This window comes from Cornus florida, unplaced genomic scaffold, assembly GCF_030987335.1.
Source record: "Cornus florida cultivar Cherokee Brave unplaced genomic scaffold, ASM3098733v1 CherokeeBrave_3.0.0_Hap2_Chr05, whole genome shotgun sequence".
Taxonomy (NCBI): Eukaryota; Viridiplantae; Streptophyta; class Magnoliopsida; order Cornales; family Cornaceae; genus Cornus; species Cornus florida.
The window spans coordinates 85,123,541-85,267,719 of NW_026775575.1; the positions used below are offsets into that span (position 1 = coordinate 85,123,541).

At 34.8% G+C, this 144,179-nt stretch overlaps 13 protein-coding genes and 2 pseudogenes across 14 annotated transcripts in view; 3 read left to right on the forward strand and 12 right to left on the reverse strand.

Moving 5' to 3' along the window:
* Positions 1-21,225: 21,225 nt before the first annotated feature.
* Positions 21,226-25,147, reverse strand: LOC132307296 (vesicle-associated protein 4-2-like). 2 transcript variants are annotated; one of them, XM_059805014.1, is made up of 7 exons: positions 24,511-25,145; positions 23,994-24,064; positions 23,190-23,271; positions 22,948-23,066; positions 21,921-21,998; positions 21,692-21,811; positions 21,226-21,602 (listed from the first exon to the last, which is right to left on the reverse strand). In XM_059805014.1, exons 1-7 carry the CDS (start codon positions 24,755-24,757, stop codon positions 21,543-21,545), a joined length of 777 nt encoding a protein of 258 aa, XP_059660997.1. In that variant the 5' UTR covers positions 24,758-25,145; the 3' UTR covers positions 21,226-21,542. The 2 variants fall into 2 exon arrangements, with proteins under 2 accessions (XP_059660997.1, XP_059660999.1); XM_059805016.1 differs by lacking the exon at positions 21,226-21,602 and having other exon boundaries at positions 21,692-21,828; positions 24,511-25,147.
* Positions 25,148-27,318: 2,171 nt separating this feature from the next.
* LOC132310283 (uncharacterized) lies at positions 27,319-27,940 on the reverse strand. The gene has a single exon (XM_059808471.1). The coding sequence runs from the start codon at positions 27,748-27,750 to the stop codon at positions 27,484-27,486; it is 267 nt and encodes an 88-aa protein (XP_059664454.1). The 5' UTR covers positions 27,751-27,940; the 3' UTR covers positions 27,319-27,483.
* Positions 27,941-34,881: 6,941 nt separating this feature from the next.
* On the reverse strand, positions 34,882-35,525 carry LOC132310284 (uncharacterized). Its single transcript, XM_059808472.1, has one exon. It carries the CDS (start codon positions 35,281-35,283, stop codon positions 35,017-35,019), a length of 267 nt encoding a protein of 88 aa, XP_059664455.1. The 5' UTR covers positions 35,284-35,525; the 3' UTR covers positions 34,882-35,016.
* A 1,577-nt stretch (positions 35,526-37,102) lies between these two features.
* LOC132310285 (uncharacterized) lies at positions 37,103-37,651 on the reverse strand (annotated as a pseudogene).
* Positions 37,652-42,492: 4,841 nt separating this feature from the next.
* On the reverse strand, positions 42,493-43,671 carry LOC132310286 (uncharacterized). The gene has a single exon (XM_059808474.1). The coding sequence runs from the start codon at positions 43,383-43,385 to the stop codon at positions 42,984-42,986; it is 402 nt and encodes a 133-aa protein (XP_059664457.1). The 5' UTR covers positions 43,386-43,671; the 3' UTR covers positions 42,493-42,983.
* A 9,596-nt stretch (positions 43,672-53,267) lies between these two features.
* LOC132307297 (uncharacterized) lies at positions 53,268-53,981 on the reverse strand. Its single transcript, XM_059805017.1, has one exon. The coding sequence runs from the start codon at positions 53,710-53,712 to the stop codon at positions 53,311-53,313; it is 402 nt and encodes a 133-aa protein (XP_059661000.1). The 5' UTR covers positions 53,713-53,981; the 3' UTR covers positions 53,268-53,310.
* Positions 53,982-56,034: 2,053 nt separating this feature from the next.
* On the reverse strand, positions 56,035-56,605 carry LOC132310287 (uncharacterized). Its single transcript, XM_059808475.1, has one exon. It carries the CDS (start codon positions 56,369-56,371, stop codon positions 56,102-56,104), a length of 270 nt encoding a protein of 89 aa, XP_059664458.1. The 5' UTR covers positions 56,372-56,605; the 3' UTR covers positions 56,035-56,101.
* A 3,017-nt stretch (positions 56,606-59,622) lies between these two features.
* On the reverse strand, positions 59,623-60,237 carry LOC132310288 (uncharacterized). The gene has a single exon (XM_059808476.1). The coding sequence runs from the start codon at positions 59,976-59,978 to the stop codon at positions 59,706-59,708; it is 273 nt and encodes a 90-aa protein (XP_059664459.1). The 5' UTR covers positions 59,979-60,237; the 3' UTR covers positions 59,623-59,705.
* A 3,554-nt stretch (positions 60,238-63,791) lies between these two features.
* LOC132309602 (uncharacterized) lies at positions 63,792-64,274 on the reverse strand. Its single transcript, XM_059807894.1, has one exon. The coding sequence runs from the start codon at positions 64,272-64,274 to the stop codon at positions 63,792-63,794; it is 483 nt and encodes a 160-aa protein (XP_059663877.1).
* A 527-nt stretch (positions 64,275-64,801) lies between these two features.
* On the reverse strand, positions 64,802-65,343 carry LOC132310289 (uncharacterized). The gene has a single exon (XM_059808477.1). It carries the CDS (start codon positions 65,166-65,168, stop codon positions 64,896-64,898), a length of 273 nt encoding a protein of 90 aa, XP_059664460.1. The 5' UTR covers positions 65,169-65,343; the 3' UTR covers positions 64,802-64,895.
* Positions 65,344-67,160: 1,817 nt separating this feature from the next.
* Positions 67,161-67,395, reverse strand: LOC132310290 (uncharacterized; annotated as a pseudogene).
* Positions 67,396-78,912: 11,517 nt separating this feature from the next.
* LOC132309603 (uncharacterized) lies at positions 78,913-81,147 on the forward strand. Its single transcript, XM_059807896.1, has 2 exons — positions 78,913-79,097; positions 80,271-81,147. Exons 1-2 carry the CDS (start codon positions 78,913-78,915, stop codon positions 81,145-81,147), a joined length of 1,062 nt encoding a protein of 353 aa, XP_059663879.1.
* A 17,512-nt stretch (positions 81,148-98,659) lies between these two features.
* Positions 98,660-108,494, forward strand: LOC132307299 (protein THYLAKOID FORMATION1, chloroplastic). The gene is made up of 5 exons (XM_059805019.1): positions 98,660-99,077; positions 99,798-100,065; positions 100,691-100,907; positions 107,533-107,648; positions 108,076-108,494. Exons 1-5 carry the CDS (start codon positions 98,879-98,881, stop codon positions 108,167-108,169), a joined length of 894 nt encoding a protein of 297 aa, XP_059661002.1. The 5' UTR covers positions 98,660-98,878; the 3' UTR covers positions 108,170-108,494.
* An 874-nt stretch (positions 108,495-109,368) lies between these two features.
* Positions 109,369-120,379, reverse strand: LOC132307298 (diacylglycerol kinase 5). The gene is made up of 13 exons (XM_059805018.1): positions 120,041-120,379; positions 117,764-117,976; positions 117,520-117,642; positions 117,257-117,385; positions 117,068-117,153; positions 116,409-116,532; positions 115,000-115,048; positions 114,090-114,172; positions 113,230-113,297; positions 112,517-112,588; positions 110,532-110,619; positions 110,277-110,393; positions 109,369-109,949 (listed from the first exon to the last, which is right to left on the reverse strand). Exons 2-13 carry the CDS (start codon positions 117,965-117,967, stop codon positions 109,620-109,622), a joined length of 1,473 nt encoding a protein of 490 aa, XP_059661001.1. The 5' UTR covers positions 117,968-117,976; positions 120,041-120,379; the 3' UTR covers positions 109,369-109,619.
* A 23,702-nt stretch (positions 120,380-144,081) lies between these two features.
* The window catches only part of LOC132307300 (uncharacterized GPI-anchored protein At4g28100-like), a 9,514-nt gene continuing 9,416 nt past the window's right edge, over positions 144,082-144,179 (forward strand). Inside the window, exon 1 of the mRNA XM_059805020.1 lies at positions 144,082-144,179. This exon is cut by the window's right edge and continues 953 nt beyond it. The gene's annotated coding sequence lies outside the window, so the exon portion shown is untranslated.

The window sequence follows — 144,179 nt, forward strand, 5'->3', positions numbered from 1 at the left end:
ACGCACAATATGAACGGTGAAGATCAGAGTTTGACCTCGGGAACAGTGATTCGTACTCGTGAACAGTAACTGGGTCGCACAGGTTTTTTCCATTCTGCCCAGATTTCATCAAACATCCGATTCCGCTTCGTCCGTGGTCCGATCGAGCTGAATTTTGGAGGACAGGTTCACGACTCAGTGACATACAATCTGAACGGTGGAGATCAGAGTTTCACCTCGGGAACAATGATTCGTACTCGTGAACAGTAACTGGGTCGCACAGGTTTTTTCCATTCTGCCCAGATCTCATCAAACATCCGATCCCACTTCGTCCGTGGTCTGGTCGAGCTGAATTTTGGAGGAGAGGTTCATGACTCAGTGACGCACAATCTAAACGGTGGAGATCAGAGTTTGACCTCGGGAACAGTGATTCGTACTCGTGAACAGTAACTGGGTCGCACAGGTTTTTTTCTATTCTGCCCAGATTTCATCAAACATCCGATACCGCTTCGTCCGTGGTCCGATCGAGCTAAAATTTGGAGGATCGGTTCATAACTCAGTGTCGCACAATATGAACGGTGGAGATCAGATTTTGAGTTCGGGAATAGTGTTTCGTACCCGTGAACAGTGACCGGGTTTTGGAACTCGCCGGGATTTTTTTAAGAAGACGACGTTGAAACTTTGAACAAAAGTTTCTAAGGCAAGATTCTATCCTTACTCTTTCCCTTAGGCTTCATACTCTTTGCACTCTTAAATGATTCCAGGATTAATGAAGATTAAAACAAACTAAAATGTTATCTGTTTTGCTATGAAACTGGTAGTTACAGTAGTGTTGTATGCTTGTTCAACCTAGACTAAGCATGTTTGTGGATGCATTGTGGTTCTGTGGTTCACGTTTTTCCTTACCACTGCTAGTATAAATTATTGGAAGGATGGGTCTAGATGATAGCTATCTTAACTTCTGTAATAGCAACTGTTGGAACTTAAATACTAGGAGGATTTGAGTTTAACACTAGATCGGTTTTGTGGAACATTATAATTTGAGCATGTCTACATACATACTGTGAATATTGTTTTGATGCTTACATTATCACAGTTAGTATTAACTGTGGAGGTTAGGATTTTGTGATATATACCCTACATATCTGTATGTCATTTGTAAGGTGTTAAATGGAAGTTTTAATTAATTCTGTCTTTATATCAGACTAAAGGGAACAACTTAAATTGGGCATGTATATGTTGTTGTTGTGACCCTGTTTATCAATGCTTATTTTATCACTGCTAACATTGAATGTTGGATGTTGGAATTTAGTTGATATGTACTTGATTTATTGGTATTATTGACTACTGGAGGATTGGAAAGTAGGCACCGGTATGGGACGGTGACATACTAAGGATGGGTTTGGTTTTTAAAACAATACCATTACCCACCTACTTGGAATAAGGATGGGATTAACTAAAAGTTAAGTCCCGTGGATTTGTATTGTCATGGCAACTACTTGTTGAGTGGCAATACCAGGTATTTTGGATGGATTTTATATATGTACTGTTATGGTGCCTCGGTATGAGCTTGAGCCTCAGGACCGATGGCTAGGGAGCGTATATGCATCGGGATGTGTAGCTGGCTACGATGGTTGGAGGTGTACCCTGTTTAGGTATAGGTACATATGCCCACTTCGTGTGCGTTTTAGCATGTTACCTCTATTCAGGTTGAGACCGGCCTGTAGTCCAGTGAGAGTCCTTTAGTGTGACTATATATATATTTACGGACTATTAGCTATTGTTGAATTGTTTAGGATGTACATGCGTATCGGGCCTCTGTTTGGATTGTAATAGTATAAAACTTACGCGTGGGTTTGACCCACTTCTATTTTTCAGGTACACGACAGTTCCAGACTTAGACGTGTTCGTGCTTAGCAGAGGTCTCTATTCACTCTTCCGACGATGTAGGGCTCTCTCTATAGTTTTATTTCTGAACGTTTATTACAGTTGTTCTATCTTCCGTTTGGATGTTTAATAGGGGTCCACCAGAGATGGATTCCCAAGTTGTAAACTGATGGAGTTTTGGAGTTTGGGTTTGATGGATTTTAATAATTATAATATTTTGCGGATTCTATTTTTAGTTCCTTCCAGCTTTAATTTCATTTCTTAATTTATTTTGTATTCCGTGTTCATTATAAAATATTAATTGTTTGATATTCCCTCGGATTTGGGCCTGGGCCTGATCAACCCGTGTCTCGGATCCGAGGGGTATCACAGTTGGTATCAGAGCACTCCAGGTTCAAGTGTCTCTAGGATGTTTTCGTATTAAGTCTTCCGCGTAGCGTTTTCTCTTGAATAGAGCTTAAGTTAGGATTCATTGTATTCCTTATGGTTCATATAGAAAGGGTACTGACGTCTGTCTTTTCGTGTTAACAGATGGTTAACGCTAGAAATGGACAGAACATATAAGGAACTAGGAAGGAAAAGAGAACGGCACGTAGGCAACAATATCTCCTACGGCGTCAGCAAATGGAGGAAGAGCAGCAAAGGCTTGGGTTTCATGATGACATGGATCAGTTTCAGGAGGAACAAGAGAATGTTCAACAGACTCTGGACCAGGTCAGAGATCCAGAGATTCCTCCTCACCTCAATGACCTCGTTGCTCGGGCTATAGAGGCTGGGGTAACAGCTGCACTTCGGAATCAGCCTCAGGTACAGCCGGCACCTGTACCAGCACCAGTGGTTCAGACGGATTCTTGGGGAAAGGCTAGGAGCTCTTTCACAAAGGGGAGTCCACCTGTGATCTCAGGCTCAACCGATGCGAGAGCAGCTCACCAGTGGAAACAGGACATTGAGCGTCATCTTCGTTTGGTTCAGTGCACGGAGGTTCAGAAGCAGATGCTTGCTACTTTCAAGCTAGTTGGGGATGCACTACAGTGGTGGGAGTCAGTTACCACCTCAGAGGAGAGGATGACATTGTCTTATGATGAGTTCAGTGCTCGCTTTGATGAGAAATATTTTCCCTATGCAGTCAGGGCAGCTATGAAGACCGAGTTTCTAAGTCTGCAGTAGGGAAACATGACAATGGCGGAGTATGAGCAGCAATTCACACGCTTGTCTCTCTTTGCACCGGAGGAGGTGGATACAGAGGAGAAGAAGCGCAACAGTTTTGTCAAGGGACTGACGTGGTCTATCAAGAGAGCTATTACAGGTAGTCCAGCCTGTACTACCTATGCTCAGGTGGTAGACGCCACTCTACAACAGTATCAGTTGACTGTGGACATCAGACAGGCTCGTGGTGAAAAGCGGGGAGATAAAGACTCTATTAGTCAGGCAGCTGAAAAGGGGAATGGTAATGGTCACCGGCAGAATAACAAAAGCAAGTTCCAAGGACAACAGCCTTGGAAGAAGCACAAAGGTGGTTCAGATGCTCACCGGAATGGGGCACCTATTCAGAGGCAACAGAATGGGGGACCACAGGCAGGACAGGGTCAGCCACAGGCTAACCGACAGAGGAGGCCATTTGGTACTTTCCAGGGTAGTTGTTACATTTGTGGAGAGTATGGTCATACCACCAGGTAGTGTCCTAAAGCAGGACAAGGACAGGGACAGAGACAGTATGTGCAGCAGGGATAAAGGGCGCCAGTGCCTCTACCAGCTCCACAGGTTCCACGGATTCAGGGACAGACACATCTGGCTTTACCGGCACCGCCGCAGACTCAGGGACAGGCACCACAGCAGTTGCACTATGGCAGGGTGTATAACCCCATGCCACAGGATGTTCAGGCACCTCAGACTATTGAGGGTAAGTTTCTTATTCATGGTTTACATGGACGTGTTTTATTTGATACGGGTGCTACACACTCATTTGTAGCTAGGACTTTTGTTGCTTTGTCTGGGATGAGGACGAGGGTATGCACTAGACCTCAGGGTATTTCTACACCATTGGGTGATACAGCTATTATACATGGGAGTGTGGGTCTGTGACACTAGATATTGGCAGACTCAGATTTCTAGCCAATCTATTGGTCCTGGACATGCACACTTATGATGTGATACTTGGGATGGATTGGTTGTCTCACTACCATGCCCAAGTTGTTTGTTTTGATAGATCTATTATTTTTACCATACCTGGTCAGGATATGTATGTAGTAGCTATGCCACGTTCTAAAGGGGGCGGTAGCACCTATTTGTTCCATGTGGAGGAGGAAAATGAGGAGGAGATTACTGTGTCATTGGATAACATACCGATTGTACAGGATTTTCCGGATGTATTTCAGGAGATTCCAGGGTTGCCACCTAGTCGCGAGATCGATTTTGTGATAGACTTAGCTCCAGGCACTGCGCCTATTGCTAGGGCACCCTATAGGATGGCACCGATAGAGATGAGAGAGCTGAGGGATCAGATTCAACAGTTACTCAGCCAGGGTTTTATTCGTAGGAGTACATCACCTTGGGGAGCACCGGTTCTGTTTGTAAAGAAGAAGGATGGTTCGCTTCGTTTGTGTATAGATTATAGGGAGTTGAACAAGGTTACGATTCGTAACAAGTATCCTTTGCCCAGGATTGATGACATGTTTGATCAGTTAAGGGGAACCACATATTTCTCCAAGATTGATCTGCGTTCTGGGTATCATCAACTGAAGGTCAGGGAGCAGGATGTTCCTAAGACAACATTTCTCACGCGATATGGTTCTTATGAGTTTCGAGTTATGCCGTTTGGGACGACTAATGCACCTGCATTATTCATGGACTTAATGAATAGAGTCTTCCGGGCTTATTTGGATCAGTTTGTTATTGTCTTTATTGATAACATCTTGATCTATTCTCGGTCGGAGGACGATCATGCTAGACATTTTCGCATAATCTTGCAGACGCTTCGTGAGCACCAGTTATATGCCAAGTTCGAGAAGTGTGAATTTTGGCAGCGGGAGGTGAAATTTCTGGGTCACGTGGTGTCAGAAAAGGGGATAACAGTGGATCCGGCCAAGGTTTCAGCGGTGGTTGAGTGGGGACAGCCTACATCACCTACTAAGATTCGGAGTTTTCTCGGTCTGGCAGGATATTACAGGAGATTCATCCAGAGGTTCTCCAAGATAGTAGGACCACTCACTCATCTGACCAAGAAGGGTGTACAGTTAGTGTGGGATGAACACTGTCAGCGAGCTTTTGATGAGCTAAAAAGGAAGCTGACTTCTGCACCGGTTCTGACTACTCTGCAGAGCGGGATAGAGTATCTTGTTTACACGGATGCTTCGTTGCAGGGTCTTGGATGTGTATTGATGCAGGAGGAGCGACCGATTTCTTATGGATCTCGAAAACTTAAGCCTCATGAGCTTAATTATCCAACACATGATTTGGAGTTGGCAGCAGTGGTCTTTGCCTTGCGTATTTGGAGGCATTATCTGTTGGGTGAGTCCTTCAGATTATTCAGTGATCACAAGAGTCTGCAGTACTTGTTCACTCAGCGGGAGCTAAATATGAGACAGCGCAGGTGGTTGGAATTTGTAAAAGACTATCATTTTTCTATCCAGTACCATCCAGGGAAAGCGAATGTAGTGGCGGATGCACTCAGTCACCGACCTGTTGGTAGTCTTTCTGCTCTATTCACTACTGAGTGGAATGCTTTAAAGAGTGTGGATGAGTTATCAGATGCTTTTATGGCTTGCATGGTGGTTACACCTTCCATCATTCGCAGGGTTTTACAAGCACAACTCACCGATCAGCAGTATGTCGACAAGGTCGCAGAGATAGCTTCCGGAGAGGTTCCATTCTACTATGTTGGGGCTGATAGAGGTTTAAGGTACAAGGGACGGTTAGTGGTACCTTCTGCTGATAATTTGAGGAAGGATGTGATGACTGAGACTCATCACTCTGAGTTCTCTGTTCATCCAGGAGGCGATAAGATGTATCAAGATATGAAGCGGCAGTTTTGGTGGGTAGGTATGAAGAGGGACATTGCTCTTTTTGTTTCTCAATGTAGTACTTGTCAGATGGTTAAGATTGATCATCAGAGGCCGCCAGGAGCTCTACAGCTACTACCAATTTCGGAGTGGAAATGGGAGAGCATATCTATGGATTTTGTGGAATGGTTGCCAAATTCTTTCAAGGGGCATAATTCCATATGGGTCATTGTGGATAGGTTGACTAAGTCAGTTCATTTCTTGCCTATTTGCACTGACTACACTTCGGAGTAGTTGGCGAGGCTTTACATTTCAGAGATTGTGAAGCTACATGGCATTCCATTGTCTATTATATCGGACAGGGATTCGAGCTTTGTATCTGGATTTTGGAAGAGTTTTCAGCAGGCTTTAGGTACGGAGTTACACCTTAGTACTGCTTATCATCCTCAGACTGACGGACAGACTGAGAGGGTGAATCAGATTATGGAAGATATGCTTCGGTCGTGTGTTCTGGATTTCAAGGGCCACTGGGAAGAATATTTGTCACTTGTGGAGTTTGCTTATAACAATAGTTTACAGAAGACTATTGGTATAGCACCATTTGAGGCATTGTACGGTCGACCGTGTCGGTCACCTGTTTGTTAGATGGAGGTTGGAGAGAATCGATTCTTAGGTCCTGAGTTCATCAAGGATACCTCTGAAAAGATTGCTCTTATTCGAGATCGCATGCGTACTGCCCAAAGTAGGCAGAAGAGTTATGCTGATCGTCGTACTCGGGCTTTGGAGTTTCAGGTTGGGGATCAGGTTCTACTCAAAGTGTCTCCTATGAAGGGTGTTATGCGCTTTGGGAAGAAAGGGAAGTTATCACCGCGATTTGTTGGTCCATTCATGATTACGGATCGCATTGGAGCTGTTGCTTATCGGTTGGCACTTCCGGATACTTTGGATTGCGTCCACAACGTGTTTCATGTTTCCATGTTGCGGAAATTTCTTCGAGATGAGGATCGGTATCAACATATCGATGTTGGGGAGATTGCGTTGCAGCCGGATGCAACTTATTTAGAGCCACCGTGTCGTATTGTCGACCGACGAGATCAGATTCTTTGTAATAAGGTTATTCCTTTGGTTCGTGTTCAGTGGAGTCATCACAATGAGTCTTAGTCCACTTGGGAACGAGAGGATGTCATTCGCTCACGGTTTCCTGAAATATTGGAAGAAGGTAAGAGTGAATTCTGAGGACGGAATTCCTTTTGTTAGGGGGGAAGAACGTAATACCCCTAATTTTAAAAAAGGATATTCTTGGTATTTAATGGTATTTAATTTATTATTGAAGTGCATTTTATTTGATTATGTGTCATTATTTTTTTTAATTAGGTGCTTAATTGTTTTCTTTTGTGGTGATTTAATTTATTTAAATGATATTTATTTTTAGTTATTTGATTGGAATTACTTGTTAGTGTTTTAATTATTTAATTGGCATTAATGGTTTAAGTGTAATTGGTTTAGTTATTTGATTGGAATTACTTGTTAGTGTTTTAATTATTTAATTGGCATTAATGGTTTAAGTGTAATTGGTTTAATTATTCTATGTGTGTCTTATTTTATGTGTGTCTTATTTAGTTTCATTGGGTTTACTAATTATTATTTTGTTCAATTAGATTATTTGTTAAGTATTTAATGGTGAATAGGGTAATTAAGTAAATACATCTTACTAGGGTTTTAATTACAGTATAAATTAGGGTTTTATATTATAGTCGTCGTAGGTTTCTACGTTAATTGGATGGGCCGGTTAGGATTGTGAGTTGGACTTAAATGAATTTAGGGTTTAGGAAAACTCTATAAGTATAAGGTAGACGTCTGTGTAGGGTTTTTTTTAAACAAAGCACATGTTTTGTGGAAGTGGAGAAGGAAAAACGCAGTTTTTCACATTCTGTCAAGGTTTGATCAAAGCTCCGATCCCGCTTCGTCCGTGGTCGGATCGAGCTGAATTTTGGAGGAGAGGTTCACGACTCAGTGACGCACAATCTGAACGGTAGAGATCAGAGTTTGACCTCGGGAACAGTGATTCGTACTCGTGAACAGTAACTGGGTCGCATAGGTTTTTTCCATTCTGCCCAGATTTCATCAAACATCTGATCCTGCTTCGTCCGTGGTCCGATCGAGCTGAATTTTGGAGGAGAGGTTCACGACTCAGTGACACACAATCTGAACGGTGAAGATCAGAGTTTGACCTCGGGAACAGTGATTCGTACTCGTGAACAGTAACTGGGTCGCACAGGTTTTTTTCCATTCTGCCCAGATTTCATCAAACATCCGATCCTGCTTCATCCTTGGTCCGATCGAGCTGAAATTTGGAGGATAGGTTCATAACTCAGTGTCGCACAATCTGAACGGTGGAGATCAGATTTTGAGTTCCGGAATAGTATTTCGTACCCGTGAACAGTAACCGGGTTTTGGAACTCGCCGGGATTTTTTTAAGAAGACGACGTTGAAACTTTGAACAAAAGTTTCTGAGGCAAGATTCTATCCTTACTCTTTCCCTTAGGCTTCATACTCTTTGCACTCTTAAATGATTTCAGGATTAATGAAGATTAAAACAAACTAAAATGTTATCTGTTTTGCTATGAAACTGGTAGTTACAGTAGTGTTGTATGCTTGTTCAACCTAGACTAAGCATGTTTGTGGATGCATTGTGGTTCTGTGGTTCACGTTTTTCCTTACCACTGCTAGTATAAATTATTGGAAGGATGGGTCTAGATGATAGCTATCTTAACTTCTGTAATAGCAACTGTTGGAACTTAAATACTAGGAGGATTTGAGTTTAACACTAGATCGGTTTTGTGGAACACTATAATTTGAGCATGTCTACATACATTCTGTGAATATTGTTTTGATGCTTACATTATCACAGTTAGTATTAACTGTGGAGGTTAGGATTTTGTGATACATACCCTACATATCTGTATGTCATTTGTAAGGTATTAAATGGAAGTTTTAATTAATTCTGTCTTTATATCAGACTAAAGGGAACAACTTAAATTGGGGATGTATATGTTGTTGTTGTGACCCTGTTTATCAATGCTTATTTTATCACTGCTAACATTGAATGTTGGATGTTGGAATTTAGTTGATATGTACTTGATTTATTGGTATTATTGACTACTGGAGGATTGGAAAGTAGGCACCGGTATGGGACGGTGGCATACTAAGGATGAGTTTGGTTTTTAAAACAATACCATTACCCACCTACTTGGAATAAGGATGGGATTAACTAAAAGTTAAGTCCCGTGGATTTGTATTGTCATGGTAATTACTTGTTGAGCGGCAATACCAGGGATTTTGGATGGATTTTATATATGTACTGTTATGGTGCCTCGGTATGAGCTTGAGCCTCAGGACCGATGGGTAGGGAGCGTATATGCATCGGGATGTGTAGCTGGCTACGATGGTTGGAGGTGTACCTGTTTAGGTATAGGTACATATGCCCACTTCGTGTGCGTTTTAGCATGTTACCTCTATTCAGGTTGAGACCGGCCTGTAGTCCAGTAAGAGTCCTTTAGTGTGACTATATATATATTTACGGACTATTAGCTATTGTTGAATTGTTTAGGATGTACATGCGTATCGGGCCTCTGTTTGGATTGTAGTAGTATAAAACTTGCGCGTGGGCCTGACCCACTTCTATTTTTCAGGTACACGACAGTTCCAGACTTAGACGTGTTCGTGCTGAGCAGAGGTCTCTATTCACTCTTCCGATGATGTAGGGCTCTCTCTATAGTTTTATTTCTGGACGTTTATTACAGTTGTTCTATCTTCCGTTTGGATGTTTCATAGGGGTCCACCAGAGATGGATTCCCAAGTTGTAAACTGATGGAGTTTTGGAGTTTGGGTTTGATGGATTTTAATAATTATAATATTTTGCGGATTCTATTTTTAGTTCCTTCCAGCTTTAATTTCATTTCTTAATTTATTTTGTATTCCGTGTTCATTATAAAATATTAATTGTTTGATATTCCCTCGGGTTTGGGCCTGGGCCTGATCAACCCGTATTTCGGATCCGAGGGATATCACACCATGTCACCACAATTGCTGAGATGAAACTACACTTCGTGAAAAGTATAGAATGGGAATAAAGATGTTGTCATGGAATGCTCTTAGATGGTAATAATGGTACAAAACCAAAAAAAACCGTTAAGCGACTTGTAAAAGTAACAGCAGAAGGTGAAAAAAAAGTTGTAAACAAACGTATTAGCACTTTTATTTTATTTTATTTTATTTTATCATGTATTTGAATAGCATTTAAAATAGGGTTAAGTGCATTAAACCTCCCTAAACTTTCTTCTCTTTCTTAAGAAACCCCCTTAAACTATCATTTTGACATTTAATCCCCTAATCTATTCCATTTGTTGCAAAAAATCCCACTCCGTTAATTATCCATTGAATTACTAACAGATAAAAGTTACTCGAAATCTCAGTTTTTTAAAAGACAATTTTACCCTTAACAACCTGTTATGAATAGGTTAACCCATTTAAACCCCATTTTCCTATTTCTATCTTCAATAGAATGAGATAATGGGATGCTCTGCAATTTAAACCCTCAATGGTTGAATCATCTATCATTATAAATGGGATTGTATTTTGATATTAAGAAAGATCCAAATATTTAGTGAAATAAAAAGAATAAGAAGAACAAAAATCCAATTCCTTTCTGGGTAAATCTGCATCCCCGTCTCTGTATATATATATATACATACATACATCACTCTTGTACTATATATACATACTCTTGTATTGAACTATGTACATGCATAAGTTCTCACCAGCCAAGCCTTAACATCCATCAATTGCATAAGCCATTAAGCCCTCATTTCTATATAGTATATTGTATATATTAGATATATATGTATTACATATAAAATACATATTATTGCTCTGTTCTTCACCACCGTCTCAAACTGAGCCTCTCCACCAAAAATTGGGTTCACTCTTCACTGAAAGTTGTGACAGAACGAAGGTGGTTGTCAAGATGTAATGATTAAAGAGATGGCTTTGGGGTATCAATTTCAGGGAAAGAAGAGTCAAATCGTCGGTGCTAGGTAAACCCCCTCCCACTCCAACATCATCTTCTTCCCCAGCATCGTCGCCTCCTCTTTCGTATTCACTCATCTTCCCTTCTACTCTCATCTTCCAATCCAATTCCGAAATAATAAATAAATAAAGAAGAGTTTTTTTCATATTCATAAATTTATACAAAATTTCAAGAATTAGTTAGGATTTTGGATTTTGGTTCAAATGTTAGAATTTTGGAGTGGGAATAGAGGGCGTTTTTTTTTTTTTTTTTTTTTTTTGGAATTTTAAGCAAATATATATATATAAATAATAAAGGATAATTACAGTGTGGGCCACTTGGCCAAATACAACCCAAAATGCTAACAAGCCTAAATGGAGGCCCAACTAAGGAATGTTAGAATTTTGGAGTGGGAATAGAGGGCGTTTTTTTTTTTTTTTTGAAATTTTAAGCAAATATATATATAAATAATAAAGGATAATTACAGTGTGGGCCATTTGGCCAAATACAACCCAAAATGCTAACAAGCCTAAATGGAGGCCCAACTAAGGAAAGCCTAGGACCGAAATTCAAATCTAATAACAACTATTAACGACCTGTTTAGCCGTTAATGGAGATTATTAGGTGACAATCCGATTTGTAATAGAGGGCGTTTGGAGGATATATAGACAGGATTGTTGTATTATGTGATGCACCGTAGACCTCTCCTTTATTTATTATACGTAGTAGATGTTATACAGCAAGATATATCATCTATCAGTACCATAAATATATATATATATATATATATTTATATATATATATATATATCAAAATAATTAATTAGTTTAAAATAAATCCATTACAGCTATAGGATAAGTATAGAACTTGCAATTGAGAATTGAGATGTCTTTGATGTGAAGAGAGAGGGTGATTAATTGAGTTGTTGAGCAGTACTAAAGTAGTTGGAGCGAGGGGGCAAGCCAAGACACCAAGCAAAAACCTCAAATGTTGCCTCTTGGCCAGAACAGTAATAACAGCTGTATCGTCCATTAACATTGACATTGAAGAAGAGATGCTGCTATTGATTCCTGGTGGGATATTTCTATGTGATTAAACCATTCTGGAAACACTTCCCATAAATACAATGAAACGACGTTGTTCAATTAAAGGTAAAAAGGTAAATGTCATTTTCTGTTAATGGCTGGTTGTTGGCATGTCCTTAAGTGCAACAATCTTATAGTTTAGGAGGTTGTTTTTAGTTCAAGGGAGTTTCTCGCAATTGACTTATAGTTTAAGGGATTTAATGCACTTAACCCTTTAAAATATAAAATTTAGTATAAAAGAATGAGTGAGTATTATTGTAATTTCATTGAACATCGCTTTTTCGTCTTGCTTTATCAATCCGGCCCAGCTTTATAATAGTCTGGTAAATTTAGGCCTGGCTCCAAATAGGCCTGTCTGCAGTATCCAAAAAGAAAAATAGAAAAAAGGGCATTGTTCAGGGTCAGATTTGAGATTTTAGCTTTTTATGCTTTTGAGTTTCAGTTTTTTGTTCTAATGCAGCTCAAAATAGACTCACTTTTATTAAATTTGATTCTGACAAACAAATGCTTTTTGCATATACTGTCAAATTAGAATATATATATAAATATAGCAGTACTAGCATGATAGAACCAAAATGCCTGACAGCATTAAGTTGGTTTCTCATTTTTCATGCATTTATTCTGGTAAACAAAGTCAATTTGCAGAGCCACCAATGCAAAGCCATTCATTCTGGAAGATCTTGTCGCACACCAAATTGGGATTAATGGCACTGAAGAATTCGGTTGTGAGATTGAACTTTTGTGTGACGCTGAAGCATGTGTCGCCAATTTCTGCCCCATAAATCGTTGTACAAACCGGAACTGGCTTTCCGAACCCAACTGCACAATCACACAACATAAAAATAATGTATAAATATATGTGAACCATGTATAGCAATGTAAAAATTATATACGTATTTGTTGTTGTAATGTCAAAACTTACTGCCGAGATTAATTCTGCTCTCGACCATGGAAATTATGAGCAGGAAAGAGAGAAACAGGAGAATGTTAAAGAAGATGGCTGTTTTGTGGTTTGCCTGATGAGCCATGCTGATACTTGTATCCTTTTCGTCTACTGAATTGAATCTCTTTTCGGTTTATCAACTTCACTGAAATATGACATATTTATGGTGACAAGGTCGGGTGAGGGAACAAGAAATGAAGGGAGATCGATGTTATCTGAGATTTTTATGAGGCGGCCGGCTTCATTGTGAGTGATGCAGCAATGCGTTTAGGAATTTTTGTTTTAACAATAACAAAATTATGAAGCATAGAACCGGCTAAAGGTTAGTACTCCTCACCTGCCGGTTATGCTTCATGTGCTTGTAAAAAATAAATAAATTATTAGAGATCAAATACGAATTGGAGATTGCATTACTTATTCTAAAAAGGAGAAGGTGTAAATCACAAAAGAGCCAACCCATCAATCATCATCAAAGCAAGCCCAAGTCCATGCAAGAAGGCCCGCTAGATTTCTCCAAATTCAAATCCCGTCAAAGGTGGCCTCTCACATGAAATCATGAAAGGATCCAAAGCTATGTGGATTGATAATTTTGGTTTTAAAAAAATGGTTAACAGAAAAAGAACACAAAAGTTTGATTAAAGCATATGGTTTATTTGTAAAATGATTTTGATACAGCAATTTGACTGTATAACGCCTATACCGTTATCTTTCAAACTAAGGGTGCACGGCAGCCCGAGATTAATCTGATTTTTTTTATAGGTTTGGACAACTATTTTTACAATTAGGGTTGGGTTTGAGTTGAAAATTTTCAATCCAAATTTAATTAGGGCTAAGGTGCTAGCAACCCTTACAAATCGGAAACAGAATTCTACTATTATTTTCATATATTTTTATTTTAAATATATTATTTATAATATTCAGGTTATCATCCCCCCCTTTTTTTTTTCTTTTTTCTTTTTTTTCAACTTATCTAATCGCGTATCCAGAAGAGGGTTGGGTTGGGCTCCAACCCACCCCTAATTTATTTATTTTTTTTTAATTACTATGGGTAATTTTAATCCAACCAAACAAAAAAAAAAAAAATTATTATCAATATTAGCTCACTCAAACAAGCCCAAGTCAGTTAAGCCACAATACTAAAATAAAGGTCCAAGCCAAACAAGCCCTAATAAAAAATATTGCTTAAGAAATTGTGTTATTAAATTTATGTTTAATTTTAGCCGATTCTATTGACAATTTCTGGATCCACCCCTTTTATCTTATTTAAATTTTAATTTATTATATGTTGATACATTGGAGTATTAAATTTATAAGAATCTATTTGTATTTTATTAAATTTTGCAAGTTTTTAAATTTATAAGAATTTATTTGTATTTTATTAAAATTTTGCAAGTTTTTAAAACTTTATGCTTAGGAGTAATTTAATGAGTAATTTAAATTCATTTTGGACAATACGTGGGGATTGGCGATATGGCTATTCTATCCTTTTACTCATCAAACACAAAATCTCAATCCGAGTTGCAAAGTCAAGTTTTAAAATAAAAGGACGAATTGGACTCTAGTTGAGTAGTTATGATTGAAAATCAAGTTAGAGTTAAACATTTCATATATCGAGTTGGGCTTGATCTATACCTTCAAACTGCTCAAGTTGCAACCTTACAATTTGTACATAATCAAGATAATAAATATTAAAAACAAAATAGAGAGTTCTCAAGAGGTGTACCCGTATAACTTTACTCTTAGAGTCTTAAAACCTTTTTTGTAATCAAGTTCCTAATGCCTTTTAAGGATAATTATATCCAGTTATATGTTTGTTCGAATGCTTATATGCAATAAAATGTGTTTACTTTGCGAAAGCAAAATAATTATGCCTTATACTTTACAAATGCACATGCACTTTCATTAGTGGCATAATATGCAGGATTGTAGTATATTAAAATTTAAAACTTTCTCCTCATCTTTTTAAAGTAAAAAAAAAAAAAATATAGTGTGCAAGTTGTCATTTGAATATGTGAGTTTTTTGATAAGCTTGAAAAGGAAAATTGCATAGTTTGTAAAAGGTGTATTTATGCCTTTTAATATATGAAAATTTCAAGAGGCAAATAAGTAGGCTTTGTAGTTTATTTCTGTTTTCAACCCACAAGTTCTGTCATATTGATTGTGCAGTTTTTAAAAACGTGTATAATTATGCGTTTTACATAAAAGTGGAGTCCAGATCAGCCTGGGTCTACCATTCACAGATTTGTGGAAGCTATCACACAAATGCTTAGAGATTCCACTCCCATCACAGGATATGTTAGTCTTTGCAGTCTATATAGCAAGCTATGCGTTTAACCCAAAATGTGTAGAAGAAATATAAAAAAGACTTTTGAATACAAAAAATAATTCTGGATTAAAGTGGCTCGAATAAAGATTTTCGAAGAAAATTAATTCAGGATTAGCGGTTAGAGTGGCTCGAATAAAGACTTTCAAGCACGAAATATAATTCAGGATTAATGATTAGAGCGGAGGTGTAGGACTAGACTAAAGACTTTGGAACACAGAAACCAACACTATGCATCCCATTTTTGTATATGCATTTGGCTCGAGTTTAAGCCATAATACTATAAAATGATATATATACTAATATACGGAGTAATATATATATATACACACACATCTATGTCTTTCTGGCAAAATTTTCGTTTTGTTCATTTCAAAACTTACCATAACAAAGAGTAAAATAATTCAGAGTTAATTGGTCTAACATCATTCATATATATATGTGAGGAATTTATGAAAGAATAATTTTTTTTTAAAGATAAACAGAGTTTTTTTTTCTTTTCAAACAAGCAAAAGAGAAGATCAAGAAACAGAACAATAGACAGAGTTGAAATGTTCAAGAAATTAATAAAAAAAAATGATTAATAAGAGAATAGTCTTCTCTTTTATTTTATCTTAATTTTTTATTCCAATAATTATTTCCAAGTTGATGTCTTCGACAGACGCATTCAATTCCGACTTTTTAAGTCTTCGTTTGAAGTCTTCGGCAACTGTAGCATTGTCTTTCACTAGCAGTGACCACACAACCCAACAAGAATTGCAATCTCAACCCTATCTGCAACCCAAATTAATTTTTTTAAAAAAAAAACTCAAATCATTTACTTAGAAATTGAATCTCTTAATTCACAACAAATTCATGTAGGATTAGCCAATAAATTCAAATGGAACCCAAAAATATAAATCAGATCCTACTAATTGTGATCCTAAATATGCTACCTATGGCTATGGTGGTTGTGCAGAACTATAAACACAATTTTCACTTAGTAGTTGGTGTACACACAGCGCAGATTAAAGATAACAATATAAGAAAACTTATGAACTATAGAACAATCTTGTCATATTATTTTTGAGCTGTTATTAACTATATACAAATTTACAAAAATTACATTTGAGGACTCCATCCTTGATCCTTCCAACAATTTCACCCTGGCCAAGCCGATTCAGCCTCTCTGACACGGCACCATCTTTCTCCGAGTCAACTCGCTCTTCCCGCATACCTATGGCGACTTTTTATCCCACCGTAGAACCTTTAATTTCTCTCCAAATATATCCGATCAAATCGCCGGAATCTTACAACCACCGGCGATATTGGAAGCATTTAACTAACTCTGGCCCCAGCAGTTCAAGTACATGACTTGCCGGAGAGACTCGTCGGTCTTCTTTTTCCTCTCCTCTCCGCTGCCAAATCCGTCGATGTTGGAATCGACCATGCCGGAAAACGGCCGGAGATCGGCCTTGCCGTGCTGAAGAGATCGAAGGCCGGACTTCCATTTATGCCCCTCATCGGAATGGCCACTTACAACGGCGACACTGGCCGCCATCCAAACCCGGTTCAAGTAACTCATTCTGTTTCTGGTTCCAACTTACAAACTGAAACAACCGTGCTTTGTGTTTGCTTTTCTATGCTTTGCTTTGTGTGTTTTTTTGCTGTACTGAAGATGCTGAGAGAGGGTCTATTTAAATAGAGAAAAGAGATATGGTGGTTTTGTGAAACCGGAAACTGGAAACCGTCTAGTCGAGTGGTTTTGGTATGTTACTGACAACGAGATGATCCGAGGATTTTGGATGGTTTCGGAAGTATAGATAACGTACGAATCATGCTGAATCGTCAATTTCTCGCCAAACCCGTTTGATGGAAATGTCTAGTCTTAAAATTGTAAGGATAATCTTGTAAAAAATAATAATAATAAAATTGTATATATAATGTTACATTTTTCTCATAATTCAACAAATTTACATAGTGAATTTAACAAATTTTAAATTGACAATGCAATCACTAAGTAGATATAATAAATTTTCAATTTAAATGGACAACGCAATCACTTGTTTTAAATTGACAATCGCTCAAACTTCACTCATTCAAATTCATGTCAAGATAATTTTAATTATTTTTTACCAAATTTAAAATAAAGCATTTAAATTTCAATAGCTGAAATTCAAATTATTTACTGATTTATTAAAAGTGGAGTTCATTTATTTGAAGAATGAATATTAATTAATTCCTAAAGTAATATAATATGTTACTATAAATTTGTATCACTCTCACCATCTCATATAAAAAGCATCACACTTTTATTTTTAAAATGTCAAAAAATTCTTTCAAACTATTGTTTTTTTTTTTCTTCAAATTATCTTTAAATTCTTAAAAAGTAGGATTTATTTATTTATTTATTATTATTATTATTTGGCTTAAGTTCTACCGTTTTGTATAAGTTTTGATATTGGTCTTTTTTAAAAAAAAGATTAAAGATTGATCATACTTTTAAATATTTCTATTAGGCAACAAACAATTCACTAAAATAACATTAATGTTAAGAGTGTTTTTTTTTTTAATCCCAAAACTAACCTAATTTGTTTCTTCCAAGAGCAACCACTTCTATCAGGGAAAACAATGGTAAAAACAAAAATTGAGAAAAATAACAACGTAATCAGGATGGATCCAAAAATTCTAAGTTAGAGGATAATATTGAATTGTTTAAACAATTTAAAGGGGACAAAGATAATATTTCGTATGTACATATATCATAGTGACAAAATAACATAGTAAAATAATGAAAAAAAAAAAAAAAAAAATTCAAAAGGAGCAATTACCCCTGAAGTGTACAATGCTCCGTCCTGAACGTAACTAGGGTAGTTTAAGGTAATTCGTTTGGTTTGTAAGAAAAATTAAAAATGGAATCAGCTTCTAATTTTTTATTTTTTTTAAAAAATAAACCAATATCAAAACCTATTGTAAATGATGGGACTAAAAACCCTAAAAACTGTTAAAATCAATAAAGTTGTGTGGTCTTGAGAAAAAGAGAACCGTGCTACGAGATAAGGGGGTACAAAAATGTTAGGAAACGATACGACATTTTATCTGAAAACCGCGAGAAGTTGAGGTATCTATTATAAGCATTACTGTAGCTGCATGCAGCAGTGAAGGGGACAGACTGACAGAGGGCGTGCTTATCCGAAGGCAATGTGATGACTCATCTAAATGCACCCAATATGCATCCACCAAGTTCCTTCCTCCCTCCCTTTCGATATTTGATTCCACAAAATGGGTCCCACCAAACAACAATTATTATACCGTGTAGGAATCTGTCTTTTTCATTGACATAAGGGTAATTCTGTCCTTTTCCTTGACACCAGGGTAACCTTGTCCTTTGGGTCTCAATACAAAAATCAGAAATGGACGACAGTGACACGTGAAGCGGACATGGAGTGGGCCAGTCCCTCCTGCTTCCGAGTAATTCTGGAGCATCAAGGAAATGACGTGGCATGGCCCTATGGGACATCACGTGCTAGAGATGGACTCCATCACCCTGTTATTATCGTCTTTGCAGGAGGAGTACTGGTTTTTATTAAAAGCGGTACCATGATGGACCAACTATGGTGTTACACGGTATACTTTTCTTCGGTTCGATTTAAATAAAAATAAAGAACAGTCCAAATAAAATGAATTTCATTTTAAGTATTTGATAAATTATATGAGTGTACATGATCTACATTATTTACAAATATGTTTATTTGAATGAGTGTTAGGATTCGGGAAATTGATATATTTCTTGACTATAACAAATACACCAACCAAACAAATAAACATATTAGTAAAATATATATATATATTTTAAGTAATTTCTTAAAAAATTCATTGCATTGCACAAATAAAGACATTATGTCAATCTGAAAATCAAAATAACTAAAATATAATAAAAATACTAATTTAATTTTTAAGGATATATTAAGTGTATTTTGAAGTTATTATCAAATATTTTGATCAAAATTATTGGTCAACCACAATTTGCACATATTTTCTAATGTTAAAATTCATATACTCTCTCTGGCTCAAAATACTTGTCCATCTTTCCATTTTGAAATGTCCCACAAAATATATGTCCCATTTAAAAATTGAATGTAGTATTTTTTATAACATTTCTAAACTATCCTTTTACCTAAACAAAAGCATTAATTACGGAGTACTATTTTGTCTTTTAGTAAGAGCATATTTGAAACTTCACTCTTATCCATATAACAAATAACTATTAAAACTCTAATATCATAAAAAGTTGGAAAGAGAGAGTACTTATTGCACATACCTAATATCTTGGGTGTTTTTTTTTTGCATATTTTTTTAAATAATAGTGTTTTTTTTTTTTAATCACTAAATTATAACACTTGATGGTCTTTGCTCCCTCATTTTCTTAGTTTATTTATTTTTATTTGCTTGTATAAAGGTTCCTTTAAAATTATTGAAAAGTTCTATATCCCGAGATACGACATCCATCATCAGATCTAACAATCGAAAGACCTGAAGGATACAACAGAATTTTAGAATTTTCCCAACTCAAGACCTTGGTTGATATTTATCACTTTTTTCGTTATTTTCTTAAAAAATTGACCAAAACGTCGTCGGTTTTAGGCCCAGAAACAAAAATAAAGCGGCTTGAGGTGCAACAAAAATAAAGCGGCTTGAGGTGTAATTATTTCAAGGCTGTTTGTACTTAAAACCACCAACTTCCTAAAATCTATATATATATATACACACACACACACACACACACCCATACGTACACACAGAGAGATTGATCTCCAGCATTTTAAGACTATCTCTTATGTGTTAGTATCCACTTGTATAGGAATAGGACGGGTCGATAATTACAAGCAATGTTCATCAACATCATTAGGTAGGCTCATTGTCGTCTTCTTTTTTTGAATTTTATCGCCTTTGTAATCATTCATGTGAGGTCCACAAATTCACTTTCTTAATTATTTCAAATTAAACCACTCATATTGTATAATCCCACTCGATAAAAAACAAGAAACTTATCCACTCGCTTTGAACCTACTCCTAGATATATAATCTTCCTCTTCCATTGCCCATCAATTTATAATTCATTACTTTCAATTATTAAATTACTATCCAGCAAGGTTAAGAAGATATGATCTCCCTCATTTCAGTGTCCATCAATTTATTATTCATTACTTTCTATTATTAAATTAAATATGTTACTTAATACTTTTGATTATCATATTAAATATCTGGTTTGCTATGAATGATACACGCTTAGTACTTTGTTTGGTTGCTTCATGTAAGACATTAATCCACAACTCTACTTAATTCAGGATTCGGTTTTACTACTAGTTCATGAATACGAATCAAATCAAGGTCTTTCAAGACAACTTATTTCATGAAACCAAAGAATTTAAACCTCGAGTGTGTAACAAATAAACCTGTTTTAAAATCTATGATTAGCATAATGGGATTAAATTGTTTCCATGGGATGCCAAACACGCCATAACGATGCAACATTAAAATTCAATACATTGTTTGGATTCACCAGGTATGAAGATTATATTAAGCTTAGTGGACCACTGGACACAGTGTATGGTATCTAGATCGCAATCCATTGTCCATAATATCCAGCAAATTAAACTAAGAAAACAAGATTATTATTTGCATAGTATAATCTGCTTTTTAGCTGTCAAGTGTCAACTCATTTAGGAACAACAACTAGCAATTTTAAATTAGAAAAATCTTAAACAAAAGAGCTTTTGATTAGGTTTTGCTAAAATGATCAGTCACCATATACATTATAGAATAAAACCTTTAAACAAAACCACATCAGTCACCATACTTGTAACACAACCTGATTGATGACTAAAAATGCACACCAAGTTGCATCAGAAGTTCTTTTAAATCATAAACACAATGAAACTGGTTGGTTTCCACAAGCAGGCTCAAGAAAATCCGAAAATTTATGTAAATAAAAAGCTTTTTACATGATCTCCAATTGTCTGAATGGCCGAATTTCTAGTGAAGAACTAGCCATGGCGTAAAATGTATTTAAGATGAGACAACTTATGAACTTGGGAACAAAAAAAAAAAACCACAATTTCATTTCTAATCAAGCTTGCCATCTAATCCCAGCAATTTCAAATACATTTTCTGTATCACACATTTCATAAACACCCCGGTGCTTCAGTCAAGAACAGCAGGGTTAAAAATTCAATACCAGCTTATAAAATCTTTTGCTTAAGCATATAAAATCGGCATGTTACACTAAATCAACACCTTCAACCTGCTGTCGAGCAAGATATCTTTCTCTCCTTTCTTTCTGCAAAAACGAATGAGGACCAAAGAGGATTTTAAGCAATGTACAAGGAACAACTTACAGAAGCCCAGCCGGATAAGTAAAAGTCTCACCCATTCATCTATAACAAGTCCTTCAGCCACGATTCTTGGACCTGTCTCTTCTGGAGGCTTTTTTCGAGCCTCAACTGCAGCGTCAGCCTCAGCCAATTGTCGATTAAGTTTTTCCAGTGTCTTACCAAAATCAGACACTATAGACTCAGAAATTAAGGAAAAAATATTGCATATATACACATGCAAGTGCAAAAAGATACTAAATTAGTCATATTTTTATATTACTTACAGGGCAGGGTCGTTCTGCATCAAGGAAGACAACCTGCAAAATCTGTTCAATGGCTACTTCATCCTTTTGCTCATCAAACTGTTTAAAAATTGTCAAATAACACAAATTCTCCGTCATTGATATGACAGATAGCTGTTCAAAAGGTTCATAGTAATGATTAAGTTGAATTGTGTACAAAATGAAGTTTCTGATTTGAATTTTATTTGAGAAAAATGAACTCTACAGTTCAGTTAGATGTAAAATTGCAGGGACAACTGATTAATTTCCATAACCATCAACCAGTCCAAATTGAAAATTGTAACATGTCAAGACATTGAATCTCTTCTCCGTTCGATTGCATCATCTGGAAAATTAGCAGATGACATTAAAAACTGGTGCCAAAACCTATTAACTCAACAGTAACAGATTCACGAATTACGATAGTGTGGCCATATGCAGTGATTGCCAATGACTACAAAGTGACAAGGTCCTTATTAAAGAATAATGCTAGGGGAAGGGAAATACCAAAACTAATATGGATTGAAACTGATCGAAAGATATCACAGAATTTGGTTGAACAGGGAATTTTTCTTTAGATATAGTGGAATGGCAAAACAAGATTCATGTAGCCGACCCCAAAGAGTTGGATGATGCTTTATTTAGTTATCTGATATACATTTTAGGTGCATATCCAACCAAGTGTAAGACACACGTTCCCTACCCATGTTTGACTATTGTTTGACCACTACGGGTGCTTCACCTACTTCGGAAAAGTCCATGTAACATGAACAAAAACGATTGAAATAATCTGTCTGACAAATCATTTAAATTTGCTTAAGAATTCTGCAACTTCAAGTCATCATATAATAAACTCAAATGCATCAATTAGAAAGAAAAAAAAGTGTGAATCTGACTCGAAAGAATCAACTATGAGAAATATGACATTTAAAGTTATGGTAAGTTTGTCATGAAGGTGAAAAGATTCCACAAACACTCTTATCTTTATCAATTAAGACCAAACACTAAATATGGGACAAGCAATATTTACCAGTTCTGGTACAAAATCCATTTCCCCTTTTACTTTTAAGCTCATTATCTTGAACTTAACCCTGCTCTTCTGACCTAGTAGTTTCTCATTGTTCTCCGGATGCTCCACAAATTTGAACACTGTCAGGATAAGTTTGAATTGTAATGAGGACGTCGCTTAGCAGTAGGGCCTTCATTCAGTCCACAAATGCAGCATAACAGGGCCGAAAAAAAAACATGGAGTACTAAGAAAAATGATGTTACCAGTTGCAATAAGACTTTCATTGGGAGCAAGCATGCCCCCTGGAGGACGCATGTAACAGCTCTTAGGTGCAGTTGTTTGAAACTAAAATATAACAAAAAAAATCACCAGTTAGACGGCTAAATTAGGGAATAATGTTGATGAGTAATGAAATAGATCAACATAATAATTAATTACAAAAAAAGCAGGCAGGTGATATAATGCATCATATTTTTTTGCTTGATAAGAAAAGTATTTTAATATAATAGGTGCAGGATGTAATGTAGAGTCCATTGCTTGTTGCAACGGTAACAGTTTGAGCTGCCAGACTGTATAGATGTGAGTTCAGGACCAAGAGCAGCCATTTTTGTATAAAATGAGGTCAAAGGTTAGGTTTGACTAGTCCCAGCTCCCCGCATAGGCAGTTCAAGATATAGATTTAAACGGGAAACTTGAACCCTCTACCTTTAACTTTGAAAGGAGAGAAAGAACCACTACGTAACAGGCCTTGTTAACACTCGTTTGTAGTTTAAAAAACCCTTATATATATATATATATATATATATATATCTACCAAACTTTACTGAACCTTAGCAGAAACTTCTGAACTCCCTTTCAAATGTATTATCAAGAATCTCTGACCAAGCTTCTAGAAATTGTTGCCAAATTTTTGGGGAAAAAATTCCATCCAAATGTTATAATTCTTAATAAAGGAATTCAGAATACGGTCAGAGAAAGTAAATGCCCATATCTGAGACAAGCAAGACAGATAAAAAGTATCAAGCACAAGAAAGAACCACTAATAGACAAAGCTAAATATTCCATACCTTGAAAGCAACACGAGACCTGCATATGTTCTTTATCCTAATTGCACTCCTCACCTGTTTACCTGGTTCGTCTTTAAATTACATAAACAAGAAAATCAAACAAATTAGTCAACAATAAAACATATTTGAAAGAAAAGTTGCGGTACAATTAAACAAAAAATATAGTTCCTGATGAGAACATAAAGGATGTGGCATAACATATTAGCATTAAACTAATCTATGAACAAACCCCAAAAATGCAGATCAGAGAGAGAGCAAGGAAATATCCACATTTATTAAAGTATCCTAATCTAATAAACAAGGCAAAGAAAAATTAAGTTCAAGAGCACTTCAAATCCTCCTCTCAATACTCAAACCCATGCCATAGAATAAAAGCTAACATGCAAAATCAATTGAAACAAGACTAAATGAAGAAAACCCAGATCAAAACTCCAGAAATTGATTACAAAATCACACCCAAAACTGATTGTGTTTGTGTGTGTATATATATATATGTGTGTGTAACCATGAGACTTACAGGGAAAGTAGAGTTTGTTGGGAGGATCGAGACTAAGTCTGCGCCTACTGGGAAGAAGGGACTTTGCCATGGACGAGACCGAGTTGGGATAAAGAAGATTAGAATGATCCATGGTTTGATTCTGCAGATGAACAGTACTACTACTCTGCGAAGAAGAAGAAGAAGCATTGGTCGAGTGCCAAAACGGCAGTCTACAGAGACGCCACACTTTCCCTTCCGAAATCGACTTTTCGTTGGTCACAGCCATTCTCTTCTCTCGCCAGAATCTGACCCACTTCACCGGGAATCGATTTCAGGGCACCGCCACGCAGTTACTTCTAAGAGTGTCTCGTACAATCCATATCACTTTATACGGGAATGATATATCATTGTCATATATATACATACATATATCTATCTATATATTTATATTCATACGAATTGAGCTTTTAGGAGTGTTTGATTGGGACATGGCGGTGGCCAATCCATGGTTTTGAAACAGTTGGGATCTTTAAATGTTGGAATTAGCTGTATTTGATTTGATTTGATGTTCTCTCTACTTCCCAATTTCTTTGGTTCCCGGGTTTTGGCAGTTGGTGCTACAAATTATGGACACTCAGAAAAATTGAGATCTATGTGCATTGGCCTAATGAATACTTTTCTATCTATCTAACAAATAGCAGTGTCGCATTTTTAACTTTATAATAAAGTATTATTATTCACAATTGATGATAATGATACCACTTTTTTATCTGTTAAATCGATGTTCGGATCTTTTTCTTCTAGAGAGGATCTAATCCTATTATGGAATTTAAAGAAGATGATCCGTTATCGTTTTGTTTATTGTGCGTGAGAAAAAGTGAATCACGCTACTAACAAACAACATTGATATTAAAATATATGAACCTTTTTCTTTTTTTTTTCTCCTAGAGAAGATCCAATCCCATTTTGTAACTTTTAAATCAATGTTCGGACCTTTTTATCCAAGAGGATCAATTCCCATTATGGAATATAAAGGAGATGATGTAAGCTTGTAAGATGGTTTTATTGGGAGGTCAGAGTTGTAAATATGAGTCACGAAATTTCAATTATTATATAATTTGAATAAAATTGAATGTATATAATCTTACTTTCGCGCTCTCTTCCATTAAAATATCACTTTTTGCAAATAGTCCGGTAAACTTCTTAAACAACTTTTTATAAAAAAAATCTCGAATTATTGGGGAATAGAAAAAAAGTAATAGATAATAGTTATCCCATCAATATAAACGGTCTAAATTGAAGTCACTACCTCTTCGTGTTAATAATTGGCCAAATATTTGATTACATTTTGGTATAATAATATGTATATCAAACTTCGGTTTCAATATATAGTTAAGCCTAAGTTTATAACCAATTATTACATATAAAAAGTTGATATTGAACATGCATGAAAGCCATGATACATTATGATGTTTTCACATGTTGTGATGCCCTCAAAAGAATAACGTACATTGGAATACTGGATGATACTCCTATCCCATGTGGCCCTCTCGCAAAAGCATCCATTCTTTTGCTTTCCGTCAAATGCATGCATACATATATATATATATATATATATATTCTTGATTGGCAATCTTTTTTTCTGCCATGAATTAGGCAAATGGTAACTTGCCAGGGTATAATCTAGCAGCTTTGTATAAAGCCACTTTCTCTCCCAAAATTTCTGACACTGATTATACACATTGGACCCATAGAATATAAGGCACTGCATTAATCTCCATAGAAATAATATAAGCCAGTGAGGTGGTTAGAGTTTGATCTCTGGTTACATGGTAAAATTTAAACCGTCCGATATAAGTATGTCAGAAGTCATGAAAGAAACAATTTTGAAGCTACTATCTTCCTTGAAGAGTTTTTGAAAATAAGTCCAATCAATTATTAAAATTTTGTCGCCTTTGCTCCAATTTATCCAATCCATGAGGATCAGCAATAACTGTAAAATCCAATTCTAATTCTCGTACGGCACCGAAATTGCTGGATTAGATTCAAATGGGTAAACAAGGTAAGCTAGCATGTTTGCATGAATATAGGTTATTAATAAATACATTCATAAATATAAATTTGTGTAGACTTTACTTATTCGTGAACGTGAACCATGTAAGCTAGTATGTTTGCATGAATATAGGTTATTAATAAATACATTCATAAATATATAAATTTGTGTAGACTTTACTCGATCATGAACACTCATGAATATAAATTTCAGTAGTGTTGTAAAATTTATTATTAGGTCCACCACCAAAATGTTTTGGTCCAAGTTTACAATACACAAGCAAAATGTCTTGCTTCAAAGTCACATCTCAAGGTGAAATCTTTTTTCATACTCTCAATGTATTGGGCATCAAATCTCACTACAAGCTGTGCTTGGAATAAGGACATGGAATTTCATACTAATTTTATAACCCATTTAGTTCACTATTTTGTTTTTTTAAATTAAGTACACTTCCTACTTGAAGAGGTTGAATTCATTTTATCAACAAGTGTTAATATAATTTACTTCAGATATGGTTCAATGATTTAAATGCTATACTCTGAAGTTTAACAAGTCCAATGTTATATTTTGAAATTGGAATCGTTCGGATTCGAGTCGAGTCGGGTGTTCTTTGTGGCGAGTCTTTTTCGGTTCGGGTTCGGTGTGAAGGCAAAAGGTTTATGTTTTTCCGAACACCTGAGCTAAATTTTCTTTATTTCCTGTCCAAAAAGTAGGATCTGTTTGTTTGGTTTGTAAGTGAAAAATCAGTTCTAAAAATTCAGAAAATAGGAGTTATCACACAATCACACCAACCAAACAATAAATACACAATTCAAAATTCAACAAACCAAGCAAGAATCAACCTTAATTGAAACACCAATTCTCAAAATAGGAGTTATCTGATGGATCAAAATTACATTTTTTTTTTTTTTTTTTGTGTATTTACATTTCATAAGTGTGATTTCTTTTTTTTTCTTTCATCAATTGGGACCCCAACAGCTCAAGTACATGACTTTTCTGAGAGACTCTTCCGACTGCTTTGCCTTGTCGTCTCTCACTCTGCTCGAAACCACCGCCGATGACGACGAAGAAAGCTTCTTGGCCTGAGAGAATGACCGAAGATTGGTCTTGGCGTGCTGGTGTATGGATCTTATGGTGTAGTTCCACCTACAGAATCCCTGATCTTTCAACGCCTCTACGGCTGCCATGCTCGCTGCCACCATCCAAGCTCTGCTCGTTGAACTCATCTTCTTTCTTTCTTTGATCTTTCAGTACACAATTTGAAGACTTGAATATATATTGATTGCACTAAAGTTCGTGTTTTGATGAATGAGATGAGAGGAACGGAGAATATATATATACCGCATACACTCATACATGTGTGATGTGATAACAAAATTGAAAACCAGCGATTGAAAAACGATAGGCTGAGGCAAATGGTTTCTTGTTTTGAATTACCGATTTGTCCTCATGAATTAGTCATGGCAATGCAATGAGTTAGGGGGTAGAATATAAATTTTGTCATATTTCTGCCCACTTGATAGTGATGAGCCCACAGCCGTGTGTTTTCAGCCCAAAGATTGGGAGGAAAATTTAGTTGTTTAATAATTTGGAGTGGGTTTAGTTTGGTTCGAGGATAAGCTGGTTTTTTAAAGATTGTGTGCCAACTTGGTTCTATCCTTGCGTGACACCGTCTATGGAGAACCACTGTATCTAGACCATCTATGTAATATATGTATAGTAATAAATTATCGAATACTCACATTGTTTTGAATACCATAATTGTATGGTTCACAATATCAATCATAGTTGTGATATCAGTTGCGGTTATGATATAATGGATTTAAAGAAAGTCCGTATAAATTGGCCGATACAAATTGCATATCGGACTTAAAAAGAAATCACGTATCGAACAATACAGCGAAACTATAAAGTGATCGATTTCTCTCCCTCTGTTTTGTTGCTAGTATTATTAACAAATACAATGTACAAAAACTCTCTTTCAAGCAGCAATTACATCAAATTTTTTTGGGGAAAAAAAAAAAAAGAGTAAAAACTAAATTTAGACCCTCCATCTTTCACATTACAACCTGTACCATATGACAGTTGTTTAAAGTCACACAAACTTTCCTTTAAATAAGCATATCGTGACTCTTGAGTGACATCATCATATTTTCCATATTAAACTAATGCTGCCATAAAAAATAAAAAAATCATGTCAAAATTTCATAAAATGAAATTAACGAGCTAGTTAATAATAAAGCTTAGAGGATTTAAAGTTAGACTGAAATGCATGATTTACTTAATTTTGACACAAATTATTAACAGTATAGTCTTCATATATTCCTTTTTAAATGGTGAAATTTTTTGTTGACAAAAATAGGATAAGAGCTCATTGGTGGTGTAATAGTGCATCTTGTAGATAGAGATGAGCACTTTTGTAATTTACTCTAAAATTAATAACCCTGTTTCTCTCACTCCCTTTTATAATTTATCCCTTGACTTCTTCTTCCTTCTCAACTTTTGTATTTAACAATCCTCTTTCCTTCCGCATCTCTCTCACTGTCACTGGATTGTCCACAGTGACGGACCCAGAAAATTTGGTGAGGGGGGGCGAATTTTTAATTTGTGGGTACAAAATTATATGATGGGTTTATTTTTGTAATTTTAGTAGGGTTTTTTTCATAAATTTTAAAAAAATTTAAGTATAAAATGAAAAAAAAAAATCAGTGGGGCAAATTATAATTATAGTGGGGCATCTTCATAAATTATCAAAATTTGAAGTATAAAATGCTAAAAAAAAAAAAAGAATCTAGTGGGGGCGAATTGTAATTTTAGGGGGGGCATTTTCATAAATTTTAAAAACATTAGGGTATAAAATGAAAATATTAAAAATTCAGGGGGCATCTGCCCCCCCTAGTCCCCTACTGGGTCCGTCCCTGATTGTCCACCCTACAAACAGTGGTGAAATTTGACCATCCTCTAATGATAAAACCATAATCATTTGACCATCACACACAATTGTTTACGCCGCTGTTAAACCTTGATCAACTTTGCTGCCACTGTTAAACCTTAATCAACTTTGCTGCTAATGATAAAACCATGTATTTATATAAAGTAAAAATAAAAATTTGTTAAAAGTTTATTTACATTCGTAATAACAAAAACAATTACATTTATATTTTTATTTATTGAAAATAATATATATATATATTTTTTAATAAAAACTCCTTTACATTAGAAACATTTTTACCAATTTTCAGTCAAGCCTTTCCGGATTTGTAACCGGCAGTGAAACATTTTAGCCAAATTGCTCTCATTCTCAATCCAATGAAACATTTTAAATTATTTTTTACATGGTTACTCTCGTCACTCTCACCCCTAAAATTTAAAATTTCAAATTAAACTCTCATTCTATATAGAGGAATTCTTCTAAAATAAGAACCATTACAATCAATACTTAATATCTACGCTTCACATCAATATTGTAGATATTTACAAACAATAACTTAATTCTTTTAGAAATCCCTACAAAATTTTCAATGTGCTTAATCCACCCCCTATCTCATCACTCAATAATTTTATACATAAATGTGGAAGATTTTAGAACCCACCACACTCTACTCAATAAATAGACATAAATGGCATTAAGCTGTAAAACTAGCAAGCTAATGACTCATTCTCTAAAGTAGAAACATTGTGGCAAAACCAAACCTTCTCAAAATCTGTTTCATTGACAGAGCAATTGCTATTAAATTATACATTATACAATTAATTAGGTATTATGGGTTCAATTGGGTCCCCCAATAGCTCAATTACATGACTTTTCTTTTCTTTTCTTTCAATGCCTCCACAGCCGTGACACTCAGCGGTCACAACCCGGGCTCTACTTGTTCAATTCATCATATTTTTAATTCTCAATTTATTCCTAAACTACTCGTACTGTGGCAAATAAAGAGACCCTCGCTGGGTTACAACAGTATTTATTTCTTGTATTTTTTATTTTGCACATGCATTTCTTTTCTTGTTCCTTTGAGCAAGTAAAGTTATTCAAAGTTTTTTGAAGAATTTATAAATAATAAAAAGAAAAACCAATTTAAAAGTTTGTAATAGTTTTTTGAAGTTCTCTAATTTTTCTTAATGACTAGTTTTTCTAATGACTAATTGTAGGTATATTAAAGTAGTTTCCACGTTACATTTTGAAAAGTCAAACAAATTGAGAGAATTGAAAAGTCAAAAGATGTTGACAGATCATTAAGAAACAAAAAATAAATAAATAAACAAACAACATTTAAGGAATAGTGAATCACATAAGTCATATAAGAAACCCTTATCATCGCATTAATGACTCTAAAAGAATCATTAATATATTTCAATTACCACCTCCCTATTTAATACCAAAACAATTCTCAAATATTACACATAAACATTAACAGAGTTATGGGCTCAAGGGGGATTATACCCAAGTATGTAGACCCCCTCACAGTACCATAGGTCGAGAGTATTAGCCGATACCACGAGTAAATCATCAGGTATTAACTACCTCTGTTGGGCTATAAAAGTAGGCATTGAATCAAGTATTCAAGGGGACTACAGCAACCAAAATTTCCTACTTTCATTGTTCGAGAGTCCCTTGTATTTGTGATTTGATATCTCTATTTACAGTTTTTATTGTTACAGTATTGAACCCCTACACTAGTTTCTAAATTTCAAATAGGTAAAAAAGCATAAAACCCTCCTTAAGTATAAGGGCCTGTTTGAGTTTTGTTTTGCGGTGTGGTGTATTGTTCCCAACAGTGCTACAGTAGCACTATTGAGCATTATTGAGGAACAAAACATGTTGGGGGTAGGTTGTGATGGTTTGAACAGTATCAGAACAATTTGCACTGTTTAGGCCAAATGTTGGAACAAAAAAAACTTGTTCCAAGTGTTCCGCCTCTATCTCTATTCTCGTCTCAACTCTGAACTTGCCAGTCTCTCTCTCTTTCTTTCTCTCTCTCTCTCCAACCCCTAACCTGTAGGGGTTTTGTTTTAATTTTTTTTAGGGCAAATCATTCAGCCTCCCAAACGCCTCCATCCCTATTCTCTCTCTCCCTCTTCGCCGGTGCCAAACCAGTCGTCTCCACCGGATCCTCACAGCTCGTGGCCGGATCTGGATTCTCAACAATGAACTTGCCCTAGTCTCTCTTTCGATCTCTCTCTGTAACTGCAAACTTTTGATACCCAACACTATATGTAGCAAATTGAGTTGTTTCGGAAACCTTTTTGGGTATTTTCCTTTGAGAGACGGGATGTAGGGCACGGTTTTTGCCATTTTCGATCTCTTCAACCCTAACCAACCAAGGAATGAAAATTGGAGTGTTTGGTTTGGGGTTTTGTTGATTGGGCGGTTGGAGGAGGTAGATGGTGGTTTCGGTGAGAGAGAAGAAACCGTCACGTTTGGCTTTTTGACCTAGGACAAGATGGTTGCGATTGGTGGGGGAAGGAGCAAGGAGAGGTAGAGGAGACGGTTGCCATTTTTGTTCTCTGATACGAAATTTTTTTGAAGATGAAGCCAACTCTAAGGTTCCTGTGACTAATTAATGATCAACGCTGGACTTCCCCTTTTTTTTTAGGGCAAATCATTTCAGCCTCCCAATTGCCCTAGTCTCTCTATCTCTGCAACTGCAATTCTGTGTGGTGTATGGTTTTTGTTTTAATTTTTTTTCTAAATCAACTAATCAAGCTGTAATTCTTGTTTTGCAAACTAATCAAGTGAAGTAATTAATTTATTTTAATCATTAAAAAAAATTATAATAATTTCTATTTCAAAATTCTCAGGGCAAATTTTTGTCGCCAAACATGTTTTGTTCTCCTCTCAAAACACTACACCACACAACACTTGTTCTGTTCTAAGCTAGAACACTACACTACACCATACTACAAACTCCAAACAGGCCCTAAGTATCAAAAATCAGCATTTTACCCCCTTGAACTATAAAATTGAGCAAGTCAGATTCTCAACTATCAGAAATGATCAGTTTCACCCCCTGACAGTCCTTTCCTGCTCATTTCTGGCACAGATGGAGCGGCGCGTGAGGTTACTTTCTGATATAATTCCATAACTGTCCTTGCAATATGACCGTTGTAGCCCGGTCTATAAATTGAGTCCAAAATTCCTTTCTTCTTCCTCCAACTGCAACTGTTCCCCTCTCCAAGTGCAAAAAAAAAAAACTCCATTAAAGTTGAAAAAGTTAATATATATATATATATATATATATATATATATATATATATATATATAATCTATACGTATATATGTTTTTCATTTTAACAATTGTGTGGTGATATCTTTGTATAAGCAGAGGTTGTTCTTTGAGCAGTGTCATAAAAAATCTTGGGAGTAACCTTGCCTCTCAATTCATTTGAATTTCTTTTATTGGTTGCATTTGAGGATATTCATGGTTAAGGACCATCAATGGGCAGAGTATATTTTCAAATCTATAGGTAATTTGGTGAAACTTCTGTTTATATGCGTGAAAAAAAGTTCACTGTTAAAGAAGTATATCCAACAAAAGAAGGACCCAATAATTGAATACTGCAAAAACCTAAGAGAACAAGTCTATCAGGTCATAAAGGTTGTGAAACAATATTTCCACACAGGATTATATTCCTCAGCATATAACACCATTGAGGAATGAATTTTAAACAATCATTCTTGAAACTAGTACTATTTGTATCTTCAAAGGCTCCCAGAAATTGAAGAATACATATTTCCAAACAAGACCAAAAATGGATAATACCCAAATGATATAACACCAAATGGGACATCATTTACTCATTAAAATCCAAATGAGATCAGTTTGAACAAATCAAAACCACTAAATCAATGCCAAAAAAAAAAAAAAAGAAAAAAAAAAAAGAAGGTGTGTGAACTTTAATCCCAAATCAATAGCAAACAAATCAAATACTCTATCTACAACATTTGTAAATCAATCGTACTCAGAATATTCATGCTCATAAATAGAAAATAACAAGACTACAGCGATTCGAAGATGAGATTGATAAAGAGCGAAAGACATGCCTGCTAATGATTCGAAATGTAGAGCCTCCTTTGTTCAAATTTCAAAGGATCATTATTGGATTATGCGCGCTTAGATATAAATATATGTATATACATATGGATATCTTTTTAGAGAGAGAGATATGTAGTGAGAAACAATTCCACTAACCATACAGCATCATTGGACAAAGAATCAACATTATACTAACGAGATACTTTGTGAGAGAGAGGGAGAAAGAACGGGGAGAGAGTGCACCTATTCAACTCTGGGTCAGACCAGTTGCATTGCCTTGGCTGAGTTTGATAGAATATCTTTGATACCACAAGCTCTCCTTCTTTCTCTTCTTTATGTTGACCCAAGTGGCATTGGTGCATCACCTAATTGATTTTTTCGGGTCTTTTATTCTTGCCAAAGTTTGTGTAGAGAACTAGGATTTTCTTACACCCTTTCTGTTTACCACTAACCATGACCGGCCTGGTCTTGCCGGTTTTGTGCCACCGAGTTTCTTCACCTTGCAAGTCACATTCGGTTTAAGAAGATTAATACCCAAAGGAGGGAGCTTGAAAGTTTGAATTTTGAGGGTATTGATACTAACAAGTCAAGCTGCCAAGTTCTCTTCTTCACCGCCATCACGAGACATCCCTCCCTTACCCATTTTCTCTCTCTACTCTCTAAATTTTTAAAGTGAACTGTGAAGAGTGAAGTAATGTATTAGCACGAGGATATTGATGATATTTTCTAATTTTAATTTTATTTTCTTTTTTTAAAATATTAATTATAATGGGCATTTTTGTAAATGTATAATAACAGGTGATCGGAAATGAGCCGAAAAGGACTACCGGGAGTGAAACTGATCATTTTTTTTTATAATTGAGGGACTGACTTGATTTTGTAATCAAGGTTTTATGCTTTTATGCCTTTCAATTAACAAAATCAAACTTGCCACCAAACATATTCCAGGACCAGGTATATCAACACTATATTTGTTTTCGAAATGAAAGCAAAAAAAAATTGTTACAGTATTGAACCCCTACACTAGTTTCTAAATTTCAAATAACTGAATCAATCATGCTACCAAACATATTCCAGGGACCAGGGTATATCAGCCCCATATTTGTTTTCGAAATGAAAGCAAAAAAAACAAGATTTGAGGGAACCCCCTGGATTCTCCTCCCTCCCCTTCCCTTCCCTTCCCTTCCTCTCTTCCCATCCAAAGAGAAAAATTCCCTTCCATTCCTTCCATCTCCCAACAACCCACTCAACCCAAAAACCCTGTGACTGAATCCACAATCCCATGAACCAAACAATAAATACACAATTCAGAATTCAACAATGTGAAGAAGCAAGCAAGAATCAACATTAATTGAAACAACAATGCTCAAAATACGAGTTATCTGATAGATCAAAATAACATTTTTTTTTTTTTTTTGTATTTACATTTCACAACAAAAAAAAATTATTCTTCTTTCATCAATTGGGACCCCAACAGCTCAAGTACATGATTTTTCTGAGAGACTCCTCCGACTGCTTTGCTTTCTCGTCTCTCACTCTGCTCGAAATCACGGTGGAAGATAACGAAGAAAGCTTCTTGGCCTGTGAGAATGACCTGAGATTGGTCTTGGCGTGCTGGTGTATGGTTCTTATCGTGTAGTTCCACCTACAGAATCCCTGATCTTTCAGTGCCTCTACCGCCGCAATGCTAGCTGCCACCATCCAAGCTCTGCTTGTTGAACTCATCTTTCTTGATCCTTCAGTATACAATTTGAAGACTTCAATACAGTATTTTGGTTGTACTAAAGTTTGTGTTTTGATGAATGAGATGAGAGGAATTGAGAATATATATATATATAGTTATACATACACACGCATAGCATGCTGTGATGACGAAATTGGAAACTAGCGATTGAAAAACCGGAGGCTGAAGCAAATGGTTTCTGGTTTTGAATTACTGATTTGTCCTTGTCACTGAGGTGGTGCCAATGTAATGAGTCTAATTACTCCTGAGTTGCGGGGTATAGTAGGGATTTTGCATAATTCTGCCCACTTTTTAGTGATGAGCCCTGCCCACTGTCTTGTGATTTCAGCCCGAAGATTGGGAGGAAAAACTAGTTGTTTTCGAGTAATAATAATTGAAGAGGGTTTTGTTTGGAATGGCTAGTTTTTAAATTATGTGTGCCAACTTGGTTCTATTCTATCCTCGTGTGACACCGTATGGTGGTCCATTTCTGTCCCAGTTGAGTACATTAAAAAAAAATTTAATTTTTCCTGGCAAAGAAAAGATCTAATTTAAAAAATAAAAAACTAAGTCATCCCCTCTTCTTACTTAGACAAAGAGTATCCCAGTGAATCTAATGAATGGAGTGAGCTTTCTCTTTGTTACCCTACTAGAAAGATCTAATATGCGGTATCAACTCAATACACAACTTGCGTGAAAGTTTAAAAAAAGACATCACATACGTAGGTAAAGGACTCAATCAACATAAAAAAATTAAAATTTGTCCCTCCATCTTTCACATTAAAATCTGCACCTTATTATAATTGTCTTGTAATTTCTCTAAATTAGAACACAAAATTTCTTTTAAATAAACATATTTTGAGTATGAAAATTTTCGTATATTATCACATTTTTTAATATTAAAGTGGTGGCTTCAATAAAAATTTAAAAAAAAATGTCAAAAATTCAAAATATCAATGAGTGAAGTTTAAAAAATATAAAGTTTGACTAAAATGTGTGATCTATTTAATTTTGACACAAATTTTTAACCATCTTCATATATTACTTTTAATATATATATAGATATATATATTTTAAGAAAATTAAGATAAGCTCATTTGTGCTCTAATTGATAGAGAATTAAGCGCTTTTGTAATTTATCTTAAAATTAGTAACTCTGTTTCTCTCGTTCCCTTTTAATTTTTAAAAATTCATCCCTATTAATTTTTTAAAATATAACTCCTTTTTTAAATTATCCCTATTTAATTCATCTTCTTTCTAAACCGTTATTCTTCACAACTCTTGTACTCTTCTTTCCCTCCCTCTCAAGATTGTTCTTCTTGATTACAAATAAGTGATATCCCTAATTATCCAAATTTCAAATTGTATATTTATATTTTTAACTTATAACAAAATAAGAGACATGAATAAATAAATAAATAAAATAAAATAAAATAAAATAAAAAATAACTTTGCCGTTGAAACTTAATATTACAGATTAAACTCTCATTCTATATAGACATCCTTTTAGACATTCCCTAGATTTATAACACGTATTACAATTAATAGTTAATATCTATGTTTATAACGCTCTACATAAATATCCTTATCTTCTAGTAATCTTAGAGTTTACATATCTCTACAAACTTCCCAACTTTCTAGAATCCCCCAACTCCTTCACTGTTCAAGTGTGGAAAACTCTAAAAGGAAGCTCTCTACACAAATGTCGTTTACACAACTATGCAGAATCATAAGCTGCGTTCTCCAAAAACTAATGACTCATTGCACGAGAATTTCCAAGTAAAAATATTGCTGCAAAACAAAATTTACAAAATTAACCTTCTCATTGATAGAGCAATTGCTATTAAATTATACAGTGTACAGTCAATTAGGTATTATGGGGTTCAATTGGGTCCCCAACAGCTCAAGTACATGACTTTTCTCAATGACTCCTCCGATTGTTTCATCTTCGTCTAGTCCCTCACTTTACTTGAAGCCATCGCCACAGATGACGAAGAGAGCCTCTTGACCTGAGAAAATGACCAGTAATATTTCTTGGCATGCTGGTGTATTGATCTTATCGTGTGGTTCCACCTACAGAATCCCTGATCTTTCAATGCCTCCACAGCTCCGACACGCGTGGCCACAACCCAGGCTCTGCTTGTTGAACTCATCTTCTTCTTCTTTCTTTTTCTTCACACTGACTCTTTATCTGTTGATCTTCTGGAACAGCAAATTGACAAGTAATTTGTGTTTCGAGATTTGAGTAACTTCGATGCTTGTAGTGTAATTCTTATTGGCCTCAGTGTGCGTGTGTATATACAGGCAAAAATTTTACTGTGGAGTGCCACTTCAGCAAAAGAGTGAAACCAAGAGGCTGTGGTTTGGGAGTCTGGAAAATCCAATGGGTTTCTACTGTGGGCGATGGGGTGTCGGAATGACTCTTTCACCCATACAAGCAGCTTAGCAACATAAATTTTATAGGGACAAAACAGGTACTTGATTAAGAAGTTCTTATCGTTGACACTTGTTAGGTGGTGTCCCTGAGTGCATGGTTTTCGTTTCGTCTTTGAAAATGAAACCCCTTGTCGATGAAACCAGCTGCATTGCCTGAGTGGGGTCTTTTCTTTTGGTGGGTGATTTTCTTGTCTCTTTGTGAGGAAGAAAAGTTACCCTGATTTTGTGGATAAGGATAATGTCAAAGACTAATCAGCCTTCTCACCTTGTAAGTGAAGACTGGTCAGTTTTTTTTTTTTGTTTTTTTTTTTATTTTTTTTAATTTTTTTATGGGCAAAGGCAAACAACACAAATACATAAGCAAGACCACTGAGAAACACAACCAATATCATTTACCCGAGCACCCAACACATCCAGCCGAGCAAGAGCAACAATCTAAGATGGACAATGGTCCAACACATGGTCCACCGCCACTTCAGATCGACAACATAACCAAAGTATGAGCAACTCGATTACCACAACGTTGAATAAAAGTTAAAGATGCCGTAGAAAAGGACCTAAGCTCTATTTGGATATCAAAGCAAAGTGAGGTGATCTCGGTGGGGCAAACAGAAGCATCCTCCACGGCTGCAACAATAACCTTAACATCCGATTCGAAACTTAAAACAACGAAACCCAAAGAAAGAGGCCCAAAACAAAGCACAAAGACAAGCAATCGCCTTAGCCATCATCGCCGACGAAGCAAAGAACGGTCTAAACACCACGGCCTTGAGGATAGAGCCCTAAAAATCATGAAACACTGCACCCCCACTCCCACAAAGCATCTTCTTAGAGAAACTAGTATCAAAATTGCATTTAATCATCCCCCGAGCAAGTGGAAACCAAGAAGCTAAAGAAGAAAATGGTACAGCAACAATCAATTTGTGACGTTGGGACATCGCGTCCTGAAACTCCCAAAGACTAGCAAGAGCACATTCCACTACCTTTTCTGGCCGCCACAAAACACCTTCAAACACCAAATGATTCCTGACTTTCCAAATATACCACGCACAAAAGGAAATCAAGCCAAGAGCAACTGGAAGATCCGATGCCAAACCTACCCGATGCAGCAAAAAATGTCAACCATCTACAAAGGATCAAAAGGAAGAAGAAGAAAAATCAAAATGAAGCGGAACAGCTTCAAACCTGCATAGAATGAGAACAAAAAAACATAAGGTGCACAATAGAATCCTCCTTCAATCCACAGTGAGGGCACAAAGGAGAAGCAACACATCCCCGCATCAACAACGCTAGACCAATAGGTTAAGCTTGATGACAACACCGCTAAAGAAAATATTGCACCTTAGAAAGAGTAAGGTAGCGCCAAACCGAATTCCGGCTAAAAGGTCCCCGAATAACTGGATAAAAATCATACAGGGATAGAGCAAGAGAATATGCCGACCGAACTGAGAAAATACCCGTTTGCTCAAGCGCCCAGAACTGAGAGTCCGGTTTATCCCAATAACTAATATGCAACCGCAAAATTTCCCAGACCACCAAAGGGGAAAAAAATGACGCAAAACACTCTCATTCCATGTCTAGGACTGCGGATGAATCAAATCCGCCACAAATCAGCAAGACACATCAAGCTGCGGATGAGGGAGCTTGAAAGGAAAAGCTGGAACCCAATAATCGTTCCAAATATGAATTGATTTCTCAGTACCCACTTACTAGCGCAATCCCTGACGCAGAAGAGGTTGAGAAGATCAAATACTATGCCAACCCCAAGATGGATTAGAACCCAAAGGGGCATCCAAAAACGAACAATAGTGATGAGCCCACAGCCGTGTGTTTTCAGCCCAAAGATTGGGAGGAAAATTTAGTTGTTTAATAATTTGGAGTGGGTTTGGTTTGGTTTGCGGATAGCTGGTTTTTTAAAGATTGTGTGCCAACTTGGTTCTATCCTTGTGTGACACTGTATAGGGAGAACCGATATATTTAAACCGTCTATGTAATACATGTACAGTAATAAATTATCGAATACTCCCGTTGTATCGGATACCCTCATTGTATGGTTCACAATATCGGTCACAGTTGCGGAATTAATTGCAGTTGTGATGTAATGAACTCGGACAAAGCCAGTATAAGCTGGTCGATACGAATTACGTATCGGACTTAAAAAAAGATCGCGTATTAGACAATACAGCGAAACTATAAAGTGATCCATTTCTCTCTTTGTTGCTAGTATTATTAACAAATACAATGTACAAAATCTATCTTTCAAGCAGCAATTACATCAATTATTTTGGGGAAAAAAACAAAGAGTAAAAACTAAATTTAGACCCTCCATCTTTCACATTACAACCTGTACCATATGACAGTTGTTTGAAGTCACACAAACTTTCCTTTAAATAAGCATATCTTGACTCTTGAGTGACATTATCATAATTTCCATATTAAACTGATGCTGCCATAAAAAATTAAAAAATCATGTCAAAATTTCATAAAATGAAATTAACGAGCTAGTTAATAATAAAGCTTAGAGGATTTAAAGTTAGACTGAAATGCATGATTTACTTAATTTTGACACAAATTATTAACAGTATAGTCTTCATATATTCCTTTTTAAATGGTGAAATTTTTTGTTGACAAAAATAGGATAAGAGCTCATTGGTGGTGTAATAGTGCATCTTGTCGATAGAGATGAGCACTTTTGTAATGTATTCTAAAATTAATAACCCTGTTTCTCTCACTCCCTTTTATAATTTATCCCTTGACTTGTTCTTCCTTCTCAACTTTTGTTTTTATCAAGGGCTTGTCCTCTTTCCTTCCCCATCTCTCTCACTGAGTCACTGGATTATACACCCTACAAACAATGGTGAAATTTGACCATCACACACGACTGTTCACGCCACTGTTAAACATTTGATCAACTTTGCTGCCATTGGTAAACCTTAATCAACTTTACTGCTTAATGATAAAACCATGTATTTATATAAAGTAAAAATAAAAATTTGTTAAAAGTCGTTGACTAAGTTTATTTACATTCGTAATAACAAAAAGAATTACATTTTTATTTATTGAAAATAATATATATATATATTTTTAATAAAAACTACTATACATTATAAACAAATTTTTACCAATTTTCAGTTAACCCTTTATGGATTTGTAGCCGAAACATTTTAGTCAAATTGCTCTCATATACTCTAAAAAGTTCGTCATTCTCAATCCAATGAAACATTTTAAATTATTTTTTACATAATATCTTGGTTACCCTCGTCACTCTTACTCCTAAAATTTAAAATTTCAAATTAAACTCTCATTCTTTATATAGGCATTCTTCTAAAATAACAAACATGAATAGAACTATAACTTAATTCTTTTAGAAACATGAATATTGCAGATACTTACAAACTATAACTTAATTCTTTTAGAAATCTCTGCAAAATTTTCAACGTGCTTAATCCACCCCCTATCTCAACACTCAATAATTTTATACATAAATGTGGAAGATTTTAGAACCCACCACACTCTACTCAATAAATAGACATAAATGGCATTAAGCTGTAAAACTAGCAAGCCAATGACTCATTGCATGAGATTCTCTAAAGTAAAAACATTGTGGCAAAACCAAACCTTCTCGAAATCTGTTTCATCGACAGAGCAATCGCTATTAAATTATACATTATACAATTAATTAGTGGGTTCAATTGGGTCCCCCAATAGCTTAAGTACATGACTTTTCTTTCAATGCCTCCACAGATGTGACACTCAGCGGTCACAACCCGAGTTCTACTTGTTTAATTTATCATATTTTTAATTCTCAATTTGCTCAATTTATTCCTAAACTACTCGTATTGTGGCAAATAAAGAGACCCTCACCGGGTTACGAAAATATTCATTTCTTGTATTTTTATTTTGCCCATGCATTTCTTTTCTTGTTCCTTCAAACAAGTAAAGTTATTCAAAGTTTTCTGAAGAATTTATAAAGAATAATAAATAAAAAAATCCAATTTAAAAATTTGTAATAGTTTTTTTGAAGTTCTCTAATTTTTCTTAATAACTAGTTTTTCTAATGATTAGTTGTAGCTATATTAAAGTAGTCTCCACATGACACCTTGCAAAGTCAAATAAATTGAGAGAGTTGAAAAGTCAAAAGATGTTGACAGAGCTTTAAAAAAACAAAAAGAAATAAACAAACAACATTTAAGAAACAGTGAATCACATAGATCATATAAGAAACCCTTATGATCGCATTAATGACTCTAAAAGAATCATTAATATATTTCAATTACCACCACCCTTAATACCAAAACAATTCTCACATATTACACATAAACATTAACAAGTTATGGGCTCAAGAGGGATTATACCCAAGTATGTAGACCCTCGCAGTAGACCATAGGTCGAGAGTATTAGCGGATACCACGAGTAAATCATCAGGTATTAACCACCACTATTGGGCTAGAAAAGTAGCATTGAATCAAGTATTCAAGGGGGACTACAGCAACCAAAATTTCCTACTTTCACTGCATATTACTTCGAATTAGTCCACCCTTCTTCCCTTTGTCAAGAGTTATGCATCATCATGTGGTGAAAGTCACATGGCCGAGGGTCCCTCGTATTTGTGATTTGATATCTCTATTTACAGTATTTATTGTTACAGTATTGAACCCCTACACACTAGTTTCTAAATTTCAAATAACTGAATCAAACTTGCCACCAAACATATTCCAGGGACCATGGTATATCAACACCATATTTGTTTTCGAAATGAAAGCCAAAAAAAAAGTTATTGAACCCCTACACTAGGTTTCTAAATTTCAAATAACTGAATCAATAATGCCACCAAACATATTCCAGGGACCAGGGTATATCAACACTATATTTGTTTTCGAAATGAAAGCAAAAAAAAAAAAAAACACAAAGACCTCCTGAATTCTCCTCCTCCCCTTCCCTTCCCTTCCTCTCTTCCCGTCCAAAGAGAAAAATTCCCTTCCATTCCTTCCATCTCCCAACAACCCACTCAACCCAAAAACCCTGTGACTGAATCCACAATCCCATGAACCAAACAATAAATACACAATTCAGAATTCAACAATGTGAAGAAGCAAGCAAGAATCAACATTAATTGAAACAACAATTCTCAAAATACAAGTTATCTGATAGATCAAAATTACTTCTTTTTTTTCTCTTTCTTTTTTTTTTTTGTGTATTTACATTTCACAAGAGTTAAAAAAATAAATAAATAAATAAAATAAAATAAAAAATTATTCTTCTTTCATCAATTGGGACCCCAACAGCTCAAGTACATGATTTTTCTGAGAGACTCCTCCGACTGCTTTGCTTTCTCGTCTCTCACTCTGCTCGAAATCACGGTGGAAGATGACGAAGAAAGCTTCTTGGCCTGTGAGAATGACCTGAGATTGGTCTTGGCGTGCTGGTGTATGGTTCTTATCGTGTAGTTCCACCTACAGAATCCCTGATCTTTCAATGCCTCCACCGCCGCAATGCTAGCTGCCACCATCCAAGCTCTGCTCGTTGAACTCATCTTTCTTGACCCTTCAGTATACAATTTGAAGACTTCAATATAGTATTTTGATTGTACTAAAGTTTGTGTTTTGATGAATGAGATGAGAGGAACTGAGAATATATATATATAGTTATACATACACACGCATAGCATGCTGTGATGACGAAATTGGAAACTAGCGATTGAAAAACCGGAGGCTGAAGCAAATGGTTTCTGGTTTTGAATTACTGATTTGTCCTTGTGAATTAGGTGGTGCCAATGTAATGAGTCTAATCACTCATGAGTTGGGGGGTATAGTAGGGATTTTGCATATTTCTGCCCACTTTTTAGTGATGAGCCCTGCCCACTGTCTTGTGATTTCGGCCCGAAGATTGGGAGGAAAAACTAGTTATTTTCGAGTAATAATAATTGAAGTGGGTTTTGTTTGGAATGGCTAGTTTTTAAATTATGTGTGCCAACTTGGTTCTATTCTATCCTTATGTGACACCGTATGGTGGTCCATTTCTGTCCCAGTTGAGTACATTAAAAAAATTTTTAAAAAAAAATTAATTTTTCCTGGCAAAGAAAAGATCTAATTTTAAAAATAAAAAAACCAAGTCATCCCCTACTCTTACTTAGACAAAGAGTATCCCAATGGACCTAATAAATGGAGTGAGCTTTCTCTACTGGAAAGATCTAATATGCGACATCAATTCAATACATAACGTACATGGAAGTTTGAAAAAAGATATCACCTATGTAGATAAAACACTCAATCAACGTCAAAAAGTAAAATTTGTCCCTCCATCTTTCACATTAAAATCTGCACCTTATTATAATTTTACTGTGGAGTGCCACTTGAGCAAAAGGGTGAAACCAAGAGGCAGTGGTTTGGGAGTCTGGAAAATCCAATGGGTTTCTACTGAGGGCGATGGGGTGTCGGAATGACTCTTTCACCCATACAAGCAGCCTAGCAAACATAAATTTTATAGGGACAAAACAGGTACTTGATTAAGAAGTTCTTATCCTCGCCACTTGTTAGGTGGTGGCCCTGAGTGCATGGTTTTCGTTTCGTCTTTTTCTTTTTCTTTTTCTTTTTTTTTTTTTTTTTTTTTTTTGGGGCAAAGGCAAACAACACAAATACGTAACAAATCAAGCAAGACCACTAAGAAACACAACCAATATCATTTACCCGAGCACCCAACACATCCTGCTGAGCAAGAGCAACAATTTGAGATGGACAATGGTCCAACACACGGTCCACCACCTCATCAGACCGCGACGACACAACCAAAACATGAGCCACTTGATTACCAGAACATTGAATAAAAGTCAAAGACGCCGCAGAAAAAGACCTAAGCTCTATTTGGATATCAAAGCAAAGGGAGGCGATCTCGGTGGGGCAAACAGAAGCATCCTCCACGGCTGCAACAATAATTTTAACATCCGATTCGAAACTTAAAACAACGAAACTCAAAGAAAGAGGCCCAAAACAAAGCACGAAGACAAGCAATCGCCTCAGCCATCATCGCCGACGAAGCAAAGAACGGTCTAAACACCACAGCCTTGAGGATAGAGCCCTGAAAATCTTGAAACACTGCACCCCCACCCATCTTCTTAGAGAAACAAGTATCAAAATTGCATTTAATCATCCCCGAGCGGGTGGAAACCAAGAAGCTAAAGAAGAAGATGGTACAACAACAATCAATTTGTGATGTTGGGACTTCGCGTCCTGAAACTCTCAAAAACTAGAAAGAGCACGTTCCACCACCTTCTCTGGCCGCCACAAAACACCCTCAAAGACCAAATGATTCCTGCCTTTCCTAATATACCACGCACAAAAGGAAATCAAGCCAAGAGCAACTAGAGGATCCGATGCCAAACCTACCCGATGCAGCAAAAAACGCCAACCATCTACAAAGGATCAAAAAGAAGAAGAAGAAAAATCAAAACGAAGCGAAAACAGCTTCCAAACCTGCATAGAATGAGAACAAAAAAACATAAAGTGCACAATAGACTCCTCCTCCAATCCACAGTGAGGGCACAAAGGAGAAGCAACACATCCCCGCATCAACAACACTGGACCAGTAGGTAGAGCTTGATGACAACACCGCCAAAGAAAATATTGCACCTTAGAAAGAGTAAGGTGTGATACCCCTCGGATCTGAGACACGGGTTGATCAGGCCCAGGCCCAAACCCGAGGGAATATCAAACAATTAAAGTATTTTAAAGCGAACACAGATGACAAAATGAAACAAAAGTGATGGAATAAAACTGAAAGTAACATTAATTATAAAATCCTCCATGTATAACTAAAAATTGAAAATCCAATCCTCCAAAACTTCAAGGTTACAACTTGGGAATCCACTGATGGACCCCTAACCAAAAGTTCAACTGAAACTGAAAACTGAAAATAGATAATGCTAGAAATATCGAGAGAAGTCCTACGTAATCAGATGAAGGTGAGACTGTCCTCGACAAGCACGATCAAGCTCTAAGGCTGGAACCGTCCTGTACCTGAAAAGAATAATAAAGGAGTGGGTCAGACCCACGAGCAAGTTCTAATCTAACTGCAATCCATACAGTGACCCGACACGCAGATACACCGTAGACACCTCACAATATCTATCTAGTCCATACGTATAAATATATCCACACTAAGGGACATTCACCAGTCTATAATAGGGGTCTCAACCTGAATAGAAGGCAACATGCGAATACGCACCCAAAGGTGGGCATGAGTACCTAGACCTAACAGGGTACACCTCAACCTATTATAACCAGTTACGCATCCACTGCATATACGCACCCTAACCAACGAGTCTGAGACTCAAGCTCAACTCGTGGTACCGTAACCATATATATAAAGTCCATCCAAATCCAGGGTATGCAGTTCAACTATTTACTAAACTGTCATACAATAAACCAACTAGTTAGTCATTCAACTTATTCAGTTGATATGACTTAACTACTATCCGTTAATCCAGGAAGTCATCCAACTTGTTTACAGCTGATCTGACTTAGTCACAATTAGGATTCGATACCTTTCAATCCATTCCATTAATCCATTAGGTTAGGTTTATGCGTTTTGAGCTAAACCGTCCCTAGTATGTCACCGTCCCATACCGGTACATACCATCCTCCATATCCATGTAAATTATAACATATATGACAGTTCAATAATTTACAGACCAAAAACTACCGTCCAAACAATTGCAGAAAAATATTTAAAGCTTCAGCAATTTAAATCCAAGCATTTAACCGTATAGTTGCAGGAGACGATTTAACAAATCAACAACTAACATCCAGAGCATGCATAGACCAAATTTAATATGTCAGGGACTCCATCATGCATGTGAATAGGTTAAATAATCCTATTATTAACCAATAAATTGCTAAAACAATTCAGAAGATTGTTTAAATATTTCAGCAGTTTAAATCCAAGCATTAACCATATAGTTGCAGTGAACAATTTAATAATTCAGCAACTAGCCTCCTAAGCATGCATAGCTCAAAATTAATAATTAAATGACCTTATCATGCACTTGAATGCATTCTAAAACAAGTTTTATAAACACATTATGTTCCATCAAATTGCTGAATTTTAATTCAACAATTAATTCAACTTCCATGTGTTAAGTGCCTTAATTTTTACACTGTTTGTCCCGACAACTTAGAATTAAACTTTACTTAATTTAGGGTCTTAATAACACTCAAAATTCATTCCTTGATCCCTCTATAAAGTTCCAAATTCATTCAAACAGTCTCCATGCTCCAACAGTGAACATAGTATGTAGAAAATTAAAAAAAATCGTAAAATAAATCAAAATAACAAGGGAGCCTGCTCCAGAATTTGGAGCAGGCTCTTTTCCAGCCTAGAGCCGGCTCTAGGACTCCCTAGAGCCGGCTCCACTTTGTTGTGGGAGCCGGCTCCCAATTCTATGGAGCCGGCTCTCACCTCCTTTGAGAGCCATCGTCCCCGGTGCGTCGTTTCAGCTCTTGTGCTCCTTCTCCGGCTTATTCCTAACCCTCTGTTAGTTTTTAAAACCAAACTTAGGTGTCCTATTAATACCCAGTAGCATCCCAATGGCTTGATAACAACAATTAAAAACAATTACAGAGACTAAATTTGCTACCAAACTAACCTGCGTTAGGAACCAAACCGAAATTATAATTCTATTCCAACCTCTCTGTTTCTCTTCACAAACTGATCTTAGGAGTCTTATAACATCCCATTAACATCCCTAGGGTTTGTTTACAGAAGATAGAGGCAAGAATCATAACCAAAACTCAACAGATTTTTAATATGTTTTAATGAACAGAACAGGAAGCAACCATACACGAACTATAAACAGATTTGGATTCCATGCAAACAAATCATCAACAAGCATGCATTGAACACATAAGTTTCATTTACTAATTAGTTAATCCCTAGAGACTATCTAGGTGCACAGAACACGAGCCAAAGGGAAAGAGAAAGAGAAGAACTTGCCTGTGATTTCAATTATGAAATCCCTGTGTCGTCTCTAAGTTTTCCTGCAATTCTGAACGCCGCCAAGCTTCCTATAACTCTGTCTCTAATCCTTACTCAACCTCCTTGGTCCTTTCTGTACAAATTCTCTTAAGCCTCACTCTGTTTTCCCACAACTGCTCACTGTTTCTCTCTCTCTGTATCTCACGGTCTTTTTACAGAAATTCCGGTTAATTATTCTCAAACCCTAAACCACCGTGACACACATACTTATAGGCTTAGTGATTAAACCCTAATCCATGTAACCTTAAGCCAAAGCCCATCTCGGCCCATAAACCGACCTAAGATAAATACCTACGTCGGCCACCTATGTAATTGCAACCCTAAATTTAACTGTAACTTAAAATAGAATTAAATGAAAAAAAAAATTAAATAATTAAATCAACTTAACTAATTAATTCCAATTAAATAACCCAATTAAATAACTAAAAACACTTAAACAATAAACGCCAATTAAAGAAAAATAAATAACTTAAATCAATTTAAAACACATGCCACATAGGTAAACAATTAAATAAAATAATTAAACCAAATAATCATGCAAAAATACAATAAAAATAATAAATAAATGTCGAGACTATCCTTTTAAAATTAGGGGTATTACATAAGGTAGCGCAAAACCGAATTCCAGCTAAAAGGTCCCCGAATAATTGGATAAGAATCATACAGAGACAGAGCAAGAGAATATGCCGACCGAACTGAGAAAATACCCGTTTGCTCAGGCGCCCAGAATTGAGAGTCCGGTTTATCCCAACGACTAATATGCAACCGCAAAATTACCAAAGGGAAAAAAATGACGCAAAACACTCACATTCTATGTGTGGGACTGCGGATGAATCAAATCCCCCACAAATCGGCAAGACACATCAAGCTGCGGATGAGGGAGCTTGAAAGGAAAAGTTGAAACCCAATGATCATTCTAAATATGAATTGATTTCCCATTACCCACTTACTAGCGCAGTCCCTGACGCAGAAAAGGTTGAGAAGATCAAATACTACGCGAGCCCCAAGATGGATTAGAACGCAAAGGGGCATCCAAAAACGAACAATAGTGAAGAGCCCACAGCCGTGTGTTTTCAGCCCAAAGATTGGGAGGAAAATTTAGTTGTTTAATAATTTGGAGTGGGTTTGGTTTGGGTTGAGGATAGCTGGTTTTTTAAAGATTGTGTGCCAACTTGGTTCTATCCTTGTGCGACACTGTATAGGGAGAACCGATATATCTAGACCGTTTATGTAATATATGTACAGTAATAAATTATCGAATACTCCCATTGTATCGGATACCCTCATTGTATGGTTCACAATATCGGTCACAGTTGCGGTATCAGTTGCGGTTGTGATGTAATGGACTCAGACAAAGTCAGTATAAACTGGTCGATATGAATTGCGTATCGGACTTAAAAAAAGATCGCGAATCGGACAATACGGCGAAACTATAAAGTGATCCATTTCTCTCCCTGTGTCTTGTTGCTAGTATTATTAACAAATACAATGTACAAAATCTGTCTTTCAAGCAGACTTACATCAGTTATTTTGGGGGAAAAAAAAAAAAGAGTAAAAACTAAAATTAGACCCTCCATCTTTCACATTACAACCTGTACCATATGACAGTTGTTTGAAGTCACACAAACTTTCCTTTAAATAAGCATATCTTGACTCTTGAGTGACATTATCATATTTTCCATATTAAACTGATGCTGCCATAAAAAAATAAAAAATCATGTCAAAATTTCATAAAATGAAATTAACGAGCTAGTTAATAATAAAGCTTAGAGGATTTAAAGTTAGACTGAAATGCATGATTTACTTAATTTTGACACAAATTATTAACAGTATAATCTTCATATATTCCTTTTTAAATGGTGAAATTTTTTGTTGACAAAAATATGATAAGAGCTCATTGGTGGTGTAATAATGCATCTTGTTGATAGAGATGAGCACTTTTGTAATTTATTCTAAAATTAATAACCCTGTTTCTCTCACTCCCTTTTATAATTTATCCCTTGACTTCTTCTTCCTTCTCAACTTTTGTTTTTAACAAGGGCTTGTCCTCTTTCCTTCCCCATCTCTCTCAATGAGTCACTGGATTGTTCACCCTACAAACAATGGTGAAATTTGACCATCACTACCCTCTAATGATAAAACCATAATCATTTGACCGTCACACGCCACTGTTAAACCTTGATCAACTTTGCTGCTAATGATAAAACCATGTATTTATACAAAGTAAAAATAAAAATTTGTTAAAAGTTGTTGATTAAGTTTATTTCCATTTGTAATAACAAAAAGAATTACATTTATTTTTTTATTTAATGAAAATAATATATATATATATATATATATATAATAAAAACTCCTATACATTAGAAACATTTTTCGGGGGATTTGTAACCGTCAGTGAAACATTTTAGTCAAATTGCTCTCATATACTCTAAAAAGGTTCGTCATTCTCAATCCAATGAAACATTTTAAATTATTTTTTACATAATATCTTGGTTACTCTCGTCACTCTCACCCCTAAAATTTAAAATTTAAAATTAAACTCTCATCCTATATATAGGCATTCTTCTAAAATAAGATCCATTACAATCCATACTTAATATCTAAGCTTCACATGAATATTGCATGAATATTGCAGATATTTACAAACTATAACTTAATTCTTTTAGAAATCTCTACAAAATTTTGAATGTGCTTAATCCACCCCCTATCTCAACGCTCAATAATTTTATACATAAATGTGGAAGATTTTAGAACCCACCCGAGACACAAACAAAGACAAGGATAATCTTTCTAAAAGAGACTCTCTGAAAGACCCGGTGTAAAAATAAACAGAAAATGTCTGTTTTGACATGAAATGGATATATCCATATATCTCAGACTCATATTTATGAGATGATAAAATATGGCAAAAGCTATACTACCACACTCTACTAAATTAATCGACATAAATGGCATTAAGCTGTAAAACTAGCAAGCTAATGACTCATTGCATGAGATTCTCTGTAGTAAAAACATTGTGGCAAAACCAAACTTTCTCAAAATCTGTTTCATTGACAGAGCAATTGCTATTAAATTATACATTATACAATTAATTAGGTATTATTGGTAGGGGTAGCCACGGATCGGATCGGATTAGGCATCAATTCTAATCCGATTCGCTCACAACGGATTGGGAGATTTTGAATCCACCACCAATCCGTTAGTCCACGGATCGGATCCGTGAAATGACAGATCGGATCGGATCCAATCCGCGGACTGAAAAAAAGGGGTAGCAGACAGTCACTCCATATGCTATAACAATCTCCATGAATCTCCTCAAACCGTAGTCACATCTGCAATAGTATAAACTTTTGATGGTAAGGGCTTGATCTAAGTAATCCATAAAAAAAAGTAGAATACTGGATGGGATTGCTTAGAAAAAGAATAAAGATGCTAGAATTTCAAAGCAAAAGTAAGGTAGAAAATATAAAAATGAAATCAAATATCTCATACTTAGTTGAGAAACCTTGAGCAGTACTATAATTTTACGGATCAACAAACTTCAAAAATCAAAAATCAAAATCATAGAAATTTCACCAGAAAATCACAACATATTTAAATCAAAAAAAAGAGAAGAAAATAAACTTTGTGAACTCAATAGAAACTGTGCAGATCCAGACAATGAAAGTGTCGTTGTTGCAGCCTACGGTGAACAACTGATGAAGATCAAAAGAAGTCAAGAAGAGAGGTGAGAAGTGAAGAAGAGTACTGAGGTAGCCGCTTTCTTTTTGGCTTCCTTGATCTTCTTTAGTTAGGTTTAGGTTTTATGTATATATAATACAGTTAATACATAATACTTACTAATAACAAAGAAAATAAAAAAAAAGTAAGGTTATATATATATATATATATATATATAAGATTAATATATAGTAATATATTTACTTGTTCTGATTTTCGTATCTGATTTTCGTAACCAGCATATATATATATATATATATATATATATATATATATATATATATATATTTTACGGATTATCCACGGATCGGTCACGAATCGGATTCACGAATCGGATCGGATTTTTGACAGCCTAATTTGTGATCCGATCCGTGAATTACGGATTCAAAATTTTTGAATCCACCCACAATTCGTGGGTCTGGTAATCCGATCCGATCCATACGGATCTGATCGGTTCGAATTTACGGACTCGCGGATTTTTTGCCCAGCCCTAATTATGGGTTCAATTGGGTCCCCCAATAGCTCAAGTACATTACTTTTCTTTGGATTGGATCGAATTCACGAACTCACGAATTTTTTGTCCAGCCCTAATTATGGGTTCAATTGGGTCCCCCAATAGCTCAAGTACATTACTTTTCTTTTCTTTTCTTTCAATGCCTCCGCAGATGTGACCCTTAGCGGTCACAACCCGAGCTCTACTCGTTCAATTCATCATATTTTTAAGAATAAAGTGTAAAAAAATCCCCTTAATTTTTACTTTCGCTCCCAAAAAACTCCCCTGAACTTTTATTTTTTAAATAAACCTCCTAAACTATCGCGATTTTTGCAAAATTCCCCCAACCGTCAATGTTCCGTCCCCGAAATTGGTACGTACGTAAGCAAAAATTGAAAATAACAAAGATACCCATAGTACAATAAAGTTAATAAATGAATTTTTAATCCCAAATCAATGGACAGAGACGATGCACTGTCTCTCATCGAACACCATCTCCTCCTCAGCCAATCTCACCTTGCCATGTGTCCATTCTCCGGCGACACACTCCGCCGCTTTCCCCGCAATAAGGGTATCTTTTCAAGAAAAAAAAATCTACTCCATTCTCTGTAATTGATTCGTTCTCAGTTGTTGTGATCTGCAATCGATTTACACATATATATGAATGTATATAAGACGTTCGAATTTGTGAGAAAATCAATTATTTAACTACTGGACTCTGACCCTCTCATTCATCAACCTCATCGTATTTTTCATCTTCCTTGTACTTCCTCTATATCACCGTTAATGGAGAAAGACACACACCAAATCCAATCAACCCCCAGACTCAAGACCCAAGTCCTCTTCTGCAATCTTTGGTCTATCTCACGATTGTAGCATCAGTCAATGGAAAGAGACTTTGTCAATCAACCCCAACATTATCGTCAATGGAGAGACCCACCACGCACCAAAGTCGATCAACCCCGATATACAACCTGTTTAAATTGGAACCCAATTTGATGTTCTGATAGTGTAACCTTACAATTTCCTCTCAGTTTCTTCAATTGCTTGTCGGTGCCAGAGTTGTAGGTTGCGCTCCAATCTCAAACACTCCACCGCCGATTCTTTCACCATCTCCTAACAACCCACTCAACCCAAAAACGCTGTGACTGAATCCACAATCCCATGAACCAAACAATAAATACACAATTCAGAATTCAACAATGTGAAGAAGCAAGCAAGAATCAACATTAATAGAAACAACAATTCTCAAAATACGAGTTATCTGATAGATCAAAATTACTTTTTTTTTTTTTTTTTTTTTGTGTGTATTTACATTTTACAACAAAAAAAAAAAATTATTCTTCTTTCATCAATTGGGACCCCAACAGCTCAAGTACATGATATTTCTGAGTGACTCCTCCGACTGCTTTGCTTTCTGGTCTCTCACTCTGCTCGAAATCACGGTGGAAGATGACGAAGAAAGCTTCTTGGCCTGTGAGAATGACCTGAGATTGGTCTTGGCGTGCTGGTGTATGGTTCTTATCGTGTAGTTCCACCTACAGAATCCCTGATCTTTCAATGCCTCCACCGCCGCAATGCTAGCTGCCACCATCCAAGCTCTGCTCGTTGAACTCATCTTTCTTGATCCTTCAGTATACAATTTGAAGACTTCAATATAGTATTTTGATTGTACTAAAGTTTGTGTTTTGATGAATGAGATGAGAGGAACTGAGAATATATATATATAGTTATACATACACACGCATAGCATGCTGTGATGACGAAATTGGAAACTAGCGATTGAAAAACCGGAGGCTGAAGCAAATGGTTTCTGGTTTTGAATTACTGATTTGTCCTTGTGAATTAGGTGGTGCCAATGTAATGAGTCTAATCACTCATGAGTTGGGGGGTATAGTAGGGATTTTGCATATTTCTGCCCACTTTTTAGTGATGAGCCCTGCCCACTGTCTTGTGATTTCAGCCCGAAGATTGGGAGGAAAAACTAGTTGTTTTCGAGTAATAATAATTGAAGTGGGTTTTGTTTGGGATAGCTAGTTTTTTAAATTATGTGTGCCAGACTGGTTCTATTCTATCCTTGTGTGATGTTACTGATGTATGGGTGGTCCATTTCTGTCCCAGTTTAGTACATTTTTATCCTACTTCATTAAAAAAAAAAACATTGTAGCACTTTTTATATAATAACAATATAACATTTTTTTTTTGGGAGAAGAAGTAAAAATTAAAATTTGTCCCTCCATCTTTCACATTAAAATCTGCACCCCATTACAATTGTCTTGTAGTTTCTCTAAATTAGAACACAAATTTTCCTTTAAATAAACTTTTTTTTAGTATGAAAATTTTCGTATGGATGATATTATCACATTTTTGAATATTAAAGTGGTGGCTTCAATAACATTGTTCTTCTTGATTACAAGTAAGTGATATCTATCTACTACAATCATTACAAATAAGTGATATCTAACTACTACAATCCTCTAATTTCACGACTAGGCTGCTACAAATTTCAAATTGTATATTTATATTTTTGACTTATAACAAAATAAGAGACATGAAAAAAAACAATAATAACAATAACTTTGCTGATGAAACTTAATATTACAAATCAAACTCCCATTCTATATATAGACATCCTTTTAGACATTCCTTAGATATATATCATGAAAAAAAATAATAATAATAAATAAATAAATAACTTTGCTGATGAAACTTAATATTACAAATCAAACTCTCATTCTATATATAGACATCACTTTTAGACATTCCCTATATGTATATTTATATTTCAAATATACATATTTATATTAATAGTTAATATCTATGTTTAAAACACTCTATATAAATATTTGGGGCCTGTTTGGTTAGGCTTTCTATAGCCTCAAAACGAAGCTTCTAAGTCTAGAAAGTCCTTTGCCAATAACAAAGAGCGTCTGGTAAAATTTCTGAATACGAATTTTTTTAAAACATGCTTCCTGGTCTACTTTTCGCAAGCTGCTCAATTTTTTAAATAATAAATATAAAATTCCTATATTGTCCATTATTTAACTTATTTTTATTTCTGAATTTCATTACAAACTTTTATCTTTCTCATTCTGTATTATCTTCTTCATTGGTTCTCTACCCAACAAAATAATAATAATAATAATGCTGAACAAATTTCACATAACTTTAATGAAAAAAAATTGTCAAACGGGTCTGTGGCCTAGCGGTACAAGGCCTCTACTTCCCAAAGGGAGGTCAGGGTTCGAATCTCATTGGAGGCCGTGTGTGTAAGTACCCAACTAGGAAAAAAATAAAAAAATAAATAAATAAGATTGTCAAAGGAAGAACTAAGAGATTGAGGAGTTGCATGAAAAACTTCTATCAACTTCCATTTGATTTCAAAGTCTAAAGAGTTCTAAGATTTATAAACTCTCATCCAAAATTCAACACTGTTTTGTTGTGAAAGTAATTTATAATTATAAATGCCGTATCTCTCTTTCGTTTTATTTTTCTTTTCTTTTCTTTTTTCATTTCTTTCAACTTCTATCATTTAGTCAAGGAAAAAAAACTTCTTCTACCATATAGATTGAATAAATTTGCATATGTGAATCTTCACTATGTCAATTAATTAATCGTTACTGCATCATTAACAATTTACTCCATCACTCTAATTATGATTTTTTCCCCCTCCTTTGTACATCCAGATTCAACTATTTGTTATTATTTATAATCTATTAAGGATATAATTATTAACTTAAATTAAAGAATTTCAAAAAATTTACCAACCAAACAACTTTTTTATTTTAATATTTTAATACCCTTTCTCGTAAAAAATTTGTAAGAAATTTTAGAAACTGAAAGCTCCCGTACAGGCCATGGTTAATCTTAGAGTTTACACATCTGTACAAACTTCCCAGCGTTCTAGAATCCCCCAACTCCTCCTCTGTGTAAGTGTGGAAAACTCTAAAAGGAAGCTCTCCACACAAATGTCGTCTACAGTCACAATTATGCAAAATCATAAGCTGCGTTCTCCAAAAACTGATGACTCATTGTACCAGAATTTCTAAGTAAAAATATTGTTGCAAAACAAAAGTTACAAAATTAACCATCTCATTTACTATTAGATTATAAAGTGTACAGTTAATTAGGTATTATGGGGTTCAATTGGGTCCCCAACAGCTCAAGTACATGACTTTTCTCAGTGACTCCTCCGATTGTTTCATCTTCATCTCGTCCCTCACTTTACTTGAAGCCATCGCCGCAGATGACGAAGACAGCCTCTTGACCTGAGAAAATGACCTGAAATTGTTCTTGGCATGCTGGTGTAATGATCTTATCGTGTGGTTCCACCTACAGCATCCCTGATCTTTCAATGCCTCCACAGCTCCGACACTTGCGGCCACAACCCAGGCTCTGCTTGTTGAACTCATCTTCTTCTTTCTTTTTCTTCACACTGAACTCTTTATCTGTTGATCTTCTGGAACAGGAAATTGACAAGTTAAAGAGTAGGAGATATTTATAAGTAATTTTGTGTTTCGATATTTGAGTTACTTCGATGCTTGTATTATAATTTCTTATGGGCCTCAGTTTGTGTATATATAGAGGCAAAAATTTTATTGTGGAGTGCCACTTCAGCAAGGAGAGTGAAACCAAGAGGCAGTGGTTTGGGAGTCTGGAAAATCCAATGGGTTTTCTACCGTGGGCGATGGGGTGTCGGAATGACTCTTTCACCCATACAAGCAGCTTAGCAACATAAATTTTATAGGGACAAAATAGGTACTTTACTTGATTAAGAAGATCTTATCCTTGCCACTTGTTAGGTGGTGAGCCCGAGTACGTGGTTTTTGTTTCTTCTTGAAATTGAAATCCCTTTGACGATGAAACCAGCTGCGATCGATTGTCTGAGTGGGGTCATTTCTTTTGGTGGGTGATTTTCCTGTCTCTTTGTGCGGAAGAAAAGTTATGCTGATTTTGTGGATAAGGATAATGTCAAGACTAATCAGCCTCCTCACCTTGTAAGCGAAGACTCTACTGGTCAGGTTCACGAGCTTTTTTAGGGTGCAGTTGGAGTGGTTTAAGGTTGATGAGTCAACTCTAACTCAATACTGGTCAAGTTCATATAAACTTGGGTTAAGAGTCAAAAACACCATATATTTTGGGTTCGTTTGATTAGCGTAAAGTAGATAGAAAGGAAAAGAAACGAAAAAGATATTTAATTTTTAGGAGTTTGGTTATCTAGAAAGGAAAATTTTTTGGGAAAGTGAGATTCCCGCATCGATAAATTTTCCCAAAATATTTCTCCGCATAAAAAAAAATTAACTTTCTCATACAAAACTGTCATTTTATTTCCAAAATTCCTATTATGCCCAGTTATTTCTCCATTTTTTTTTTCACAATATAAGTAAATTATATTCTACATATAAATATAAATAATTATTATTGAAACAGAAAATATAAAGAATATGACAACTAAAATGTAGTCATCCTTACTTTGTTTAACTTAAATATGAATATAAACAATAATAATTATTATTATTAATCCATTATTTTACTATTTAATTGCTAAAATTTAATATAAATAATTGGGTATAAAGATGATTCATCTAACACAAAATTAATTTATTTTTTAATATTTTAAATCATGAGGGTAGTTTTGGTAAGTAAATTATTTTCTTTTCCCTTTCATGCTATCCAAACTAATAAAATAATATTTTTCCTAACTTTCTTGAAATTTTTTCTTGCTAACCAAATGCGTGCAGGAAACTTGATTTTTCTTTTTTTCACTTTCACTTTTCATCATAAATTTCGGTCTATCCAAACTAATAAAATAATATATGTTTTTTTTTATGATCACCACTTTCTTTTTAACTCCTTTGTTTAAATTTTAATTTGTTGTTTGTTAACCCTTTTGAAAAAATAAATTTTTTTAAAATTTGTTTGTAATCTTTTAAAAATTTGCATTAAGTTTAAAACTTTTTTGTACTTAGAAGTAATTCAATCTAAAACTAATTATAGATGATTATAAATTTCAAATGTGGAGATTGGTCATATGAATAATCCATCTTTTTAATCCGAATTATCAACCCGAATTACAAATCAAAATTTAAAAAATTCAAGAATGAGTTGGGCGAATAATAAGGATTTAGAGGTGGAGTAAAAGTTAAAACATTTTATATATCAATTGGGTCTCAGTTGTACCTCTAACAGCCCAATCAACACTAAGGGTGGTAATTCGTGTTCGCGGATCGTAATCGTGTCGTGTCAACTTAAGGGTATTATACTAAATAGCTCAACTCGAATACAACCCGTTTAATAATCGTGTCAAAAACTCTCAACACTAATCCGACTTATTTATTAAACCGATTACACGTGTAACCCGTTTAATAATCTATTCACAAAAAAAATAAAATTATATTATTTAAATTATTAATAATACTCAATAAAATAATTAATACTAAAAAAAATATAAGTTTTAATCAACCAAATTACTAAATAGTTTCTAGTTTACAAAAGATTAAATTATAAGACACAAGTTTATATAGTAATTTTAGAATTTAAATAAAAATTTATTTACGACATATATAGTTAAACGTATATAAACGAGTTATACAGGTTGAACTCTTCAACCCAAACACGACACGATTAATTAAACAGGTTAATCGTGTCAACTCGTTTATGACCTGAACCCATTTAAGGTCAACTCAAACCCATTTAATTCGTATCGTATTCGAGTAATCGTGTCAACTCGTTTATGACCTAAACCCGTTCAAAGTCAACTCAAACCCGTTTAATTCGTGTCGTATTCGAGTCGTGTTGGCAAGTCGTATCAACTTTTGTCACCCCTAATCAACACCTACCACCGTTAAAGAACTTAAAGTGGTATTTTGTGATAAAATAATAATAAAAAAAAAAAAGTCAAAATATCGTAAAATACAATCATGTTGTACAAACTAGTTAAAACTTGACTGAAACGCATGGTGTACTGCAAATGAATTTTGAACAGTAAAATCTTCCTATGTTCTTTTGAAAAGGGTCAGAAAATTTGATAAAATCAGGATAAGCTCATGGGAGCTGTAATAATGCTTAATATGCAAAAGGATGCTTAATAGTGCCAAGTTCATTTGTAATTATCCTAAAATTGATCACCCTGTTTCTATCATTTATTCCTATTGAACTTCTTCCTTAACCATTGATTTTCGTAAGTTTTAACGTATTTCCATTACTTTCTCTCTCCATCTGTTCTCCCTGAAAGGAACAGTGACATCCCACCATCTAATTTCACCATTGATCCACCATAAACATCTCTGCAGCTGACCTGATGGATGATCCAAACTATATATATATATCTACACAATTCCAAACAAAGAGTGACATGCTAAAAATATATATATTAAAAGTTCTTGATGAAGCAAGCAGTCATCCATTCATAGCTTGACAGTAAAAAAAGAATCAATTGTTACTTCATTCTGGTCAATACCAGTTTCTTAAATTATAAACTGCTAATTGCATCATTTCTTAAATTATCTATTTTTTTTTTCCAATACTACGTTATAATATCTCAAAGCATATATATATATATATATATATATATATATATATGGATCAAGCTATAAAAGTAACACACTAATGACTTAATGGATGCGATTTTGTGAAGTAAAAAGCACTGCTGCAAAAGAAAAAGTAGTCAAAATCTGTTTTACATTGAAAGAGCAATTGCTTCTAAATTATACAATATACAGTAGTGTTGCAACACTATTACGGGGTTCAATTTGGTCCCCAACAGCTCAAATACATGACGTTTCTCAGAGAATCCTCCGATTGTTTCATCTTCATCTCGTCCCTCACTTTACCAGAAGCCATCGCCGCCGAAGATGATTTTGGGAGCTTCTTGGCCTGAGAAAATGACCTGAGATTGTTCTTTGCATGCTGGTGTACTGATCTTATTGTGTGATTCCACCTACAGAATCCCTGATCTTTCAACGCCTCCACAGCTCCGACACTCGCGGCCACAACCCAGGCTCTGCTTGTTGAACTCATCTTCTTCGTTCTTTCTTTCTTTTTCTTCAGACGACTCTTTTCTATTGATCTTCTAATCTTTTGGACAACAATTAGATTTGAGAAATTAAAGAGTAGAGAGAGATTTGTAAGGACTATTTTGTTTGGAGATTGAGTTACTTTGATGCTTGTAGTCTAATTCTCATGGGTGTGTGTATATATATATATCTACACACAAATATGCAGTGAGAGTGAAACCGAGGGGCAGCGGTTTGGGAGTATGGAAAATCCAATGGGTTGCTTCTGTGGGCGATTGGGCTATGGAATGACTCTTTTACCCATACAATCTGTTTAGCAACTCTAATAATACAAGGGAAAATGGGTAATTTACCTGATGAGGCACTTGTTTGTCCTCGCCAGTCGCCACCTGTCTGGTCACTGGTGGTGGGCACATGGTTTTCTTTTCTTTTTTCTTGAAATAAAATCCATTGAAGCCCAGAGTTTCGGATGAAACCGGTTGCTCTTTACCAGTCACACGTTGCAAAAATGAAATGCAATGGGACTATTTACCTCTCAGTCAGATATTATGAGACCGTAGATAAATCAAAATTATTGCTTGATGAAGTGGTAGAATTCAGGGTGAAAATCACCTTCAGTCGGTGTGTTATTTTTACCATTTTGAAATAAGTAAAGGAGAATTGACCATATCAATTAAAAATTGTAAATAATTAAATTTTTACCACTCTTATATTTTATATATAAAAGCTTCAAATATTGTATTTCATATATATAAATATATTTAAATATTGTATCTAAAATATGCTTATTTTCTTCTAAAATGTCGTCTTCTTCCTTTCTCTCTTTCTAAAAACTTCACCAGCTTTTATTAATGGACTCTTCAAGGACTCATAGTAACTTTTGAATTTCAACACTTCACTTCAAAATCCAAACACACTCCAAAAACTCATGTAATTTCACTGGAGTATTATGCAGAAACTCCAGAGTATCATTCATAAATCTAAGCTTTATTCATGTAAATCTCAATTTTTGGTCTTTTTTTTTTTCTTATCTGATTAAAGAGTACGAATTTTGTTGGGATTTTACGTATAACATAAGTATGAAATATAGGATTATGTTGAAATATTACGTACAACTTATACTGATTTAAATTACAAACTGGTGGGATGTTATGTATAAATAATCTATTAGGATTATGTTGGGATGTTGTGTACAACTTATATTGACTTAAATTACAAACTGTTTGTGATGTTATGCAGTACACAAATAATTAAACAAAAAAACCATGCCAGTTCAGATGTTGCTCTGTTCCAATATTGCTATGTTAATTTGAAATAAAATGACCAAGTATACGAGGAAAGGGAAGTAAAAATTTATGGAAACAAATAAATGGAGAAATAGATCTGAGAAATTTATGAAAATAAAGGAATTGAGAAATATTGGAACAGAGCAACATCCCAAACATCTGGATTGGCATGTGAATTTATGGAAACAAATTAATTGTCATTCTTGTGTTCCAAATCTCTACGCAAACTGCAAAATTTGGGTTGCTGAAATATTTTGGAAATAAACAATATTTTGGAAAGAAATCAAAATCTGGGTTGCTGAATGGCGAGATTTTGTCAAAATCAATATTTTGGGAGAGAAGAAAATGGCGGGATTTGGGTTGCTAAAATGAGTTGCTAAAAATAAGGAAGGGAAGAAGAAATAGTATTTGTGAACAGTGTATACATATATATTATATGGATCAGGATCACCTTCAGTCTCACAGTAACCCATTTTCTCCTTTTTGTGTTAATGAACAGTAGTTACTAAGGTGACTAAAAATGTTTATTTGTTTTATACACAATTTTCATATACAGAAGAAAATGGCGGGATTTGGGTTGCTAAAATGAGTTGCTAAAAATAAGGAAGGGAAGAAGAAATAGTATTTGTGAACAGTGTATACATATATATTATATGGATCAGGATCACCTTCAGTCTCACAGTAACCCATTTTCTCCTTTTTGTGTTAATGAACAGTAGTTACTAAGGTGACTAAAAATGTTTATTTGTTTTATACACAATTTTCATGTATATGAAAATTGTGTATAAAACAAATAAACATTTTTAGTCACCTTAGTAACTACTGTTCATTAACACAAAAAGGAGAAAATGGGTTACTGTGAGACTGAAGGTGATCCTGATCCATATAATTCATCACTAAATCTTTGACATAGGTGGTATAACCTTCAAATTTCAAACTCTAATGTGTATATGAAAATTGTGTATAAAACAAATAAACATTTTTACTCACCTATATGTATATGAAAATTGTGTATAAAACAAATAAACATTTTTACTCACCTTAGTAACTACTGTTTATTAACACAAAAAGAAAAAAATGGATTACTATGAGACTGAAGATGATCCTGATCCATATAATTCATCACTAAATCTTTGACATAGGTGGTATAACCTTCAAATTTCAAACTCTAATGGTGGAATTAAAATTAATTTCTCTAACAATTTATTGATAGATTGGCCATGGTGGGCGCACAAGTAAAAATAGGCTATTGGAAGATGTGTACCATAAGTCTTACTTTCACGTTACTCCAACAATAATTCATACTTGAGAAGAAGATATCGAGCGCAACAAACATATCCTTCTGATCTAATAATAGAATAAGAAATGTTAGTTAATTTTAGGGAAGAGGCTTGGCCTAGTGATTTTAAGCCCATGCCAATGGAATGATCAGTTTTTTTTTTTTTGTGTGGTTCAAATTCTTTAATGGAATGAAGTGTTCGAGCTGGATTATTGAACTTGTCTAATAAACCAGAAAATCACAAACATTGTTAGGCTTGGCTAATGTACTATGGACACAAAGCTATTGTATATTTTTGCTTTCTTAGTTATACTCACACACCCCATTTGGAAGGAATTATTTGCATTCAAGAACAACTGAACCTAATATATGATATTTTTTTAGGCACCACGACCAAATTCTTCCGCACCTTTTCATAAACATAAACATAAATATAGGCTGATGGAAACATATAGTTGTATAAAAATTCATGAAACAATAAATATAGGCTGATGGAAACAACAGCTCAAATTAGTCTCAACACGAATGTAATATCAAAGTTGGACTTTTATTTTTATTAAAGGAGCCATAGCTAAGTATTTTCAAAATAATGACGAGCTAAACCTAAACTAATCATAAAAATTCATAATGACGAGTTAAACCTAAATTATTCTTGTTCATGGCTTGGGCCAATTGTGGCCCCTCTTCTGTTGTTTTGTTACCTATGGGCTTTTGCATCTTTTTCTACAGTTTCTTTTTTCCTTTAGGCTTCGTATGGATACACATGAGAGAAAAGAAAAAAAAATGATAACATTAATTATGAGAGAAAATAAAGGAAAGGAAATGATACTTATAATTTGTATTCATGTTTGAATATATACGGAATAAAAGAGATGAATGAATAATATTCTTGTTTGGATAAAAGAGAGGAGAGAAAAGAAAGAAAATGATAATAATTAAATTATTATCTTACCTTTTTGTATCTAATCTAAATAAAATAGCTTGCTTTCAAAGTCTACCTTCTTTTTTTTTTTCCTTTTTTTTTTCCAAAAGTTGAAGCTAATATATAAAATTAAAAGACCTGTACAGAGATGGCCTTTGGCCCAAACAAACCCAAACAGTGGGCAACGAGTGAGCCCAGAGGCCCAAAGTGAAAAATACAACATTTTTACGGCCCAAGGCCCAGAATGAAAACAAACAAACTGCACTGATAAATAGCTGTTAATGGTGGAATGAGGCACAAATCCGGTGAGCAAGCTTTAATGGCATTACTTCAGTCCGGCGGCCGCGGCGGAGGACGACGACAAGAGGGAGGAAGGTCCCAGTCCTTGAGGACGTGATGAGCAGCGATGGAGTTCCTGAAAATCCCCAATTTCAGGATTGAGGTAATACTATTGGAAACCCTGGATCGAATCGAATTTTGGGATAACTTGCCCCCACGAAAGATACGAGCATTTCTCTCCTCCCAAATGTGGTACACCAGAGCTGCGAGGCAGAGCTTCCTAAGAAGATTCAATGGGGGTGGAGAGGACCACTGGTTACTGAATGCCAAAACAATCTCTGGCCACGGTAGGGCTGCAATAGTGACCCTACACTTTGCCTTGAAGAAGGACCAAATTGGAGATGTGAATTCGCAAGAGAAGAACAGGTGATAGTGAGATTCCGGTTTGACATTGCAAAGGGCACAAACATTCTCATGTCTTGCCATTGATCTCCCATCCAGAGTTAGGAGACGACCTTGAACTGCAAGCCACATAATAAATCTAATTCTAGGGATGGCTGGGGAACACCAAACCAAATTGAACCATAGCACAGACGGATAGGAGGAGATAAGAGAGCTGCAGTGTGTTTGAGGCTAAACCTTCCAGATGGAGAGGCTGCCCAAATCAACTTGTCATCCGAAATAGATGGGGCACGCAATGCAAGAAGTTGAGGAATTGCCACTAAAAGCGATGAAGGGAAATTCCAAGAGCAGTTGAAGATGAAGCGGCTGACATTGGACGTGAGATCAAATCCTGCTTCAGTGAAGCAAGCAGTGATCCATTCATATCTTGACAATAAAAAAAGAATCAATTGTTACTTCACTGGTCAGTACCAGTTTCTTAAATTATAAACTGCTAATTGTACCATTTCTTAAATTATCTAATTTTTTTCCCCAGTGCTACGTTACAGTATCTCAAAGCATATACATATATATATATATATATATATATATATCAAGCTATAAAAGCAACACACTAATGACTTAATGGATGCGATTTTGTGAAGTAAAAGCACTGCTGCAAAAGAAAAAGTTGTCAAAATCTGTTTTACATTAACAGAGCAATTGCTTCCAAATTATACAGTATACAGTCGTGTTGCGACACTATTATGGGGTTCAATTTGGTCCCCAACAGCTCAAATACATGACGTTTCTCAGAGAATCCTCCGATTGTTTCATCTTCATCTCGTCCCTCACTTTACCAGAAGCCATCGCCGCCGAAGATGATTTTGGGAGCTTCTTGGCATGAGAAAATGACCTGAGATTGTTCTTTGCATGTTGGTGTACTGATCTTATTGTGTGATTCCACCTACAGAATCCCTGATCTTTCAACGCCTCCACAGCTCCGACACTCGCGGCCACAACCCAGGCTCTGCTTGTTGAACTCATCTTCTTCGTTCTTTCTTTCTCTTTCTTCAGACGACTCTTTTCTATTGATCTTCTAATCTTTTGGACAACAATTAGATTTGAGAAATTAAATAGCAGAGAGATTTGTAAGGACTTTTTTGTTTGGAGATTGGGAGTTACTTTGATGCTTGTAGTCTAATTCTTACGGGAGCGTGTGTATATATATATATATACACACGCACAAATATGCCGCGAGAGTGAAACCGAGGGGTGGTTTGGGAGTATGGAAAATCCAATGGGTTGCTTCTGTGGGCGATTGGGCTATGGAATGACTATTTTACCCATACAATCTGTTTAGCAACTTTAATAATACAAGGGAAAATGGGCAATTTACCTGATGAGGCACTTGTTTGTCCTCGTCAGTCGCCACCTGTTTGGTTGGTGGTGGGCACATGGTTTTCTTCTTCTTTATTTTTCTTGAAATAAAATCCATCGAAGCCCAGAGTTTAGGATGAAACCGGTTGCTCTGTTTTAATGACTATTATGCAAATTGCACACGTTGCATCAATGAAATGCAATGGGATTATTTACTTCTCAATCAGATATTATGAGACCATAGATAAATCAAAATTATTGCTTCAAATTCATCACTAAATCTTTGACATAGGTGGTATAACCTTCAAACTCCAAACTCTGGTAGAATTAAAATTAATTTGTCTAATAATTTATTGACAGAGACGCACAAGTGAAAATAGGCTATTGAAAGACATCTACATTAACCTTACTTTCACGTTACTTCCACAATAATTCATATTTGAAAAGATATTAAGTGCATCAAACATATCCTACTGATCTAATAATAGAATAAGAAATGTTAATTAATGTTAGGAAGAGGCTTGGTCGAGTGATTTTAAGCCCATGTCAATGGAATGATCAATTTTCTTGTGCGGTTTAAACTCTTTCATTAAGTGTTCGTGCTCGATTATTAAACTTGTTTAATAAACAAGGAAATTACGAACATTGTTAGGCTTGGCTAATGTCCTATGAATACAAAGTTCTTCTATATTTTTGTTTTCTGAGTTGATACTCACACACCTCACTCGAAAATGAATTATTTACGTTCAAAAGAAAGTAAACCTAAACATGATATTTGTTGAGGCACCACGACCAAACTCTTACCCATCTTTTCATAAACATAAAGATAGGCTGACGGAAACATATAAATAAATTAATGAAACAATAGCTCAAATCAGTCTCAACTCTCATCAAGAATGTAATATCAAAGTTCGAATTTTATTTTTATTAAAGGAGCCGTAGCTATGCATTTCAAAATAATAATGAGCTAAACCCAAACTACTCGCATTTATTTTTATTAAACCTAAATTATTCTTGTTCACGGCTTGGGCCGATTGTGGCCTCTTCTGTTTATGGGCTTTGCCTCCTTTGTAGAGTTTCTGTTTTCCTTTAATGAAATTGATTTACCAAAAAAAAAAAAAATTATGAACAGATTGAAGCTGTACTATAAGAAGGTTGATTCAATTGAGTAGCGCAGAGCTTTGGAACAAGCAAAGTCAGAATTAAGCCTCTGTTCAAGTTATTGAGCATGCAGAAGAAGCTAACAAGACTTGAGTAAACTCAAATCCAACACAAAGATCTGGGTGAATCCAAATTCAATTGAATAGTTTGCATTAAGAGAGACTGAATTAATATGTATGCTAGTACATATATGCGATGTATATATCTTTGCAAAACTGGGCAATGCTGCAAATTTTTTGATAACTTTTTTATTCTAATAATTAACTTGCCAAAGTTGCCATCCACTATATTATATGCTTTTGGAAACATGTATATGCAAATGATCACAGTATGTATATATATACAGTTAATCCCACCCTAAGTCGCAGAGAGCGTGTGAGCGAAACAGTTTAGCAGAATTGCGTAATTTAGATCCCACGGTGGTCTTGTGTCTTCTAACATCATCTTGTCGATCATGATCACTTAATTCTCTAAATTAAGCACCCAATATCAAATCAGTTAATTGGGATTCCAACAGCTCAAGTACATGATCTTTCCTCAGAGACTCCTCGGATTTAGAAGAAGAAGAAGAAAGATTAATCTTAGCTTGAGAGAAGGAGCTGATCAGGTTGTTAATGGCGTGTCTGTGAAGAGACTTCAAAGTGTAGTTCCATCTGCAAAACCCTTGATCCTTCAGTGCCTCCACCACTCCAACACTAGCCGCAACAATCCAAGCTCTACTTGTCCAACCCATCTTCGATCGATCTCTGTACGTTCTTTTTTTGGTTTATATGTATTATTTTTTGTATGTATAATATTTAATTTATTGGTTGTGTACGTATATATAGATAGAGATGATGGGAAAGTGGGAAACTGGTTTTCGCAATTGATTGAAGGAATCCAAGTCAGTGGTTTTGCATTTGTTTATTGTTTTGTTTTGTTTGTGGGTTTAGAGTCAAACAAAACAAGTGGGTGATTCCAAATATTACTACAGCTATTGGTTTTGTACTATTATCATTTTTAAACCGCCCATGGCTTGTAACGCACCATTACCTGCAGTCTGCAGACTCTGGGCAGCAGGTTCTGACAAGGAATTTTTAGGTCCACCACTTATTATTACTCCCTTTATCTAAAAAAAAAAAAAAAAAAAAATGATGTCATATATATATATATTTTTTTTAAGTTTGTTTTAAAATAATTGTTTCTTTTTCTTTTTCAAATAATATATTTTATATTTTTTCATATATATTCTTAGAGTTTAAAATTTCAAACTTAAATATAAGGGACAAATTAATAACTTTTCAAGGAGATCACTTAAAAATTCCTACTTCCCAAAAAGCAATATCTAAATTGAGACAGAGGGAGTAATTTTTTTTTTTTTTTTTTCATTTTAAAAAAAAAATGTTTTAATTCTTTTTAATAATGTTTTTAAAGTTTGAAATATAAGGATACTCAACAAGAGAGACTTCTCTCATTAATAAAATTAGATTTTTGTCACTCTATTTCATGCTTTAATAATTTTAATGTTTAATTACAAATTACTAGCACTTAAACCTTATATTTTTGTTGGAGTCTCTTTTTCATTTTTTTTTTTACTTTATTTTAAGATTTATATATCTTTTCTAGCTTGATTTTTTTACTTTTGCACTATCGTTTTGGCTTGGTCTTCGTGCCTTTGGTATATATATATTTTTGGGGGTCAGTTCAGCTATAACAGCTGTAGAGTTTATTAAGGGTGGACCTTAGGTATATTGCCAACATAATTCAGGTTCAAATTCGGTCTATTTCGTGCTTTAACAATTCTAATTTTTCATTGCAAATTACTTGCATCATCATTTAATTCCACTTTAAATTACTATAATTCTGGTTCAAATTCTTTCCTGCTTTAGTAATTCTAAAATTTCATTATTATTATTTGATTAATAAGGTATTCAAATTTTATTTTATTTTTCCTTTTTAGTTAAAAATAATAATTTAATACAGTATATTTTAGAATATTTCAAATAAAATATTTTCCGATGCTAAAATATATATATATATATATATATATTCTCATATACTCAATATGTTTCAAACAGGGTACTGTCAATGGGAATGTCACCCCTTGTTTTGGTCCAAACACCACGAGTTTAAAAGAGTCAAGAAGTAGACGTGGTGAAAAACCACACTCCACGTATCCATTCCTTCATTTCTCATGCCAGCCAAGTGTAAGAGCCAAAATTCAGATCCCAAGACCCTTTCAAAATCATACGTTCCTTAGCTTCCGATCAGTTAATAGAGGTTATAGGTAGGGGGTGCGAGAAACACCAGCAGCAGGCTTTCCAAGAGCTCAAGCAACACCACTCGAAAGGCATGATGATGGCCGGAATCAAGCCTTCTCCGGCGAGACCCAGGTCGGAATCAGGCAACCCCAGTACTACCGTAAGACGGTTTTCCGGCAACGGAGAGCCGGTGAAGAAGGCTGTCAGCCAGGATGAGAAGCGTAGGACAAGGGAAGCTGAGAAGGCTGAGACACTTGTGCACCTCATTTGCTGGGGACCAAATTAGTATTTTAATATGACAGTGAGAGAATGTTGTGAAAAAAAAAAATGGGTAGCCAATTAGAAAAACAACTAGCTAGGAGTTGTACTATATTTTGTCAAATATAGATTTGGTTCTTGTAATGCATTTGTTTCGCTAGGAAAAACAGGTAGCTAGGAATGTTGTGAAAAAAAATATATATATATATATATATATCAGAAGGTAGTCAACAGGAAAAACTACTAGCTTGGAGTTGTACTATGTTTTGTCAAATATAGAGTTGGTTCTTGTAATGCATTGTTATCACTGCTAATACTATTATTATTAGAGTTTCTTTTAATTATGTTGCTGTTTTTTTTTTTTTTTTTGGGTGGGGAGTATTATTAAGTTCCTGTTGATGTGATTTTTTTTATTTCACAATGTGACATTGATGTGTGCATGTTTTGCCAATAATTAAAAAAAATGTTCATAAACTGAAAATTGTATCCTGGATTCTTTTGAGCTTCCTGGGCATCCCTCATATGCTGAATCTTGTAACTATTTTTGGGTTGATTATACTTACCTCTCCTAAAATAATTTGATCTAATACGCATTTTGTCTCTGTATCTCCATGAGGTTTAGTCTTCTTCTTTACTTATTTATTAATTATTATTATTATTATTATTATTTTGTAGAGACCTCTCCTCCATACAAAAAATTGGTGTTAATAGTTTTTGTCAAAAAAAAAAAAAAAATGGATGAAGTGATGACCAAAATGTTTACCAGCTAAGTTGAAAATTCCATTTTACCCTTATGTGTCATGAAATAACAAAAAAAAAAATATATCATGCTTCTCTAGATGAAACTACCCCTTACATAAATAAATGAAACTCAAATACAAATGCAAGTTATACACAAATGAAACACAAATGCCAAATGCAATTAAAATCATATATGAAATGAAATTAAAGCCAAATGAATTACATTTGACTAACTATGTAAATCTGTGATTAAATAATAAATAAAATAGAATAATGATGTAATTAAAATAGAATTATAATAATTAAGTTGTAATAAAAAATATTTAAAAGACTATTAATTACATTTAATTAAAACAATATTTATTTATCAAAAATAAATTATTAATAAATTGACAATTATTTTTTAAAATAATTAAATTTTAATTTTAATTTTAAGGTTAGGGTCACAACAACTACACCATCCACCACCACCAACAGTCCAACACCAACCCACCTCGCTTCGCCCCCACTTCCATCTTCTTTGTTCAACCTCCATCAAAATTACCACTTATCTCACCACCCATTTCCCCCTTTCTCCACCATAATTGAAAACTTAAACCCCACTGTTGCAATAACGTCCCCTGAACCATCCCTTCACCAACCACAACCATTTTTTGTAAAACCTTAGCGACAACGGCCTACAAATAGACCTGTCAACGGATCAGATTCGGACTGAATCATGGTCGATTCGATCCGAATTCGATAAGCATAATGAGTGATTCGATTCAGTCCGACAATCCGACGAATTTCTACTTAGTCAATCCATATCTGATTTGCTTAATCATCGGATATCCAATCTAATAGTCCGATCCGATAATGTAACTACATATTTGCACAAATCAACAAACAATTCATTAGCTTTTTCAATCTGTTAGAATATATTGTAGAATATATTATTACTATTTTGTATAATATATTCTAACCTTATATAGGATTAATTACATATAGGTTTACCTTGTATAGGATTATCATTTATACAGTTACTATATACATATAGGGTTTACTTATTCATCACATATAATCCCTCATATATAAACCCCTCCTATATAAACCCCTTTTGTATATATATCTCATACATATCAATATTCTCTTCCTTATTTCTAACATGATATTAGAGCCTCTCAATTACTGGTAACAATCTTATCAATTTATCGTAATCATCGCCAGGGATAGGGCTGATTCTCTTCCTTATTTCCAACATGGTATCAGAGCCTTTCAATTACTGGTAACAATCTTATCAGTTTATCGTAGTTACTGTCGAGGATGGCACCATCTGCCCCATCCATGGCAGTCACACTCAGAACAACCCGACGCCACTAAAAATAGTCGAAAAATACCACACGCGCTCCCACAAGCCGCCAAAAGGTTCTGCAACCTTTTTCTTTCAACCGATTCACGCTCCGCACCTACCTCCAAGATCTTCACAAATCAACCCTACGTCACCTAACATATCAGCATCGGTCCAACGTTAGACACATTCTACAGCGGTGCCATCCCACACCTCAGCGTGACGAATTCGCTCCGTCACCGCGCCATTAGTGGTCATCACACACGTCATACGCGCAACAACACGTTTGATTCAGCCACCATGCGCCCAGACGCGTCAGATTCACTCATCGTGACGTGCCAGGCCACGTCAGCATCGTCGCATTATTCTGGCACATCAGCAGTGCTATATCGTTAGATCCACGCCACGCCACGCCACGTGTCATGCCACGTCAGCATCGTCGCATTATTCTGTCATATCATCATTAACACTGCGCCATGTGTCAAGCCACGTCAGCACTATCGCATTATTCTATTACGCCATCAGTTGCCCAATTAGCCTCCAAGACAAATCAATAGCGGTGCCAGCAGTAGTACGTCACCTGCCACTTCAGTTCCTATATCAGACACAATTACTAGCGATGCCAATAGTAGTGTCACATCAGTTGCTATGTCAGACACAGTCAGTAGCGGTGCCAGCAGTAGTGTTACGTGTAACGTCCCGGGTTTTGATTCAACCCGATGGATCAGTGATAAACCGAAGATTGACCCGATAACGGATCCAAATGCGGAAGTAAGAAACAAAACGATGGTCTTCCAAGGCACAAAACACCTCTAAGACCCTAGGATGACCCTCCATGAGGTCACGGAACTCAAAGAAAGTATGTGCGGAAGTAAAAGATAAACCAAAGCCTTACGAGATATAGATCATCTCTCAGACACAATGTGACCTTCCATGAAGTCACGGAATCCAAGGAAATAACCAGAAGCGGAGACTAGGATAAAAATGTTAAATGGCACCCTATGGTACCAATGACAACCTAGGGAACAAAGTCTAGTTCAATCTAGACCATGCACACCATTAGATGGCTTGAACAAGATCAACGAGATCAAGTGGGAATGAATGAAACACAGTTAACCTGTCTAGGCAACAAACCAGGCAAGACTCACAAGACAACTCCATTTCGGTCGACCGAAGTGAGCCAGGAAAAGAAGGGAAAAGAACCTTCAGTTCGGTCGACCGAAATAACAAACCGGTCAACTGGTTTGTGGCTCGAGATGAAAAATGGTGCTTCGGTCGACCGAAGCAAAGAACCATTCGACCGAAATGAGCCTCAAACAGTAAAATGGCTACTGGAATTGGAGTTTTTGCTGAACAATTGAAATCCAAAGGGGTTCGGTCGACCGAAACAAGCCACCGGTCGACCGAAACTGGTCGAAAATATGCATATGAACCTGTTATGCACCTAAATTAAAAAAAAAGACTCTAAGTCTTATTTGAAACCCCCATGGTATGATCAATTTACATTATATGCTAATGTGTGATGATGTGAACATACACGCAAGTGTAATATGACATTTTAAACATGTTACAATGGCCTACAGTCTCATTACATTCCATTTACAAGATTTGACATGTCAAACCTCAAAGTTAGGAAAAATTACATTTTTAAACAAAAGGTGGCGCCAAATGAGTACAAGTGCAAATATGAATATGCTTGATTCTTGACCTTATGTTATACATGTTGAATATAATGAAAAGAGTGTGCTTATGTACATATTACACAATGGAATCAAAGAATACAAGTTTGGTACATAAAGCTACCAAATGATATTTCATGCTAACACTTGCATGAAATGGAAACTCGAAGTTGCAAGCTATCCCAATGAATGACAAGCATCACGAACCAAGTCTTTGTACCTGAACAAATCCCCTAGTAACTTCGGGGTGAGTAAACAAGTTAACTCGTAGAGAATGAGCATGCATCGACTCGATTTCTTTCAGATTTTTAGACTAACACGAAACAGTTCAAAATGGGTCATGCCACCTAATGTCTATGTCAAAGGTTAGACTCAGGGAGCATCCTAAGCTACCACAGAGAAATATCAACTAAAATCATGATATCTATACATATATGAAACGAGTCAAGGTTGGGATAATCTAAAGAACACGATAAGAAAGGTTCTTGAATATGGATTAACATGAATTAAATTATCAATACAGTTAAGCAAGGGTTGGAAAAATATACACAACACGACAAGAAGGTACTAGAATACAGGGATCAAATTATCAAGGCAATTTACATGATTGGAATATTCCAATTAACACGACAAGAAGTGTACATGGATATAAGTTAACAAGAATTACATTATCAATGCAATTAACATGATTGGAGCATTCTAATTAACACGATAAAAAGTATACACGAAATCAAGAACAAGACATAATATCTCTGCAAGTAAACAAGATTGGAGCATTTCACATACACGACAAGTTTAAATCTTCAAGGAATAGCAATTTGAAATTTAAAGAGTGAAATCAACCAATGTGGAAAACTCGGATGTCGCCCGGATTAAAACCGTACTCTTGAGATCACTTTAGGGCTACTAACCCATGGGTACCTTTCCCCTAGTGCGCACTATAGTATATGAGGACATTCCCCCGTACTCGAACCAAGTCCTAGCCATGTCAATTCTTGATTGATATCCCAAGTCCCAAAATCAACAAGTTGTGTAAGTCAAGATTGTATCAAAATACAAGAAATGCATTAACCACGTTTCATGCACAACCAAGATTTTGGAACACACAAGTCATGCCCTAAGTTCTCAACTATAATGGCATGTGAAATGTCAAAAAATCAAAGTATGCATTTATATAGATTAGAACCAAGATATATAGCATAAGAAATCCATTGAAGTACATATACCACAAGTATAAGATTAATGATTTAATTATTTACTAAGCAATAAATGAATAATTAACCCATTCCAAGATAAACGTGCATGTTCATTAAATACATTAATGAAACCTAGATACAAGGAGTCACGATGCTTGATAAAAAAATGAAGGTACAAGAAATACAAGTCCGATTCATAAGTTCACACGAGTTCAATATCAAAGCATGATTAATGCGATGGAAGCAAATAAGGAAATTTAATCTACTTAAGGGATTAAATTGTTAAGATTACAAGACAAGTCAAGGATCATGTAAAGGGCAAGTTCAATGTCAAGTTAGATGTAAGGGAACTTGTCAAGGAAAGCATGAATACCAAGTAGAAACTTAATCAAGACCAAGGAGCCGTTAAATGGATCTTAATTAATTTGTTTAATTAAAATCTCTAGGTTTTAAAATTCATCCAAATGATCTCAATTTAATGTATGTTATACAACATGTCAAAACTTGATTTAAAAACATGATACAAGTGAATTCTAAGTAAGACACGGCCATGAGTATTAAACTTTAATACTAGAAAAATAATGAATGAAAAGTTTCAAAACTTAATCAAATATTCTAGATTTATTATATGTGAAACTATTTGACATGCATATCAAGAATATCAAGTCGGAATTTAAATGGAGTGAATAGTACGCATAAAATAAATTAATTAATCAATTAATTAAATATTCTCTAGATTTTAAAACACCTCCGATTACTCTCAAATTCACCTATGTTGAAGAGCATGCTAGGGCCTAATATAATATGCTAACACACATTGATTTCAAGCTAGTTAAGGCCACATGATTTAATCTTTCACTTAAAATAAATATTAAATAAAAACTTCGTTACTTGTCTAAATACTCTAAATTTAATATATGTCAATCAACATATCATGGTGTAATATAATGTCATGCCACAAGTATAAAACATGTTATAACCCACCGGGAAAATCAAATCTCATACAAGAAAAATAAATAATTAAAAATTATAGATTTGATATCCAAGCATGTAAACAAGTTGTATAAGTATCACAAGCATGCTATACAACAAGAAAATAAATTATAACACCCCCTACCTCAATTTGAGATGAAAATCTCAAAAACCCACCGAAATAAAAGTGTTCCGAATCCGACGATACCGAAGGGTTTTGTCGGAGATAACACGATGAACAAGAATTCAAAGGAAGCCCCATGAAAATCACAACTTGACTTCAAACCCGAACTCAAGAAATGGTCAGAAATGGGTTCTAATAAGGGTGAAATGTGCGCGTCGTCAAGACAAGCATTAAACGTTAAAGCACTACGATGTTTCGCTCGAGGGAAGTGGCCGAAAAAAGAAAAAGAAGCATGGAAGCCCCTTGGCAGCCATGGCTGCTGGCCAAGAGAGAGGAGAGAGAGAAGAAAATCTGACTTTTTCTCTTTAAGTCCCCTATTTATAGAAAATCTCAAAAAGTGCCACGAAAAGGCCTCGCCGGGTTTGGAAAAGTGAAATTCGAGCTGAAGCACTCAAACGGTGAACCTCCTTGAACGAAAAAGATTCAAAATGAGAAAATATGAACAACGGAAGAAACGACGTCAAAAACCAAGTCCCGAGCAGAGAAATATGCCCCGAATAAGTTCGGCGGCAAGTAGGGCCAGAAACCCTGAAACTGGAGAAAAATGATCAGAACGGATTCTAAGAGTACATGACTCGATGAAATGTGAAAATGAATCCCGTACGAGGATCCAGGCTCCAGACGAGGTATTTTTGCAATAACTTTCGTTAATTGCACAATGACCCCTCCAAAAAGTAAAAACTGCATTAATGCCCCAGAATGAAAATATCTTCCAAATATATTTTCTTAAATACCCTTGAAATAAAATATCTTCAAAAGATATTTATGAAAAAACACCTCAAGAAAAGAAAATAATTCCAAAGAACTATGCATCCATGCCCCTATGGATACCAGGAGTAACCAGAATACTTTCTTGCAAAAGTAAAGATACGTATTTCGTGGAAACTACTTAGAATGAAGGCACGTGAAATCAAAAACTAACTCTGAGCATGAAAGGTGAGGTTTTGCCAACAAAGTGACACACGGGGAAAAGACAGAATAGGGGAAAAGACGAAATAGGGAAAATGACAAAAAGTGAATAGTGTCTGAAAAGTGAAAATGCGAAAATGATTCGGTCCTCGAAGGAAGTTGTCAATCCAAATGAAAGAGTCTTATAAATCATTTCTGAGCACTCAAGACGACACTATGAGACGAGAAACTGAACTTAGAAAAGAAAATTAAACGGAAAAAATTTATCCGTAAAATTTCAGAAAAATGAAAGGTAGGCAAATGACCGGGTCATTACACTACATCACCTCAGAAAAATGAAAGGTAGGCAAATGACCGGGTCATTACACTACATCACCTGTCACGTCAGTTGTTAATCGTGCCTCTATCTTCATCACGGGTGAAAACCTATCCTCACCAAATCGCTTCTGCTACGTCGCTTTCAATATCTCATTTCCAAACTTAAGATGGTTTCATTCAATCCACCTTGACTTTGAGTTGGACTGTTAAAATATATTGTAGAATATATTATTCGGAAAATAATATTTTGGTGACCAAAATTAAATATAATTGCTCTATAATGACTTTAAAGTCAAGAAAAGGTGAATAGTGACCAATGCTGAATCTTAATTGATATTAAGTGACCATTTAATAGTTTATTATCTAAATAACCTTCTTATAATATATTATTATGTGACCCGTCTCTATAAATATTTTATAAAGAGCACTATATGATGAAACTTCTTTTCTTGATTTGCCACTGTAAATGTTTTTGCTTTCATGGTGGAGAGTCTTGAAAAATAGAGAAATGGTGGAAAAGAGATAATGTTGATAAAGAAACCTTAATTTTTTTAATTGGTAAATTGCAAACTAAAAAGGAAAAAATAAAACGTTTGGATTAGAGAGAGAGAGAGAGAGTAGGAGGATGAATTTAACGAGTTATTATTTGTATTGGATGTCAATTTTGTCATCTAAAATTTATTTTTAAAATGTTTATCAAATCTTTAAGTGTTTTTGACCAAATTATTCTCAAATGGTCACTTAAGATCAATTAAGTTTCAACATTAGTCACTATTCACCTTTTATTTCTTTAAGGTCACTATAGAGCAATTATATTTAATTTTGATCACCAAAATATAATTTTTCATATATTATTACTATATTGTATAATATATTGTAACCTTATATAGGATTAACCATATATAGGTTTACCTTGTATAAAATTACCATATATATAGTTACCATATACATATAAAGTTTACTTATTCATCACATATAACCCCTCCTATATAAACCCCTCTTGTATACATATATCATATACATCAATATCAATACAATATACAAAGTTCTCTCTTTTATATTTAACACAAATATTGCGAACAATGGAAATGTGAAAAAAAAAAAAGTTAAAAAAAAATTTGAGAGAGAGTTTCTAGAGATAAAATTATGAAAATATTCACACCAGAAAATATAATAAAAATGAAATTGAGAGAGAAAAGAATAATAGAAGGAAAATAAAAGAAAATAACTGAAAGATTTTATGAAAGAGAGAAGAAAAAACATAACAACACAAATTAGGGCAAATTAGGTATGTAAAACATAACAACACAAATTAGGGCAAATTAGGTATGTAAACATGGAACAACACAAAGGTGCATAGCATCTTTTCCAGAAGGTGATTAATCAATATTGTTCCGAAGGATGGTTTCCAAATGTTACTTCAGCTATTGGTTTTTTAAAACCGCCCATGGCTTGTTTCTCACCGTCACCTGCAGACTGTGGGCAGCAGGTTCTACCAAGGAATTTTTTAGTTCCACCTCTTATTATTATTATTTAAATGTTTTAATTATTTTTAGTAATGTTTTTAAAGTTTTAAATATAGTTATACTCAACAAGAGAGACTTATCTCATTAATAAAATTAGATTTTTTTCACCCTATTTCATGCTTTAATAATTTTAATGTTTAACTACAAATTACTAGCACTTAAAACTTATATTTGTGGGGTCAGGTCAGCTATGCGGTGGACCTTAGTTATATTGCCAACATAATGCAGGTTCAAATTCGGTCTATTTCATGCTTTAGCAATTCTAATTTTTTATTGCAAATTACTTGCATCACCATTTAATTCCACTTTAAATTACTATAATTCTGGTTCAAATTCTTTCATGCTTTAGTAATTCTAAAATTTCATTATTATTATTCGATTAATAAGGTATTCAAATTTTATTTTTTTCCTTTTTAGATAAAAATAATAATTTAATACATTATATTTTAGAATACTAAAGTTTTTTATATTTCAAATAAAATATTTTCAGGTGCTAATATATATATATATATTCTCATATACTCAATATGTTTCAAACAGGTATAGTATCAATGGGAATGTCACCCCTTGTTTTGGTCCAAAAAACCACTAGTGTAAAACAGTCAAGAAGTAGACGTGGCACACTCCACGTACCCATTCCTTTGTCATATATTCCATACATCACACTAAATAAAAGTAGACGTGGCACACTTCATAGAATCCGATTCACTTTCAAGATGCCTCCGCGGTGAAATGATAAGACACTCGAGACTCAAAATCTCGTGCTAAAGTATCCCAAGAACCTTTCAAAATTGTACGTTTCTTAGCTTCCGATCAGTTAATAGAGATTATAGGTAGGAGGTGCAAGAAACATCAGCAGCAGGCTTTTCAAGAGCTCAAGCAACACCACTCGGCATGATGATGGCCGGAATCAAGCCTTCTCCGGCGAGACCCAGGTCGGAATCAGGCAACCCCAGTACTACCTTAAGAAGGTTTTCCGGCAACGGAGAGCCGGTGAAGAAGGCTGTCAGCCAGGATGAGAAGCGTAGGACAAGGGAAGCTGAGAAGGCTGAGAAACTTATGCACCTCGTTTGCTGGGGACCAAAGTAGTATTTTTCAGCTATTGTGGTATATAGTATATGCAGGTTTATTGTTTTTCCTTTAATATGATAGTGGGAGAATATGTTGTGAAAAAAGAAAAAAAGAAAAAAAGAAAAAATAAGAAGGTAGTCAATAGGAAAAATATCTAGCTAGGAGTTGTACTATATTTTGTCAAATATACAGGGGGTGTTTGGTTTGCTGTTTATTTATTTTTATTTTGTTATTATTATTATTTTTTCCCGGGGGGGGGAGGGGGGAGTATTATTATGTTCGTGTTGATGTGATTTTTTTATTTTAACACACAATATAAATATATATACACACACACACACAAACAATATATTCGAGGACTGTGAGGGTTAGAGTTTTCACAAAGTGACATTGATGTGTGTGTGTGTGTGTTTTGTAGAGGTGGGTAAAAAATTCGTGAATCCGTGAATCCGAATGGTAAACCTACGGATCGGTGGCGGATTCAAAAAAATTAAATTCGTAATTCACGGATCAAATCACGGGTCAGGCTATTAAAAATCCGATCTGATCCATAAATCCGATCCATGGCCGTGGCCAATTCGTGGCAAATATATATATATATATATATATATATAATTGGTAAACCTACGGATCGGTGGCGAATTCAAAAAAATTAAATTCGTAATTCACGGATCAAATCACGGGTCAGGCTATTAAAAATCCGATCCGATCCATAAATCCGATCCGTGGCCGTGGCCAATCCGTGGCAAATATATATATATATAATATTACTGTTTGGGACCACCTCACATACGAGACTAACTTTATTCTTTCTTTAGAGCATTTCCAATAGACTTTCTAAAATTAGGCTCTCCGAATTTGCCACATCAGCATTTTTCAATAGCCACATAAGCATTTCCCATAGCCACATCAGCATTTTAGAGTTTCCAAATTTTAACTATCGCATGTAGTCCAATGTTGCATTTTCGTTTTAAAAAAATATTAATATTTTAACATTTTTAAAATTTAAAATAAAATTTATTTTTTAATTTTTTCCTAACGGCTATATTTTTCATTTTATATAAACAACCATTTATTCATCTCATCATTATTACATTCATCTCAATTCTATCAAAATATCAATTTACATCTCTTTCAATCTGAAAATTCCAATGGCTTCCTCATCAAGATTTTTTTCCCTTTGTCAGGCTTTATTCTTCATCTTCTTCATCATTCTCTTCATTAGATAACGTTATTGACTCGATGATTCAACGTAATCAAGACGCCTTTCGTGAGATTTTGAATTCAGTGAACCCAGATATAGTAGAGCAAGTTTTTAAACCGCGTAAGAGGCGGTACATTCATCGTGATCGAGAGGGAAACCACCGTCAACTAATGAAAGAATACTTTGAAGAGAATTACATATATCTACCAGAGTACTTTCGCAGACGATTCAAGATGCAACGAGAACTATTTCTTCGTATTTTGAATGATGTTAAAGCTTATGACGACTACTTCATCCAAAAAAGGGATGCAATAGGTCGTTTGGGGTTGTCTTCTATACAAAAGATGACAACTGCAATACGTATACTCGTATATGGTTATGTAGTCGATCATTGTGACGAGTATATTAAAATCGACGAGAACACTGCCATTGAAACCCTGATGACATTTTGTAAGGTTGTTATTGGTGTGTATGGGGAAGAGTACATGCGCCCACCCAACGAAGCCGACATAGCACGACTACTTCAAGAAGGGGAAGAGAGAGGGTTCCTGGGTATGCTTGGTTCTATCGACTGTATGCACTGGGAGTGGAAGAATTGTCCGGTGACGTGGCATGGCACGCACAAAGGACGCTCTCATACGCCTACGCTCATATTGGAGGCGGTTGCCTCAAAAGATTTATGGATCTGGCATACATTCTTTAGAATGCCGGGTTCACACAATGATATTAATGTGCTGTATCATTCTCCGGTATTTGACAGTATCATTACTGGCCAAATTCCTCTGGTTAATTTCGTTATGAATGACTATTACCATACAATGGGGTATTACCTAGTTGATGGTACGTATATACCCGAGTGAGCAATTTTGATGCAAACCATCCCGCACCCAACTACAGCAAAAGAAAAACTTTTTGCTCAGAGACAAGAGGCCTGTAGGAAATATGTGGAATGAACTTTTGGGGTCTTGCAGAGCAAGTGGGCAATAACGCAAGGACGAGTGCGTTTTTAGGATAAAGGGGACTTGTACCTTATAATGAAAACGTGCATTATCCTTCACAACATGATCATTGAATCTGAGCACCATGCCAATATTAGAAGATGGACTCCGTCACCGGAGGAGACAATCTCGATTGCCACTTTAATTCAAAATCCATCAATTTTAGCGATACACATCTACTCTCGCCAAGTCCAAATTCGCAACAAAGAGACAAATACACGGTTGAGGAAAGATTTAATTGAAATTTTTTGAAACCGCTTTGATGAAGAACGTGTTTAATTTACGTTGCATTATTTTATTTTTAAATTTTTATGAAGTTTATCTAATGGAATATTTATTGTGTAATGTTTTATTTTGAAATAAATAATTAAATTGTTTGTTGATTAAATTATTTAGCCAATATGTATGAAATCTTGTAAAGAATACAATATCTAATATCATTTGATTTATTAATTTATAGTGAAAACAAAGACATATTTTTTTAATAAAAAAAATCATATTTTAAAATAAATTTTAATTTGTTAGGGAAATCAAATAATAAAAAAAAAAATTGTTTGGTTAACCAATATAACTATTAAGGCACTGTTTGGGTCAGCTAAATAGTACCTAAAATGGCTATAATGTCAATAGAAACATTAAAAATTTGAAAACGAAAAAAAATCACTTTTTTTTTCCAATTTTTTAAAACTTTTTTTTTTTGTCCAAAAAAGCTTTTAAGGCACTGTTTGTGTCAGCCAAACAGTGCCTTAACAACTATTTGGTTCAATTATTTTGAGGAAAAAAAAGAGAGACCAAAGTAAGCCAAAAATCTGAATTTTAGCTTTTATTTAAGCCGAACATGCCCTTAGGAATAGTGTTCTGGGCTCGTACAGTGTTCTGGCCTGAATTTAAAAAATAAAATAAAACAAAAATGGGCCCACAAAAAGTGAGCCGAATCACTTTCCCAATCTGGCTTTCTGGCGACCTCCATGAAGAGCCTAAATTTGGGGCCCACTTTTCCCATATTCCATTGGAGCATGCAATCTCCAAAAGCTACTCTATTTTCGCCAAACAGCTCACTGATGGAGTTGCTCTCATTCAATCAAATCCTAACCTAGCCAAAGAACCAAAGAAGACTAAAGAGAAAAGCTTATCTTCTTTGTCGTCTCCTTCTTTTTCTGATCTTCTCACCTCTCTTCTTCTGATCTTCTCTACCGTCTCCTTCTCCACAACACTGTCAGTATCTTCATCATTTGTTGACCTAAGTTCACCCTAGGCCGCAACAACGACACATTCATCGTCTGGATCTATACCATTTTTGGTGAGTTCACAAAGTTTATTCTCTTCTCTTATTCTGATTTAAATGTGTTGTGGTTTTCTGGTTAAATGTTGAAGTTTGATATTTTGTTTTCTTTTAAAAAAAAAAAATTCCAATAATTTCATATCCGACTCTTTTTTCTTCTTTTTAAAATTCCTTTCTGTTTACTTTGTTTCATCAGTAGCTATCTTTGAATTCATTTCTTTTCTTTTGTTTTCTTTAATTTTTTTCCAATAATTTCATCACTTAATTATTGATTCTTATTAAAACGAGATATGTGTAATTGGAATATGAATTTGTAGCTTTGTTCCATCAGTAACTAATTAATTGTCTTAGTGAGTTATTGTTAATTTAATCAAAATTTTATACTCTTGCAGATGTGACTACAGTTTGAGGAGATTCATGGAGTTAAACACCTATTATACATCTAAATTGGTTTAATTTATGTTCTATTATACTGCTTTTTAAGTGAAATTAGTGAATATGAAATTAGTGAAATTGAAAATTTCAGTCGGCGGATTGGATCCGATCCGATATATGGGCTAACGGAGTGGTGGCAGATTCAGAATCTCCCAATCCGTTGCGAGCGGATTAGATTAGGATTGATGCCTAATCCGATCCGATCCGTAGCCACCCCTAGTGTTTTGCTAATGAAAAAAAGAAAATGTTCATAAAATGAAAATTGTATGCTAGATTCTTTTGAGCTTCATGGGCATCCCTCATGCCCATAATTTTGTCGCCGTATCTCCATGAGGTTTAGTCCCCTTTTATTTATTTATTATTATTATTATTTTGTCTATTTTACCCTTACGTGTCATGAAATAACAAAAAAAAAATCATGCTTCTCTAGATGAAACTACCTCTTACATAAATAAATGAAACTCAACTACAAATGCAAGTTATACACAAATGAAACTCAAATGCCAAATGCAATTAAAATCATATAATAATTAAATAACAACACAAATTAGGCCAAATTAGGGTATGTAAACATGGAATTTTTTGGCTTCTAACTTGTATTTTTCTAACTTGTATTTTAGAATAAGAATAGGAATAATAGAAGGAAAACAAGAGGAAAGAATTGAACAATTTTACAAAAGAGAAAAGAAACAACACAGATTAGGGCATCATCTAAACATAGAATGATAAAAATAAAGGAAAAAAAAAAACAGAGAGAAAGAAAATACAAGAGAAAATGATACTACACGGCCGATCGAGAATCTCTTTCTACCCCCTTGGTTGCTCGATCTCCCTCGCTCGTTGCTTCGCTCGATCTTTTTCTCTTTCGCTTCACTCTTGAAATAAGTCTCTAGAGGGGTATCGTCTATAAATCGTATCAGACTATTGGTCTCTGAGTCTCTTTCTTCTCCCTCTTAGATCATGATTCTTTTATGAGATATTATTTGAGAGGTGTTAATATGTGGCTTACTACATTATAGGATTATGTAACCTATTGATCTGACGGTAGATGATCACTAATAAATAATCCAATGGTATATAATTAACACACACACACACACACACACACACACACACACACACACACACACACACACACACACACACACACACACACACACACACACACACACACACACACTATGATTATAAATATAATATTATTATATATAGTTTTAATTCGGATCGGATCGGTAAAATCCATATCCGATTTGTTACGATAACGGGTTATCGGGTTCAGATCATAAACGGGTCCATATCCGACTAATCGAATCGAATTCGGATAAGAATCCGATCCATTGACAGGTCTACCAATAGACTTATCTAAAGGTTTTGTTGAAGCTGCAACACCGTCTCTACCCCCCAATAAAATCAAAAGCACAATCATTACTTATCCAATGTCGTCGCCCATCGTAGCATTTACCTCATCGACGACAATGGGGGCTCCATGGATTTCGTGTCATTGATTCCGGCAACAATCTTTCGTGTGTTTATGGAGGAATAAATCGACTGCTAAAACAATTTGTGGCAACAATTTGCGGTGGATTGAGTGTGGTTCATCCTGATCGGTGAATTAGCGTCGGTGGTGGCGATTTACAGCAATGACATGGTGGTGGTGATGACAATATGGTTTTCGAAGACAATGATGTTGGTCCATCGTCAATGGAGAAATATGATGTGAGAGATAGAGAGAAGGTTGGGAGAGGAGATAGTTCTGATTTGATCGATACTACTATAAATCTTGGAAGTTGGATGTTTTAATGCAACTATTCCCACCCAAGGAAGTTCAAGCAATTTCCCGTATAACTTTTAATCATTGAAATAAAGAAGATGTCCAAATTTGGGCTCCTGATTCCCGAATCTACCGAAAAAATTTCAATGCATTATGCTCACCATCTGGCTGTCTCTCTTTATGATACGTCTAATGAGATGTATGAGATGAATTGTCGCCTGCTGTATTTTCTAATACTATTGATTTTCCTTGGAAACTGGTGTAGAGATGCCTGACTCCTTCTAAAGTGAAACATTTCCTATGACGATGCTATCATGAAGCTCTCCTTATAGGAAAGGCTCTTATGTATAAAGGATCCTTAAATTCTTCTATTTGTAATATATGCGATTTGGAGGAGGATGATGTACTTTCATTTAATTTTTAGTTATCCTCACTCTTTTTAGGTATGGAAATTATCTCCCATTCAACTTGATTTTTCCTCTGCACATTTTCATTCTTTTGTGGATGGATGATGTCGTATTGTCTCTCATTATGAATCCTCATTAGATAAATATTTTGTTTTGGGTTTGGTCTCTTTTATGCTTGGTGTATCTGGAAAGCTACAAATATAAAAGTTTTTGAGGCTGAGGTGTGGAAATTGAAGGTGGTAGTTAGTATGGTTGTGTGTAGATTTTGGGAATTAAAAAAGACTTAACTTAAATACACGAAAGTGGGCAGGAAATCATCTTTGCCTCCTCATCAACTTAGATACCTCCGTTGGATTGGGTTGTGAAGTGTAATATTGATGCTAGTTTTCACTTAAACACTTTTTTTGAGTGGCGGGGGAGTAATGCCCCAGATTTTTTTGAATTTTTCAGTTTTTTTTCTTTTATTTATTTTTTTACCTCGTTTTGTGTGCCACATGGGTCCCGAAGGTCGTTTGGGACATTTTCATGGGTTCGGAAGTTTTGGGGATGCATTTCATTTATTTTAAGCATGTTAGAAATTACGGGATGGGTTTTATAATTTTTCGTAATCAGGATCAACTTTTGTGCGCGGGGATTTTTCTCAGTTTTTCCTCAATGTTTATTAATTGGCATGTTATATATGTGTGTGTATATGTGTGTGTGTGTCTATATATATATATATGAGGTAGATATTTATGGGGCATATGTGGACTTGATTTATCAAGAGGGGGCATTTATGTAACTTGAACAAAAGTTAGAAACAACCAAAAGATGACACTTGGCACTATGAGGATTACTCAAGCCTTTGTAAGACTTTGCCTACCCTCTCTTCTCTTCCCACTTTCGGCCATCCTCTTTCTTTTTCTAAATTTCTTCTTTCTCTATATATATATCTATACACACACATATAGTTACATGATTTATAGCCATTTTTTGAGGAACTTAGACTGAGATTTGTGAGAAAGTTAAGAAGAGAAAGTTGGAACACTTGACTAGGGCTATCATTTGAGACCAATCTTGCTAGTACTTAGAGGATTTCGAAATTTAACCTACCTTAAGGGCTTGTTTGGCTTGCTTCATTGAGGTATGGATTTTTAATGCATTAAACTTTGCCTTTCATTGAGTATCTCTACTTGATTTCCCTTTAAATTCACTTCTTGAATACCAATTTGTGACTATAATGGTAATTGAATTATGATGTGTCGAAAAACATGCTTATATGTGATGAAGAATGTGTTATTCTATGCCAATGAAATCCTTGTTGTTGCCTATATGTAAAAATGGTTGATTTGTAAATGTTAGCATAATTGTGATGAAAAAACTAATGTTTGATTTCTTGTGAATATCATGCTTATACTATGATTGTTATAGAAATGAGAGTGAAGTAAATAAATGCTTTGATTCATATGTATGGCATGACAAAATAGGAAGGTTGGATGGGAATGCCAAATGCTTAAGGTTGAAAGGGTGATGAAACAGATTTTTAAAAGAACCGAATTTCGCGAGTTCGGTTGTTGAACGTGTAACATTGATTACTAGGCCCAAAATGGTCGTCGGATTTGAGGCTAGGGATAACTAATTAATCTCGCCTTCGTAAAGTCAGTTATGTTTTCGGTATGAGTTGGGTCGATTTGGAACCAAGGTTGGGATAGTTATACATTGCATTACATTTTTATGCACTCTTAAGAGAAATTGTATAAATAATATTGGTTAAATTGAATTGTGATTTGGATTTCATAAAATCCCTAATGTATGATTCTAGTTTCTTTTAAGCCCTTTTGTGTGTTGTTTGACTCAATGGAGTCTAAAATTGATGCCTCAGACATTTCCTACTAAGTCTTCGTGCTCACCCATTCCTTTAATATTTTTCAAGACGTTGCGGACGACGCTCTATCCTAGAGGTAAATTAGGAAACTACATTTTGTAATTTTTGCACCAATGCTTATTGATTGACGAATATTTTGTATGTAATTTTTGCACCAATACCTATTGATTGACGAATATTTTGTAACATGGCTATAATTCATTTATTATTATAAAAATATTGTAATCAAGACCTTAATGGTTTCAAACTTGTAACCTTATTCTTTTGGGCCATTTGACATATTTTGTATATGCAAAGGGAATGAACTACGTTTATTTTATATCCTAAATTGTTATTTCACGCGCGCGCGTGTATATATATATATGTATGTGTGTACATTTACACATAGCATTTTATTATTGTATGGTTAGGTCTTGGGCAAATTTGGTTGGAATTGGAATAGATTAATTGCATAAGTGACCATGTTTGCTTGGAAAATGAGTATTTTCGTGGCATTTTTACTGTAACAGAGTGAGATGAGGATCCTATGACTGGACGTAGCTTGTCACGTTGGGCGCGCGCTGGGGATGTAGGGCACCCTACGTCCAGATGTAGCTCACTGCCTAAGCCATTTCCCCATTTTTTTTTTTACATTTTTTAACCAAATCCCAAATAAACATAATTTTCTCGTCTCAAACCCGAACAGAGTCTTTTTTTTAGTCTAAATTGCACATTTTTAAGTCCTTTTTCCAATAGTATAAGTCTCATCCCATAATTTTAACTTGAAATGGCCATTTTGCCCTTGTGTTCTCGGGTCGGGTTAGGACCCGGTTAGCGTTTCGGATCCACAAGTTTGGGTTATTACAGGGGATGCAGTTTTTCATGACTCTATTGGAATCGTCCTTTATGTTGTGGTGTTTAAACAATTTTTTTCTCCTTCGGCATTAGCAGTGGAGGCTATTTTCTTTCGCCGTGCTGTCTTTTGGGCTCGCTATCTTGGTTATTGTTGGGGGAGAAATTCACGAGGTCCGATACGACACCATTTTCTTATAAAGAAAATAGTAGAAGATCGATGAATTTTGACGACATCGGTGTTGTGCCTGCTAAGAGCTCTCCGACGATCAAGTCAGTCACCGAAGATCTAAAAGAAAGACAGGAATTTAATAATCGTTTTTTGACGTACCTTTATTGACTGGTAGGATCTCCTTCTTATAGTCACTTTCCCTTAGTTATTTTGCGGGATCAGAGGAGATCCGTTTGTTGCCAGATTTGTCGGGGATATGATTTACCCCTTTGACTTCCTCAAATTGTGCCAAAGTTATCCTCACCCTGTTGAACCACGTCATCTTGCATTATCCTTGATAATGAAATATTGTCATTCTTATCTAATGGAAATATCATCGTTCAAACTTCGGAGGAAGTCTGGCGGCTGGTCAACACTCAGTTGCCTTTATCGTTAGGTCAAGGTAGGTTTGATTTATTTTTCCTTATCAGTTGCCCCCTATTCCCAAGCTTACTCGTCTAGCTTTGGGAATGTGAAATTTTTATTTTGCCTTGGGCACTGTTCCTTCGGGAAAGTGCTCGCAGGTACTGTTCACTTGAACAGTAAAATTATTAGTATTATTATTATTTACCCTGGACACTGTTCCCTCGGGAAGAGTGCCCGCGGGTACTGTTCACTTTAATAGTAATTTTTTTTATTTTTACCCTTGGGTATTCTTCCCTTGAGTAATCTTGCCTTGGGCACTCTTCCCGCAGGTAAGTGTTGTTGTTGTTGTTTTTTTTTTTTTTTTTTTTTTGGGAACCCTTGGGTAATGTTCTCTTGAGTATTCTTCCCTTGGGCACTCTTCCCACGGGTAAGTTTTTTTTTTAGTACCCTTAGGTACTCTTCCCTTGGGTATTCTTCCATTGGGTAATGTTCCCTTGGGTACTACTCCCAATGGTGGAATTAATACGGATACCAAATCAAGGTTCTGTTTTGGAAGGGCATGGATTCAAACCCGTGGTTAATGACTCTTAGTGACATATACTAGTTATAAACTTTGTGGGTTTCTATCAGCCCATCCCTTTGGCAAGGGAATAAATTTTACGAGCTTCACTCAGCTCGTCACTTCTTTAATAAGGGAACAAGCTTCACTCAGCTCGTCCCTTTAGTAAGAGAATTAAATTTTACGAATTTCACTCAACTCGTCCCTTTATCAAGGGAATTAGGTTTTACGAGTTTTACTCAGCTCGTCTCTTTAGTAAAAGAATTAGGTTTTACGAGCTTCACTTAGCTCGTCCCTTTAGTAAGGGAATTAGATTTTTGTCAAGCGTCGAGAATGTTAAGTCTTACTAAGCTAAGCATGCTTGATGATTACTTTCTTCCCCCTTTTAGTAGGGGAAGTTGATTTGCTCGAGTATTGTGAGCTCACCTTTTAATAGGGGAGTAGTTAACCCCTAGTCTCTTTACTGAGGGAAGAAAATGAAGTTGACCCTTTGTTCCTTTATAGGGGAAAGAGGTGTAGTCTGAAGGAGGGTGACCCTTTTAATAAGAGAGGTTTTATGTAGAAGGAGTAGTCAGATTTTTGTCCCTTTAATAAAGGAAGAATGTGTTGTTGGCCCTTAGTCCCTTTAATGAGAAAACCTTTAATAAGGTGTAGTAGGCCTCTCGTCCCTTTAATAAGATAAGTAGATTACTATGAGCTTAATATTACCACATAGGTAGGTAACTGAAAACATAATATTTTATTGCATAAAAATTGAGGGTCATCCATCTTATTGGTGATGATAACTTTATTGGAAAACAAAATAACACGTGAGGGAGCTACCCTCTATTTAAAATGACGAACTGAGATGCCCCCAGTCTTTATTTTGAATGACTTGATAAGGCTAATACCAGCTGTGAGACAATTATTAGTCGGTATACTTATCTGAGTCCTTCTCACGATATATCCTATCGCTTTGGCTGAAGAATGATCTCTTATAGTTGGTATCCTTTTCATCCCTGGTGAGAGCAGCTGATCTCTTCTTGTCCTCTTATTCTTTTCCCTTTCGTGCATTCATGTCGTCTTCAGCGTTCATGTGTTTCTGCGTTCTGATCAACAACTCTACCATGCTGGTGGGAGGTTCTTTTGATAAGGCGAACAAGAATTTGGAGGTTTGAAGTCTTCCTATGAAAGCGGTCAAAGCCACTTTATCGTCCACCTTTTTTACATGCAACACCTCTGTGTTGAATCCGATCATGTATTCCCGGATCGACTCGCCTTTCTGTTGCTTCACAGTAAGGAGGTAGGTGGCCGCCTTCCTACGCCTCTGACCTGCAATGAAGTGACTCACAAATTGCTTACTCAGTTCTTCGAAGGTGCTGATGGTTCCTGGCTTCAGCTTATTGAACCAAACTCTTACTGATCCCTTAAGTGTAGTGGGAAAAGCTCAGTACATGATTTCATCTGGTACGGCGTGTAAATGCATAAGAGCTTGAAAGGTCTCTAGGTGATTGAGGGGATCTTTGGTCCCATCGAAGCTTTCGAACGAGGGCATCCTGAACTTGCTAGACAGGGGGTATTTCATAATGGCGGGGCTGAACGGTAAGTTGGTCATCTGCACCAGGTCATCTATGGCGGCATGACCTTTCCCTTTCATAACCTGCATTACATCTTCCATTTTTGCCTTGAGATCCTCGATCTGTAGGTCGAAATAGGTAACTTTCTTTATCTTTTCTTTAACACAGAAAGTTGTGCCTGTTTGAGGCTGGGGATTTTGCGGAGGCAGGGAAGGAGGTTCTATGTGTCGGTTTCTGACTTAGCTTTATTCTGCCTCAAACTTGTGAGGAGGATCGTTTTCTCGGTCCTCTTTATGTTGTCCCCCATCATTCAGATTGGGAGGATATGGGTCGGACAATTCTTGTTAAAGTGGTGGTCCCGCTGGGATAAGATGTTGTAGGATCTCTGCATTTTGTTGGATCAACTGGTCCATACCCTGATTCAGAGTTTAGACCTGTAGTTCTAACGCTGCAAGCCGTTCCTGGTCATTCGGGACGTCTGGGTGTACACCTGACCCTTCTCCTTGACTGGATCCCTGTAACGATGTTTCTGTTCCAGTTACCATACCGGACCGCAAGTACGTATACCTAACCGAGTAATTAATTGATTTAAGGTAATCGTCGTTTCCCACAGACGGCGCCAACTATTGGGGGAGAAATCCACGCGGTCTGATATGACACCGTTTTTCTGCAAAGAAGAGAGTAGAAGATCGATGAATCTTAACGACATCGGTGTGGTGCCTGCCAATAGCTCTCCAACAATCAAGTCAGTCACCGGAAGTCTAAAAGAAAGGCAGGGATTTAATAATTATTTTTTGACGTACCTTTATTGACTGGTCGGATCTCCTTCTTATAGTCGCTTTCCTTTAGTTCATTTGCGGGATCAAAGGAGATCCGCTTGTGCAGATCAAAGGAGATTCGTTTGTTACCAGATTTGTTGGGGATATGATTTACCCCTTTGATTTCCTCAAATTGGGCCAATGTTATCCTTACCCTATTGAACTACGTTATCTTTCATTATCCCTAATAATGAAATATTGTCATTCTTATCTAATGGAAATATCATTGTTCGAACCTCGGAGGAAGTCTGGCGGTTGGTCAACACTTAGTTGCCTCTATCGTTAGGTCAAGGTAGGTTATGTTTATTTTTCCCTATCAGTTACCATGTATGCTTTGAATCCGATGTGAAACTGGTTGTGAATGCTTTGGCCGAAGGTGCATCTTGTCTAGTTGAAATTTCCTCAATCATGTTTGATGTCATCGGGAGTTGCAGACATTCTCTAGGCTCTGTTTGGTTAGATGGAAATAAGCAAGAAAAGAAAAAAAATGGAAAATGAAAGAAAAGTGAAGTGAAGTGAAAGGAAAAAAAATTATTTTCTAACATGCATTTGGTTAGAATGAAATTTTATTCAAGAAAATTATAGAAAAATATTAATTTGTTATTTTGGATAGCATGAAAGTGAAAAAAAAATCGATTAAAGATACCAAATTTACCCTTATAATTTTAAATACTAATAAATAAATGAATTTGTATTTGTTGATGTATATTTTTAGCAAGGAAATAGTAAAATAATGGATTATTAAATTTAATAATATATTTATTTATAATTTATTTATATTTAAAATAAGACTCCATAACTAATTATTAGTGTATGAGAAACGAAACTAAAAAAAAAACACGGAGATGTATTGATGGCAATACTAATTTTTTTTTTAGAGAGATTTGATTGTATTTTATTGTTGTGAGTTATATATGCACTTGTGGTAAAAGAAAGAAAGGTGAAAAAAAAAAACACAAAGAAAAGTTCTTTTACAGAGAACTTGCGTCTTAGAAATCCAGTACAACAATAAAGGAAGAAATTGTTTTTTACGATTAAGTTAATGGGTAAAATAGGAATGTCAAATAAAAAGGCAAACATTTCACGCGAAAAATTATTTCCCCTGTGTTTTGTGCATGAAATTTTTTGAGAGAAAATAGACAAGTATAGAAATAAACTTTTTTATTAGTTTTCTCTTTCTATCTATCCAAACTCTAAAAAAAATTAAAAATTTTCTGTTTCCTTTCTTTTCTAGCTGTTTCCATCTAACCAAACAAAGCCTAGGAGTTTGTTCTCTCATGTTTGCGTGATCTTGTAATCGGGTGGCTCATGCCCTGCTGCGTTTCGCGTGATCCCATGGAATTTGATCGGGTGTTAGCCTTTATTCCTCCTTCGATTGCTGCTCTAGTTTTGCGTGATGTTGTGTGTGTTCATGTTTAATTCCTATATTTGGGTTGTTTAGTTTTTTCTTTTGGCTTCTTTGTTTGTTTTCTATAGTTTTTTTTTTTTTTTTTAACGTGGGCAAATTAGTAATTTGACATATCCGTTAGATATTTAAATTTTTAACAATATAATAATTAATAGTGGTAAAAGGATAAAATCATTTCAAAAAGCTATCAAATCTGATAAAGGGGTTTGCAAAAAATTGACAAATGTTTTAACTAAGAAGATCAATGTATTTTACCCTTATTTTTCATCTATAAAATTGTGTAAAATTGCGAGAGAAAAAAAATGTATGCCTTGTTAAACAGTATAAAAGGGATGGAAAAATAATGTCTCACGGATATTTGTTTATTTCTTTTTTTAGCATGTCATTATTTGGTATTATAACTAAGAGTGATGCTATTTATTTTATATCTTATTTATTATAAGAATCACTCCTACAATATTTTTGTGAAAATTTAAACCTTTGTTTTAATATGAAAATGTGATAATATGATCCATACGAGATTTTAAATTTTAAATTTTAAATCGTACAGTGGAATGGAGAGCGCTAGATCGGGCTTTTGTGGTAAGAGTGATGTTATTCAATATATATATATATATATATATGGCCGATTAAAAATTAAAAAGCGTTAAAGAAAAGGAAAAAAAATGACCCACGGAGCTTATTTATATATTTTTGTAATTACAATCTTTCTATTTAGAGAAATTGTTTAGTTGACCTTCTTTTGCAATAGAATTGTCTGCACGTCTGTATCATGAATTAAATTAATTACCATATTTTAGTGTTTACCCACTGACCAAGAAAGCTCGGGAAAACCTAATTTTATTCTCTTCTCCAAATATTATCCCCTCATTTGAGTCATTTCTACACTGCCAAGTCCGAGCAGCATTTCAAGAACTCCAAAACTTTTCACCTACTCATGAGTTTGAGAAACATAGGTCGAGTGTGGCTTAAAGCAGTCCAAGGATTAAAAGAACACAACTCTAAAGGGATAGTGAAGCCTCCTCAGGCTAGACCCAGATCGGAATCTGACAACTCAGCTCATGTTAGAGGCGTTTCTGGTGTCGTAGAGGCGGCGGAGAAGGGTAACATGGACCAGAGACGACGGATCAGGGAAGCCCAGAAGGCCGAGAATGTCATGCACCTCATTTGTTGGGGACCTAATTAATTAGTCCTTTGTTCTTTTTGTTTTTGGTGTGTTTTTTCCCTTTAATTGTTGTAGATCTTCGTTCCTCCTTAAGTATCTTTCTGAGTTGGTACTTGTTTTGTGGAATACAATATAAGATTTTACTGATTTGATCTTGATTGAAATGATGTGGAATTAGAAAAAAGATAATTGGAATTCAGACACATTGAGCCTCTGTTTATTTTGATGAAAAATATTTTTATTTTTTAAAGTAAAATATTCTTTTATTTTTACTTTTTCGTCGAAATTGAAGTCAAATCCATCAGCAGGGCATGTAAAATAACTTGCAAAAAATTGATGAATAAATTATTTTTGTTACACAGAAAAATAAAAAAATATTTTTTGAAAAATATTTTACTTCCAAACAAAGCCCGAGTTAAATAGCAGTAGGAGGAAAAACAAAAAGGCAGCCAACAATTATCAGCCAAAGAACATCAAAGAATTTCGTTTGTATAATTTCGTTTGGCACAATACTGTTCTTTGTTTTGTTGAAAATAATCCATTTATGTGTATCAAGTAAAATTGAAAATTTTCATGTTGTGTATTCGGTGATACCAATGGATTAAGACTCGAATTCTTAATCTCCTTTTGAGAAGTAGGGACCTGATACTAATGAATTGTCAGTACAACTTAATTATTTTGATAGCAAAAAATTGAGGCCAACAAAATGTTCCCCACATTATGATTCTATGAATTATGCATTCGGATACCTTGTTCTATAATTGTTAGTATATATTCGCCATGAGCGGACTCAACTATGCCATTTACAAATTCATGGCTGATTTTCCCTCCAATTCTGCTTGCTTTGATTTTCTGGACGCGTAATTGTGACCTACGAAGTATTTAATTAGGATCTTTTATTTTTACATGTTAACAAAATGTTTGGCGTATATGGAGCTTCCTTTGTTGTCCATTTACTTTACGAGCAATGACAAGAAAGATATAGTATCTCCAATGTGAACAGTGTAGTCACTTCCAATTAGTGAGAAAGAGGAAACCATTTTTTTTTTTTGGTTTGGTACCAATCCTTCCAGGAAATGATGTTTAAGCACTAAAAACTCTTATGCAATGTTTGGTTGGAAGGAGAATTTGCGTAGATGAATGACAGAGTTGACATCAATTAACAACGGCATGGTGGTGGTAGTCGGGTGCACTAACAGTCGAGTTTATACTTGACCAATTTGTATAGCAAAGAATAAACTTTTTATTAAATTTTTGTAGTAATTTAAATGAATTTTTATTTTATAGAGGTCTTGATAATATTGTCTAGGGAGTAGATATTTTGGGCCCGTTTGGATGGCGGTAACATATAGGCGTTATGGTTTGGTATGATATAAAAATAACCGTTTTGGTATTGGTGTGTTTTTAATATAAATCGGAACCATATTTGGTAACGACTGTTTTGTTTTTGATAATTTGATTTCAAAAACATGAAAACGCGTTTGGTAATATCATGCGTTTTAAGGATTCTGAAAACAAAATACGTTTGGAAAGTTTTTTTTGTTGTCAAAAATTCTGAATCAATAATAGATACATGTTTGGTAAAGATTGTGAATTTCTGAATTATGCTGCTATCAAGTACCAACCGAAGAATGAGATCGCAGTGAACCCAATGAAAGAAATGATTTCGACTAATCAAATAAATACACAAATCATCTACATTATATAAGAATTAAAATAAAAATTAAAAATTAAAAAACAATTCAGTCATAGGTTATATATAAATTATTTCAGTCATAGATCATGTATATTATTAGAAATTAAAAATTATATAGAAATTATATTATTAGATCATCTATTTCAGTCATAGATTAACTTTTCTATACCCCTATATTTTTTCTTATTTGGAGCTCAAACACTCACTTTGTGTAAAAACTTGAATTTAGCATTTTAGTTCTCCTATGGACATTGACTATAAGCCAATTTTATAAATAGAAACTAACATGGTAAATTCTTAAACCAGTTCTTAATTCTATCAATCTTTACTTTGGAATGTAAAAAAATACCACTAGACTATGAATCCACGACCCTTTGTAAATAATTCTATATTCTTTTAACCGAAATAATAACAACAACAACAACAACAATAATAATAATATTATGCACCATAGTTCTATATTCTTGTGGAGCTTGAATTATTAGTGTTTCATCATATGGGCTTTCCAGTCCATTGAATAATAACAATAATAATAATACTAATAATAATAATAATAATAAGTGTTTAATTGGGTAAATAAAAAAAGTGGCTTTAGACGTTTTCATGAAAATACAAGTCAATATTTTTTTATCCCACACAGCACAGAGGAACAAATTCATAATGTATGTGGATTCATTAGAATCTTAAATTGATTTATTAGGGCCGATACAAATGCCTGTAGTCTCCTTTCATAGGAATTGCCTAAAATTTTATTTATTGACTTTGGACAAAAATTATATAAAATCAAAAAAAGAATAGTTTTAAATACCGTAGGACTCAAATCTATTAATTTCAACCCTTTACAAACATAATACAAGAATTGTATGCTTGGGGTACATTGAAACAACCACTAATTGTTATCTATGGTCATTGTTAGCAAAGGCGGACACAGGGTAGGCAAAGGTGGACTGTAGTCCACCCCAATTTTTTTTATTTATTATTTATTTATTTATTTTTTACTATACTAATATATTAGCCTAGCCCAAAAAATAAAAAAAATTAATAGTATTAGTGCACCCCAAAAACCCAATGAAGCCCATGTAAACTCAGCCAGCATATTAAAATAAAGGTCCAAACCAATTCCTTAGTATTCATGTTTAATGTTAGCCTACCCCACCTAAAAATCCTGGATCCGCCCTTGATTGTTAGAATACCAGTTGAGTCATATTTGAGTCCACAATTGCAATATCTTAGACTTTTGGACCTAGTACATACCCCTTATACTATAAGATATATATATATATAGAGTGGGTATATTCCAAGAAAATTGATGGTTTGGCTCATAAAGACAAAAATCATCGAGCTAGGGTTTCAGAGAATAAAGAACTACCTTCGATCTGCTGGCCATCGAGCTAGGGTTTCAGAGAGTAGAGAGAAACAATAGGGAAGCCGAGGCTGAGATGAAATTCGTCTTTGTTTTTCAACGATTTGCAGACCAAAAAGGATTGATTTGTGGTCTACCAACCCCGATCTGGGAGAATAGGGAGAAATAAGAGGCGCAAATGAAATCGCCTCAACCGACCTGTGAGAAGACAGAGAAATGAGTGGCGAAAATGGAAGGAGATAGCTGGTGAAGGAGCTCTGCCAGATCGGTGGTGGAAGAGGTTGTGTATGGAGTTACTTACACAAGGATCGCCACTGAAATCGCCTCCAAGGAGTTGCACGAAGAGAGAGAAAGTGAGGCTGAAAAATGGCAAAAATCTGATATGCGATATTATATATTTGATATCATCGCTACAGTTTAAAAAAAAAAAAAAAACGAGGCTTGATATGGTTTTGTTTTGGACTAATATCACCGCTACAGTGCCATATCACCAAATTGGTGGTACGGGTTTTGGCCCAAATTTCATATATGTTATGCCACTATTCAATATCACATCAGCCCACTCCAAACATGATATTGATCCAAAAACCAAAACCAAAATACCAAAACCAATATCATATCAATATCATACCTCCTTCCAAACAGGCCCTTAGTGTTTAGTGCTAGAGTAATAAGAGCTGTACGTAACGTGCACATGTCAACGAGTGTAATGCACGCATGGTTTTGATTAACTCGGTGCACGATATACCAGATGCATCAAATATCTACTCGTGTTTAGAAAATTGATTCCTTAGGGCTTGTTTGACTAATACTTTTACTTCGTATTTTTTGTTTTTGCTAATGTATTTTAGCAAAACAAAAGTACAAAATATGTTTGGTAACGTTTGTTGTCATTTGAATAGTACGGAAGCGCTTCCAAAATTGAGGCCAAAATCAGAAGCGTTAAAATGATACTTTTATTTGCTTCTGCACAATAGCAAAGCATTGTTCATTTTTTATTTTTATTTTATTATTATTATTATTTTTAAATTAACATTTTTAACTAGTCATTTAATTTTTCAAACTTACAATATTTTTTGTTTTAAAAAATATTACAACAAATTTACGTTACCAAACAGGCTGTGAAACAATATTAAACACACTTTAAAGCGAAAACATTATTTCTGCCTTAGATCAAAACAAAAGCAAGCCTGAAACAATATTAAACATACTTTAAAGCGAAAATATTATTTTGCCTTAGATCAAAATAAAAGTACAAAATAACTGTAGCCGCCGCTTAAACTTTTGCTTCTCAAAGTAAGAGGCGACCACGCAAAATGTACTAATCTTTTTATCCTTACCTCTTCTCGTCTATCCAACTTTTTGCGATGCCGAGTTACACCAGTTGTGAATTTCGGTTTTCAGATTGAACAAGTATACACATTTTTTGAAATGAGAAATTCAATACTAAGGGTTTTATTTAATCCAATGGGCTCAATGAAGTCGTACTATTTCTCAATTGGGCTGGGCTAACATATATCCATATTTCAGGAGGAGTAAGCCCAAACCTAATCCATTATTGAAGTGAACATTCAACCACAACCACGAGAAACAAAAACAAAGATCGAATGCGAGGTCGACCTTAGAATCACACAAACGCACACCACGTATCAGATTTACATTGGTTTCTTGTTTAGATTACGAAGTTTTTGTACACCAGATAAGCTTCCGTTCCGTCTGTTTCCTGCTCTTTCCTTTTCGTTTTTCCGTGTAATTTTCTCTCGCTTCCTAATTTTGTCATCGCCTTCACCATGGAAAACCATTCTTGATTCTGAAATTTTTCTATCGTTTCAATTCTCTCTCTTCTCTTGCTCCTGCTCGAATGGCGGCTGTTACTTCTCTGACTTTCACTACATTAGGTCCATCCTCTGATAGGAAAGTCTCCGTTGCGTCAACTCGTCCGTTTGCTTCCAATTTCGATGGTTTTCCGCTGCGAACGAGCTTCTCTTGCGACAATCTCGGCGTGCGAGCTTCGAAATCTGGTTCTCCTTTGGTTATTCAGTGCGTTTCTACCGTAACAGGTAATATTTTCTACTTCAATTGAGTCGAGTTCTTGTCAATTTATGCTCTGTTTGGTTGCTGAGAAAATATTGGAAGAATGAGGAGAATGAAAACGTCTTAAGCTTAGAACTCGTTTATCACGACTGGGAAGGTAAGATTTCCATTGAACTGACACTATTGAAACAGTAGGCTTAGCTGCTCTTGAACTGAGTGTACAGATTTTTCTTCATATGTTTTTCCTTATCTTTTGATTTCTCCATTTTCTCCGCAACCATACAGAGGGTAGGTGAATTTTCTATGTGAAATGTCGGAATCTACTTATTGGTTCTTATATTTGTAATAATTACCGTTTGAATTTACTGAATTGCTATATCTCATTTCAATTTTATATCATACTTTTTTTCAAGAAAGTTCTGTGATTATTGGTAAAACTTGCACAGTTGGGCATTGTTGTCATTGTGATACTGCCATTCAATCTGATTATTAGATTGTAAGCATTTTCATGAATCCTAATTCGAATTAGTTAAGATATATATATTGAGCAACATACACTGATATTTTTAACACTTCACGAAGCATGATTTGTTTTCTTTAATCAATTTGTTCAATCCTACTAGATTTCATAGACTGTTAATTTGAATTTAGAGGAACATCTTCCATCTACAGCCAAGATGATGAGTTTTGGAGGGATTTGAATTACTTTTCTATTTTATGATTTGCCTTATTTCTTTTCTTTCCAGATGTGCCCGCAGTATCCGAGACAAAATTGAATTTCCTTAAAGCTTATAAGCGACCCATCCCAAGTATCTACAACACTGTGCTGCAGGAGCTAATTGTCCAGCAGCATCTAATGAGGTACAAGAGGACGTACCGGTATGATGCTGTCTTCGCTCTTGGTTTTGTTACTGTTTATGATCAACTCATGGAAGGGTACCCAAGTGATGAGGATCGAGAGGCAATCTTCCAATCATATATTAACGCACTAAAGGAGGACCCAATGCAGTACAGGTCTGTATACGAATTCCTTGACTTCGTATTTATTTTATTATTTTTCAATTGAATTTAACTTGGCAGTTACTTAGTTGTGGAAGTAATTGTTAACTAGACTTGTCATCCACAATTTTGATGACAATTTGCCGCTCTAATTATAGCCTTTTTAACTTTGACTTTCCATTCAATTTTGAATTTCTATGCTGTCACAATGTGGAAAATGGAAAGTAAAAACACACTGCCGATGGTGCTGCTCTTTTGTTAAAAGTTAAAACATGCTGGCTACTAATATTGTGGTACGGCAGTTAAGTTTTGCATTATTGGAGACTGAAGGACCTTTTCAGACTTTGTCAATTTATAATATATATATATATTTTTGATAAGTATCAATTTATAATATTCTTTTATCAATTACCCTATCTTTTGCTCTTCTGATTATGATTATTGAATACAGGAAGAAAGTTGTTGAGAATCTATGATTTAGCCAAAAAAAGAAATTATTATGTATACACCTTAGCCAACCCCAAGTAGTTGCAATCAAAGTTTATTGAACCAAGCATTTTTCATTATGTGTCGTGCTATATCCATTTAAACACATCATATACGCCTCAGCCTTAAAAGCATATATTTGGATTCACTGTAGAATTGATGCAAAAAAGATGGAAGAATGGGCCCGTGCTCAGACTGCCAGTTCATTGGTTGATTTTTCATCTAGAGATGGAGAAGTTGAAGGCATTCTAAAGGATATTGCAGAGAGAGCCGGTGGTAAGGGGAGTTTCAGCTACAGTCGTTTCTTTGCTGTTGGTCTGTTTCGCCTTATTGAGTTGGCAAATGCTACTGAGCCCACCATTTTAGAAAAGGTATGACATCTGGTTTGTTCTATGGTAATATTGAAATTTTCAAGCCAAAAAGTAAGTAAATAACAAAAGATAGAATTACTTTCACTTAACACATTGCTATAAGCATCCATTGTGTCCTGGTTTCTTTACAGTCGTCGTCCAAATGTTTGTTAGGTCCCATTATGCAGGAAGGGAGTTTCAGTAAGTTTTTTTTCCCCATATTCTTGCCTTAGATTCTTCATTATAGTTGTAATCATAAAAGGGTTTATTTAATAAATGACAACTTATATTTGCTATATTACAAAAGTAACCGTATTAAAAAAGAATGAGTGTATGAAGACACTTTAACACAATATATTACAAATACGACAATTTTACACGAGTGATTTCGTAATTGACAGACACCAATACATTTGAGTTCAAATTACCCCTCACCTATAATAATAATTACTTCTTTCTCAAAAATCATCAACCACCACCCACCATTTATCTCCGGCGAACCTCCACCACCGTCGATCCATCAACCGACTGGGAAGCGTAATGTTGACTACGTAGTACAAGATGAAGATGAAGATGAAGTTGGAGGGATCAAATTGGTTATAGAAAGATGAGTTTAATTAGTCGATTCAAATGGAAATTCTCAAGTGCAATTGTTTAGTACACCAACCACCACCAATCACCAATTCTGACCCAGCTCCCACCCACAGCCAGTGACCCAACCATCGTTGACCACCATCCACTACCACATCTTCATGAACCACCGCCACACCTCGACCACCACCCACCAGCGAACCCTTCCTCTCCGGCAAACCACCACCACCACGAACTGTCAAATTTTTTTTATTCATTTTATTATTATTATTATTTTTAGGCTTGTCTACTGTCCAGCAAAATTCATGACCCTAGGGGAAGAAATGTTCTTGGTGGATGCAGAACCTAAGACCCCCAGATTTTGTATGCAAGATGAGCCCCTCGCTGTTTGATTTCTCTATTCCTGAGCCTCATGTCCGAGCACCTCAAGCCTGAGCCCTACAATCGCCAACTTCGCGACGCCTTCAAGGTCTTGAACTCATTTGAGTCTTGAGAACAACCCCCCCCTCCCCCCCCCCCCCCCCCCCCCACACACACACACACAACACACACACACATTACACAACAAAATCTCCATCTCCATTTCATCTCCCACACACACGCAAATCTCCATCTTCATCACATGCGCGCGAGCGCGCACACACACACATATATAAACACACACCACTCACCAACAAATTTCCTATATATATATATATATATATATTCTGAAACCCTAATTTTTATTTCAAAATTCTAATTTCGGTCTCATGGCATTCTTGGGTGGTCTCCCCACAACTATACACTAATCACCCAAACCCCTTCGAATTGTCAATCGGTCTCGCAATCACCAATCTTTGTGGCGGACATAAAATTGGTGATGTGAGAATGAAGAAAAGGGACATATATCTCTGTCTTCATTGGTGGGTGGTGGCAGATTCTATTGTGTCTCAGCTTTTTGGTTACCACACCATCATCAAACGACCCAGATGTTGACGCTATTTAGGAGAGAGAAAAGTAGAGAGAGAGTTGAACATCCGCCAGAATCTGCAGTGGTGGGCAGTGATGTGTTTGCCGCCTGTGGGTTTGGAAAGAGAAAAGTAGAGAGAGAGGGGGTTGAGCACTCGCCGGAATCTACAGTGGTAGGGGGTGTGTTTGCTGTGTTTGCCGTCTGTGGGTTTGGAGAGAGAGAGAGAGAGAGAGAGAGAGAGAGAATAAGAGAGACTGCGAAGGTCAGTTTAGACTAAAAATGTAGATTTACTGTATTGGTAGTTAATTTTTTTTATTGGCTCTTTCATTCACATACTATTTGAATACGGTTGTACTTACCCCAAGGGGTTAGCTCAAGTGTGTAAGAACTTGGCCCTGGTGAAAATACAGTCGTATTTGTAATATAGTAAATATAACTTGTTATATATTAAATTTTCCCATCATAAAAAGTAAAGAAAGTGAATGGAATTGACGAAGATAGAGTTAAAAAGGAAAAGATTGAGCAAGGGCCATTGCACATCAATGGTTTAACTCATCTAATATATGCTTAATGCTATATTACTTCTATACTTTACTTTATTAACTCCAACCTGACAAATATCCAAAGTGAATAACAATTTGTGCTTTTTAGTAAATCTTCATTATCATTTACTTTCCTTTGAATGCAAGGGCCACTGCACATCAATAGTTCAACTCATCTAATAAATGCTTAAGTCTATATTACTTCTATACTTTACTTTATTAACTCCAACCTGACAAATATCCAAAGTGAATAACAATTTGTGCTTTTTAGTAAATCATCATTATCATTTACTTTGCAGTTAAAGTACCCATCACTGTCCAACTATGATCTATGTAATTTTTCCCTTTTATCACATTTTGGATTATGTTTGCTACATTTCCATTTGCATTTCACATGCCAAAATTATATGCTTTTGGGATGATTGATTCCAGATATCTCTGTACTTCTGATATTTGCTTTTATAAGGTTAATTTAGAGGGGTGTCATAGTTTCTTGGGATTCTGTAGTCAATTTGGCATACAATTGCTTGATTTCCTTTCCTACTCGGTCATATTCCCATTCCATTTGTGTGTTTCTATTTGAGGAGTTTGTCCTAATTTAGAAATGAATCACATTTTGGATTTGTTCATTGTGGAAAAATTTAGCATTTCAGCTTAGCCCATAAGGTTAGAAGTTGGCGAGGGAAGAAACTTATGTGTGCATAATATAGAGAATCATGGATGCAACAATAGCTTGGATAAGGGTGTAGCTGTCTGCAGACTAGCTTCTTCTTCTTATTATTTTTATTTTTATTTTTTCCTTTTAAAAATTTGCAGCCTGACATCGTTCCTATTAGTCTTGAAATTCTCTTTAAATGCCAATGTATCTATATTATTATTAATGAGGGAATTGCCGTGGGCTCAATTGATGGAGCGAGTTGTATTTTGAGTAAGGTCAAGTGGTGACATTTGTGTTTTTCAAAAGTTGAATCTTAAACCTGATAAGTTGCAAAATTTCAGGTTAAAGAGGAGGAGTTTCCATCAAGAGGTTGAGGTCCTCTAGAAAGTAAAGATGTGAGGTGGGACCCCATCTTTAGAGCTCTTAATAGAATTCCATATCTTTCTTGTACTCTAGAGGGAACTATATATGTCTACTTTCATTTAGGGAACAAATGTTTACGAGGACAAGGGGTTATAAAGGTGTCCTTTGTAAGAGCGCAATTCATCCTACTTCTGCAGTTCAATATCAACCATAAATAGGAACAGATTCCTATCTTAATCTCTTTTAACTGTCCGTAGGTTCCAGATTTTCTTGCTTTGAAGCAGAGTTCATGCCAAATGGACTTGACTCTTGGTATGTTCGATGATGATTGTTGAACTCACCTGTCTGATCACGAGCTTCAGTGTAGGTCGACTTGGTACCATAGTCTAGTTCACCTGAAGCACTGTGCCATATCAAACTTCAGGAAATGTGGGGAATGGGGATTCAAAGATATATACTGCAATCTCCTGTGTTACCCATGGATCTGTACTGCTGTTTTCTGCATCCATTGCCTTGGGGGAATTATACTGGAACAAATGATTATGTTGGTTCTCTCCTTTGCTTCTTTCCAGGCAGTCCTCTTTGGAGGTACTGCTGCTAGTCTTGTCCATTCAATCCATAATATGAGTAGATATTGGGTGCTCCGTGCACGCCATGTCATTAGTATACCCACCCACCCAATCAATTATAACATATTATCTCGTTATTAGCAATTTTATAAGCAGGTGGGCCAACTTTTTTTGAAATAGTGCATTGTTATTGGGTGGGTATACCAATGACATGGCATGCAAGGCGCACCCAATATCTGCTCCTATAATACATACTAAAGCTTTATTTGGTTCTAACAAACGATTAGCGAGAGGAAAATGAAAGAAGATGTAAACAAAATCCTACACTTGAAACTAGGGCAAAATAAATAAATCCTGCTCTTGAAAATGAGAACTATACAAACAAGAAATTCACTTTCCCTTTTATTATTATATTTTTTTTTGTAGGGATTTTATTTGTTTATTTATTTATTTTCCCAATATGAACTTTTCCTCCCTGTTTTCCCAAATTCTTTCCAATTTTCGAATCTTCCCCGTTTTTTTCTCAAATTTTCCTTTCCTACCAATTTTTTTTTTTTTTAATAAGTAAAAATGTATTAGAAAGTGTTCAAAACGGGGAATGCATCCCGAAAACTACACAGCGGCCAAAGCCAAATAGGACCTAAGAGCTCAAGGAGCCCAAATAATCCTTTCCTACCCATTTTTCACAGCAATGAAACAGGTTGTAATATATTTTTTTAGTTTCTTTAATTTCTCATACTGAATTATAAATCAAACAGATGCTATATATGTATTGAACATTTAGAATTCTTGATTTTCCAGACATGATTGGCTGTACATTATCTTGAATTTTCTCCAATTTGTGTAAAGAGACAAATGAAGGTTTTCTAGACAATCATAATCAATTTTAGAAACATAATGTGAACTTTTTCCTTTTTCCTATTAACCTATGTTTTCATTTAAATGTTGGATTTTTTCTATTTTTCCAAATAGCTGTTATTAATGCAATGCTTGGTTGGAGGGATGGAAGGGGAAATGAGGAAAGAGAGGAAGGATGGAGCATGCTTCCGTTGTTTGGTAAATAGGAGATGGATAGGGAGGGATGGGAGGTGTGGACGGCCTCCTTCTGGACTCCCGGACCCATGAATTTCTACTGTTCAATATTAAAATTGGAGGGGCGTTATTACCCTTATTATAAACACTACCTTATTATAATGAGGGATAATAATAGTAAAGTACTATTCATAGTTTTCCTCCTACCAAAAAGTGGAAGGTGTCACTCCTTTCTTTCCCTACATTCAACCAAACAAAATGAGGATAGGTTACATACCCTTCCCTGGAGATTTCTCTTCCATCCTCCTCCTTTCTCTTCCATCCATGTTTCCATCCCTTCTATGAGATGAACTATAAAGAGGGTGGTGTAGCCTTGTAGGACATTTGAAAGTATGATACTCCCACCAAATGATTCTAGGTAGATGCAATCTTTCAATCCAAACTTGAGCCATATAAATAACCATATTTCTCCGGATTATAGAGTTTATTTTTCCTCATTCTCTCTCTCTATCCATCTCTATTTGAAGCATACGAATAAATACCCTAAATTTATTATGGGTGAACAAAAAGCTTCAAGGAGAAATAGCAATTAAAAATGGACAGAACTGAATAAGAAAATTAAAAACGAAGAACAATGAAGAAGAGATTATCCAGAGACTTGAGACTTGTAACTCTTCACAAGGTTGTCTGCTTAAAGTTTGCAATATGACGAGATGATATGCTCCGGGGCCAATATAAGTGTTTTCCCTCTATTTCCAGAATGATTATTGATCTCAGCCTTTCTTGGAATCGGAAGCAAAGCATACCATGCTCCCTTAACCCAATAGAATTGGAGCAGTCATTGAACTCCACCGTTTCCAATCTAACCAGGATCTTCCAGCAAGAAACTCTTTATGTTCAGCTGGCCGTTGCTGCTATTAGTGGACGGATCTTATGCCCAAATTATATTCCAATAGAAGTAAAGAGAATGCATATTGTTTGGACTTTTGCTACTACTTTTTGTTCCTTTATTTGTAGACTTGGTGGTTGTAGGACTTCTTGTATTGTTTTGATTGAAGAACTTCTGGTCAATAATTTCTACTTTCTTCCTGTGGTTTAATAATTTTTACTCGGTTATTAAATGATCGCTCAGATGAGCTTCAGCAGTGCAATTTCCTGATACACTACCACCTGAATTTTTTTTTTTTTTTCAAATAATGCTAATTAAGTTTTAGATAAAGAAACAAACTTGACCAAAAAAAAAAAAAAAAAAATGAAAGAAAGAAAGATAACGAAAAGAAAATTTTTATTTTTGGCCAAAACTAGTTTTAATTTCGAAGGCGAGGAAGTGGTATGGTTGCATTAGTGTATTGTACTTAGTGGGGTGCGTGGGCCTGGCTCATTTGCTGCGCTTCTTGTATGGTGTTTTACGTTGTGCTTCGATATTATTGCATTGGCATGGTGCTCTTTAATATCACCAAGAGTAAATAGAATTGATTTGAAAAACAATATGGGCACGACTATAATGTTACACGTGATGAAATTGTATGATTTTGTTTTGATATCAATATGCATTTTTTTTTTTCTTAATGATTTTCAATATGAATTCTATCATGTTTATCTATATCCAAAAATATAAGGTGGAGTGAACGCATGACCTCATATGGAATGGATAGTTTGCGAGGCACTATTATATAGTTAGATTCTGATAGGTTTAATACGTCCGTGAGGTGCTCGTTTTGGCTTTATAGCCTTACTCTTGCTCTTTATGAAATGTTTGGGAAGCGAACCCTTGAATTCTGGTTGATTTTTTAAGATAAATTCAGGGCATTCAGGTGCTTTATATCACGAGTCATGCACAATTGAGGTTATCATTTGTGGTATATTTGTCACAGAATTGTCTCCATGGTTGGTTGGAATTTATTCAGTTCCATTATTGACTTGTCTTCTTTGTATATAACAGCTTTGTGCAGCCCTGAACATAAACAAAAGAAGTGTGGATAGGGACCTTGATGTATACCGCAATTTGCTTTCTAAGCTGGTTCAAGCAAAAGAGCTCCTAAAGGAATATGTGGAAAGGTGACTTTAATTTCTCCCTTTCCATATTCAGTTCTATCTCTCATGTGTTTTAAATATTTATTTACTCTTTTCAATTATGGTATGGTAAAGAAGCTAACCGTCGTACCTAAGATTGGACTTTCAACTTTTGAACCAATGCAAATTCATAAGAAAAGAAGAAAGAAAGGGGAGAAAAAAAAAGAAAAAGAAAAAAGAAAAAAGGCAAAGTAGAGAGTCTCTAGATCTGTTTACTTAAACTAAATGGCCAGCGTAATATTTGCATTTCTATTTTCTGCCTTCGGATTTCATGATCATTGAGGTGTTGATGTAACTATAGGTTTGCTTTTCTGGAAGGGCTCCAGATGATATGAGCAAATATTTTTTGCAGAATATATATATATATATAAATCTATATGCAAAGACCCTGCTGACATGTTTTGGCTTTCAGAGAGAAGAAGAAAAGAGAAGAGAGGGCGGTATCTCAGAAGGCAAACGAGGCAGTTGCAAAATTCTCAGGGGATTCCCAATTTGCTGGACGATAGTGCAAAGTGTGATGTCTTTGCAGAGATTAGCGCTGTCAAGCTTCAGTTCCCCGATTACTTGTGTCTTTATAAGGCATAGTTGGAGGGTCTAACGTTCAGGCAGCTTTTATTGGAGTATCGTTTGGCATTTCAATTGTATTGTTTCCAAATATGATGATATAAAAGCACTTGTTTCTCTCTCTCTCTCCCTTTTTTTTTTTCTTTACCCCTTGTAAGAAAATTATATAATGTTTTGTTCAAAATGTATTTTATTGTTAATGCATGCAACCACCAATATGCATAAACAATAGCATTTCAAATGGATTTGATTCTCGTTTTAAAATAACTATGTCTATTTTCTTTTTCCTTTTTGGGTTCATAAATACAAAATGATAGGAGTGTATCTGTTTGCTATTTTGATTAAATTGGATCACCTCAAAACCTTAAGCTGAAGAGAGCAAGAGAATCAAACTAAGCTTCTATAATACGCATACTCGGAATCAGAAGATTGTGCTTCTGTTTGAACTTCTCATTAAATTAATTTCCAGTGGAGCAACGTTACATAATATTATTGGCTTGATCAAATGTCTGATAAAAAAACCCAGAGATGGAGATTAATTCTATGCACTATTTATAAAAATAAAAATATACACAAAACCCCCCAATGTTTTGTAAATTACTACATACGCTTTCAAAATATTTGGCTCACATTTAACTAGTCAAACACAGTCAATCGACTTTTATCATCCAATTCACCTTTAACTTAGGACGCCCACCTTTAGTCTTTCATCAATTAGTATTCAGTTCAATTTGCCTTAAAAAAAGAAAAAGAAATCAAGTGGCCTAATCAATCTTATACAATATATAAGTTCCTCATTTTATATCTACTCCAGATCCCACTATTAGCCTACAACCACTTTCAAATCCTAAATTTACTAATATGCATACATGCAACTAGTTCACAACAAAGCACAAATTTCTGTTGGAACATCAAGCAAACTCATGGTAAAATGCGAGGTAGTAAGAACATTATTTGGGCTCCGTTTGTTTGGATGTAAAGAAAATATTTTTTTATTTTCTGGTGTTTGGTTGTCGTAAAATATTTACGGAAAAAAAATATTAAAATTTAACAAAAATATTTTATCCATAAATTTTCAGCAAATTATTTTACATGCCTGCCCGATGAACTCGACATAAACCTTTGCCAAACACCAACATAGTAAAAATAAAAGAATATTTTACCTGAAAAAGAAAAATATTTTACAAAAAGAATATTTTACGTCGAAACAAACGAGCCTAAGAAGGAAAAAAAAAATCCCAAACTCAGCAATATCATGTTGCTGCTATTCTAAAACTAACAGTTAGCGATGATTAAGCAATTAGAGCTATTATTACTGAAGTTGTGAATGAAATTTAAATGGCAAAAGCCTATACAATATGGAAGCCAAGTAAATGAATGAATTATGTCGACTTAACTAAGATGAGAAATGTCAACCTCATCAGGGACCCTGAACGTGCTTGCAGCACCAAACTTCCTCCTCTCTTCCTCCACGGTGTCTTCATCGTTGTGATCCTCTACATCAGTGGTATTATCAACAGCATGCACGGAGGGATCGCGATCATGCACACTTTTGGATATGCAATCGTGGGTGGCAAGCATCTTGACCTGGCGAAGATGAGAGATTTCTACGACAACAGTGTCATCATCGACTGGGAGAGGTTGTTTCCAGGGTTCCCCATCTATTCTCATAAATGTGTGGTCAGCTGCACCCTTATGAAACTCAAATTGGATTCGACGTGCCTACATTAAAAGAAAAAAATAAAATAAAAATAGAGACAGGATTGGATAAATAAAACTATTTAGATAACATCGATCAACAGGCTAAGAATAATAGTTTGGGCCCAAAACTGACTACTGCCAAGACCTACTTTTTATTTTTCACTGATCAAATCATTTATATTTAACTATTATTTTACCATTGCTTCTAAAATACAAGCCCACAAAAGTCATCACTAAAAAAGCATGTAATTAGTTACTTCGAAATTTTTTGCCTTGAGAGGCAAAATTATAGAAGACAGACATCTTGAATATATTAAATCAGGTTAAGAGTTTAGTTTCATCCCTCACCTGGGCAAGACGAGTCCCGTGACCTTTAGGAGCAAGCAAAACAAGCCCATGCCAAGCATCTCTAAAACCAACAACCTCAATTAGGCCATCGTCTACAAATGGTGGAGTCAGATCTCTCTGTAGGTCATGTTCCAGTAAGTATAATTTCAGAGATGAACAAGCAGAAAAAGAACTCGCAGAACTAGCCAAATTTACTGGAAACTATGTTAGGAATTAATAAATGCATGTACATCCAAATGGCATGTTGGAACGAACCTCATTCTTTTTCTTCTGATTGGGTGTTCCCCAAGGATTGAATCCACCAGAGAAGCTAGGCAAGTTAAGGCATACAATCGACCTGATACTGTAAAATAAAGAGACTAGTGGTTAGTAGAATCACTCGTCTCCATAAGATATCATCTGTATCTGAAGCAGATGCAAGAACAATATGAAATAGCAGGATACTATGTAATTCAATAAAAACATTTCTGTGGAAGATGTTGCCAAGAAAACATCTCTGGAGTAATGGAGAAAAAAAAAATAACATCCATTAATCCTTTCAAGTTTCTTTAGGAAATCACTGAAAATTTAAAATCCACATGATGAAAATAATTTCTTCGTTAGAGAATGGACATTAAACGAATTTTCCTGTTCCACTGCAGTGACAAATGAAATGATCTAGAATGCAGGAACATGTCCACAATGAATAAGATACACATTTTCTAGAATGATCTTGAGGGTAACAGTATTGAAGGGAAAGATCCAAACTAACACGGGTTGAGATAGTAAGAACATATATGACAGCAGGTGGTTTGACTGATGTTATGAGCCTAGAAAGAGAATAATAACAAAACAGGGTTTATGACCCAAATTATGTTAATCATTTTGCCAACAACAATACTTTCTTTAAGTCATATAATTGTAGCAGGCCATAGCCTATTGTCATGGACGCTTAGATGTGTTCTCTCCCACATTAGTGTACTGGGTGGTCTTAGGCTTAATAAATGAGTGCATTGAACACCACAAGCAACTAGTCCTTCTGAGTACAGTATCAGCCCATTATGGTATTCCAATTGTCCCCATGTTTTTTATCCTAAATTAAGGTTCCGTTTGTTTGAACGTAAAATATTTTGTGTGTTTTCTAGTGTTTGGTTGTCCTAAAATATTTAGGAAGAAAAAAAAATATTAAAACCTAACAAAAATAACTTATCCATCAATTTTCGGCAAGTTATTTTAAACGCCCCACTCGATAGACTCGACCTCATCCTTGACCTAGACCTTTGCCAAACACCAAAAAATAAAAATAAAAGAAAATATTTTACCTGAAAAAAGGAAAATATTTGTTGAAACAAACAGAGCCTTCATTACATCTTTCCCAAACTATGACTTTTATCCCCCTTTCTAGTAATAATACAACATCTGCCTGTAGTTCGTTAATTAATGTTTATTTCTGCAGTTCTACTGCATCTTTTGTTTGTCTTTGTCCTTTAGTATAGCTTACATCTAATATTCTTTTATTTCCTTTACCTATTCTCATATCCAGTTTAATTTCTTTTACGGAAGCTAATTGAATTCTCTCTAACCATAGTTTTCATCGTTCATTTGTTTATTTGGCAACACTCGTAACATTCCAAGCTGCTGATTAAGATTATGTTGGACCATCTTCTTGACCCCAACTGATCCAAAAGAGTGCAGGAATAATTGCCTATTTCTAATTTCTAACCATATCTAGATGCTAATGTGGCTTATCAATTCCAATAAAGAAATTAGCTACCAGGTCCATTCCAATTTAATACAGTTTCTGATTGTAGCGCATTGCTTACAGAAAGGAGCATTCTACCTAGCCCAGGCCCACTCTTACTACACATGGATTCTGATGAAGTACATTGCTCATGGGAAGCCTTAGCATTTGCTAAAACATAAATTCATGATTCCTTTTAAAACGGATCAAACTATTTAAAAGGAAAAAAGTTAGAAACATAATTTACATAAATGGCGTTTGCAGAAGCAGAATTTCTTTTTATGAACATTTTATGGAAACATAATATTCTTTCTTTTGAAGAATATACATAAAACGCTTTGTTATTGTTGTTATTGTATAGAAGCATTATAATGATGAAACCTATCCAAGATGGCCAGCAAAACATAGGTGTGTGTATCAACGTTTTGGTACACATGCCAAAAATATTGCAGGAACAATAATAATAAACTTTAAACAGGAATGATCAACAAGAGAACTACACAAAGGGCAATCAATTGACCTGGAAGATATCTGGAGTTCATTCCATTCACCATTTTTCATGACCCTAACCTTCGCAAGTTGAGCTATATTCCTGCATTGAAGTCAAAATATTTTTCAATATCCATCTATGTGGTCAAACACTTCACAAAATTCGGATGAGCGAGCACTTATCCCAAGATGAGAATTACAAAGCACAAATAACTTTATACAACTCAACATTGCAGAGTAGGAAATTTTTTGAAAAGTATTAGCATGAACCATAAAAACCAGTCACGTTGTGCAAATCTAGACTAGGTTTCAGTTGAGACCTATTATAACATAGATTTTTTTAAATAGTTGCTCTAAACTTCAGTTGAGTGGGAGTGGAAGTGGAAGTTTAGACGGAGTACAGAGTAATAGAAAACATCGAATTAATAGAAAATAATGAAATAAACGTTGACCTTCAAAGATATAAGATCAAAAAAATCTAAATAACAACTAGGTCCAACATAGCCATGATAATGAATTCTGAAAAAATTAAAACAAAAGAACTATTTTCCTACAATGTATTTCAAAACCAAACAAAAAAGTATTATGTAAGGTTAGAAAAATATGGATATTATAAAGTAAAAAAATAAATAAAATGGAGACAGATATTTTCCATCAAGCAGTAATGGATAAATACTTATTTTTTTCCCCTTGAAAAAGAGGAATATAAAATTTGCACATAACAAGGAATCCCTTTTTACTCACTTTGAAGAAGGATGAAAAAGAGAAGCACAAAACCATCCTTGTGTGCATCCAAGCTTTGCATAAGTACTCTGACAAAAACAAAGACAATAAGTAGCATCTTTCACTACAAGGACTTCAGAATCTAGAATATGCACAAGACCAAGTTCATATCTATCCAGAATTTTGTGCTTTACAGATCAATGCAAACATATGTACGGTTGGTAAAATTAGTTAAAAGACAGGCTGAATAACTAAATTAATAGGAAAAATGAGAGACAATTAATAGAATCAGTCTGATAGCATATGGTACACACTGACTCTTAAGAAGTGATATGCATGGGTGTCAAAGACTTCCCTAATTGATATAAATGTCAAGAGAATCCCTTCAATGTAACAGTAAGATACTGATACACAAGAAATTATAATTGTGACTCTTTTGATTTTCCATTGATGTTGATTCATAATGCTTACATAGATGTCATTGTAGTATTTTCTTTTCCATTTTTTCACAATTAGACTCTACATCTTTTTGTCTTTGGTGTTTTGCCATGTGTCATCAATTTCATGGGGTAATTGCCATTGAACTCCTTCACTTTCCAACTTGTATTCAAAAAATATATTCTGCTGAACCAATTAATATTAATTTTAGTACAACTTCTCGCCTCTCGAGTAAGACAACAACCAATATAAGGAACTGGCATTTATAGAAAGTAAATGCTAATTTAAGTAAGTTGGCTCAAATCACTTTGACTAAACTAAAAATTTGGTATGATAAAAGACACACTTAGCATTCCACAACATTCTAGTACAAATTACCTTTCAAAAAAAAAAAAAAAAACATTTTATTACAATTTTTAAATAGTGCAATAAATAACAAGTACCTGATTAACCATCTGGTTCTTAAATTTTTCAGGATGCAACTTTCGCTCAGAATGAAATGCATACGATACTTGCGCATCCATTCCTGTAGTTGAGAGGAACCATTGTATTTCATGTTGGAAACCATATGATAGAAAATATAATGATAGTTGCTGAGAGTGTGCAACATCTTCCAAGACAATGAGTGCAACTATGATGACAGATTTAAAATAACAGAAACTACTTTTCCTTATTGTTGCAATACAACTTACAAAGTGGAAGTCAACTAAAGTAAAGGACGAAAAAGGCTTTTCAATTGAAACTTTCATATTCAATACCCAAAATAGAACTATCACATTTCCATTATGTAGCTTTAGTTTGAATATGATGGTTCCTTCAAAAAAAATTTATATTTTGTCTTTGCAACAGTAGAATACTAATTATAGACTCCATCAAATGTGACATTATGTATGACTTGTACTTATAAAAAAAATATTATGAATGAATTGATTGAACTGAGTGCATTACACGGTGTTGTTTTTAGATTAAACAAGAGCTTTCAACGTATAGCTGTAGTGAAAATCAGTTATTTTAATTTGTGTATCCTAATATTCTACAAAGTTTAAAATGTTGGAGCATGTCAACGCCAAATATGTATCATGAGCATCCCTGTTTGAATAGTCAATGCTGAAACAATAGGTAGACGTAAGATCAAAGTGTTTGGTTCCAATTATATATATATATATATATATATATATATATGCAAAAAAAAATTTAAAGAATGAATTTGGTTTTAATTTCTACCAAGAAAACAAAAAACTTAAATGATAAAGAATCTTAAAATGCAACAAGTCTCATTAGTTGTTGCGTGTTCATACTTCTTCACAAAAAGGAGTATCAGTTTTGTTACTCATCTGGTAAAAATACACTTACCCATGCTGAAGTAATTCCAGAATCCCCCACGAAATGTGTGGCAACCTTCCTGAAAATCGTTTAAAAATTTGCTCATAAGATTATGGAGGCATGAGTATCCATTTAAAGAGGAATAATTTCACCACAAAGAGACCAATTCAAACAAATAACGCAATTCTAATACTGTCATTTGAATTGTTAATATGTGTGTGTGTGTGTGTTTATATTATCTATCAGGATCAAATTACACCTGGTGTAAGAATAACTACTCCGATACCCCATGATCACTCTTGGATAATTAACAGAAATCTTCTAAAGGAGCCCAAAGCGGGGTTGCTACCCATGCACATGTGAACTATACAAACTAATGCAAAAAAAAAAGGAAGAAGCAATTGTGTCTCCAGAAAATCTAGCGAAAAATCTCTAGATAAAGAGCGACTCTACAACTACAACAACAACAACAACAACAAAGGAAAAGGAAAGAAAGTCTCAACAAGATCAGCTTCAATTTACTAACACGTATCTCCACTCCTTCAAAACTTCTCATATTCTTCTCAAGCCAGATGCACCATAGGCTAAAGAGGGGCAGTAACGGCCTCTTACAGCTGCCTCTCCAACTTGCCAACATGTCCATCACTGTGCCAAGCATGATCCACGTAACCCAAATACATAGAGAAGAGTATCCCATCAATGTCTTCCCGACTCTTCCATCTAATTGTGTGCACCAACTTTCCACTAATAACACGAATCTCGTGAAGCATTTCTACTGAAGACATCAACAGTTCCATATAAGTCTTTTCCCAGGAAAGAAAGGAATTCTGCATTGACACATCCATCTTAATCCAAAATAGCTTATAAAATCACTCCTTCTAGGCCACCTGTCCACCCCGTAAATCATGCCATATTTCTCCCATCCGCAGCAAAATAGAAAACAAATAAGAAAAAAAATTCCCAACATCCCTTCATGATATTCTACTATAAGCCCACAAAACCTCATACTTCTACACCAAAGTTGGGTTTGTTAACTTCGATGTGATGGAACATCAAACTTAAATAACACTGAAGCAGAAGCACTCTATTTGCTTGATTGCCTTTTCTAAGATCACCCCTTTAAACAAGCCAATGTTGTAAAAGGTCAAATATACAGGGCATGTATTATATCTTGAGAGAATTAAAGGTCAAATAATGTGGGGCATTTAAATCTATATCAATATCACTGCACAGTAAGCAAAATAAGTAACCAACTCTAGAATGATGGAGACCAAATTACTTCACAAAGAGAAGGTATCTAGATGATGATGTCAGGACTAAAAACACATTTAGCCACTTAACATTTGTTCCAAAGAAGATATGTTTTCTTGATTTACTAGCAGCATGGATATGATTTATGAAGATTCTAGTACATGAAGAGTAATAATCAACTGTGTTACCTTGTTGAGTTCATCTGTTGGAGAAACACGATTAAACGCATGCAAAGAATGTGGTAGCTCAAGAGGAGCAATAGGATCGCAGGACCCTTCCTTCGGGGCTTTCATCCTCATGAGAATGTGCCAGCTGGATTGCAATGAACAACATAACCATCAAATTGAGGGGTGGTGGGGGGAAGAGAGAATACATGCTGAAATTGTACATCAAACACTATCCTTCACATATCCAAATATTATAGATTACTGATTAGTATAAATTTCAAGTTCAAATGCCAGGCTGGAAAAGAAATTTCAATGTGAAATAAAATTTCTAATAAGCTCTAGCACCCAAAAAAAAAAGATGCTGTACAAATCCAGTGACAAATACCATAAAAGCAAATTGAGGGATTGGAGCGGCCAAGCCATGCAATAATTTAAAATCATGTAAAGCATTATGGTGGCTATTAAAAATAGTAAAAAGATTTAAATAACCATTCTAAAATCCAATGTCAAATTAAAAAAAAAAAAAAAAAGTGCTTTAACCTCCAGTCTGCATGGAGTGCTGATCAAGGTACACAATACATATGTATATATAAATATTTAATTAATCAGGCACATCCTTGCAGCATCAGCATAGATGTTTGTTTATTAACTCAAAAGGGAGGCCATGTAAACTATGTAACCTGTCTATCCTCATTTCTTTTGCTTCCTTAACTTGAACCAAGAATGACTCAACAGAATGACGATCCGTTCCTGGATTTTTTTTCCCCTACAAATTCAGAAAATTGCAAGTTAACACTTCATATTCAGCACATTACTAAACACACTATCAAATTAAAATTTCATTATCAATGATATAGGATTTTTCCTACCCAACCAAAAGCGAAAGGGAGGTTGTTTCCAGTTCCCAGGGGCACTGTAGCAATTGGTGGAGGATGAGATAATTTGAGATCAGAAACAACTCCAAGAAGCCAGCCGGCTGTGCCGTCCCCACCTGCTACCTAATGAGCTGAGTCCATATCAGAGATGATTATGGGAAAATTGGATATGAAGGTGACGTTCATGATACAGTGAAACTAATAAGCCATATATAGAAAAAATCAGTCCTGTGCACGTCCTTTGTAACTCAACTCACAATTATTCTCAACCTCTCCTGAAATGTAGGAGAAAATTTATCACCATTATCCCTCAGCTTTTCTAGATTGACATACAGTCTATGTAGCACTTTTTCAGGAGCCTCTTCTCCCAAATCAAAAACCTGAAAACGCATTAATTAAATGTCAGGCGGCAAGTGGAAATTCACATTCGTGCAAGTTCAACTAAATCCTGAAACAATATTCTTCACGTGTCTAAACATACTCCACATAGAGTCGAAATACCTGATTGTTGTTTAGAAGACTACGGTATGTAACAAGAAGTTCCCCACCTAACTGACCACCACTCCTAGAGTTGATGAATACTAGCACCGGACATGCTGGTACATCTTTAACATTCTCAACCTCGGCATCAGGTATAAGTATGTAATTAGGTATATAGAAATCATTCAAAATGGGGCCCGAAGCCGAGCTTGAGTTTGCCATCATTGGCTCCAACTGCAAGAATTAATCAAATTCAGATAACTAAATATAACCACAGAAGGTTTTAATCAATGACAAACCAACAGATTTTTTCTATCAAGTAACATACAACATGTGGCACCCAGACGGGGGGAATGACAGTTCCTATGCGGCACTGTTCCCATTCCACAAGTTAAACAAAACATCTCCTCATGTAGCCTTGAAAGCCGAAAACACCCTAACGCAGATTGTCCACTGCATGAATTGGGAATCAGACTCGGGGGAATTCTACAGCTCAGTGCCTTATGGGATCCTAGGAGATATGGTACTTAGTTTAGCAGCTAAAATCTTGGGTTCTTCAAGGCAACCTCTCCTTGAGATTTACCATGACGTAACTTGAGGAGACGGAATGACCATTTTGACTCCCAAACAACCTATGGCATTAGGTCGTTACTTTATCCCATTAATTAATTAACCTTGTCGCGCTAAATAATTACTTTGACCATCATAATGACTTTGTACATTACATATCTAATATTTTTCACGTGACTCATCTCATGAAGCCATTTTTCATAATCACAATTGTTCTCCCCTCACATCAGCCTAACATCCACAAACTCCACTGCAGAGGTTGAAGGGGTTGAGAGGATAGACCAGAGATAGAGAAGAACTGGCCTCTAGATTTTCTCCTACTCACTTCATTTTAAGTGGAATCTCCACCTCACCTTGAGAATCCACCTTAACTTCACCTAAAAAAGATTTCACCTCAGCTCAAGATTCCACCTCAACTTCACCTTGAGATCTTACCTGTGCTGTGATCTCGAGGTCTTCACTGCTAGACTACCTGGATCTCAGGGTCACCCAGACAACTAAACAACTAGGACCTCAAGGTCATCTAAACATCTAAATATCTAGACCTCCCTACACTTTACTAAATGGACCTTGGGTAAAACCTTGGCTTCGTGGAGTCTTTAATAATCTCTACACTCTCTCTCTCCCTCTCCACCCGTCACATGTCAGTTTTGACTCCCACCTAGTCAAGTCCACCTGAGATCTCTATTATGTTGCACGTAACACATCCATAACCCTAAACATCACAAGTCTTGAACACACACCAGGCATCTGGAAATCATGTGCAGAGTGGAAAAACTAAGTTCCATTAAATTGCAAAGATGGATGCATTACTTTTCAATGCCAAATACACTGATCACAAAATGATGATAATAACAAATTAACAAGTTCAAATTGGGGTTTGCAATTCTATTTACTAAACAAATGAAACACACACACACACGCACACACACAAAAAGCTGCAATCTGACTCTTGCCATTTACTCAGCTGTGGACTATTGCCTTCAATCATTAGTTTTTGAAGTAGTTGATGAGGTTTCAGTCTATTCGAATCTTGAGAAAGATATTATTCAGCAGTGGACTGCAAGAAACCTCCGAGCGCAATAAAGTAGAAGTTAAAAACAATAATGATGTTGAAGGAAAAAGTTGAAGGGTGTGGCTTAATCAACAAGAAGAAGGAAGACTTTGTACAAACACCAACCCTACAAACCCTCCTACTGTCCAGAAGTATGCCTATATATGACATAATTTCAAATTACAGGTCCCTCAACCAAGAAGCAGATCTATGTACGTGTCTGTGTATGTGTTGGTAAGTATTCTGTCAAGTTGTACAATCCATTCAATGAATCTGAAGTAATGGTATTCCGTATTCATATGAATTGTGAATCAAATCCAGTAAATGAATTGAAAGCAAAATGCATAAAATTGAGACAAAAACGCCTGCAGTGTATCATAACCCGCAGCAGTAATTAGAAAATCAAGTTTATCAAAGACACTGCCACAGAATTCTTGAAGCTCAATGGAGCGTATTTATAATAATTAGCAAATTATCAAGAACCAAAGAAATGATGTACACACACAGAGAGAGAAATGGAGTGTGATTCCACTATTACATATAGACATACATGTCAATAAATTGGAAAAGAATTCATTAGAAGCAACTCGGGATCAGGGCATTGCGATTGCAGGCAATTCGGGAACCAAAAACAACGAATTCTTAAGAAATTTCATCGAAGATGAAAAAATTACCTGGAAAATTCAATCCAAAAGAGGAGTGATATGAACAGGGAAGAGTTTATTGATTGAATTGAGATCTAGAAATGACAGAGCGCGAGAAAGAAACGCGTTGGGTTACTAAGACGTCGGAGGAGTATCTGGTAGGTTGACTGGTTCCGAGAGAGAGATATATATATAGGGAAAGGCAACGAGAGGTCGTTACGTAACGTGTGTATATATAATTATATACATATATATATGTATATAGAGAGAGGAAATAACATGGCTGCTTCCATTGGCGTCCTTTTGTTGGGGGTTTTCATGTGGGACTTGTGCGATAATTCTTCCCGGCCTTCAAGAGAGAGAGAAGAAATGTAGAGAGAGAGTTTTTAATCCGGCCGCGTGGAATCTGCCTGGATGATTGAGTGGGCCCTGACAACATTATAATATATTATTGACTATTTTGAGATTCGACCTTTTTTAAAATATTCTACATTTTATTACAAAGGTTGAGAAGTTCGCCATTTCAATGTTTTAATCACGAGTCCAATTCGAGTTTTTAAACCTTAGGTTTAGTTTTGAATTGGAATTACTAATATTTTATTAATAATATGATTATTGGCAATGATATTAGTCCATTTGGAAGTGTCTTCCCAATTATTCAATACTTTTATCCAAAACGGATCAAATTTAAGTGGATTGGAAATTTCCACTCAGATTCTATCTAATCAACAAAAACGAGGCCTCAACCTTTTTTAAAATTGGGTTGAGCTTAATTGAATAAGAGTTTGACACGGTTAATGCATCTGGAATAAAAAAAAAAAAAGAAAAAGATTTAAACCTATTTGAATACTGAATTGAGCTTAAATTGAATAAGAGTTGAACATTGAAATTCCATTTGTTAAATTATTTTTGACATATAACATTTACTAATTTTATTCCTAATATATTTTCAACAAATAGATAGACCATTTTAGTGTGTTATTTAAGGTTCCATATTGGAAAGTGACAGTAAAAGCAATTGAAATTAGAATATGAATCATTAGACTATTGGACAACGTGAAAATTTAATTCCCTGTGTTAGAACAAGAGTTTTGGAATCACTTACCCAAGAATAAAACAAGAGTTTTGGAAGATAATTAAACTGTTATTAGAATCTTACTTTTTTAGGATTAACGCTTCTAGGACTTGGATAAATTGGTAAAGTAACGACTTAAGTACTCACATGTCTCAAGTTCGAACCCGTTTACCTCCATTATAAATCCTAAATATAAATAAAATGACAAATGAACTCCTTAAATAAATAATGTGAATCCCAAGAGAAATCATTTTTCCAATAGCTCCAACAAGAGGCAACTCTATCATGTGACATATAATGGTCTAATAAGTAAATGGACAACCATTTTTACTATTATAATGATGACACTTCAGATTTTAATTCTACACAAACTCAAATTCTTTCTCCAAACAATGGATCCAAAACCACTTTTATTTTTATTATATTTTTTAGGAAAAAAATATACACCACTAACTTACCACAAAATGCAATGCTTTGTGATTTACAAAACTCACCAACTAACATTCCAACTATACCATATAAACCAAAGCAAAGACAACACCAAAAGCAAAGCAATTGGGACATGTTTACCTTTGCTTATACATCATATTTATCCATTCTTTTCCACATTTATCCCTTTTGATATCAGCTACAGAGGAAGCCTAAGGAGAACCAAATAGTTGGAATCAAAAGCATCCATTTTTAGCTCAGCATATAGAATGGTAGTGTAACTCTTCTTAGTCCGCCTAATAGTTGGAATCAATAGCATTCAATAATTAAAGTCTAACTACTTCATTGTCTTCTTCCTCTTTTTTCAACGATGGTAATGTTGAGTCTTTTAGGACACCCAGTAATGCAATACCAAGTACATGCAATCTTTCCCTTGACATACACCAAGCAATTATTCGAAATTTTTTTTGGGAATGATCTCAAGAGAATTCAAACTTCCTGCTTCTAAAATGAGTCTTTACTTTAAGCTATTCGAATATTTGTTCTATGACCTTTAAATGGCCTATTATTGATCATAAAATACTAAGCGAACTACATAACACATCATAAAATTTAGCATGAACAAGGAAGCGTTCATAGTTCTTTATCTTACCGGTTGCTGCTTAGTTCGATTGAGTCCTAGGAAAGCCGACCACATTTTAACAGCAACATCAAAAACGGCCCCTTCTTTAGTGAAACGTTGTATGAATTTTGTGGTTGTCACGTGTTAAATTGTTCAAAACAAGATGTTTATAAGTGGACCCATTTAATAGTTTGAAGAAGTTAAAGGGGTTCCTTCACTCTTGATTTAGTGTCATTGTTACTTGAACTTTGAGAGATTAATTTCATGATTTTTCTTTTTCTTTTTTAAATTTAAATTGCCTATTTAATGGCCCGTTACTTCTATTTGCTTTAATGTTTTGATTTCAAATGGAGGGAGATAATTACCTGTTTAATGCCTCCATTTACAGTACCATAACCTGTTCAATGCACAATTATGGACAAGCATCTTTTTTCAGTAATATTTTAATTTTAAATGCACCATTACCTGTTTAATGCTCCATTTTTAATTTTTTCCAGTGAATGAACCTCTTCTGTCAGATTGTGGCTTTAATGGGCAATCAAAGCTTGGATGATATATTTATAATTCTCTTATCGAGCCACAAATAACAATTTGAGAACCATGTTATTTCTTTATATATATATATGAAAATTTGTATATAAATGCCCCCTAAAATTATTTTAATTTCTAAAGTTATCTCTTTTAACTCTTTTTTTTTTTAAAAAAAAAAAAAGAAAAATAAATAAAGGTTTCTTTAACAATAATACTTTCAAGGATTTATGTATAAACATGGACGATAAAAGGACTAAATATTCAGTTTCTTTTTCTAGTTGTACCTCTGTTCAGGTGTTTCGTTTAATAATAATATATTCATTTTCCCCATTCAAAATTTAATAATGAGATCTCCAATGATGATCAGGTGCATCGTTCACACAAATTAATTGTTTCCATTTCATATTATGATAAAAACACCTCTGACTTCATTTGTCTTTCTCGAAACACCTTCAAACTCATCATTAAGATATCATATTATTGAATCATTTGGATTTTTTTTTTTTTTGAATCAATTACCTTTTCTAGTAGTAAACCCATCAGGGTTGTTTGGGCCTCCCAAAGTTAATTCTTGATTTAAACTATATTAGTCAGCTGAGAATGATTACAGTCAGGACTTCAAAGGCTAGCCTGCAACAACTCTCCCTTTGATCCGAGTGCATCTGATTGAGAGTATGGTGAGTATTAGTGGAGCTCCATCCAAGTGCATCTGATTGAGAGTATGGTGAGTAATAGGGACAATCTTGCTTTATAAATCCTAGATTACTGTCCTTTCAATTTGTAACTTAGAGTGAGTCGAGAAGTTGTTGCGCAGTCACTACTACAAATAACACAATTCTTAAAAAAAAAAAAAAAAAAAAAAAAAGATGATGAAGTCCAAGAGAAATCATTTTCCCAATGGCTCCAACAAGTAGCAACTCTATCATGTGACACATAATGGTCCAATAAGTAAATGGACAACCATTGTTACTATCATAATGATGACACTTTAGATTTTAATTCTACAGAAACCCAAATTCTTTCTCCAAGCAACGATCCAAAACCACTTTTATTTTTATTTTTTTATTTAGAAAAAAAATATACACCACTAACTTACCACAAAATGCAATGCTTTGTGATTGATAAAACTCACCAACTAACATTCCAAGTATACCATATAAACCAAAGCAATGACAACACCAGAAGCAAAGCAATTGAGACATGTTTACCTTTGCTTATACATCATATTTGTCCATTCTTTTCCACATTTATCCCTTTTGATATCAGCTACAGAGGAAGCCTAAGTAGAACCAAATAGTTGGAATCAAAAGCATCCATTTTTAGCTCAGCATATAGAATGGTAGTGTAACTCTTCTTAGTCCACCTAATAGTTGGAATCAATAGCATTCAATATTTAAAGTCTAACGACTCCATTGTCTTCTTTCTCATGGTGATGTTGAGTCTCTTAAAACACTCTTTAATGCAACACTAGGTATATGCAATCCTTCCTTTGACATGCACCAATCAATTATTCGGAAAATTCTTTAGGAATGACTTCAAGAGAATTCAAACTCCCTACTTTTAAGATGTGAGGACGTGAGGAACGAGTCTTTACTATTAAGCTATTCAAATTTTTGTTCTATGACCTTCAAATGGCCTATTCTTGATCATAAAATACTAAGAGAACTGCGGAACACATTATAAAATTCAACATGAAACAAGGAAGCATTCGTAATTTTTTTATCTTACCGGTTGCTGCTTAGCTCGATTGAGTCCTAGGAAAGCCAACCACATTTTAACAGCAACATAAAAAAAAGATAATTACCTGTTCAATTCACAATTATGGACAAGCATCTTTTTTTCAGTAATATTTTGATTTTAAATGCACCATTACCTGTTTAATGCTCCATTTTTACAGTGAATGAGCCTCTTCTGTCAGATTGTGGCTTTAATGGGCAATCAAAGCTTGGATGATATATTTCTAATTCTCTTATCGAGCCACAAATAACAATTTGCGAACCATGTTATTTCTTTATATATATATATGAAAATTTGTATATAAATGCCCCCTAAAATTATTTTAATTTCTAAAGTTATCTCTATTTTTTTAAAAAAAAAAAAAAAAGAATAAGAAAAATAAATAAAGGGTGCTTTAATAATAATTATTTCAAGGATTTATGTATAAACATGGACGGTAAAAGGACTAAATATTCAGTGTTTTTTTTATATTTTAGTTGTACATCTTTTCACGTGTTTCGTTTAATAATAATATATTCATTTTCCCCATTCAAAATTCAATAATGAGATCTCCAATGATGATTAGGTACTTCGTTCACACATATTAATTGTTTCCATTTTATATTATGATAGAAACACCTCCTACTCCATTTGTCTTTTTCGAAACACCTTCAAGCTTGTCATTAAGATATCATATTATTGAATCATTTAGTTTTTATTTATTTATTTTTTTGAATCAATTTCCTTTTACAGTAGTAAACCCATCAGGTTGTTTGGGCCTCCCAAAGTTAATTCTTGATTTAAACTATATTAGTAAGCTGAGAATGATTACAGTCAGGACTTCAAAGGCTTGCTTGCAACAACTCTCCTCTTGATCCAAGTGCATCTGATTGAGAGTATGGCGAGTAATACGGACAATCTTGCTTTATCCAACATTTGGATGTTAGTTGGGCAATACTAGGGAGGTGGAGTGATTCTCTATTTCGTGAGTTATGGGACAATTTTGGATTATCTCGTATTTGGATGTTGACAGCCTAACCAATATATACTATGGGGGTGAGGAGCAAAGCACTGTTGTGACGGGCTCCACATGCATGGATTAGCTAGAGTTGCCGTGATCTATAAAATTTATATATATATTTTCTTTGGATGTTTCTGGTAATCATAAAATATAAGAGGGATTTGGTACCTTTGTAACGTTTTTATCCATATCAATTTTTTTACTGTTCATTATTATAATACTGAACAAAATTAAAAACACTAAAATAAAACGTGTTTCAAATAAATTTGGATTAAGTGTAAAAAACATCTTTGAGGGTTTGAGTAAAATTAGTTCCTACTTTTTTGAAAATGTACAAATAAGTCCTTCTGACCACTTTTTGGCAAAAAAATAAATACAAAAATCCAATTTTGCCCTTCGTTCTTTCCATTTTGCCCCTCACATAAATTCAGTTGCTTTCTTCCTCATCAACTACTTCGGCCAAGCCCCCGGGGCGTAGCAGTGATGGTAGGAGCTCAGCGTTTGCACTCATCAGGCCAGTGTTCGAACCTTCCAAGCCTCCTATGTTCTTGACTCATCCGGTGTGTGGCTATGGGGCTGTGCTACATTACCTCCAGTTTGGCGCCATGGGGTAAGGTCCCTAAGGGGCCTTATTTTAGGGAGTTTTGGGTCATCAAAAAAAAAAAAAAAAATGAAACCCTACTTTGGCTAAGTTTCATTCCATCCATTAAATCCGGCGAATCCAAGTTCTGCTTGCTCCACCAGTGATAGTGACTTTCGAAGCCACCTCAACGAAATCCAGTTCAATCATCCGCTTCATGTAATTAAGCTTCATTGCTCTACCTTGTCAGTGACCCATCATCGAAGATTTAACAGTCTTGACAAGTTGAATTTAGAGACCCATCTCGTCTGGAGTTGCATTGAAGGCCAGCGAGTTCTAAGCAACAAGAACAATTCTGGTGACAGAACTGTGTACCTCCACAAACTGCATTTTCCACCATTGAGCTTCAACTACCAAACCAAGAAGCTCACAGCAAACAACAACCCGAATTCTGGCGAACCCAGTTCAATCCGGCAAGCTTCACATTCACTCAGTTCAGCATGCTCTAACTTAGCTTCATCTACATTAACAACAGAGAGAATGAAATCGATAACGTCCACGCAAGCTCCACCATCTACATGCACTATCACTGGTGACCAAACTAGTGAGCCTAAAAGATGAACCAACAATGTTCTTCATTGAAGAATCATTCTGGTCGAAGTTACATATGAGACCCATTTCTGACGTACTACACTTCAGATCAGCGAGCTGCATTCAAAGACTCAACAATTTCGATGATCTTCAGTTAGACCCAAAAGCTGCTTCAACACAGTACCATTAGCTCCGGAGAGCTTCGTTCAACAATTCGGTGAACTTCAGTCGTGAATTGTAGTGACCCAAAAGCTTCAATCTGGTGACAATCAGTTCAGTGAGCTTCAATCCAACTTAACATTCAATCATTTATTCTTCACAAAATCGACAATAATCGAAGCCTTTATTAGCAATGAGATTTTTATTAGCCTTATACTCGTGATTAGGCCAGTAGTTTCCCTGGCCTCATGGTTGTTTTCATCATTTATTGATGATAAAATCTAATCGTCTAGTTCTACTCCTTGATTTGAATAAGGAAATTGGACATTTTAAGCTATAATTTTATTTTTTTTATGCCAAATGGGTCAAAGACAAGGCTTCCCATTATATAGTAAAGCAGTCTCGGATTATTGTTTTGTTTGACTAGGTCAGCCCAGCTTTGTCTAAAGGAGAAGACGAAACACTGTAGGAAGAAGCTTAAGTACTGGGGTAAATCCAAGTTAACTAATTCCACTAAGAAGATTAAAGAAATTCAAGAGAAATTGGCTACTATGAATCCTTATATGTCTTTTGATAGAGTTTTCTTCAACCTTAACCATCACCACCTTGTTAGATTCTCTCACAAACAAAGCTCAAAACTGCTATAGAGAGAGAAAATGGGTTGTGCATAGAAATTTTGAGGGAGAAAGCATTGGACAAAACGGTAATTTTACATGGTTTATATTTTTATATATTAATTTATTTTACTGACATGAGGGCATTATAGTCATTTTAAATCTCGAGGGGGGTATTTGCACCAAATCAATAATATAGGGAGGTTTTATGCTACACATGGACTTTTTTTTTGCACTTAACCCAATAAATTTATGTGTGTGACTCTTTATGTATATATGATATGAAAATCATTAAGAGATGTTTATTCAACCATTTTAGTTCTAAAATTTATATATTAAATAATTTGAGATTAAAAAGTATAACAATTTATGTAACATTTAAAATGATAATAAATTAACAATTAAAAGCTAAAAATGATTTATTCATTAGTAACTCTTCATTATAAACCCGAGAAGCCTATAAGACAAAAAAAACATTAATTAATTAAGGGTAAAGTGGAAAAAGAAAAAAATTTCCATTTATAAAATGTGCACATACTCCCTCTAACATTCACTATCAATCCAACTATGAATGTTTTTGTTTTTATTTGAATCTTCACTTTCGCAATTAATTTCAATAGGACCAAGGCTACTGCGTTGATTTAGTCAATCCACACATGTATTCTAACTAGTTAAAAAATGTCGAATTGAACCACCAATTTTTTTAGGTGTTAAAAGAAATTCCTACATTTTATAAATTAAATAAATAAAGATAATTCTCTAAATGAAAATTAAAATACCTAAAATGTCGTTAATAAAAAATAAAAATAAAAACACATATTTTAGAATTTTGTGATTTTTATAATTTTTTTGGGGTTTTGGAATATTTTAAAAAATAATTTTGAAATTTTTATAAAAAAATTAAGGATAAATTGCATTTACAAATCTCAGATTTAAGTTTAGGAAAGTCACCTACAACTTGAGGGTGTGGTTCAATTGTCTCCCCCGTTTAAAAATTTGGACAAAGATGAAAGTACAAAATTGCTCATTCACTTCTGAAATGGACCAAAATGACCCTAAGGACCTGTATCCAGCAGCTCCTCGTCAGTGACTTCTTCCTCTCTATCTCCACCGCTAACCACCTCGCTGCCCCCTCCCCCTCCGTTGTCGCCACTTCACAATCCCATCACACCTACCACCACCACCACTTCACAGCCACACTACCAATTTGTATTCGTGTGTATATATATAAATATATATTTGTTTCATTGTTACAAACCCACAATAAAGAGAGTAAGGGGGAAGTTGTCGGCGACGAGCAAGTAGGAAACAAGTCCGGCGGGAGGCGGCGACCTCAGACCATAGCAGCCGGGAGACCAAATTAGTCCTAGACATACCCACCACTGGTCACCCACCATACATAAACAACCATCACCAATTACAAACCCAAACCCTCGTGATGAGCGCTGAAAAGTGCGTATTTAAACCCCTTAAGTTTAAGCATTCTAGCACATTTATCTATCTTACTTTACCGTTTTAGATTGATTTCATATTATTTCCATTTTCAGGCACTTATCCCGAAAATAAGCTAACTTAGCCAAATAAGAGCTTAATTGAAGCAATTCTGGGATTAAACAAAAAAAGGAGCAAAGTGGAGAAAGAAAGAAGCAAATGAAGCCAAAGGTGGGAGGCAGCAAAGTTCGATCGATCCAACTTCAAGGTTCGATCGATCGAACAATGATCGATCTCAGCACTTCAAGATAGATCCAAGCATTGGCCCAAAAGCAAAAAGTCCAAAGTTCGATCGATCCAACACCACCCTTCGATCGATCCAACACTTTTGTCCTTATTCAAATGATTGATCATATTCACAGCTGTACCACCCACTAACCACTTTTGTCCTTTTCCCAAAAATATCTCTCAAAATATCTCGGATTTGTCTTTTCCCAAAAAGCTCAACCAGTTGGATCTATTCAGCCTAAGTTCGATGGATCTTAGCCAGTTCGATCGATCCAAGTCCCAGGTTCAATCGATCGAACTTCCTCCAGTGCGAAAAAGTTAAATTTCCATCTCATTGAAAGTTGTCCTTTATCCAATCATTAGGGAATATTGTGTGCACGACCCCAGCTCATTTTTAGGTGTCATTTGACCTACCTGTATAAGGATAATGATTGCTTTTTACAAAGGAAGCTAATATCATTTTTCATATCATCTCTTGGAGAGCAAGCTTAGAGGAGGAGGAGGCTAGAGACACCATTGGAGTTCTTCATCAACAAGGAGTAGATTTCTTCCATGGAGTTAGCCCTTGAGGGTTGGAGCAACATCACCATGAGTGGCTAGACATCCTCTTGGGGCTAGAGTTAGCCCCAAACATGCTTTCTATATCTTAATCTTGTGTATTATTGAGGGATTAGTGTTGTAATTAATGTTTTAACACTTTGATATATATAGATCTTGTTTATTCAATGATTTATGTGGTTTAATGCTTCCAATTGATCATTTCATTCTATCTATATGTCTATGTATACTAAAATAGATGTTCATGTGCTTATCTCTAGATTTTGTGTTATTAATGCATGTCTATGTGTATTGATACTATAGATTTGGAGATCGTCAAAATATAGTGCTTAAATGAATGCTCTTGTGATTCTCTTGATGGTTCATACTTATTTCTTGATGGATTGTGCCTCTCCCCCAGTTTATTTTCATGTTAGTAGTGTAAATGTAGAGTAGTTGTAGTGTAGTGTTAAATGGGAGGACAATCAATGCTTGTTGTTTGATGATTCAAGCTTTTGAATACAAGTAGCATATGTCTCTATCCTTGTATTGTATTTGGATTGTGAGCTTAATGAAAGGATTAATGACTTGTTTTGATCTATTGTGCCTTTCACATGTTATTTAGACAATATATGCTTCATTGCTTAGATATATTGTGCCTTTCACATGATGTTTAGACAATACATGCTTAACTAGTCATCCTTACTTGTTGAATCAACCAAACACACACACACACACACACACACTAATATTGTAACACACCATTTGCTCTCATTAGTCACTTGTCAATGGTATAGAAGTGCATTACTTTGTGGTGATCTCTAAACCCCAAGATCTTTCTCTCTCTTACTTACTCTTAATTGCATTCTTTTGTTATCACTTAATTTAATTTAGTTGCTCTCTAATCAGCCAACCAACCAATTATTTGATCACTCGACCTACTAGCCCTAATAGCGATTCCATGATCCTCACAATCCCTTGGGACGATCCCTACTCACCCTTGCTATATTTATAGTGAAATGTAGTAGTGGCTTCTGTAAATGTAAAACTCTTGGCCCTCGCCTTAAAATCCACACTCTTAAACTTGATGTGGTGTGACGACCGCCTCGGTCACCTCGCTAGAACAGTACATCGATTTGGGTGTTTTAACCTTAATCGGTTTGGCCGATGATGATAGAGGCTTACATGAACAGATGGTCACGTCAGTTGATGATCGTTGGATTTTTTGGGGCTCTCTGTTGGGTTTTAGTGATATAACTAAGTTCTTGATGCTCACGCGTTTGGTTGCTGGAGCTTATCGATGTGAACTGGGTTTGGCCATCACCGAAGTTGTAGTTTATTAATCGATATGAATTGGGTTTCACACCGAGGAGGATTGATATCGCATATAGCGTTGCCGGACTGAACTGCCGCCCATGCTTCTAGTTCTCGCCGGTCTCCACATTGTTGGTGTTGGGGTTTATCTGCTCTGACATAGCAAATTCCTGTTTGGATTTAAGTGACATATGTTCCTGCCGTATTTAAAATATTTGTGCTTTATACAATTGGTGAATTCAAAGTATTATGTTTCGATTCGTTATGGAATTGATAGTGTCCACTTGATTACAAGAGATATTTATATATGTATGTGATGTCGATCAATACATGAACATAAATAGTAATCATAAATTGTTTATAGTCGGTAATTATGGATGGACTTATAATTAATTAAGACTTGAACTGGATCCGCGTCAGGTTGAGATATATTGCGAGAGCCGTCGTATGCAATTACTCCCTATCACCGTCATGGTAATTGACTCTTAAGCATGAGAAAAGTATAGACTCTTTTAGTAATTAATAATTACTTTGATTTGTTCAGCGGATACTTCGAGATCCTTAGACCGACACTTTGGGTAGTTATGTAATTAATAGTTAGAGGGTTATATTTTCAATATTTGCATCACTGCTACTTGTATTTATTTTGTATTGATTATGGTTGATCACAAAGTAAATTCGAAAGCCTTCGTGTGTTTTTAGACAAAATGATTTATTATATATTTATTTATTGAAATTATTATTTTTTATCAAACAAATGTTTTATTGTGATCGAGTCAGAAATAATCAATGGTATCAAAATATATATATTAATTAAGTAGTCGGATTGATGACTTTATTTATCCGATAACTAATTATGCATAGAAGGGTCAAAATGCAACATTAACTTAGAGGTTATTTATTATTTAATTAGAGTTCAATTAATTTCTTTTAGTGGAGTAGAAATTAATTAATAAATTAATTGAATTGGGTCCATAGACCAGGTCAATTATTAATTCATTGTTGCCAAGAAAATAATAAGCCCAATGGGATTCTCACTCGTAACCCAACTTGATATTGGAATTCTATTAGATTTGAGATATATGAATTAGAGATGAAGAAGGATTTATTATTTCCTATTCTTATTTTTATGTTGCCTATATATACATGGGTTCATGTATATTTTAGGGGAACTTTGGAAAAGAAAAAGGAATATATTTTTTTTTCTTTCTAGATTTTAGGGTTTGCTTTCTCATCTAATGGAGGCTCCCACAAGTCTAGTTTTCCAAGGTCATTCATGGAGGCTTATAGGTGATTCCTAAAGGCAAAACTATTACCTAGAAGATGGAGATCCAAGGAAAAGACATCTAACAAAGAGATCTACAATAAGTGAGAACATTTACTTTAAATGAGAGATCTAAGGTTTACTCAAACCTTTGATGTAAGTATTCAATCCATTAATTGAATGATACATCATATTTTATTTTTGCATAAAACTTGTCTTTATGTGATGAATCAAGTTCTGTGTTTAAAAATTTCTCAAATTTTTTTTTTAAACATGCATGTTTCCCAACAGTGGTATCAGAGCATAGTTTGATTCATTACTAGAGATCATGTTTTTATCAAAATCATCATTCATGGATCCAAATTATATATGCATATATATATATATATATATATATATATATATATATATTGATGTATAATGATGTATGTATAATTGTGAATGAATGTTGATGTATGGTTGAGCCATGGATGAAGCTTATAAGTTATTGAATGTAATTTTATCTTTGGATGAATGTAATTAAGGCTTTAATTTAGCCGTTTAAAAGTTCTTGTATTTCAAATTGTAAATATTTTTAAAGCCATGTAATATTCATCAAAGGATGCTATGAAGCTTCAAGAAGGTCCAAGACGGTTTAATTTGGCTTCTGGAATTTTTCTGGAATTTTTCTTAAATTTTTTGGGCCAAATTAAAATTTTTGGAAATTTTTATTAATTTTCTGGAATTATTTCGGCGATTTTCCGGCGACCAGAGTTCGCCGGCAGCAAGAGTCATTGCTAGAAGAGGACACGGGATCCAGTGCATATCGGTACGCAATATTACCATGCAACCAGATCTATAACCGCTGGATCAAATCAAGGAGAGAGTTTTGACTCGGTGTGGCATCTCCTACAGTGAGCCCAAGGCGCACCGAATCCAAACAGCGCGTGAGGAGCAGGCGCTATGAAGCCGGCAGCAAGTCAGCGCCTCAGGCGTGTGAAGTGCACGCACTGACCAAGTCAGTGCCTCAAGGCACGTGAGGAGCACGCGCTTATTGAATGCAGCGCCATCTGGCGCATCATGGTGCGTGGAACGCGCTACGCACTCCCACACGCGCGTGGGGGCGCGTGAAAGGCACCAGCAACTCCCTCCAGCATGTGCAGGCGCGTGGGAGCGCATGGCACGCGCTGGAAACCTTCCTGAGCACGTGCATGCACGTAGGATGGGCTTTGAGGCGTCCAATAGTGCCCGGTGAGGCGTGGGGTTGGGTTACAGCCTCTTGAAGGTGTACACAAGCCTTTGATAGACCCTTGCGCAAGCGCAATACTTAGAGCAATTAAATGTTAAAAGCTAAATCCATTGGCCATTTAATTTACTTTATCTGTCATTTATTTATTTATGTGATGCATGAAATAATTAATTACTAACTATTATTGTTCATGCATTGGATCCATGATTTTTTATTTAAATGGCTTGATTTATATTAATTAAATTATGAAGATAAATTTGATTTGATTACTAATTAATTTGAGGGCATTTATTGGGAAACGAATTTTTTTTTTTTTTTTTTTTTGTAAATTATTTTTAAAATAATGCTTCAAATTAAATATTAGTGAATCATTTAAATCTAAATATTTTCTAAATTTAATTGGATTAAGATCAAGGCGTTTTGCATGCATTATATCATGGATATGAATAAATGAAAAACCCTAATTATAAATGATTAAAAATTGAGTAGGAGCAGGAATTTTTATACATTACCCCATGACCTTCGTTATTATAACCATTGCAATTAGATCTTCAAAAATAAGGCTCTACGCATGATTTGAAGAGTTTAAAAATTACAATAATGGTTGTCTCATGAAAATAAAAATATTAAATGTTCATTGTAATTAGATCTTTAAAAACAAGGCCCTACGCATAATTTAAAGAGTCTATATTATAATGACAAGATATTTAATATTTTATTTTTCGTTGGAGCATTAATAACGTTATAGACTCAATCTAAAATCAATAGTGTTAGCTCCCCAACGGAGTGGTCTACACTAGGTGATTTTAGAAAGGCTAAACATAATCGGGAATCATTTCATATAGATAGATAAGACATTGTCTTAAAAGATACGGAAATGATGGGATTTGCCCACCAATAGCAATAATGAACTTCGCCAAACGAATAAATTATTGGCGTATTGGTTATCCGATTTTTCATGCAGTGGTTAAGGGACCCATATACTATTTTAATGGAAGTGCTCGCCTAATAGCAAATAAATCTCAACAATAGTAATAATAAACTCCTAGATCAGGATAAGTTATTGACGTATTGATTGTGTGATTTATTATACTACGAAGTTGAGGGACCCACATTAATTAAAAGGGATTGTTCACTAATAGTGATAATGAACTCTTATTCTATTAAGACTTATTATACTATGTGGTGAACAAACTCATTTTAATTTTAAATATGCATGATAGTATTAATAATTCATCTTGCATATTGTATGAATGCATTTATATTCAGATTAATTATGTCTAATCCATTTAATCTACTTGCTAACATATTCAATGTAATTAGATCTCATTTATACTGACTGGAAAAGGAACTTAGATATTTTATTCACAACATAAAGGTACAAAATATATTTAATACTCCTATACCTAATTTTTTTACTTTAAGATACTTAATGAGATGTTTTAGTGAGATTAGATAGAGCGTATGCCTATGTACTATGTCAGACTTGAACACCATCAAGATAGCCTAAGGAACTCCAGTATGAGATCGTATTTTGAAAATGATTATTTGTTATTTAAAAATTTAATTGGAGGTCAAAAGGGCTGACTTGAGTGGTAAGTTGTAAGTTGACATGATTATTGCCTTGTTACCAAACTCACTTGACTCTTTTAGAGTAAACTAAATAAGGAACCAGTTTGAGTTCACACTCGCTGATATTCTTATAGAATTGGTAACATATGAAGGGATAATCAAAAGTATAGACGTTCCTATCAATCTAACCTAGTCTATACTATCTTCTTCTAGACCCAAGTGGAAGGGCAAAGGAAAGAAGAAGGATGATAATAAGACTAGGCTAACACAAAATATGGGTATTCAAAAGGTTAAAGAGAATAATGCAGTGTATGTTGAGGGCGAATGAAACTGTTTTTTTTGCCACTAACTAAGATACTAAAAGACGAATTGTCTAAGCAATGACATGGCATAGGATATATATTTAATCGTTGAGCCATGTTATGTGGTTGTATCTATTAATTCCTAATGGATAGATTCTGGAGCCACTAAACATGTTTGCAATTCGTTGCAAGGATTTCAGGAATCTAGAAGCCTCAATGATATGGGGATATATTTGTATTTGACCTGATGTCAAGGTTGTATTTGTATTTGTATTTGACCTGATGTCAAAATAAATTCATTAATTAAGTAGTCGAATTGATGACTTTATTTATCCGATAATTAATTATGCATAGAGGGGTCAAAGTGCAACATTGACTTAGAGGTTATTTATTATTTAATTGAAGTTCAATTAATTTCTTTTAGTGGAGTATAAATTAATTAATAAATTAATTGTATTGGGTCCATGGACCGGGCCGATTATTAATTCATTGTAGCCAAGAAAATAATAAGCCCAATGGGATTCTCACTCATAACCCAACTTGATATTGGAATTCTATTAGATTTGAGATATATGAATTAGAGATGAAGAAGGATTTATTATTTTCTATTCTTATTTTTATGTTGCCTACATATACATAGGTTCATGTATATTTTAGGGGGACTTTGGAAAAGAAAAAGGAATATATTTTTTTCTCTCTCTACATTTTAGGGTTTGCTTTCTCATCTAATGGAGGCTCCTGCAAGTCTAGTTTTCCAAGGTCATTCATGGAGGCTTATGGGTGATTCCTAAAGGCAAAACTATTACCTAGAAGATGGAGATCCAAGGAGAAGAAATCTAGCAAAGGGATTTACAATAAGTGAGAACATTCACTTTAGAGAAGAGATCTAAGGTTTACTCAAACCTTTGATATAAGTATTCAATCCATTAATCGAATGATACATCATATTTTATTTTTGTATAAAATTTGTTTCTATGTGATGAATTAAGTTCTGTGTTTGAAAATTTCTCAAAAAAATTTTAAAACGTGCACGTTTCCCAACAGTTGAAGCTTTAGTCTGTTGGGTCTCTAAATGCTCCACCCGAATTGTTCGTCCTTTCGGTGTGGGCTTGAAGCTTCTCTCTCTCAATCGGTATCTCTTCTTAAAGTTCACCAACATAGATGTATTTACCCAATCGCCAAATATATATTATATGTTTTGAGCAATGAGAATTTTGAAGAACTTTGGTAAATTCATTTGGGGGTGGTTATGAACGGTGGTGGTGGTGTGGTTGTGGTGATGTTGTGGTGTGTCCGCCTGCATGTGTATATGTATATATATATATGTGTGTGTGTGTGTATATAAAAGAGATGAAATGGAAGGCGGAAGGGGTGGCGGCGATGGTGGCCAAGAGGTGGTGGCAGTATAAGTGGGGAAATGAGAGAGAAGGGAAAGGGAGGGGAAATTGGTGGCACTTTAGGAAGGTTAAAATGGTATTTTCATTGGTCAATTCATAAGTGAAAGGGTAGTAATGTTCATTTACATGGGCTCGGGATGTTTTGTTAACGGAAAATAATAATTTTGACGACAATTTCATATAATAGAAATACCAATTCTAACATGACAATATATGAATGGCTGTTTCAAATTTCTCTCATCTCAGATTAAATGAATTATATTTTTCAAACAAAAATACCCTTTTAATTCCAGGATTTTTTCCCTTTCTCTTGGTATATTAAAAAAAAAAGGGGAAATGATAGGTCTTCCAAACTCAATTGCCGACTCTCCTCCAAATTCAACGTGGTTGGGAATGAGTCGAAGAGGAAGAGATGTTTACACGATTTTTATTTAAGAGGTCCAACGTGATCCAACCACGTTGGATTCAAAGGAGGAGTCAGCAATTGAAAAATATATATATATATATATATTTTTTTGTATTTAATGATTTTTCAGACTGACAGAGAACAAAAAATACCTTTTTTATTCCTAGATTTTTTTTCCTTTCTCTCTCTTGGTATATTAAAAAAAGAAAAGAAAAGAAATTGCCAACTTCTCCTCCGAATCTAATGTGGTTGAGAATGAGTCTAAGAGAAAAAGATGTTTACGGGATTTTTTTTAAAAGTTCCAACGTTATCCAACTACGTTGGATTAGGATGAGGAGTCAACAATTGAAGTTAAAAGACTTATCATTTTTCTATAAAAAAAAATTGGTTACAAAATTCTTTTTTTAGTGAGAGACTCCAACGGAATTTTTTTCTTCTTCTCTGTCAATCTGAAAAATCATTAAATAGAAAAAAAATTTAAAAAAATAAATAAAAAGAAACATGAGAAACATGATAATATTAAGCACTCGGGTCATTGCATATTCTTAATTATTTCTCAAGAATCTCAGGATTCATAATTGTAAGAATTGCATCGAAATGTATAGATATAGATGGGTCATTTAATTGTATGTGTTCTCTTTCCTTCTTTTCTCTTACCCATACTTGTGATTTTGATTTTATCCTCATTCTTTTCTTTGCATTATTTCTTCATAAAGTAATTTTGTTTTATTTTAGGGGTTTAAATGGAGACCCAACATTGTGATTAGGCTTCACTCATTGCATTTCCAATTTTTTAGTTCTTCTGGAGTTTCTCATATCTGCTTGTTCACTCTCTCACACCGTTCTCAGTTGAGAGATCTCACTTCCTCTTTATTTACACCGAAATATGAGACTACTCAACCTCCAGGCTACAAAGCATTCACAGATCTGATAATGGCTTCAGAGGCTAAAAAGTTATTTGCCCAAAACGTTGATGGTCAGTCGGAAAAAAGATGTTATTGCAGTTTCACGTAGTTCCACGATTACGTCTGAGAGGATGTGAAATTGAAGACCCGCGGTTTTGCCAAGAAAGGAGAGAGATGCATTATTGCTTTATTTGGTAGGGAGAGAAAATGAATGTTTAATCTTTGTTAACAGTTGTATTGATATATTTAGATTTTAAAGGAGTTCATATAATAGCATCTATGTAGGTGTCGTAATACGTTAAGAGGTGTCTTTGTTCAAAGATGGTCGAAGTTGTAACTGGGTGTCTTAAACCCAAACCTGGGGTGTGAGTGCAACATACCCAAAATTAAAGACTGAAGTACCTAAAATTGACAGTTAGGTGATAATTTGTTACAAAAATTTTTGTAAGGCTATTTTTGGGTTTTTAATATAAAAAGAATGATCAAAATTGAGGGTTACGAGATAATTTGTTACAAAATTTTAAATTATAGAAATTTATATGCACATACTTAGATAGGAGGTGTATCCGGAGCATAGCAGTGTTGGTAGAGATTTGAGAGATAAATTCTTAAGGTCTCGCTTTTGAACCATACTTCTGACTTAAATAGTGCGTGCGTGTGTTGTGAGTCGATATTCGTACCCTAAGGAAGAAGGAAAAAAAAAAAAAAAAAAAAAAACTAAAGGTAATTTTTTACACATTTTTTATAGCATCAAATTTAATTAAAGCCACAGGACAGATTGAGCGCAAAGTCAGAGAGAATAGAGATTAGAGGAAGATGAAAGTAAGAGCCAAATGGAGATCATATAGGGATAGCCGAATAGGACTTTTATTTAATCCGTTTTACCCGACTAAAAACCAATTTTAATTTTAATTTGTCTTTTCCTTTTTTCATTGATTATGTACATCAAAATATTTCTTTGTTACCCTCTATGAAAGAATTTTTTCGTATTAGTGAGAAGGCGAAGTATTATTAAAATGAAAATTAAACATTATGCTATTCGGGTGGGTTTGCTTGTGCCATTTTTTAATATGATTTGGGGTAGTCACTGTAACACCGTGTTCTTTTTTTCTTTTTCTTCTTCTTCTTTTTAGATGCTACTATAGTTCTCCTTTAGGTGAATTTTTAAGAATTTTTAAGGTGGGATCTACATATTTGCTGAAAATTGAAAGTGATTGATGTTGTAATAGAAAGGTTAGGTTTCTCCATTGTGGTCTACCTTAAAATTTTGAAACTAAAGGGAATACAATCATACAGACTTTCTCAACCCACTTTTTTCTCATAATTTTCAAATTATTTTGCTTTTGTTAATGGCTTTATATGATACAAGGATATGGTGAAAATATGCGGTGTATGATTTCCTCTTATCTTGCTTCTAAGCTCTGGGACAAAATCGGATGCATTTTTGTGTGTCTTCACATCACTAATAAAATATTTTTATATTACCTACGCAACAACTTTGTTACATCCTTGTTTTGCAATACCGTTAATCATAGCATGGTTAATTATGTCACCATTGTCTCTAAAATTTATGTTGTTGTTGTTGTTTTTAAATTTTTTTTTTTTAATTTAAAAATCCCTTCATTTTTATAGGTTTTTGATATTGTTCATTTTTTAAAAAAATATTAGGGATTGATCCTTTCGTAGAATCCTCTGTTGATCGAAGTACCATCCACGAACAATGTCGAAAATAGAGGTTTATTATTATTATTATTTTATAATATTTCAAAACTAATCAAATTACTTAAACAACCCTAGCTAGTCACGCTATTTCTTCGCTTTCTGTTTCCACCTATTTCTTCGCTTTCTGTTTCCACTGCTTTTGGCTCATTAGCATGTAACAAGGAGGAAATTTTTCCGGTGATGTGGATGAAAATCTGATTCGGTTGCCAAAAAAAAAAAAAAAAAGGTTGGTACCTTTGAGTGAAAACTCTAATTATCTTTAAAAATGTTTCTTCCAACAAAATCTTTGTCCCATCACAAAACAAACACCAAACCTTTAAAAGAGTTTTTCAACTATGCAATATCTCCATAACGTAAATCTACTTTTAATTTTCAGTATAATGAAATAATTATGAATTGACATGAAGCTGTTGTGTGCTTATATCAGCTTGCCCTCTTTTGTTTCTTGAATAGAATTTGATCATCGCACTGCAGTCAGTTTCTCATTTCAAATACAGGAAGTAAATTACTCTGTTTTTCCTCTGATGAGTCAATACGAGTCTACTTGCTTCGACATTGATAGTTGTTGACCTGGTTCAGTTTTGTCTTGGTTGAATCAACACATGAATTACAGAGTTATGTTTAGTTTGGAAACTATGATTACCTACTGAGACAGCAATATACCATGGTTGTTAGTGTTAAAATATGATATGTTTATATATATGATGTCCTTTGTCCTTCTTTAATGTCTCGTCACCATAGTTGTTAGTGTTAAAATATCACCATCGCTATTATTGCGTTATATATACCCTAATCTTTTAAGTCCTTTGATTAATATAAAGCAATCCAATGGAGGAACTTTACTAAAGCACAGAAACAAATTCTTCTCATTCATGATTTCATCAAGTTAGTAGACTTATCTTACTTCAAAAAGAATTGAACGCCTTAAAGATAAGAATGCAGCTAGAAAATAAAAAATAAAAAGTTAAAAATGGCCTGTTGATTTATTATTTATTTAATTAACTGCTACTATAGATCATGCCTTGAGCACAATTTATTTAATTAACTGCTACTGTAAATCATGCGTTGAGCACAACTCCAGCATAAGGAAATAAACAAGTGAATTTAGTGTCACAATGACTGTTTCATGTTTAGTAGTTTACCCAACATAGATTCTGATTTGGTTCACACTCATTTGAACCATCATTAATATATATTCGTGTAATATTTCTACCCCTTATTTAAAAAAATATGTTAATAATTCTGTTATTTTTTTTAACAATGTACGAAAATGCCCCTCAAACAAAAAATTGACATAAAGTAATGTTGTAATGCCCGTTTTACCATTTTATGCTTCCAAAAATGTCCAAGAATGTGTCTGCTAATAATCTCATAATATAGAGATGTTATCTGCACATTTAACCCTTTTAAAAAAAATTTCTCACCTCTCTAAAAAAATCATTTTCTTAGTTGAGAGTTATACATTTTCTAAGACTAGTCAGTCATAACTTAGAAAGTCTTATAAAGTTTTAATATATGTATTTCTTTTACTAATCAAAGGGAGATAAAAAAAAATATATTTGTTCTCACAATTATGAAGAGTATATCACATTGAATGAAAACCTCAGTTGTTTTTATAATTATAAAAAGAAAAAAAATTATTCCCAATTAAAATTTAATATAGTTATCATTTTTTTTATTAAATATATAATTAAAATAAAAATACGTATTTGTTATATATATATAATTCCTTACATAGTAAAAAATGGGTGTTAGAATTCAAAACAATAATATTTTTTAGGATAAAGTTCAAAAAACACCCTTATATGCTTAGGGTGCGTATTACACCCCTCATGTACTAAACTACATTATTTTTATTATGTTCATTTTTGTCATTTCACAAAATATTTATTTTTGAATAGTATGTAAAATGTGTATATATGTGCAAGTTAGACAAATGTTACCTTAAATGTGTTTTGCACAAATTGAAATTTTAGGAATATTTTTCGTACATGAAAGTGTAATACGCAGTACAAGCATGCTATATGGTAATTTCTGCACTCGACATTTAATACTACTCTACATTTTTATCTTACTTACTTTTCACGCTAAATTAGCAAAACCCTTTCAAAATGGCCTCTCTCTTTAAAGCTTAATCCATTCCTTTTCCTCTCCTCGCAATTCGCAATATTGAAAAAGAGGAGAAAGTAAGAAGCAAAAGCTCAACAAAAGAGAGTGGATTGTAAGCTTTTGGGAGAAGCAGACTTTTTGCTGGAATAATTTCTCTTGATTAACGCTTTCTATTTGTCTTTAAATTACCAGGATTCGAATAATTTATTACATTATTAGCATTTACAATCCTCCTTCTGTTTACATAATGTGAGCAAGTGAGAATGAAAAATAATCTCTCTTATGTACATACCTATTATATAATGTGAGAAAATGACATTGGTACCTAAGTGGGCATGTGATAGATTGAAGTGACAATGGTACCTAAGTGGGCATGTGATAGATTGACCTCCTTGAGAAGGAAATGTGAGTTCTATTCTGTAATGTGAGTGTAGTTGTAGTGGTATGGTTGGTAGTCCACTTGGAATGTGTCAGGATAATTAATTTACATATTATTATGTGAATCAAAGCTCCAAGCTTCCCCTCTTTTTCTTAATAGTTTTAGATGGTAATGGCATTTCTTTAAGTTAAATCTTTAAAGCCAATTGCTGCATGGGCTGTCAACCACGACTACTGTCCCATTACAAAGGTACACCACCCCTTGTTTGAGTCATGCTGATATATGGCTGATATAAGAAATTTTTATCTTTTAAAGTTACAATGTTCTTTCGACTAAAAAGGGGGGTATTTGTAGACAATTTATACATTTACAAATTATACACCGAATTAATTACCTAAGGACCACATTCGGATGTTCCCCCTTTTTTTTTTTAATAAGCTGTTTATAAATTATAGAAAAATGATATATAATTTGACTCTTTCAAATAAGAGTGAACTATATTAAACCTTCTTTTTCTATTTGCGTTTTGCACTAAATTTTTCTTTTTTATATTTTTGTCAAAAAAATTTCCTCAACTAACTATAGGGTGATTTAACTAACTGAGAGAAGTGCGCTAAAAGAGAGTTGTTGGACATTGAGTTTTTTCATATATTTTTGAAATAAAAAATGTTCATGTATCTATTTTAATATACCCCACATGTATATTTACTCCATCATCACTCTTAGCACCATATCCTCCGCCATCGGAGCAACACGTACCCTTTTTCTTCCTCAAACTTATTTTATTTAGCCATCATATATATAATAATAATAATAATAATAATAATATGTAACATTAAATATTATTTATACTATATTTGCATTTTCATCAAACCTTTAGACCGATATAAATTAGGGGTTTTTCATGAAATTTATCTGCTATATATATATATATATATATATATTGAAAATTATATTGTGTATTCATTTCTTCTCCTAATTTTAAAGGGACACTTGAAAAATAATGCCCTGAGTTTATATATATATAAGTTGGGATATATAGACATCTGCTCAAGTTCACATTAGTCACATATATATATATTTGAAAATAAATATTTTCTATAAAACTATCTATAACTAATATGTGACTAATGTGAACTTGAGCAGATGTCTATATATCCCAATGAATTAGTGCCTATGAAATTTGGAGTGACAATCTTCAACTCTCTTTATCTACTAATTTAAAAAATAATAAAAATGTTAATGTTTAAATTATTTAATAATAAAAAATTCAAGACACACACATAAAAGTAGATTTTCAAATATATTTAAGTCAAATTTCCTTTCAGCGAACTTTTGTTTGCTGAGTGACCCCTTTGAATAGTTAATGATTAATGAGAGTTTTTATTGATAAAAAAAAAAAAAATTAAGCAAAAAGCAAATAGAAAATGAAGTTTTAACGTAGTTCAACCTAAAAATAATTACAATTGTCCGCATCATAACTGTGAAATTAATAATGACCCATGAAAATCAACCGATAATACTTTCCAAGAAAAAACTTTTTCTTTCGTTTTTTTTTTTTTTTTTTTAATTTTAATTTTATATTTTAATAAGTGTGAGTTGCATAGCAGATGCAGTTAGCATCTCACCGTCCTTTTGGTGAAGAGACGTCCGTTACATTTGTTCACGATTGGCTGTTGATCTGAGCCAGCGAGTACGCATTCAATAATCAACACTACGAGTACAGTACTACTGGGTTCACGCAAAGAAGAAAGCAACAACTTTCATGTCAGACACAGAAAGAGACTGAAAAAGAAAAGAACCTCCACAAGCTGCCAAAATCTCAGACACCCTTTCCCTGTCAAACACTCGTACCATCCCATCTTTATTCTCCATTCCAGTCCCCCTCTCTCTCTAGTGTCACTGTATCAACTAACTTTTGTCTCTCAATCATTCTAGAGAGAGAAACTATTCTCCTTCCGATCTTTGGATTCAGAA

Bases quoted from the DNA above. Each gene is read 5' to 3' on its own strand.
- LOC132307296 (XM_059805014.1), bottom strand. From the start codon at position 24,757: ATGGCTGTGACCAACGAAAAGTCGATTTCGGAAGGGAAAGTGTGGCGT. The intron at 21,812-21,920 runs GTAAGTAATATA...GATTTTGGTAAG, and splicing joins ATGCAGAACGACCCTGCCCT to ACACTGGAAAAACTTAATCG. The intron at 21,603-21,691 runs GTGAGACTTTTA...TCGTTTTTGCAG, and splicing joins GACTTGTTATAGATGAATGG to AAAGAAAGGAGAGAAAGATA.
- LOC132310283 (XM_059808471.1), bottom strand. From the start codon at position 27,750: ATGAGTTCAACGAGCAGAGCTTGGATGGTGGCAGCGAGCATGGCAGCC.
- LOC132310284 (XM_059808472.1), bottom strand. From the start codon at position 35,283: ATGAGTTCAACAAGCAGAGCTTGGATGGTGGCAGCTAGCATTGCGGCG.
- LOC132310286 (XM_059808474.1), bottom strand. From the start codon at position 43,385: ATGCTATGCGTGTGTATGTATAACTATATATATATATTCTCAGTTCCT.
- LOC132307297 (XM_059805017.1), bottom strand. From the start codon at position 53,712: ATGCTATGCGTGTGTATGTATAACTATATATATATATTCTCAGTTCCT.
- LOC132310287 (XM_059808475.1), bottom strand. From the start codon at position 56,371: ATGAGTTCAACAAGCAGAGCCTGGGTTGTGGCCGCAAGTGTCGGAGCT.
- LOC132310288 (XM_059808476.1), bottom strand. From the start codon at position 59,978: ATGAGTTCAACAAGCAGAGCCTGGGTTGTGGCCGCGAGTGTCGGAGCT.
- LOC132309602 (XM_059807894.1), bottom strand. From the start codon at position 64,274: ATGTGGCTTGCAGTTCAAGGTCGTCTCCTAACTCTGGATGGGAGATCA.
- LOC132310289 (XM_059808477.1), bottom strand. From the start codon at position 65,168: ATGAGTTCAACAAGCAGAGCCTGGGTTGTGGCCGCGAGTGTCGGAGCT.
- LOC132309603 (XM_059807896.1), top strand. From the start codon at position 78,913: ATGGCCGGAATCAAGCCTTCTCCGGCGAGACCCAGGTCGGAATCAGGC. The intron at 79,098-80,270 runs GTAGTATTTTTC...TCCCTTTGTCAG, and splicing joins CTCGTTTGCTGGGGACCAAA to GCTTTATTCTTCATCTTCTT.
- LOC132307299 (XM_059805019.1), top strand. From the start codon at position 98,879: ATGGCGGCTGTTACTTCTCTGACTTTCACTACATTAGGTCCATCCTCT. The intron at 100,066-100,690 runs GTCTGTATACGA...GATTCACTGTAG, and splicing joins GAGGACCCAATGCAGTACAG to AATTGATGCAAAAAAGATGG. The intron at 100,908-107,532 runs GTATGACATCTG...TGTATATAACAG, and splicing joins AGCCCACCATTTTAGAAAAG to CTTTGTGCAGCCCTGAACAT.
- LOC132307298 (XM_059805018.1), bottom strand. From the start codon at position 117,967: ATGATGGCAAACTCAAGCTCGGCTTCGGGCCCCATTTTGAATGATTTC. The intron at 112,589-113,229 runs GTGAGTAAAAAG...ACTTCAATGCAG, and splicing joins CTTTTTCATCCTTCTTCAAA to GAATATAGCTCAACTTGCGA. The intron at 109,950-110,276 runs GTGAGGGATGAA...CTTTTAATGTAG, and splicing joins ACGGGACTCGTCTTGCCCAG to GCACGTCGAATCCAATTTGA.